At 44.0% G+C, this 144,179-nt stretch overlaps 4 protein-coding genes and 1 pseudogene across 7 annotated transcripts; 2 read left to right on the forward strand and 3 right to left on the reverse strand.

Annotated features, from left to right (window-relative positions):
• The first annotated feature begins 13,412 nt into the window (after nucleotides 1-13,412).
• LOC133920519 (uncharacterized) lies at nucleotides 13,413-16,589 on the forward strand. The gene is made up of 7 exons (XM_062365133.1): nucleotides 13,413-14,529; nucleotides 14,699-14,789; nucleotides 15,055-15,212; nucleotides 15,292-15,343; nucleotides 15,445-15,521; nucleotides 15,653-15,746; nucleotides 15,854-16,589. The coding sequence occupies exons 1-7, from the start codon at nucleotides 13,471-13,473 to the stop codon at nucleotides 16,360-16,362; spliced, it is 2,040 nt and encodes a 679-aa protein (XP_062221117.1). The 5' UTR covers nucleotides 13,413-13,470; the 3' UTR covers nucleotides 16,363-16,589.
• Nucleotides 16,590-52,022: 35,433 nt separating this feature from the next.
• On the reverse strand, nucleotides 52,023-66,324 carry LOC133922018 (ribonuclease J). Of its 4 annotated transcripts, XM_062367166.1 has the most exons (17): nucleotides 66,122-66,324; nucleotides 65,548-65,776; nucleotides 65,013-65,136; nucleotides 63,999-64,055; nucleotides 63,673-63,864; nucleotides 63,486-63,563; nucleotides 63,085-63,267; nucleotides 62,905-62,985; nucleotides 61,951-62,016; nucleotides 61,771-61,863; nucleotides 60,610-60,735; nucleotides 60,343-60,456; nucleotides 54,465-54,560; nucleotides 54,286-54,383; nucleotides 53,697-54,112; nucleotides 52,735-53,183; nucleotides 52,023-52,509 (listed from the first exon to the last, which is right to left on the reverse strand). In XM_062367166.1, the coding sequence occupies exons 1-17, from the start codon at nucleotides 66,228-66,230 to the stop codon at nucleotides 52,414-52,416; spliced, it is 2,607 nt and encodes an 868-aa protein (XP_062223150.1). In that variant the 5' UTR covers nucleotides 66,231-66,324; the 3' UTR covers nucleotides 52,023-52,413. The 4 variants fall into 4 exon arrangements, with proteins under 4 accessions (XP_062223150.1, XP_062223151.1, XP_062223152.1 ...); XM_062367167.1 differs by lacking the exon at nucleotides 66,122-66,324 and having other exon boundaries at nucleotides 65,013-65,158; nucleotides 65,548-65,711; XM_062367168.1 differs by lacking the exon at nucleotides 66,122-66,324 and having other exon boundaries at nucleotides 65,027-65,136; nucleotides 65,548-65,692.
• Nucleotides 66,325-71,266: 4,942 nt separating this feature from the next.
• On the reverse strand, nucleotides 71,267-72,938 carry LOC133922019 (protein MKS1-like). The gene has a single exon (XM_062367170.1). It carries the CDS (start codon nucleotides 72,617-72,619, stop codon nucleotides 71,798-71,800), a length of 822 nt encoding a protein of 273 aa, XP_062223154.1. The 5' UTR covers nucleotides 72,620-72,938; the 3' UTR covers nucleotides 71,267-71,797.
• Nucleotides 72,939-89,882: 16,944 nt separating this feature from the next.
• LOC133923041 (GATA transcription factor 12-like) lies at nucleotides 89,883-93,826 on the reverse strand (annotated as a pseudogene).
• A 28,731-nt stretch (nucleotides 93,827-122,557) lies between these two features.
• On the forward strand, nucleotides 122,558-124,272 carry LOC133922020 (E3 ubiquitin-protein ligase PUB23-like). The gene has a single exon (XM_062367171.1). The coding sequence runs from the start codon at nucleotides 122,712-122,714 to the stop codon at nucleotides 124,002-124,004; it is 1,293 nt and encodes a 430-aa protein (XP_062223155.1). The 5' UTR covers nucleotides 122,558-122,711; the 3' UTR covers nucleotides 124,005-124,272.
• Nucleotides 124,273-144,179: the final 19,907 nt, after the last annotated feature.

Below are 144,179 nucleotides of genomic sequence, written 5' to 3' on the forward strand. Positions count from 1 at the left end.
GCAAGGTTGGGCACAAATAGCGGGAGCCGAACAGAACAGAGCCCCTCTCTGTTTTTTTCAGGCTTGGGGAGAAGAAGGCACATTTTTATAGACTGTACACTTATTAGTGTCGGCCCATAATATGAACCAGCAGTGATACTCAGTATCAGTGCTGGCTCTTGAAACAAGTTGGCATTGACACTTTAGTGGTGGCTGGTAACCATGAGCCATCACTGATACTCAGTATCAGTGCTAGTTCAACTCGGCTCAATCATTGATCGAGCGTGGGAAGTTATGAACCGGCACTGATACTTCATCAGTGCCGATTCTATCCTAACCAGCACTAATGACCCGGCTCGGATTACTATTTCTATTGTAGTGTCTCCTTCTCATTACTTAATGTGGCAATGCCAGTCATGGGTACCTTTAGCGGTAGTCAACCTTCTTGCTTCCAGGTGGCAGAATCTACCTTCGATGAAACCAAAACCATTAAGCTCTAAGTACTAAGGAAGGGCACGTCCACCTTTTTGGGATTCATTGCACCGACAACTTGTTGGGATTAGAGTTAACACAGTCTGCTGCAGCATTAGTAAAACAGATAGCTAATGCATGTTCGAAACCACATTACTGGAGATCATCTTAGCAAAGCAGCTAGTTGACTTGATATCACAAAGCTGTAGCACCTAGGCCTGGCAACGGGTTGGGGCGGGTCAGGTCCCCGCGGATTTTAGACCCGACGGAGGTGGGTGCAAAATTTGCCTTGTGACGGGTCGGGGACCCGATATGTGTTCAGGTCAAGCGCTGGGTAGTTATTCGCTTGCGGGCATCCACGAGCGCCCAAAAAGAGGTGCATAGCTGTAGGCCCAGTCGGCCAGCCCAACCCACCGACCAGCAACCCCGTCCAGCCCACCCCCACCAAACCCTAACTGGCAACACAGTGGGCCGCCAATGCCCACCTTGGCTTCACCCCAAGCCGTTGCTCCCGCTCGCGCTTGGCTCCTAACTCCAACCCGCAAGATCCTCGTCGTGCTTGGGTCCCCGCCGGGTTCAGGACCAGGGGTGATTTTTCACCCATTAGGTTTTTTTATTCGGGTTTCGGATCGGGTGCATTCTTGCTACTCTTGACCCTAACACGCTATGTTGCCAGGCCTAGTTGTGCCTATGCTCCTTCTCTACTGCTTCCTCCTCGGTAGGGGTGGAGCCAGGATTTACACATGAGGGTATGGTGGAGGAGGGCAAGTGTACGACAACCTAAAATGAAATACAACAGCTTAGGCGGCGCCTAAAATCTCAATGCCCCTCCCACATGCCTAATTTGTGATTAGGTTCTAGGTTTCATCCCATTGCACAACTAGAGCCTAGTTCCTGATTGTCGTATGGCCATTCCATTTAATTGGTGATTATGTGCTAGACTAGAGACTAGTGTCTTTTCGAACTAATATAAACAAATCATATCAATCCCTTAGGGAAAAAACTGGCAATATGAAAGAAAATATTGTACCTAACTTGGGACACATACAAAAACATTGAAGTACAAAATAAGTTATATGGCAATCGGTTTTAGTTTAGATCTAAGACTACCAAATGTATCATAGACTTCAATAATGCCATGTGTACTGAATTCATTCATGATAGAGTAGCTTAGAAAAACATACCGAAATTATGATTGTGGAGCTGGTGAATGAGAATGGAGGGGAATTATATCGTAAGACCTATCCATGAAGTCACCTTCACATCAACATTTAATTTTTTGCATGCATAAGAATGGAGGGAGAATTAGATTATGTGTGACATCATCGTAAACTAAAGCATATCTAATCTAATCAATCCTACTTGATCAATCTAAATCTAAAGCTTAATTAAATACCATAATTCTGGATTGGGACGGTCAGAGAGACTGGGAGGCAAACCTTTCGAGAATTTGCGGCCCTATAGTTGCAGCAGCGGCTGGTGGCACGGGGGACAGATGCACGGCTGTACGAGCGCCCGACGGTGACGAGACATAATTGACAGGGGTAAGCAGATGGCAAACAGATGCATAACATGCAAACAACAAGACGTCTTGATGTCACTTTCAGTTGGCTATGAGCAAAAAGGCCTCAAAATGGGCTTAATGGGCTGAGAAGTCAACATACACGTTTTGTGTTATTCCTTCTACTGCAAGCATACAAATCTAGGTGTGTTGGCCATCTTTGTACGTCCATGCATAACTCATCTAACTCTGAGGCACTATACTACTACATCGTAGTCTAGATGATCCACTCGACACATTCTGCTATCAATGCCTTAAAACAAATATTGTCGCTTTAACTTCAGAATGAATGTTTATTTTATATGCTCTAAAAAACATGATGAATTTTACTAATAAGAGCCATGTTATAGTTTACACATTTTGCTCACATAAACATGTTCAATCTCATACTATCAGCATTCAGTAATTCAAAGGTCATCATGATAGTTATGTTGTTCTTATCAGAAGATCAAGGTGGTACATATCTGCAATGTTTAAGATGATATATCCATCATTTTAGGTCTGTCCTAGCCTCAAGTTTTATCGGTCTAGTTGAATGTCCAGTATCTAAAATGCTTAGACACGCCACCACCACCCTGCCCTCCTCGTTGCCGCAGTAACTTCCCTCTCCTACCCTTCGTTTTCGTTTTTCTTCCTCAAGATTTGAAGCTCGTTGAGGTTGTTTCATCAGAGTTATGTGGCATGGATGTTTGATTAGGTCACTAAACTTGTCAAGGTTGATCGGTTGCATGTTGTGGTGGTACTTTTGTCATGCAGCTGTTAAGAGGGGCCTTCAATCAGTTCAGCCATTGGCAGCGGTGGCCATGAAGATGGACACGGCCATCACAGATCAATCAGTGGAATGAATCCTTGGATCTCTCGGGTGGCTCCCATTAGTTTGGCAACAAGCCAGCAATGACTTATGACCATTGGTTTTACTTTAGATATGCCAGCTTCTCATGGCACTTTTGGGTAGCTGTGGTGCGATGCATGTGTAGTGAGCATGGTCTTTTTAGGATATGTATATGATTTTGGTGATTAATGATAATATAGTTAATGGTACTAAAATGTTTGTCAAGTATATGCTTTAGTAGGTCTTATGAATGCACACTTAAGAAATTCTAGCACTAGGTAGCTCAAAGAAGTAAATCGATGAGTTGAAGAGAAGATAAACTCAAAGAAGTTTGAATTGGACGAGTTCTAAAAAAACTCTACATGCCGGATGATCCAGCACTAAAGTACTTGAACACACTGGAGTGTTTTTAGAAGAATGAGTTCAAGGAATTTTGAATGGGATGAGTTTTCAAAAAACTCTACACATCAGATGGTCTGGTGTTGAACCAGTTGAACACATCAAAGTGTTTTCAGAGGAAGGAGTTCAAGGAAGTTTAAATTGGATGAGTTCTAGAAAAACTCTACACGTCATATGGTCCAGTGTTGAAGCAGTTGAACACGTTGGAGTGTTTTCAGAAGAATGAGGTCAAGATTGTACATGCCGAATGGTCGACGAATACATCGAAGGCTTCGTCGGAGAAAAGAATAGAGGGATATCTTTGTGTTCACTGGAAAATGGACGGGTACACGCCAGATGGTTTGCGTATACAGAGGAGGCTTCGCCAGAGTAATTGTGACTATAACTGCTAATTTCTGTGGACGATCCACACTGGATGGTTCGTGTTTGGAGTAGGTGCACGCCGAATCATCCAATGTTTACAAAAAATGTGAATGTTAGAGCAACGGCTAGTTCGCAGGGTTAAGGCTATAGATACCCCTCCTACTCAGTCATTTAAGTGTGCTGGAGTCCAGAGAAGCTCACATACACTTGAGGAGACATCCAACCCACCAAAGTGCTAAAAGTGATCATCTAAGGCAATTAGCATAAGATTAGGGAGTGATTAGTGCTATCAGGCCTAGAGAGAGTTGTTGCTAGGTATTGCTACCTATAGAGGGGATCAAGGAGTGATCCTACCTTGTACCTAATGATACACCAATGCCTTGGAGTCTTGGTGACTCGCCGACACCGTGAGCCTTGGTGGCTCAAGCTTGTCGACCCTTCGACTTCGTGTGGAGCGGTGGAAAGAAGCTTGTACGGGGATGTGGAGACCCTTGACTTAGTGGATCAAGCTTCAAAGTGAAGACAATGGCAAGTGATTGGAAGAGAGGCTTGTGGCGAGCCTTATCTTTGCGGCTTGGTGGCTCAACCTACTTAGGGCCTAGGTGGCTCAAGGGTCGTGACCGGTTGCCGATCGTGAGCAATAGCCTAGGTGGCTACTCCAACATAGACTAGGAGTGGCGTTTATGCCATTGATACCATGAGATAAAAATCCTTTGTGCCAAGTTTGCTCTCTTTACCTTCTTTACATTACCGCATTTACATCCTTGCAAGTTACCTTTGCGTGTTTACCTTCCTAGAGTAGTTTGATAGGATTGGCTATAGGTTGCAAACCCTTTTTGAGCGGTAGAATAGACGCACTATATAAACCTAGAGCATTTTTAGATAGAAATTGATATAGGTTTATCTTGTGAAGTTTTTGGAGCCGGTCAATTTTAGGGTGTCCTAATTCACCCCCCTCTTATGACATCACTGATCCCTTTCAGCCTAACTTAGGTGAAAATCCTTGATCCGATTCCTCGATCAGATCGAATGATGTTGCATCCGCGGACGTCGTGCCCTCCTTGGAGCCATCATTGTGGTTCGTGGCATCATACATTGTTCCATGTTATGTGGTGTTTTCGGCGTGAAACCCTTGATCCAATTTATATTGGATCGATTGATGATGTCGTCTCTAATGTCGCTTTCCTCCTTTGAGGCGTTATTGTGGACTAACGGATCTCATCCTCTTCATTGTTGCGGTGGCAGATGGATTTTGGCTTTGGATGCTTGTGAGATGCATTAGACGCAGAGTCTTGATGCAGAGGTGTGGTTCTTTCATTTTGTTTCGGTTGGCTGATGGAGAGGCCATAATTGCCATCTTCAATTTGTTGCCATTGACATATGCCCTTGTTCTCCTTCCCCCATCAAGAATGCGGGTGAACATCAGACTTTTGGGGAATCATCAAGATCATACTGATCCTTAGTGGAAGACAACAGTAGTAGCAAGCAAGTGTCTAGATGTCATGGAGTGCAGGTGATTCTGAGTTGAAGATCTTGGTTTGTTTAGTCTTTTTTAACTTTTTTACTCCAACCAATCATAAATAAGTGTCGTTTTGGATATTAACACGGTCCTCAAGACACAACTTTGACTACTAATTTTTTTAATATATTTATAAAATATAGAAAAAGTATACTATTATAAAGTACTTTTTGAGACAAATATACTCATATCATTTTCAAATACCCAAACTCAATACGTATAAAGTAATTTGTAATCAAAGTTTGGAATAGTTGACTATATGCAATCTAAAATATCACTTATTTATGACTGGAGGGAGTAATCTCCTAAAGGCTAATCTATTTTTGTCCTTTTAGGTGATGGCAGTGTAATAGTTTTGTCCATCCTCGACATCTTGTTGGTGCATCGGTTAGAAGTTGTATTTCCATTATTAAAAAAATAAAAAATGCTTAAGGCGTACACCAGTGCTCGATATTCAACATCATGTGTCGCCAACAAGAGAACTAATTGTTAGCTATTTTTTAAATAGGCAAATAACCGTTAGCCATTTTATTATCCCTTGTCTCCACTTGACAGCACCAAAAATATTCTATCCCTTCCATGGTAAAGCATGTCCCCAAAGTCTCAACACAACTACTCTACTAGTAGAAAGAACATTAGGAGCTAGCTACTCTGCTACTTCTCCAAGTTCTTCTCCCATGTCACTATTTCCTATAACAATGCCAAAAAGCCAATATGGCCTTCTGCTCAAAAGTGCACCATCTATGGCTTCTTTTTGGATAGACTGTAAACCATGACGTGACAGGTTAGGGAGATACCCCTAGATGCTGACATGCTCTGTGTTTCAACTTGTGCCACTTCCTTGTGTAGCTTTCAGTCTCCGACCTAGGGTTTAGGTGTGTCCCCTGAATCCACAAACAACATTCTCTGATGTTTTTCATTTGTTGGACTTGTAGTAGAAGTTTGTCGACTTGATGTTTCCAGTGCAGATTTCGCGTGTAAAATCCACATGCAAGAGCGACGAAAGTGCACTCATGCAGCCAAAGAAATTATGGAATTATGAGGAACATATGAACTTATAAACACGTATACTAAAGTTTTATCATATATGTGCGGTGAAATGACAACAAAAAAGAGGAAATATAATTGTCTATGAACTTGTTTTTGTCAGAGCACTCTGCATGTGCATATTTTCCCCAATGTGTGTTCTTCTTCTATAGATTAGAAGAGAAAAACCGGAGATTTTGACGGTGTGCTAACGACACTAGATTGAAGAAGTTTTGAACTTTTATTATGGCAGAGGGAAAACAAACTTATTTGATGACCAATTAGGAGTCAATTTTTCCCAAGATGAATATGTGATGTACCTAATAATGTCATGCCCAAGCTACATGGCCATCTGTATACATATGTGCACATACTCTTGGGATTCATGTCAATCGGCTCTTAAAAAGGGGGGAAGAAGTTGCCCTTACCATTGGACCAGATCTCGAGGTGCACCCCAAGGGTTGAGATGATACGAGCACCCGTTTGCATAACTGGCAAAGGTGTGTTTCTAAATGTACAATACATAACATATTTCTAAATGTAGAGTACACTACATGCTTAAGACGTGTTTATAGCATTCTATTAATTTATATCTAGAAAATAACTTGGTAATATTATCTTTCACACAAGATGCTTAAACATAATATACTTCTGTGGAGCTATAAGTAGCGGGAACATCTATTTTGTAGTACTCTCTCTCTGTTTAGAAATAGTAAGCGTTTTTTTTTTTTGGCTTGGTCTTCGAAGCTGGATTTTAACTAAAGTTCTCATAAAATATATCATTTATAGCTACAAAATATATATAGTATGAAATTATTTTGAATTATGAACGTAGTCGTATAATTTTTATACACTAGATATTTTTATAATTTGATTAAATTTTAGTCAAAATACACAAAGTTTGACTTTTCTAAAAAGAAATACACCCACTCTTTCTGAACGGAGGAAGTACCTTTCTATGTCCATCCCCTCGACCACTAACAACTAGCAAATTGTTCTTTTAAGGCTCCTTTGGTTCAAAGAATTTTCACAGGATTCTCCATTCCTTTGGAATTGGTCTTGTTCATGTCGTTTGGTTCAAAGGAATCAGGCAAAGGAATTTCGTAAGAATACTGTACCAATTATATGAAAATGTAGGATTTCCAACATCCAGTCGGAACTCATTTTTTTTGCTCGCTCGAGTATGCTCGAGGCAAACCTACCCAAACGACTTTTACTCTAAAATTCTCGTGTTTTCCAATCCTTTGTTTTCCACCCGTCACCCTATCTTATTCCTATGTTTTTTCTATTCCTGCGATTTTTTCAATCCTGCATTCCAAAGTAGCTCTTATAGGTTTATCCTCTACCCCACCTACACCCATCTTAAATGTCCATGACGCAACAACAGCTTATTCACTACTTCTCTTCTAGAGACTAAGTTGATGAGACTGAACCCAAAGAGGATCTAAGTCTGCATACACACTCATAGACCATATGTACAAACAAATATGAATCCAAACACAATGTACATTATTCACAGGAGGTATTTAAACACTGCAAGTGTACATTTGTTTGTACACTACAATAGGCACATGATCTATATATGAATGTTGAACACGTATGCTATCAAGTCATATGTCATGAATTCAGAAGGGTATATATAGACATGTATGCTACCATGTCATGCATTATGATTAACTTGTTTGTATTTTCCACGGAAGGTGTTTAATCACTGCATACTTTTCGGATTACAATCATGTAAGATCTCTCCATATTAGAACTATCTCATAAATTTCTTCTACCATGTTTCTTTATATAGTTTTTTATTTAATGACCACATATGTGGTCACAACAAACTCAACAACATCCTTCTATACCTTTTTCCTATTCCATCCCCCTTCGCCACTGACGAACAATCATCTACCTCTTCCATCTTAAAAAGCCATGACACAGCAACGTCTTTTCTCTTCCAGCAGAACTGACAAAACTGAGCAAACATAGCCTCCAAATCTGCACACACAATCATCGCCCATTTGTGAGATGAAACAAAATTGCAAAAATGTACATTGAGATAAAGAAATGAAAGGAAAATTGCACTACATATAGTTTTCCAATCAACCAAAGAAACATGGTGCTTTCTTTGAATGTGGGATTTTCCTTGCTTTGTGAAGACATACAAGTTTATGCCAAACCAACATTGGCCATCTTCAAGAACTTAACAATTATTCGGGAACCTTGCGAAGTGCAGTAATGAGGGCGTGGCATGCACACGCCGGGAACCAGGGTCCGAAATCGAACCCGGGGCGTGCCATCGGTGAAACACCCATTTCGAGAAGGAAAAAACTTGCCAATTATTTGGATTTTATACCAAATTAAATTCTAACTTGCCCGTTATCTCGTTGGTCAAACTAGCTCCACCATAAGCTCACACGTTTTTTACATAATACTTAAGAGGGGGGGGGGGGGGTAAACTGCCTAGAACTTAGATTGTGTGCGTGGGAGTGCAAAATCGACATGAGTTCAAGTGAACAAGTATATTTATGTACCTTAAAAGACTAATGATTGAAGGAGTAAAGCATGCTAAACTTCCCAAAAAATGTGTAATAACTGATCATCTATGCACCTTGATTTTTTCTATGTGCTGCATTCTATCAAGTCATACTTCACGATTAAACATGTTGGCATTTTTCACTGAAGGTACCTCTAAAAAATGCATACTTTCTGGTTTACTATCATGTAAAAGGATCTCCACGTCAAAACTATCATACATTTATTCCAACCAGTTTCTCTTTACTCTGTTTTAGCTGGATGCCAATCGCAACAAACCCAGCAACAACATTTCTACCTTCTTCTACATTCATCTCCCTAGCCACTAACGAACGATCATCCCCCTCTCCCAGCCATCTTAAAAGGCCATGTCGCGAAGAAAACGTGTTCCCTTGTCCTGTCGTCGAGTAGAGTTGAAAAGGCCGAGCCCCAACAGCTTTCCAAATATGCACACACAATCATTGGCCATATGTGAAAATAAATACCTAGTGCATTACACGATACATCCAGACAAAAAAAAAGTTGTCGAAATGAGTGAAAAAAATTGGCAATCAAGAAAAGAGAGGATTTCCTACTTTGTTTTCTGAGGAAGTAACTGAGTAACTGTGGGTATATTTAGTTTATGCCCTGACCGACATTGTTCCATAGAGAAGTTGGTTAACCGCCAGCAGATGATTGGTGTTCTGGCATATCATCTATCTGACCGACGTAAGGTTGTGGTCGAAGAATATTCTTATGTCAGTCAGATAGATGACATACCGGAACACCAACCATCTGCTGGCGGTTCACCAACTTCTCTATGGAAAGATATCCTCATATAGTACTAGTGACGAAGACATAGGGGACCAGGGTTGGGCCCTGGTTCCCCTAATGCTTGACAGGCGTAGATATTTGTTTGTCGTGGTTACTGTTTAGTTCCCCTTAGTTTTCTGAAAAAAAGAAAAATATATTTATTTGTCACGGTCGTTGTTTAGTTCTTAGGCGTTCTCAATACGAATCCTTGCGGAAGAATTTTCTGGTTCCATCACTATGTAGTACCACTATCACCTCTAGTATCCTTTTGAATTTTCCGACGAGCAAAATTCAAAATTAGACAAAATATTCGATCGTATTTACCGAAATAGATAATATATCATCGTATTTATAATTTTAACATATGTATTCGGCACCTCATTTACAGAAAACTCACTTTCGATACACCGTACATCGAAAAAATACAGATCCAGCCATATTCGGCACATGAGGTGCCAAATATAGTATATTTGGCACCTCATATGTCGAAAATCAGGTGTATTCGGCATATGATGTGCTGAATATATGCTACAGTACCATATTCGGCACCTTGTGAGCCGAATATAGCCTGTACCTGCTGCCGGCACTTTGATGCTGTCATTTTATGCCGAGAACCTTATATGCCGGTACAGGCCATATTCGGTATCTCATGTGTCGAATACACCTAATTTTTAGCATATGAGGTGTCGAATATAGACTACGGTGTCATATTCAGCACCTCGTGTACCGAATACACCTGATTTTTGACATATAAAGTGCCGAATATAGGCTACAGTGTCATATTCTGCACCTCGTGTGCCGAATATGGCCAGGACTGTGTTTTTTCGATATACGGTGTACCAAAAGTTAATTTTTGATAAATAAGGTGCTGAATACGGATGCTAAAATTATAAATACGATAATATATTATCTATTTTGATAAATATGATCACGTATATTATCTAATTTTGGATTTTAGCCATTTTCCGACATCATTGCACGCACTGTATAACTTCCTCATATAGATGAAGTAGTACTAGTCGTCTACGACGTGTCATTGGAGTTTTGGAGTGATCTAGAAAATAGGTTCCACAAGCTCGATCCATACTTGGTACAGATGGTTTATGAAAGTGACATCAGGCTCGGTCAACCACTGCCTACTCCTATCTGGTTAAATTTAGCAGGGACAAAAAAGTGTGATGGTTGTAGTGCATAAAAAATACTAGCTTTTCTAGTTGGCAAATAATTGGTAGCTGATATAAAGAAAAAACTCTTTGGTGAACATGAATGCCCCCATTGTACTAAGAGATACAACTATGAACTTTTTTGTTCATCTCAAAGCAAATCTACATACCATATCTGCCAACAGCGCGAAAGCATACGCGTAGTACCTTCATCACATCTAAAGAGACACACATTTACAACAAAACTATATATTGTGGGGAGATTCCCTTAAAGATAGGAATAATTCAAGATTTGTCACTGTATTCACTAATTCACATCACTTCTGAATTTATCGCTGGACATTCACCGAGTCCTGGTGGCACATGCCAGTGAGACAATTAGCGTTTCAACATTTACTCCGACTACAACCGAACTGCGTGTAAGAGGCCGCTATTTGCTCCAACTATAACAGACCACGTGTAAGAGAGCACCGCAACCTCTATTCACATGTTACGCCAAGTGCGCATTCGCATGCAAGGCAATACTTTTCCATGTACTCCTAATAAATCTCTCTGAGCAAATTGCCCAGCGAGCCTAAGACGTTAATAGTGACGTCGAAAAATAAAAACCTTGACCCCACCTGTCAGTGAGCGGGGATCACAGGGAACCCTGAAACGGAATCAACCCCGGCCCGGCGGCACACAGGATATAAACCGGGTTTGGTGGGAAGGGGTGACCACGTCATTGCGATTTAATTCGAGATTGTTGCAGTAATAAAAGGGTTTCAGGGGAGGACGAGGAGGCGGCAGTCACCGGGTTGTGTTGTGTGCGGTGGTTAAGAAGAAACCCGAGTGCCACCCCGACTGGAGAACAAAGCATAATTCTTCTTCTTCAGCCGCGGCCGGGTCTGTGGCTCTGGTTGAGCCTTCCTCTCCGGTGGGGCTAGCTCGGGACGGTGGCACGGCTAGGGGAGCGGTGGGGAGGCTAGTGATTCACACGTCGTGAAAGCTGAGGGTGAGTGCTTGCTGTTGACTTGGTTGTGATCTTTTCCTCTACTTCTCATGGCGGTGGGATGATGGTGTGGTGACTGAGTTCTCTCCTCTTTGTTGGGTGCGTTTCTGCATTCTCAAGGTTTTGGTTTCGATGGAACAGTGTGCAGGGCTGCGCAGATAATTCTTTTTTTAAGGAGGGGATCGTAGGAATGAATTGAATGGTTGGATTTTTCGAAATGTAGAGTTGTTCCATGGAGTTGTTTGCGTAGTTTTTGTATTGGTGGCTTTTCCTCCTCGTGTGAGTAATCGGGCATCTGATTATGGGGATATTTTTTTCTATCAAGTCCATCCTCTGTTCCTCCTCTGGATCTGATACGATTCACTACCCATCACAAGAAAAGCACAGTAAGACGTTTTGTTCATAAATGTGTAACTGAAAAGGAAAACTCATTCTCTAGAACGCTAGAGATGCAAGTCCCTGACATTTTATTTTTTTTGCCCCTGTTTAATTCTGCCCCGTTTGGTCAGATAGAGTTCTGTTTCTTCCCCATTCAAACCGTTGAATAAACAGTACTCCGTACCTTCTTGCACTGTACCCCATGGAAAAGGAAGGCCGAAAGTTTCTCTTTCTTTAGCAGCAGTAATGCGGTGTCGTAGCAGCAAAAAGATTGTTCCTTTATACTGTAACTCGCATTAACGCGAGATCTCTAGCGCGGCTCCAAGCAGACGGCGCAGGCTTGAATAGCCCGTGCCCGCCCGCCCACGGCCCACCTGCGCCACCGTAGCCAGCCGGCGCCCGGCGGCGGCGCCTGGGTCACGTGATGGGCGCGGCCGGGCCATGGTGGTACGCTACACGCTAGCGGTAGCAGTCACGCCGCCACGCCCCTGCCGCTGCTGCTATCAGTCACCTCGCTGTCCGGCTCTGCAGGAGATGTCAATGCAATTCCACTCGCCTTGTCCCTTCTCCGGCCTCGCGGGTTCCTGGCGCGGGGCAGCGGCAGGCAGCAGGCTTCTGTAACTGCTGCGGCTGCCTTTTCTCGGGACCCGCGCGGCGCTTTCTTGGTTCTCTCGAGGTGGCCGAGATTGCAGAAGCTGTTCTTGGGGTACTGCTTAATAGTTTGATTAGTGGGGTGGAATCAGGTGCCATTTGAGGTCAAAAGGATGATGCGACTTTGTCTGTCTCAGCAGAACTGCAGACGACATCGCTCGTCTTTTCTACCAATAGAGAACCGTCGTCTTGTTGGATTTCTTACGTCATGGCTTGCCTTCCAGGTTTTTTTAGTATATCCACAGTGAGCATGATGCGCGTTGGTGTGATGTGCTTTTTTGCTGGGAATGGTAACCTGCTATTTTGTCACTCGTGGTTACTTTCAGTGAATATCAGTATGTTTTGTATCTTCTGTCTCCTTGCTTTTGATGACTTTTTAGTGTAAAACTGATACATCATGTGCGGCAAGTTTCATAACTGGAATCACTTTGATCTGTTGCTATTTAATCTAGGCATTTGGTCTGATGTAAAACTGAAATATCATGTGTTGGTTGACAGACTCTGCTCTTTTCCAGTTTCCTCGAACTTCTTGATTAAGCCGGTACTGTTTTTTTCAGTCTCATCCAACACCTTAACTTCGTGCACTTCTCGGCTTTGAAATTTGCTGAATTATTTGCTGCCATGATTGGAAAAGGGTCGCTAGCATTGGATGAATGATATTCTCGACAAATCACCTTTACTTTCGGAGCGACATTATCTGGTTCTGATGCTTTGCAGTTCCTCAGGTTTTTGACAGGTTTTTTGGCTTCTGGTCTTGCTATGACTTCGTGAGGAACTGAGAATTGAGCTCCTACTGCGGTTCACAGCAACTCGTGGAGCATGCCAAGCGTCGACTCTGACAAAGAGGGTGACATATTCTTCGATGCGTGTGATGATATCAGAAGCTCAACTGAGGCTTCATCTTCAGTTGGTTGCAGCACAAGTGACCAAGTATCAGCAACATGGACACCTGAGTATGAGCTGTGGACCAGAGAACCGATGAGCGTAAACGAAAGACGGCAAAGATTCCTGAAGGGGATGGGCTTTGCCGAATCTATTCCTACTGAAACTGCTTTTTCTCACTGGCAGGAGGAAACCATTGGTGATTGTATATTTCGTGACCTGGAGGAGAGGATTAGTACCATCTGTTCTTCCTTTCGGTCATCTTTCTCATCAGCATCAGATAGTGCTTATTGCATAAGAGATCTGGATACCGGGAACAGATTTATAGTCCATGAAATTCAGCAAGATGGACTGACCGGCATACTTGAGGAGGTTGGAACAAACAAACTGATGGTTATAAAACAGTCTGAAAGTTTTCTTAGTTTCTGTCAGCTTGTTCATAAATTCTTGCAGAAGGGCGGTGCTCGCAGTCCTGCTAGAGGGACGAATATGGCCTTTAATGATAAGGAAAAGGATCCCAAGAGCTTTTGTGGAAGATTCTCAAGAAAGAAAGGAGAAGCAAGAATTTGCATGTCTGATGTCCACATGAAAAGCCTGAAGACAAGCACATTTTTCAGAACAAAAGTTGATCAGCAGAACAAAAAGTGGATGGACTTCTCTGCTGTCTACATGTGCCAAGAAATCCAAGCCCACGGGGGTTCAATTAGGGTCATGAAGTTCAGTCCATCCGGGTTGTATTTAGCTAGTGTCGGCGAGGACAACATCATGCGCATTTGGATGATAAGAGAAGTTGAATCCTCTCCTGAATTGTATGGCAGAGAGGCGCCTGTCGAGTACATGGACAGAAATAAAGGCCTTAAAATGAAGCTGGGAGAAAGCCGGAGCCGTACCCTTGCCATAATACCGAAGAAGGTTTTTAATATTTCAGAGACACCGCTGCATGAATTTCATGGCCATACAAGCGATATCTTGGATATGACATGGTCAAAGTCAGATGTAAGCTTTCTCTTGGTCCTGTATGGTTTGGGGATTTTGTCACGCAAAAAATGCATGCCTGTGAACTTCTGTTAACAAATTCACATTCATATCAATTAAATCATAAAGCTGAGTTCTTTTCTATGCATCGAATTTTCTATGAAAACTGATTATTTATTGTTTCCTTCAGTTTCTCTTGACTGCATCTAAAGACAGGACCGTACGCATGTGGAGAGTTGGCTGTGATGGCTGTTTAGCAGTATTCAAACACAGAGATTATGGTATGTTCAAATCTACACAAAGAAACCGTACATGCTTTGACATTCATATCCTATAGTAATTATTACAATGCTACGTATTTGGATAGACAAAATATTGTTACTTCGCATCTTTTGTACTAGATTTAGTCCGGTGATATTTTACTCAAAAAAAAAAGTCTGGTGATAGAAAATGGTTTGGTTTTCTGATGCTTTTCATGGTTTCTAGTTAAAAAAAAATCATGATTTGGAACTGATATTTTCTTTGCTCTGTTCAACTTATCAACAGTAACATGTGTTCAGTTCAATCCGGTCGACGAAAGATATTTCATCAGCGGCTCAATAGACCGTAAAGTCCGTGTTTGGGATGTTTCGGAGAAGCGAGTTGTTGACTGGGATGATACACGGGACATCATAACTGCCGTGAGTTACCAGCCAGATGGAAAGGTTAGGGTCTGATCAAATTGTTTCTGAAGTTTATTTCCCACTAATTGGTTGCTAACTCGAGCATTTTTACCCATGTCAGGGTCTTATTGTTGGAACATTTGCAGGGAAATGCCGCTTCTATGATAATTCAGGTACTGTAACCTCCATTTCTGCTCCGTATGACTATGTTCATTAAAATCGCTACGAGGGTACAAGTGCTGCTAACTAAGAACTCTACTTTAAAAAAAAAAAGGTCCCAACATGGAACTGAAGAAAGTAACGCGTGTAAAGAAGAAGAGATCTTCCGGCAATCAGATCACTGGTCTGCAGGTTAGCTGCTCTGCTTCACTCGTGTTTTTCTACTCATAATCCAGTTACTTATATAAGGTCCATCGCTTATATAAGCATTGTTTCCTTTACCGATGCTGAATGGATCGGCCAATGGGTTCTGCTTTTCGCAGTTTTCAGGAGATGATCCGTCTAGGATCGCAATCGCGTCAGCGGGTTCGAAAATCCGAGTTTCTGAACGTGCTGGCATCACCCAAAAGTTTGAAGGTTAGACTTCCCGCCACTCTCTCATCCTGAAGATGGTTAAACCGCTCGTCCATATTTAGGCAACCACCTTACACACTTGAACATTATTTGATTGATCCCCGTCGCAGGACGGTGGGGCTCCAGGGTTCTTCTACCGCCGTCTCTGACATCCGACGGCCGGTACCTCGTGTCGGCGGGCGCGGACTCCAACGTGTACATTTGGAATTTCGACAAAGTGGGCGGCAAAAGCACCAAAGGCTTAAGGACAGTTAGCTCCTGTGAACACTTCTTCTCTGAAGGCGTCATGTCCGTGGCGACGTGGCCAGGGCTGCTGCACGAAGGGGGCGGCGGCGGCGGCGGCGGCGGCGATCTCCAGTCACCAGAGAATAAGGGACCAGCCCTGTGCCGTGACAGGGAGCGCTGCTCGTTCGGGACGTGGTTCCTCGCCGACGGCATGAGGGGCGCCGCGACGTGGCCCGAGGAGAAGCTGCTGCCGTCCCTCAAGTACGTCAACTGCGCGGGGCTGGACGACTGCCGCCGCAAGGTGTCGGCGGCGTGGAACACGGTCGTGCTCACAGGCGGCCGCGACGGGGTCATCCGGTGCTTCCACAACTACGGTTTGCCGGTGAAGTTGTAGCTTGCAAGATCAAAGCTGCGGAGTTTCCGAGGCGCGAAAAGGACGACGGAGTGTGAGCCTGGTGACTGCCTGACCGACCGTTCGTCGTAGATTCCGTGGAAGTTGTAAGCAGAGGGTGCAGATTGGTGCGAAAGAATCGGTTAAGAGGGATCTTGTGCTATGTGAAATTATGGGGACCTGATTCCGGTTGAAGGAATGATCGAGCAATCGAAACACTTTGCTTGTAACCTGTCTGGCACACCAACATATGCATGTGACGCGAGTGCTCATGTACGACGATCGCAATGTTCAGCGGTTCCGCGCCATTGCAATCGTATTGTAGTACCATTCCACATCCGGTTCTTGGACAGTGCTAACAATCAGTAGTGCAATCGCCCGGATCACTGCACGTATCCCAGTCACATGCATACTGCTCATGTTTCACATCATCAACCATAACACTTTACTACCCCATTTCTTTTAGGGCGTATTGATATTTGTGAAAGTCTTTGAAAGTATATTTTAACTATTAATTTCACTTACACTATATTCTTTGCGGTCATAAATAAGTGTTATTTTAGTTGCATGCAGTCAATATTTTCAAACTTTAGGTATAAATTCCTTTTTATGTATTGAGTTTAGATATTTAAAAATGATACGGGTAGATTTATCTTCGAAAAATAGTTTTGTAACTGGAGGGAGTATTATTAATTGCAACGAAACTAATAACTTATTAAAAGATATATGAGGTACATGTTTTGTACACTAAACATGTGTATAATTTAACTAATTATTGGTTAAAATTTATAAAGCTTGACTTTCTCAATCCTAATATGTCCTATGTTTTAAAATGGAGGGAGTAATTTACATCTCTAGTTATGGAGTAATTAAGTGGCCTCTTGTTGGATAAAAGCGCACTTTTGGATTTAATTTAATTTCTAAATATAACATGAACATAACATATCAACTACCATAAGCATACTACAAGAGTCTATCCTAGATATATATCTCTCTAATATATTTCAGGATAAAAGTAGTAGAAAAACAAACATGATGAACATAACGAATCATAGTGAAAATACATGTCGACAGTGTGAGATAAAGAGGACCCCATGATGGCAATGCAATGCATCAAACAACGATGAAGGGGATATAGAGGAAGTGGATTGTGATGATGTAGAGGAAACGAATCGTGAGCAGTCGCGACAAGCGCTTCTCAAAAGATTTATTCGCCCTCTCCTGTGCAGGATCCTAAGAGTGACGGGTTTCAAAGACCTACTCTCCTGTTCGTAGGTGCACGCCGGTGCAACGGGATAGAGTAGACTACGTATGATGGCGTAGTAGAGAGAAATAGGCAAAACCTTAGTTGCGTATGTCCTTTGCGGTGGTGGCCGTTAGGTATATGTAGAGAGAGTTGTGTGGTTGAGACGTGTCATGATGAGATTCTTAACGGACACGATTTTCATACATATCTATTTGCCCACGTAGCAAAAGAATAAAATTTCAAAAGAATGCCACACCTGCGTAGGCTACTAGACCCGATTTCGGTAAACCATTCGCGCAAGCGCCCTTCGCCCCCACCCCAGCCACGGCCACAGCCTGGCCCAGCGAAGTGAGGCAAGCGAGCACGAGCGTGTGTTCTCCTAATCCTTTCATCCACACATGCTAAGTGGATGGAGGAGATAATTCTTTTTAAGTTGGTCTTCCTCCACCTCTACTAACAAGGTAGGACTAAAAGATATATCCACCATACTTAGTTGGCCCTTTGAGATTTATTTGGAATTACTCAAATATAATGGGCCAAGTACATATATTCTAACAATCCCCTACTAGATCTCAAAGTCTTACACTAATTTGCTTTTTCTCAATACTATTTCATATACTAGTGTTTCAATGAAGACATGTTAAGATTGAACATCCACTTAGAGCATTAAGCTACACCCATTTACAACTTGGATAATAGATTATGCCTTGAATTACAAGTTTTGTACAAATAAGTTTCACTTAAAGTCATAATTGATATTTGGCTGCCAATAGGCTATCCCTCGGGTGGAGTATATAAGTGGTACTCCTTGGTCTCTTCATGATCTTATTAGAGGTTATTAAAGTCTCATAGAATACGACCAACAGTCAGGCCCATATAGGTGTGTTCCTTCAAGAATGTCATGTAGGATAGCATCTTTGCTGCTTAAAGTCAACAGAACACATTAAGGCAATAGCCAACCTACCTTATAGATTTTGAGAGTATTGCATCTTCATTTGAGTGGGTTGTGTTATACTCTCCTTCAGTTAACCAATAGTTTATCCTTCCTATGTCCTAATTCACGGGATATCTGATCACATAGACTGAGTTACCACTATGGTATAACTCACATGGGTTCCATACCCATCTCTTTTGATACATTATCTATCATATTCCGTGATAGTCCCTTTATAAATTGATCTGCCATGTTTTTAGCTGTTTGGATATAATCCAACGTTATCACTCTAGAGTTTCTCAGTTTTCTGATAGATTTTAATCTTTTTTATGTGTTTTGAAGATTTCATATTATCCTTAGAACTTTTCATTTTGACAATTATTGTTTGATTATCATAGTTCATAAGGATAGCCGATATCAGTTTTTAAACCACTATCAAATCCATCAAGAGCTCGCATAGCCATTATGCCTCAATAGTGGCTATGTCTAACTCTGTGAATTCTGCTTCCATGGTTGACCTCGTTAATATAGTCTGTTTGCAAGATCTCCATGAAACAACAGCACCACCAAGGGTAAATGCATATCCACTTGTGGCTTTAATCTCATTAGCATCGGATATTCAGTTTGAATCATTATAACTCATCAATACTGATGGGTACTTAGTATAGTAAAGTTCATAATTCATAGTACATAGCAAATAGCATATGACTCGCTTAAGCGCACGCCAATGATCATCACATGAGTTAGAAGTAGCGATAATTTCTTATTTACCATCGAAAAATAAGGTCATTCCCTTTTTTCTACTAAGAAAAATATATTTGCTTATTTGTTGAGTTTTTCGTCCCTTACTGCCGTCCCTTCTCCCATCAAACTGATATTAAGAGAAACATGAAAAGACCACTATACCCTTCTTCCTCCTCTTTGTTCTTTGATGTTCTCAGCTAATGGCGGGGATTCGTCGTCAGAGCGGGATGAAGGGGAGGCGGAGAAGCTCAAGCACCTCAACGGAATGCTCGTCAACAGGGCCCCCGAGGAGCGGAAGCGGGCGGCAACGCTTGAGGCGCAGCTTAACGAGCACTCAGCCAACGCCGACACGCTCGCAGCAGGAGGAGCGTGCAGCCTTGCAAGAGGGCCTCGCGGGGGTCCAGAGTCACTCGGGTGCGCCAAGGTGGCAGAGGCTCGCGAGGCGCGGGCGAGGGCTAATGTCGCGGCATGGCTCGCGGAGGCGGTCGCGACTTGTATTCTGCCTTCCCTTCCAATTCGTGTCGTCGGCATCATCTTCCTCCTCTCAAAAATCCCCCACATCCACTTGACCTGATAATACTTCACTTCACACTTCCACTGCAGTCGCATCACCATCGCGTCGCGTTCAATCCCCCACCAGACAAGCCAACCACTGTTCTTCTCTTCTCCGCTCCACTCTAGGGTAATCCATCCCACTCCTCTGGCCTGCTTGATTTATTCGTTCCGCTCGGATGCGATTATGCTCAATTTTGTTTTTCTCAACATTTCTAGAGCTTGGGTTAGGTTGTCGCATGTGCTGGTTGACCAGTGGAGTTCAGATTTATTGCTAGATTTCTATTACAGATTTTATTTTCATGATATGCTTTTGATCAAATCCGGGCTCAACTCGAGCTTGCGATTTCGTGCCATGTAGGACCCTGAGTTCTTGTATGCACGTGTGTGTGCTTCCCTTCAACGCTTGAATCCTATAGGAAGTGCGAGTAGCACGGCGTGCCTATTGTTTGGCATGCATGAGCTAGAGGTACGAGTAGGAGATGGAGCAGAAGCTTGATGTGAAATTGAGAGAATTGGAGGTTAAAGAAGGGCACTTTTGTCATTTCTGGTCTCACTAAACAATAGGTTGTGGGAGAAGGGATGACATTGACAAATAAGGGATGAAAAACTTAACCAATGATAGTAAGGAAATCTATTTTTTCAGTGGCAAAGAGGGAATGATCTTATTTTTCAATGGGAAATAAGGAAATCTCTCTTAGAAGTAAACTGGACCAATTTGCTCACAGTAAATGAGATATCAGGACTTGTAGCACTAGCTAGATACATGAGTGATCCAATTATCTATGAGTATCTCAGTTGATCCCCAGCAATCCTTTTATTCTTCCAAGTATTGAGCTAGGATCATAAGGTGTTGAAGCGGTCTTACTGTCCATATAGCCAAAGCGGCTCAAGATCTTTTTCATAATAGGATTGCAAAAGTGTAATCCTATTCTCACCTCTGATCAACTTAATGTTTATGATCATATCAGCCACTCCCATATCTTTCATATCTAAATTTTGAGATAAATATAAGTTAACCTCATTAATCACATCAAGATTTGTCCCAAAAATTAGTATATCATCAACATACAGAAACATAATAACTCTCTCATCCCCACCATAGCGATAATACACACATCCATCAGCTTCATTAACTACAAAGCCTGCATATGTTAAAGTTCTATCAAACTTCTCATACCATTGCTTAGAAGCTTGTTTGAGGTCATGCAAAGATTTCAATAGCTTACATACATTGTCCTTCTACTACAAAGCCATTAGGATGATCCATATAAATTTTCTTATCCAAGCTCTATTAAGAAAAGTTGTCTTAACGTCCATCTGATGAATAGACCATGTGAGATAGCTAAGAAAAGTAAAACTCTTATCGTGGTCAGTCTAGCGATATGTGAATAAGTATCAAAGAAATCTTCACCTTCTTTTTGGTATAACCCTTGGCCACATATCGAACCTTATAACTTTCAATATACCATCTAGCCTAAGCTTCATTTTGAACACCCACTTACAACCATAAGGCGATTTGTGATTTCCCAAGTCCCGTTGGCGAGAATGGAATCCATCTCATTACGAACTGCCACCTTCCAGTAATTTGCATTTGGAAATGCATATGGCTCTGAAATAGACTTGGAAGTGTCATCCACAAGGTACAAATTGAAGTCATCACCAAAGGACTTTATTGTCATTTGTCTCTTACTACTCCTTGGAGCCTCACTGCCATCCTCCTTAGGAACTAGCTCATGTGTTTGTTCATAATACTCAAATGATGTGATAGGTTTAGGAATTATCTCAGATGTTTGACTATAAGAGTTATATATATCCTTTATGGAAAAATATTCTAAAAAAATAGCATCTCTAGACTCTATAATTATATCGAAAAGCATGTCAGATATCTCAGATTTAACTACTAAAAACCTATAGGCAATGATACGGTAAGCATATCCTAGAAAGGCACAATCCACTGTTTTATGTCCCAGCTTGTGCTTTTAGTTATCAGTACATTGGCTTTCGCAAACCATCCCTAAGTGCACAAATAAGAAATTGATGGTTTTCTCCCTTTCCATCCCTAAATCCACTGTTTGCTCCTTATTCTTTGTAGGAATTCCCCACCATGCCTTAGATAATCCCGCAGTATTCAATATGACATTAACCAAGTTAGTCAGGGTACAGTTCTTTATTTCGGCTACCACGTTTGATTGGGACGAATATGGAGGCGTTCTCTCATGAATAATTTCATGTTCCTAGGGATGGCAACGAGTCTTCCCCTGTCGGGTTTTGCCAAAATAGGCCCGACCTGAACCCCGATTATTCAAACCCGACCCGACCCCGAAATCAATATCAAGCGCAAAACAACCTCCACCCCCAGCCATGACGAGGACCCAAAACCTGACGGGGCAACCCGAAACCCGACCAGTGGGAGGACCGGAGGGCAGGGTGGGCAGCATGGGTGACGCATAGGGCGGTGGGGGAAGGGAGTGGGGCCAGGAAGGGCGAGCAGAGTGGGTGAGCTGGGAAGGGCGGCAGCGGGGGAAGGGCACTGACGTCGGCATTGGTGCCGGCTTGCCATGGCTGGGGTCACAGGCTTGGACTGAGTGAGTGATGGATGGGTTTTGGGTGACACCCGCAGGTGAAGAAACAAACTTGAACCTAGACTCGGATCGGGTTGGGGCCCAATCTGATGGCACTGCGGGGCTATTTTCCACCTAAACCCACCCTCGTCGGGTCTGAAACCCGCGGGGACCCGACCCAACGAGGGAAATTACCAGCCTTATATGTTCCTTACAGAATAAGTCAAAATCTCTAGAAAAATACTCTCCACCACAATTCAATCTAAGTCTTTTGATTTTTCTTTCCAATTAATTTTTAACTTCTGCCTTATAGATTTTAAAGTAATTTACAACCTCATCTATTGTTTGTTACAAATACAAATAATAGAACTTAGACACGTTATCAATTAAAGTCATGAAATATTTTTTCCACTTCATCAACACACCATTCATTTCGCAAATATCTGAATGTATGAGTTCCAGTTGTGCCAAATTTCTCTCCTCGACAGCCTTATGGGGTTTACGAGGTTGTTTAGATTGCACACAACTTTAGCACTTAGAACCTTTGACAATGAATTTTTTTGAAATTAAATTCAAGCTAGAAAGCCAAGACATGCAACTAAAATTTATATGACATAAACATAAGTGCAAAACAATAGCCTCATCTCCATTAACATTGCCACAAATATGATTTATAGATTTATTGCAGAAATCAGAAAGGGAAAAGCGAAACAAGCCTCCGTACTCATAGCCTTTACCAATAAAAAGTCTATGTTTCGACACAACTACTTTATTAGACTCAAATACTAATTTAAACTTGTATCTACAGAGAAGGGAACCACCAATTAGATTCTTGTTTATTGAAGGGACATGCTACATGTTTTTCAAAAGCATGATCTTTCCCGAAGTAAACTTCAGATCTACTGTGCCAACACCACGAATAGAAGCATATGACCCATTCTCTATTAGCACGGAAGAATCCCGAGTGAGCTGATAAGAATAGAACATTGAAATGTCAGCACACACGTGTATATTAGCCCAAGTATATATCCACCAACTCGTAGACTGATTCACTAAAACAACAATAGCTAAATTATCATACCCAATAGCTCCATCTCCAGTGTTGACAATGGTCACGTTCATAGACTTGGTGTTCTTTTCTTGACTAACATTTTTTCTCTTTGTGGTGTTGGCTATCTTTAGCCCATGTCCAACCTCACCTCACACGAAACAAGATTTATCATCTTTGTTCATCTTCTTCTTGAAGTTGGTTGTTTGTTTGGCCTTATTATTTTTCCCTTTGAACTTGCTATTAGAGGACTATTGCACCACATTTACGCTAGACTGTCCATTGCCTCCTTTGCCATACACATCCTTAGCCCGAGCTTTCTCTACAATATCAAGAGACACGATCAGACTCTCAACAGAAATTTCTTATCTCTCGCGTTTTAGTGCATTGGCAAAAATTATCTACGAGGGAGGCAATTTGGCAATGATGCCCCTAGCCACAAACATATCGGGTAATTCACACTTTAGGAATTCGAGTTCCTTCACAATGCACTGAATCTCAGGAGCTTGCTCTACTACTGATTGATTATCAGTCATTTTATAGTCATGATACTGCTCCATGACATATAGTTCACTATGTGGGTCTGACGTACCAAAATTTGCATTTAGTGCATCCCACAACTCCCTTGCATCTTTTATGTGCATGTAAACATCACAAAGACAATCGGTAAGAGCGCTAAGAACACATCCTACAAAGAGTATGTTAGCTTACTCGAACTTCTTCTCCTCATCAGAGGAAAGAGTTCCTGCAGACCTACCAAATGCAAACCAGTAGCAGTTCATAGCCATAAGCTACAAAATGGTTTTGACTTGCCATCTCTTAAAGTGCATACCGGTAAACTTATCTGACTCCAGTGCATCGGCAAAACTAGCGATCATTAAATCAAATGCCTAAGATAAGGGTTTTGGATTATTGGATAAAAACGCACTTTCAGATTTAATTTAATTCATAATATAATAGGAAGAGATCGACTATCATCATCATACTGCAAGAGTCTATTCTAGACATATATCTCTCTAATATATTTCAGGGTAGAAGCAGCAGAAAAACAGACATGATGAATATGATGGATCATAGTGAACGTACTCGTCGGCAGCATGAGATGCAGAGGCCCTCGCGATGGCAATGCAATGCAGTAGACAACGACGAAGGGGACGTAGAGGAAGTAGACCATGATGATGTAGAGGAAGCAGATCGTGAGCAGTCATGAGGGGCGCTTCCCAAAAACTTTATTCGTCCTCTCCCGGTGCAGGATTCCATGAGAGACGGGTTCCGAAGACATACTCTCCTGTTTGTCGGTGCACGCCAGCGCAACAGGATGGAGTAGACTACATATGGTTGCACAACAGAGAGAAATAGGCAAACCTCTAGTTGTGTATATCCTTTGTGGCGGCAGTCATCAGGTATATATAGAGAGAATTGTGTAGTTTAGACGTGTCATGATCGGATTTTTAACCAACATGATTTCCATCTATATATGTTTGCTCACATAGCAAAAGAATAAAACTGCAAAAGGAGATCACACCCGCATAAGCTACTAGATTTTGACGAGCCATTCACGCGGGTGCCATGCACTTGCACCCTTCACCCTGGCCAGGGTCACGGCCCGGTGAGACAAGGCGAGAGAACACGCGAGTGTGTTCTCCTAGTCCTCTCATCCACACATGTTAAGTGGGTGGATGAGATAATTCCTTTTAAGTTGGTCTCCCTTCACCGCTACTAACAAGGTGGGGCTAAAGGATACACACCACCTCTACTTAGTTAGGCCTTTAAAATTTATTTGAAATTACTCGAATATAATGGACCAAGCTGATATATTCTAGCACCTCTAACCGATGTGGAATGGTATTTAGGCACGTAGCTCTTAGGAGTTGGAGGTTGAGCCGCGTCGGCCCCACGATGGATTAACTAGGCTACTACAACTAGTACTAGTTATAGGCTCTATTTGTTTCAGTTTATTATTGGCTTTACTTCTCAGAAGTTAAAAACTAAAACAAATAGGTTGATTTATTGTTAGCTTTTAAAAAGCTAAAAAACTAGCTTATAATAAAATAAACTAAAAACTGATAAGGTGATTCTTTTTGTGTGCTGAGAACTAAAAAATTCTCATAAAAACCAACCATCAAAAATCAAAACTATAAGCAACTTTCAACAAAAAAATTGTTTTTCAGTAAAAACTCATGAGTTCCAGCCCTACCAAACAGGGTCATAGTAGACCAGCATGCATCTGTTCGTTCGTCGGAGGTTACCCCTCCGATCCCAAATATAAGTACACATGGATTTCTCTCAAATGCATAAAATATAAGTTCATTATAACTCCAATGCATCTTTTTCTTTATTCTTCCATGTATTGTACCTACCTAAATGTACTGTAATCAATACAATCAACTTGTCATTTATCTTAACTTTAGCAGTAATTGATAGGCAACTTAATGTTTATACTCTCCATCTTAATTCTTGTACCTGAGTCCAAATAGATTTATATATAAGATCAAGGAGTATAACTTAACACTACCATTCAGGCAGCAATCCGGCATACAGTGTACGATACATCCCAACGCGTCCCGGAACATCTTAATCGATCGAGAGACGCACGCAAATGGCTTCTCCAGTGAGCGGCAGCGGCAGCACGGCGCTGTTCCTCCTGACGGCGTCGGAGGAGGCGACGCTTCGGGAGTCGTTCGTGCGCGCCGAGGACGAGCAGCCGAAGGTGGCGCACGACACGACTTCAGCGACGATCAGGTGCCGGTGGTGTCGCTCGAGGGCCTCGACGGCGCGCACCAGGCCGAGATCCGCCCGCGTGTGGTCGCGGCGTGCGAGGACTGGGGCGTCTGCCATGTGGTGGACCACGGCGTAGACGCCGCCGCGCTCGTCGCCAACATGGTGCGCCTGGCGCGCCAGTTCTCCGCGCTGCCGCCCGAGGAGAAGCTCCAATTCGTCATGACCGGCAGCAAGAACGGCGGATTCATCGTCTCCGGTCACCTCCAGGTACTTCTAGATGCAGTCACCATGGTGGGCTTTTCGGTCGAGAACGCAAAGACGTTCGTCGATGCAAGAACTATGACCAAAATTCATCAAACGTTCTGTGATTCACGTATTAATCGTGCCCGTTAAAAATAAGGAACACACAAACCATATTAAAACACTATAAACGCACTCACCTATATGTAAATAGAAAGACACAGGATTTGAACCTTGTAAGACAGAGTTGCAACCCACAACTCTACGACCCCACCACAAGGTAGTTAGCCAGCATCTCCAACGTGTAGTTTTTGCAATTCTCCTCTCCAATGTCAAAAACAAAAGTACATATAGAGGCTGGGTTACGGACTTGCGATAAATAAAATTATGTGCTCACATGTGACATGAATTGCTCTAAAATCGAGTGGGGCATTTTAGTCGATTAAGCATTTATTTTTTTTCCAGTTTGAACCCATGTACCAAACTCAGATGCCAAACTTGGGAATAGAACGAGATGTTTGTTTCTCAATACAAGAGTCCACATCTTCCGTTTTTTTTAGAGGCAATACAGAGTCCACATCTAATATCTCATATTAGTATTGTTAAGGCCCATACCCAGCAAGTCCAGAAGGCCTAGAAGGTCCGAGAGGAGTAAGAAGCCTAGTGCCAGAGTATAAGGCCCAGATTAGATCCAGGAGTGAGCGTATGTGTTGTAGCATGTGTTGTCGGCTGATGTATAAAGCTGAGGCATGTGTGCGTGAGGATCATCGAACTTATAATGAACAACTCAATCTCTCACTAGTACAACTCCTCCGTCCTCCCAATCCCAATTTTGTTCTTCTCCTTTCTATCTTGATCCCCAATTCCTTTCTCCTACTAGTCGCTAACAATTCTGGTATTAGAAACCCTCGAATAGAAAGATTCCTTATTCTATGGGCCCACACCAGTAATAGTTCGCTGACAGTAGATATTACCAAAAGCTGACTCCGGCCCGCACGTCTGGCAGGGATTGCACGACCTGCCCTCTGATTGCGGAAGGAAACTCCATGATCAGCTATTGTTGGTCGTGGGGCAGGTATTCAACTAACCAATCTAATATTACTTAATGCTAGTTTTCTTCCCCAGATACCTCCTTTCGGTGAGCGAAGTCGTGGCCGGCGCAGTAGTGCAGTGGCCCGTCCCGTAGAAATTAATTATACGGGATGGCCCCGTAGGTGAGGGCGACAGTCTCGCAAGTGGGTTTGGCAACGTGCGGCTGATGCGACAAGATGCGCAAGATGACCAAGCAGATCGAGCATGCCTACTCTTCGAACGATGGTCTCGTAGTAGGGGTTTTCGGCAGGAATAGGACTGTCATAGTTTTGGCATGTACTGTTTGTATATACATCTCTCCTCCTACTATATAAAGGAGGGAGGATCGGGCTTGAAAAGTAGGAAACTCTTTTCTGTATCTAGTTGATCCCCCATCATAAGAAAATATATAGGACATAGGACTGTTATCCCATAAGAGACCTGGACCTGGATAGCCCCTTGTGTTCTTGAGTTCATCATCACACACACTCCCACTCGTAGGAAACATTGACCATGCTCCCGTCAACTGGTATACCCTGGACACACTGTTAGAGATTAATCATCGATAGTTAGCATGTCAGGTAGGGGCACGCGTCTTCGCATTTCGATAAGTGTCGATAACCTGATTGGGCTACCTATGGTCGGATCCACGACGACCGCTGAGTCCCGTTCCGAGGACCCTAGACGCTGTGATCATCATGGGATATGACCTAGATGAGCTCGGTGTGCTCCAACCTTGGGATACCAAAATGAAGTCCGAGGACTACGTAACCCAACGAGAAGTTTGCATGGTAGCCCATGCAGCGGGGAACAACAGAGGTTCTTGTCCCCTAGGCACCGGAGGTAACCCCCAGGCCATACTCCCAGAGGGAAACCCGCCGGTGTGGGACAAGGAGGCACTCCAATACAGCCCTAGCAACTACAGCGTCACCCAGAGGAGCGCCTGTCGAGGGAGCAGCCCTTAAGGGCATCACCACCTAGGCCTTCGCACCACACGAATGTCGAGGGCTCCCAACATCGTGATATTTCACCGCTCCTTGGTCAGCAGCTTGACTTCGAGGCCATGATACCCGCACAAAATCTGCAAACCGTACGGATGCTTCTTAGTCACCCGCCTGTGGCAATACCAGAGGGTTCGTCGATGGCACCATGGCTGCGCAACCTTGCTCTCCTGGCAGAAACTACATGACACCAAGTCATGGCGGGAAAGACCGCACCCATTTCGGGGACTGATGATGACCATGGTGCCAGGAATCGTAGCAGGCCCGGCGGTAGGACAAATCACGTGCCCCCACTATAACGGGGGGTAATAGGAGAACCACATCATGTTGGGATAGCCAAACCCCTAACTTGCGTGACTCTCTTCATCAATGTGACCTCCGCATTGTGATCCAGGGCCAGAGGGCCAACCGAGAGTAAGAGGACCACGCCTGGTGAGGGCAGGACAAGGGCAAGCGGCCCTACCGCTCGTCTCCCCCTCACAGAGAGGCATCGGATTCCTCCATCCTATCGCCAGGACCTCGTGACCATTGTCTCTCTCCCCGAGCACGTGTGGCTGCCCATCAAACAGTGACTCCCGGTTACGAAATAGGGTGCAACGCCTTATCAACCCGGTTGCGAAGGGTGCGCTGGCCAGACAAGTTCCGACCGGTCCTAACCGAAAAGTATGACAAAGGGTGACATGTTGCTGAATGTATTTAATTTTTGAATGAAATTAGGAATGATTATGAAATAGTAACTTCTGATTTTCTTAAAAAAAAAATCTTATGATTCCATTCTAGAGATATTTTAAAAAGTGGATTAATCAGACGAGTAGAGTAGAAGCTAGCAATTTGATTCGGAAGGTAAACATCTACAATTAATACAAAGTTTACGGTACATGGTTGTAAATATTACAATTTCGGTGATAGACCATGGATTCTACTGCGTGAACCAGAGATATTTTCCCCCTTCTCTAACATGCTGATTCACACTCCTCTTCTTCTTGGCAATGCAGGAGAGCTTGATGTGGCTGAAGTAGTTCCTCATGTCTCTAAAGTTCAGCCTCTTGCCTCCTTAAAATGTCCTCCCGAAGGCGATATTCCTACTCTCGCCTTTGAAGGTCCTCAACATGTCATTTGCATTACTGTTCTCACCACTGACGTTCTTGTTGACATGCATGATGTGTCTCTTGCCTTTTTAGTGTTTCCTCCATCTTGATCTCATACTACCATTTGGCTTTAGCCTCTCCGATCCATCCCCATTGAACAGTGGCCTCACCACGTTGATTCATCCCAAGAAGCGACAAGACTGTTTAACAATTAAAGGTGGTATTATGAGTTTAGTTTGCAATATGGAATTGGCAGGTGTAGAAGAGTATGAAAGAGGATCAAACCATGAAATTGGGGTCAATCCTGGGATACATGAAGAAGCTCTTACCAAAGGTCTCCACATCGAAGGACGTCGACATCTGGGCTCGATTACCACAGGAGCACTATGGATGCTCATGCCAATGTGGCACTCCAAAGGAGTGGTTCTTCTAGAAATCCATGTGGCACCATAATAAGATATAGCGTCGCAATTTGAACAGTAGTAAACAATTAAACATAACATAAACTTACAAAAAGTCAATAACAAGTCATTACAACATGACAATAATAAGTCTGACAATATGAATTTTACATAGCAAGGTTCGTTACAACATGACAACAAATGGTCACACAACTCCATAATGCGTGGATGAAGCAGATGAACGACGAGGTTGTGGGCATCTCCTATCAAAAGCTGATCCAGAAGGACTTGCTTCGCCACCCGACACACATTTGGTGCACATCTTGAATGTGTATCCGATTTCATTACACTTTCTGCACCATTTCACACGACGCTTGGGTTCGGATTCGTCCATATCATTATGAATGTGTTGTCTTGCGACGTCCCTTCTTCTACTTAATGGTTTCGGGATTTGAAACCTACATTTTGTTAGGTCCAGGTTCGTTGTGAACGAAATTGCTATCCCAAACCCATATAGCTTGTGGCTCCACATCTTGAAGAGAGCTTCCTTCATGAAGTACTTGAAGACATAGCTTCTAGGCCTCAAGTCAGTCTCAGCACAAGTAGCAATAACATGGGAGTATGGCTTGTGCAATAGCCTTGGCATGTAGCAACTACAATTGAATGTTTCACTAGTGAGCACACACTCCTAAATAACTCTTTCAAGATTTCCCCCCTCCGACCTTTGTCCCTACACAAAATTTCAAATCGATGTTGTGTAGTCCCCATTGGCTTCCACCCGGTGCATATGTGCCTTCTTTGTCTTATTAGTCATGTAATGTGTCAACATGGACCCGTATATCGAGCGACTTTCATTTATTACCATTGGCATTGCTGCAAACTAATCCATGAAGTATTTGCATGTCCCTTGTAGAATGAATTCCATAATTCCAACTAGTGACAATCCCCTCACACCGCGCATGATCTAGTTGTAGACCTTAGCTATGTTTGTCATCATATTTCCATAGCTTTCCTATTGGTGTCATACAACAGAGCTCACTTCTCCTTTAGCTCATTTTCAATCCACACAGAGAACGCCTTAACAAATGACCCGACCATTCTCCTCAATCTTAGAAATGAGATAGAGGTAGCCTCCCGCTATCCTCCCACATGGAGGACATCATCACACCTTAATATATCTAGTGGGAGGCTACCTAGAGCAATGGGGATGTCCTCATGTCCCCTCACTGGCCTCCATGCATGTTCTTTTGTTTGCTTCGTGGTCAGCTCATCTAATCTTTTCCACATGGCGTCGAACTTCTACTACCGATTCTAACTACACAACCTATTAAAAAGGTTTATCAAGTTCTTGTTCTTGAACTGCTTGTAGAAGTTAGCACCCAAATGCCTCATGCCCCACCAGCTCTTCATATCTTGCCAGATGGGTTTGATTTGGCGTTCAACTGAACCATCATGTAGGTCAAGTATTGCCTTCAAAATCTCTGCATGTCAATCATATATAAGGCAAACATCTGGCTGATCCCCCATAATAAAACGCCTAATGTGCTCCAAGAACCAATACTAGTTATTTGATTTCTCACTCTCGACAAAGGCGAAGGCTACCGGTAATACTTGGTTGTTTCCATTAACTCCAATTGCGGCGAGTATCTAACCCTTGTTCTTGCCAGTAAGCAAGGTCTCATTAATGCAAAGGATAGGGCGACGATGCTAGAAAGCTCAAATACATGCTCCGAATGCAAAGAATGTGTGATGCATGACAAACATACCATTTTCCTTCACCGACAGGTAGTGCGCAGTATCAAAGTAATTTCTAGGATTCCTTTGAGCAATGGTGTGAAGCAACCGTGGAAGATTATTGTATGATGCTTTGTATGTCCCGAATCTCGTCTCAATTTCCTTTCTCCTTGCCCTCCAAGCTGTCGAGGGTAAATCCCTAACAGTGATTCCGGTGTATGCTGGACAGTGGGTGCGTGAACAATGTTTCGGGTACTGGGTGCGTGTGTAGATTGCAGATTCGGTGACACCAGGGGTTATACAGGTTCGGGTCTCCCGGAGGATAACAACCCTACATCCTGTGTTTGTGTTATCGTAGATCTCACTTGGTTACAGACGATGTTCTAGCAGTTTGCCAGAATTGATTTCCCTACCTTATAAATGGGGTCCTCATCCCTTTATATAGTAGGGAGGGGAAGAACTTACATGTGGACCCTACACAGATGGCCCCTGCTCATTCTAATATCTAACTCAAATCATCATTACGAGGGGACCAGGCATGCCAACTTGCTCTAACGGCATTGTATGTCGTGCTGCCGTGCGTCGTCGTATTTAGCCCGTAGAGCCCTACCTCGCCGCATTTAATGCGACGGGATGGAACGGTGCCCTTCTGCACCGTCCCCGTCCACTTGCCTCTCTGCGCCGTTCCCATCTACTTGCCTCTCTGCGTCGTCCCCATCCATTTGCCCTGCCAAGTGGTTGACAATGTCCCATCTGTCGTGCGACGCTGCGTCAGCCTGTAAAGTCTCACTCCATAGCCTTTAATGCTACGGAACAGGACAACACCCCCCTGCACCGCCCATGACTTTATCCGCCGAAGCTGGTGCCTAGTGAAGAAAAGCGTTCAAGCGGGTGCCAAATAAAGGCGCTTCGGATGGGTTGCGTCTAATCCAGTCCCGCGACCAGTGGGGCTGGTCGCGGGTTTATGTGAAGGCGTAGCGAGATTGGTTGCTGGAGGCCTTGCACTGGTCGTGGTAACCCTTCCCTGGTCGCATGATCGATCAGCTTTTTAGGAGGCATGTTCCCTGGTTGTTTACACCCTTCGTGAGGCCTGTTAGCCGGGGTACCCCTTTACTCAATATACTGATAGTAGCCCCCAAGCTCCCTCGTGATCGTGGTTTGGCCTAATCCTACCACTTGGGTCTTAGGCCAAACATAGTTCCCCCCAGGAGTGGACATTGACGTCGTTCGTCCTCAAAGTTTAACTTTTGAGTTCCGCATCACGGGTGGAGGTTTTAAGTGTCCTGGGAGAGAGGAAAAAGGGGAGGCACATTGCCGTTGGACCTGAAGGACTCTTGGTTCTTTCTGTGTGCCCACTCGGGTTTCGAGCGGTTTGAATGCTATGTTGGTTGGGATGCCACTGTAGTCTTTTTAAAGGATGGGTGTTTGAGGATCCTTCGAGTCTTCTTCTAGCATTCCTTCTTTCCTTCAAGCCTTTTGTGCCTAGAGTTCAGTTCTTTATCTTGTCTCACGTTCGGCTCCGTAGTGTAGACAGACCCTGAGGTCATGGCGCGCTCCCATCTCTTCTCGCCGGAGAGGTTGACGATTTTGGGATGAACCAGCAGAGGGGGATTTACCTCCCACCCAGGATCCGCCTGCCGTGGTGCTTCCAGACGAGGCTTTTGTCACGATCGCAATTGCAAGATCGAAGCCGATACTTGCCCGAATGGCGCCTGCGACCATCAAGCTTACGCTTACGCTGTTCTACAGAAAGACATTCTCTTGCTCGGGCAGATCCCCTAGCTGATGTCATCGATATTTCTAATGACGAGGAGGGGATCGATTGGGGCCTTCTAGAGAAGGAGATTGATGAAGAGGAAGAGTTGGAGAAGTGGAAGGGAGGTCTTCGGAGCGCACTGGGGCAGGTCAACAGCCCCAGCAGGGCCTTTGCGTCGGTCGCGCACCCTGGCCCTTATGTTGGTCGCCGTCCGATCCCCGAAGTGATGAGCTGCCATCCTAGGGAGGAGTATAAGAGGTTCCTTGACTCGTTCAGGGGTAGATAGAGGCAAGGGTCCGGCGGGCTTTATATGCCAACCTCGCATTAGTCACTAGAATTAGGGAGGATATGGCAGGTAAGTATTGGGATAGTTAGCCCGATTGGGTGTAACTAGTCGGCTTGTAACCTATCCTTCTCATGAATGGAAATTGATAGGGTCATACGGTGTCCGTCTTCATTCTGACCCCCTCCCAGGCCCTTGTCGATGGTCGGAAGACAAAAACAGAGTCCCGCAGTTTTTCAGATGGATTGGCCTGGACCACGGCTTGGAGTTTTTCGTGAAAACTTTCCCGGTGTTGATGCGGCGAACTGGCTCAGCTTGTCCCATCCTGCTCGCTAGTGAGGTTCTTGGCGGGTAGAATGGTCATAGCTCGACAAGTCCGCCGGTGGCGACCAGTGCTCGGCCCGAGTGAGGATTTGTGGCCTTTTTGTTGTATTTCCGTCCGCTCGTACCCCTGTTATCACGTGAGCATACGGGATGGGGCTTCGCACTGTTCTGGGGTATCTGGCTGTCTTGTTGTTTAGCACCCTGGTCACCAGGTTTGGTAGTGGTCGTCAAGTGTGGTCACGCGCTGTGGTCAGAGGACCAATTTACGGGGAGTCCGTTGCTGAGCGGGAGGTCCTGCAAAATAGGGAGTCTAGTTTTTTGAATTTGAGAACTTACAGGTCGTATTCCACACTCGTCCAAAAGGTCCTACAAAATAGAGAAAACATGCCCATTTTCGAGCGGCCCTACACATAGAACTTGCACAACATGGCGATGTTCCAGAAGTTGTGTAATTCATGGTCGACCTCCATGGCTATCTCGATCACACTAGGTTGGGTGACATCGACCACTTTGTAGGGTCCATCCCATCTGGGGGAGTGTTTATTCCGATCGGCCTTATTCTGAATTTTCCTAAGGACGAGGTCGCCTATGACCAATGTTCATTGTCGTACCCTTCGGTCGTGATAGCGTCAGAGGCTCTGCTGATACCGGGCTGCTCGAATCAGAGCACGATCGCGGAACTCTTCAATCAGGTTTATGTCATCCTCTCGTCACGCCATTTGATCGTCGTCCGAGTAGTTGTTGACTCGGGGTGACTGGAGGGCGATTTCAGAGGGGAGCATGGCTTCCGCGTCAAAGACCAAGAAAAAAGGGGTTTCGGCCGTGGCCCGGCTGGGGGTTGTCCATAGCGACCAGAGTTCTATGGGGAGTTTGTCCACCCAATGTCTTGAATAGCTTTTAAGCTGATCAAAGACCCAGGTTTTGATCCCTTGCAGTATCATCCCATTTGCCCTCTCGACTTGTCCGTTTCTTTGGGGGTGAGCCACAGACGCATAGAAAACCTTGGTCCCGATTTCCTCGCAGTAGTCTTGGAAAGCACTACTGGCAAATTGAGTTCTGTTGTCCTTGATTATGCGGTTTGTACTGCCAAACCGCACTACCAGCCCTCGTATGAACTTAATCGTTGCTGCGGCGGTGATCTTCCTGACGGGTTCGGCCTCGATTCACTTAGTGAACTTGTCGATTGCCACAAACAGGAACTCAAAATGGCCTAGGGCTTTTGAAAGTCCTTGATGTCAACTAGAGGGGGGTGAATAGTCATTTCTAAAAATTAAAACTCTGCAGCGGATCAGACAGTGTCCGGAGACTCCGGCTCAATCCAGATACTCCAGGTTCCGGAGTATCCATGTTCACTCGGAGACTCCAGCTATAGCACCCTCGGCAGACATAGGCTCTTTCTCTGAGTCTCACTCGGAGACTCCGAGACACTAACATCATCCGGAGTATCTAGGCTAACCCAGAGACTCCGGGCTCAGGCTTTAAAGCGAGACAGAGACTCTCTCTCGGAGTCTCACTCGGAGACTCCGGAACACTTACAAAGTCCAGAGTATCCGGGCTAACCCAGAGACTCCAGGCTCAGACTTAGAGCCAAACAGAGACCTTCTCTCGGAGTCTCACTCGAAGACTCCAGAGCACCTAACAGAATTCGGAGTTTCCGGACTAACCCGGAGACTCCGGGCTCAAACAACTCTGCCCTTTTTCCCAGTGTCCGTGAGTGATTGTGTCTCTCAAAACTTGGTTCTAACAAGATACTTTGAGCACTGAGACACTAGCAAGACTACCAAAAGCATCCCTCTTTATAGTACGATATTCCTAAACTAAAATTCAAAATTAAAATGAATTGAACCCTATGAGTTTCTTCATGCCGCTTATCTTTTCTTTTTGAGGGATGTCGACTTCTTTTAACCTTTTTCAATGGGACTAAAACCTGTTCATAAACTCGATAAACTCATTAGCCCCTTAATTGTTTGTCATCAATTAGCCAAAACCTACAAAGGGTCTAGATGCACTTTCAATCTCCCCCTTTTTGTGATTGATGACAACCCAATTAAAGCTTTACAGAGGATAATAGAATGTAAGGATTTTGAATTTTAAGGTATACGGTGAGCTCCCCCTAAATGTGTGCATTGACTTGAAATATGAAGTTGAGATCAAATGCACGTATTTAAAGAAATTTTGCGAGAGCTTCCCCTATATCTTAGAATTCGTTGGGTGCAAAAGTGAGTGAACATGTATATTCGTGATGCATAGGACAAGATATATCACAAAACCTAAGAAAGAGAGAAACAAACATTACATCAAGCAACTCATGGCATCACACTAGCACAAATATAGTCTTACGAATTTAAAAGATTCAACTACAAGCACACCACACATAGTTCAACACAATTATTACAAATGTCTCAAATATCCAACGGAAATGATGAAGGATTTAATAATGAAGAAAGACAGGACACAAGGATTTCTCTCCCCCTTTGGCATCAAGCACCAAAAATAAAGAGAAGCAAAAGAAAGATTTAGCCGTTGTCCTCTTCAAAGTCGTCATCGCCATCATCATCGGATCCGTCTTCATTACCATTGTCCGAAGAGCTCGCTTCAGCTTCTTCTATCTCCTCTTCGTCGCTGGCCTCCTCATCATCTTGGGCATGAGAAGGATCCTCAGCAGTTGTATGGGCTTCATCATACCAAGCCCAAGGGTTCTCGAATTCTGGCTCACTAGCCTCTTCTTCAGTTATAATTGGAGAGCAAGGTGGCTGAATTCCAAGATGAGTGTGAATCTCCTTTTTCCTTGCCTCTATCTTCCCCATCCTTACTTTGGTCTCTCGAATTTGAGTAGCATTGTGAGTGCAAACTCGGAAGATTGCCTTGAGTGCACTCTTTATAAATGACTGAGAGCCACGAGAGGATGGAACACGCTTGGGAGCCATTCTTTATGCACTTGGAGCTACAGGTGGAGGAGAAGGAGGAGGAGATGACCTAGAGCTCACAATTCTCATCTGATAAGGTTCATGCTTGACTTCCTTGAAGAAATTTTTCTTGGTGACCCTTTCAATCATATACATGATGTAAGGAGCATAGGCACAACTTTTGTTGGGAGTGTATGAGGTAGTGTGAATTTCCTCCCAAACAAAATCTATTACACTGAAAGGTTCACTCACATTAGACATCCGAGCTAGCAGTTTTCTTGAAATACCTTGAACGTTTGTGGCATCACCACCTTTGGGATTCAATGTGAGACGAAATAAATTGTTTAAGTACTTGTAATAGGGCTTCATCCCTGCTATCGTGCCATGAATCATTCTTCCATTATCCAAATACATGAAGTCCATATCATCTGGAGACAACTGATTCTCATTATGGATCTTAGAGTTGTGCAAATCACGAACATCGAATCCAAAAATGTGAGCAAAGGTTTGATAAGTGATTTTGTACTTCTCTCCTTCTATCATTCAAAACATGGATTGGTTTTCTTCATGATCATAGGAGAGTGTCGCATAAAATTGTGCAATGACTTCTACACTCCAGTCACACTTCAAACTCATAAAATTCTTGATTTTCTTTTCTTCACAACCTGCAATGACGGCCTTGAAAGTTGGATCATTCTTTTTCTTCATGTAATCCCAATCAATCTATTGCATTGGAGTGACAGGATTCTTCTTTTTGAGGATCACGCTCTCATAGAAGTCAGCGTGAAACTCATTCCAAAAACGTGGATCAGCCACGCTCTTCTCATACTCATATGGATCTTCATTTCTGTCCTTTTTGCACTTGGCAATCTTCTTCATATAGTCAATCATTTTTCTTGGCATTTCATTCACCGAGTGAACTTTGTAAGGTCTATGTAGCTTCAAAGGAGCTAACACAATATTCTCTTCTTCTATTTCTTCTTGTCCGTGGACACTAGAACTGGCATCCACGGCTTTCCCTTTTCCTCTACCTACTGTTACAGGGGCTGTTCCCCTTCCTCTGAAAGTACTTGGTGTACCGCTTTCCCTCATAGCTTGCAATTTAGTCAATCCACGGGGCACATTTTCAGATTGTGCCGGCTCCTCGATCCGAATACCACTTGATTCAAAACACGGAGGAGGAGCATCACTTTGACCTTGAGCTCGAGGGTCACTCTTGTGCTTCTTTCTCCACTCATAGCTATGTCCCTTGTTCCGATCCATCTCAAAGGTCCTGAGATATACATGAAAGATATGTAAGAGAAAGGAAAAGGATCGCTTGAGAAGGAATTTAGAACAGAAAGCAGGCTGTTAAGTCTGGCAGAACCGGAGTATCCAGGTTGACCCGGATACTCCAGGTAACCCGACCCCGGGGCAAGGATTTAGGGTTTGAACGATTTTTCCTCCACATTGTGACACCCTTTCTAGTAAATGATTCTAGGGATCATAAGGAACATCTTCACCAAAGGGATTTGATTCTAGATCAGAGAAAGGAGGGTCGATCCGGAGGGAGGGTCAGAGATTCTAACCTAGTGATGATGAAGATTCCAAGAGGTTCTCCAAAAATCCTTGGACAAGGCTTGAGATCGCCGGAGCTCTCCTCTCACGGTGAAGGGAAGGAAGAAGGAGTGAAAAAGATGGAAGAAAGAAGAAGAGAGCGGTCGTGTCTCTGTATAAACTGGGTAACCTGGAGACTTCGGCCTGACCCGGAGACTCCAGGTGGAATCTTGAGTCCGAACAGAGAGCCTTTCCCGGAGGGTGACCCGAACCCTCCGGGTTGAGTGACAGAATCCAGATACTCCGGGTGGACCCAGAGACTCCGGGTTCTGTCAACTCAACAGAACAAAAAGCTCGCAGAACAGTATCAGATCCCGGATACTCCGGACTAGCCCGAACATTCTGGGTTCTGGAGAATTTGCAGATTGGATTAGGAGCTGAGATTCGACGAGGAAAGGATTGTTGGAAAAATGAGACATATATTTACCACTTGTGATCAGCCAACAAACAACATTACAAAACTATGATCACACGTAGCAAATTATGATCCAAAGATCAAAGAATCAAATTTTTCAAAAATGGCACACAAGAGTTTTCGCAAATCTCTAAAAACTATAAATCTACAACAATCAATTGTATGCAATATATCAAGCCACGTTGCGAGAATCTAGGATATTAAGCTCACATCTCAAGTCGCAAAACCTTCGCTCATCTAATGGCTTTGTGAGGATATCGGCTAGTTGTTTCTTGGTTCTCACACGGCGATTATTGATATCCCCTTTGGTTGAGTGGTCTCTCAAGAAGTGGTGTCGAATGTCTATGTGTTTGGTTCTTGAGTGTTGTACGGGGTTGTTAGCTATTTTGACGGCACTCTCATTATTGCACAAAAGTGGGACTTTGGTCATATTGTAGCCGTAATCTCTCAAGGTTTGCCTCATCCAAAGTAGTTGAGCACAACAAGCGCCCGCAGCAACATACTCGGCTTCGGCAGTGGATAGGGCTACAGAATTTTGTTTATTTGATGACCAAGACACCAATGACCTACCCAAGAATTGGCAAGTCCCGGATGTACTCTTCCTATCCACTTTACAACCAGCATAATCGGAGTCCGAATAGTCGATAAGTTCAAAGGATGAACCTTTAGGGTACCATAAGCCAAGGTATGGAGTATGAACTAAATATCTAAGAATTCTCTTAACGGTCATTAAATGGTACTATTTTGGAGCGGCTTGATAACTTGCACACATGCACACACTAAGCATTATATCGGGCCTAGATGCACAAAGGTAGAGTAAGGAGCTAATCATGGAATGATATACCTTTTGATCCACGGCCTGGCCTTCTGCATTTAGGTCGAGATGCCCATTTGATTGCATTGGAGTCTTGATGGGCTTGACATTCTCCATGTCAAACTTCTTAAGCATGTCCTTGATATACTTGGTTTGACAAATAAAAGTTTCTTCCTTGAGTTGTTTGATTTGAAATCCTAGGAAGAACTTTAGTTCACCCATCATTGACATCTCGAACCTCTTGGTCGTAATCCTACTAAACTCTTCACAAAACATTTTATTAGTAGAACCAAATATAATGTCATCGACATATATTTGGCAAACAAATAAATTATTATCGACATTTTTAGTGAAAAGAGTAGAATCGGCTTTGCCTATTTCAAAGCCTTTCTTGATAAGAAAATTCCTAAGGCATTCATAACATGTTCTAGGTGCTTGCTTAAGCCCATAGAGTGCCTTATGCAGTTTATACACGTGATGAGGACATTTAGGATCTTCAAATCTGGGAGGTTGCTCCACGTACACCAATTCGGAGATTGGTCCATTTAGGAAAGCGCTCTTCACGTCCATTTGATATAGCTTGAAATCATGGTGAGTAGCATAGGCAAGCAATATACGAATTGACTCAAGCCTAGCTACAGGAGCATAAGTCTCACCAAAATCCAAACCTTCTATTTGCGTGAAGCCTTGAGAAACCAACCTTGCCTTGTTTCTAATGACGATCCCGTTCTCATCTTGTTTGTTGCGGAAGACCCATTTGGTGCCAATTACATTTTGGTTTGGTCTTTCCACCAATGTCCAAACTTTATTCCTCTTGAACTTATTCAATTCTTCTTGCATGGTCATCACCCAATCTGGATCTCCAAGTGCGTCTTCCACCTTCAATGGTTCCAAAGAGGAAACAAAAGAGTAACATTCACAAAAATTTACAATTCTAGAACGAGTAGTTACCCCCTTTTGTATATCATTAAGTATGTTGTCCACCGGGTGATCTCTTTGGATACTTTGATGAACTCTTGGGTGTGGTACTTCAGATTGGGGTTGAATGTCTTCTCCTTCATCATCAAGGAATTTTTTGAAATCATCATGAGTTTGATCTTGACCTTGTTCTTGATTTTGATCTTGCATTGGAGTTGATGTCGATGGCTCTATTTGAATTGATGAAGACGGTTGACTTGGATCGTTATTAGCCATATGTTGCTCTTGTGACTCTTGAGGCTTGATTTCTCCAATTGTCATCTTCTTAATTGCTTCGCTTGGAATTTCTTCATCACCTAAAATATTAGGATCAACTTGCTTCACTTGGGAGCCGTTAGATTCATCAAATGTTACATCACGTGCAATTTCAACACAACCGGAGGTTTTGTTGAAAATACGATAGGCGTAGGCAGTTGATCTATAACCAAGCATAAAACCTTCATCTACTTTAGGGGCAAATTTAGAACTTTTTGCTTTCTTATTAAGAATGAAACATTTGCTACCAAAAACTCTAAAGTAGGATACGTTTGGCTTGTTACTGATTAGAAGTTCGTAGGCGGTGTTCTTCAAGATCTTGTGGAGATATAATCGGTTGATTGCATGGCAAGCGGTGTTGACGGCCTCCGCCCAAAATTGATCCGATACCTTCTATTCATCAAGCATGGCTCTTGCTAACTCTATGAGAGTCCTATTCTTCCTCTCGATAATCCTATTTTGTTGAGGGGAGTAGGGTGCCAAGAACTCATACTTGATTCCTTCTTCATCAAGAAATTCTTCAACTTGAGTGTTCTTAAATTCGCTTCCATTGTCGCTTCTCACTCTCTTGATCTTCACATCAAATTCATTTGATCTCTCCTCACGAATTTCTTGAATATGGCTTGTGTTTCACTTTTGTCATGCAAAAAGAATACCCAAGTGAAACGAGAATAATCATCAACAATAACTAAGCCATATTTGTTACCCCTAATGCTTATGTAGGCGATTGGTCCAAATATATCCATGTGAAGAAGTTCCAATGGCCTTGTTGTCATCATCACATTTTTGACGGGGTGAGGAGCTCCAATTTGCTTCGCTGCTTGACAAGCACTGTAAATCCTATCTTTCTCAAAAGAAACATTTGTTAGTCCTAGGATGTGCTCCCCCTTCAGGAGTTTAGACAAATTTCTCATGCCAACATGGGCTAGTCGGCGATGCCATAGCCAACCCATGCTAGACTTAGCAATCAAGCAAGTTTTAGGTCTCACTTCATCCGTTGAAAAATCAACAAGACAAAGTTTACCCTTCAACCTACCCGTGAAAGCTATTGAGGTGTCCTCCCTTCTAGAGACGGTCACACCTTCATTAGTAAAAATGACAACTGTAACCCACCTCACAAAATTGTGACACGGATAACATATTATAACTAAGATATTTAACTAACAAAACATTAGAGATAGAATGATCATTGGAGATATAACTAAGAGATTTACCTAGACCTATTACCTCTCCTTTTCCATAATCACCAAAAATAATATTTTCATGTGGCCCGGCTGGGGGTTGTCCGTAGCGACCAGAATGTTGTGTGGAGTTCATCCGCCCAATGTCTTGAATAGCTTTTAAGCCGATCAAAGACCCGGATTTTGATCCCTTGTAGTATCATCCCATTTGCCCTCTCGACTTGTCTGTTGCTTTGGGGCTGAGCCACAAACGCATAGCAAACTTTGGTCCCAATTTCCTCGCAATAGTCTCGGAAAGCACTACTGGCGAATCGAGTTCCGTGGTCCGTGATTATGCAGTTTGGACTGCCAAACCGCACTACCAGCCCTCGTATGAACTTAATCGCTGTTGCGGCGGTTATCTTCCTAACGGGCTCAGCCTCGATCCACTTAGTGAACTTGTCGATTGCCACGAACAGGAACTCAAAACTATCTGGGGCTTTTGAAAGTCCTTGATGCCGACTAGAGGGGGGTGAATAGTCATTTTTGAAAATTAAAACACTACCGTGGATCAGACAGTGTCCGGAGACTCCGGCTCAATCCGGATACTCCAGGTTCTGGAGTATCCGAGTTCACCTGGATTATCCGGACTATACAGGAACTCGAAATCAAAGTAAATTAAAGTAAGTCTAATATAGTCTATGAATTACCACTGTCTCTATAAGATGTATAAGCTCCTTTCAACAATAACTCAAATACTCGCAAGCAACAATATTGAGGCAAATCTCCAAATGATAATTTGAACGAGTAAATTTCAAGAAATTAAATGGAGACAAGATTTGTTCTCGAAGTTCGCCACCTCACAAAGAAGTGACTATGTCTCCGTTGAGGAGCTCACAAAGAACTAGGTCTTTTACAACCCTATCCTCACCAAAACGACCACAAAGATTGAGCTAGGGTTCTTACTTAATTCGAGGGTAATACAAACTTCCCATGGCACTCAACAAAGATTGAGTGCTCTACAGGTGACTTCTTGCCGTCTAGAAGCACAAAGCTTCAAGAGTAAAGAATGCAAATCGCAGCTTGGCAAGAACTCAAAATGCTCAAAGATTTTATTGTTGCCCTCTTGCTCTAAATCTCACTCCCCAAACCCTAACTCTCAAATCTTGCAAAGATTAAGCAATAGAAGGGTTTGAGAGGGCTATTGAAGGCTCTTGAGGGAGTTAGTTCACAGGTAGCTCAGAAGCAATAAATGGAGGGGGTGAAGAGGTATGTATACCCTTCCCCCCAAAACTAGCCATTACTGTACTTTTCAGACAGACTTGGAGTATCCGGGTTCACCCGGAGTCTCCGGGTAGCACAGAAACTCACGCACCTAACATGTCAGAACTAGCCATTACACTGACTCGGAGTATCCGGGATCACCGAGAGACTCCGAGTAACACTTGAGAAAAAACAGCTAAAACACTAGTTTGGAGGATGCCCAGAATGTCCGGAAGCATCAGAACCCGGAGACTCCGGACCAACTCAGAGACTCCGGCTATAGCACCCTCGGCAGACATAGGCTCTTTCTTGGAGTCTCACTCAGAGACTACGGGACATTAACATCATCTGGAGTATCCAGGCTAACCGGGAGACTCCAGGCTCAGGCTTTGAAGCGAGACAAAGACTCTCTCTCGGAGTCTCACTCGGAGACTCCGGAACACTTACACAGTCCGGAGTATCCGGGCTAACCCAAAGACTCCAGGCTAAGACTTAAAGCCAGACAGAGACCTTCTCTCGGAGTCTCACTCGGAGACTCCGGAGCACCTAATAGAATTCGTAGTTTCCAGACTAACCCGGAGACTCCGGGCTCAGACAACTCTGCCCTTTTTTCGGTGTTCGTGAGTGATTGTGTCTCTCAAAACTTGGTTCTAACAAGAAACTTTTAGCATTGAGACACTAGCAAGACTACCAAAAAGCATCCCTCTTTATAGTACGACATTCCTAAACTCAAATTCAAAATTAAAATGAATTGAACCCTATGAGTTTCTTCATGCCACTTCTCTTTTCTTTTTTAGGGACGTTGACTTCTTTTAACCTTTTTCAATGGGACTAAAACATGTTCATAAACTCAATAAACTTATTAGTCCCTTAATCATTTGTCATCAATTAGCCAAAACCCACAAGGGGTCTAGATGCACTTTCAGCTTTAGGGAATGGTCTCACGATATCGAGCCCCCAGACAGCGAAAGGCCAAGAGAGTGTTATGGTTTGCAGTGCCTGGGCTGGTAGGTTGGTATTTTGGCTGTGGTACTAACACGACTCGCACCATTTCACAAGCTCGCGGGCATCCTGGAGGGCAGTGGGCCAATAGAATCCTTGCCAGAACGCTTTTCCGACCAGGGTGCGGTATGAAGCATGGCTACCACATATGCCTCTGTGGATATCAGAGAGCACTGTGCTCCCCTCTTCCTGAGTGATGAATTTTAGTAAGAGGCCATTGCTCCCACAGCGGTAGAGGCATCTCTCTACCAGGGAGTATCTGCAGACTTGCCGTGAGACCTTTTCTGCTGACACATCATCGTTAGGGACTGCTCGATTCTAAAGGTAGTCCAAGATCTGATCCATCCAGGTCATACCCGAACCGAGCAGGGCGACCATATGATGGTCGCCCGAGGTCGACAGCACTGAAGGAGGCGTTGCCTCCAAAGGTGTTGCCTCGAGTGCTCCGTTTTCGAGCAGAGCATCCCCTTCACCTTGGCCCGAGACCACGGTGGATGGCTGTGAGAGTCTTTCTTCAAAGACTCTGACCGGGAAAAATTCTCGAGAAGAAGCTAGACGGGACAGCTCATCGACTAGGAAGTTGTCCTTGTGAGGGACGTGCTTGACTTCAAAGCCGATGAAGCATCGCTCTAGTTTTCTCACTTCGGCGAGGTATGCCGCCATTGTCGGGTCAGAGCACTGAAACTCCTTTTGCAACTGGTTTACAACTAGTAGTGAGTCCCCTATCGCTAACAGTCATTTAATCCCAATTGTGGAGGCTGCTCGCATTCTGGACAAGAGGCCCTCATATTCAGCAGTGTTATTAGTGGTTGGAAAATATAATTTAACGACGTACCTGAGGATGTCACCAGTGGGTGAGGTCAGAACCACCCCAGCTCTGGCTCCCTTTAGTGTGAATGACCCGTCGAATGCATGGTCCAGTGCTCGTCCGCCTCCGGTCACTATGTCTGCTCGGGCTCGAAGGACGACCATTCGGCTACAAAATCGGCCAACGCCTGGGACCTGATAGAAGTCTGGGGGACGAACTGGAGGTCAAATCCCCCAAGCTCTACTACCCACTTTGCTATTCTCCCTGTTGCATCTCTATTATGGAGAATTTTCCTAATTGGGAATGAGGAAATCACCTTGATTTTGTGAGCCTAGAAGTAGTGTCCGAGCTTGCGAGAGGCTATCATGATGGCATACAACAGTTTTTGATCCTGTGGGTACCGAGCCTTGGCGTTGTGTAAGAACTCGCTGATGTAGTATACTGTCGCTGGAGGCCCTCTCGCTCGGCGATTAGAACCGTGCTTAAGACCTGTGGTGTCGCGGCAACATAGAGCAAGAGTTCCTCGTTGGGCCGAGGTGCGGTTAGTATGGGAGGGGTGGAGAGGTACCTTTTGAGTTCTTGGAATGTTGTTTCCACCTCTGGTGTCCACAGGAAGTGGTCATTTTCCTTCAGGAGTTTGAAAAGTGGCAGTCCCTTTTCCCCCAGCCTTGAGATAAACCTGCTCAGAGTAGTAATGCATCCCATTAGTTTCTAAACTTCCTTTAACCTAGTCAGTGTCCGCATCTGGTCGATGGCTCTAATTTTGTCGGGGTTCTCCTCAATCCCCTGATGAGATACGAGGAATCCCAGCAGCTTTCCTGACGAAACCCCAAACGTACACTTCTCTGGGTTCAGCTTCATGCGGTACTTCCGGAGGTTACCAAATGTTTCTTGGAGATCAGCGACCAGATCCGTCTTGATCTTACTTTTGATGACCACATCATCCACGTATGCCTCGACGTTTCTCCCGAGCTGTGGTCAGAGAATGAGTTGAATGCATCGTTGGTAAGCGGCGTCGGCGCTTTTCAGGCCAAAAGGCCTTTTTACATAACAAAAGACCCCAAAGGGTGTAACAAAAGCCGTTTTTTCTTCATCCCCCTACACATGCTAATCTGATGGTACCCCGACCAGACATTTAAGAAGCATTACAGGTCGCTGCTGGCAGTTGAGTCAACCAGCTTGTCTATTCGGGGAAGGGGGAAAAGATCTTTCGGGCATGCTTTGTTCAGGTCGATGAAGTCAACACACATCCTCTACTTACCATTGTGCTTTTAGACCATGACTGGGTTAGCCAGCCATTCTGGGAACTGCACCTACCGGATGAAGCCTGCCTCTAGGAGCTTGTCGATCTCCTGTCGAAGTGCTCCCTTCCGGTCAGCCACGAACCGACACACCTTCTGCCTGATGGGTCGTGCGTCCGACCGTATAGACAGCTTGTGCTCGATCACATTCCTGGGGACTCCGGGCATATCAGACGGACCCCATGAAAAGATGTCCGCGTTCGCCCGAAGGAAGGTGATGAGCGCGAGTTCTTATTTGGGGTCCAGCGAGGCCCCAATCTGGAATGTCTTAGTCAGGTTGGTGTCGTCCAGGCTTACTGCTTTGAGTCGATCGTCTGGGCTGGCGATGACCTGGACTTTTACTGGCCGTCCGCTGGGTTCAGCGGTCTCGGGCTGCAACCCAAGAGTTAGCTCGACCATGTCGAGGCTCCTCTTGTCGCAATGCAGGGCCGTCTTGGCGTTGCCAGCAACGGTAATGGCCCCTGTCGGCCCAGGGATCTTGATTGCCTGGTACGCGTAGTGAGCAACGGCCATGAACTAGGCCATTGCCAGTCGCGTGAGGATCGCGTTATACTCAGTCCCGAAGTTGGCCACATCGAAGAGGACCCTTTCGGTCATGAAGTTGTCCGGCGAGCCGAAGGTGATCAGTAGCTCGATTCGTCCTAGCGGCTTAACCGAGGAGCCCAGGGTGATCCCAAAGAAAGGTGGGGATGGTTTTAATTACCCAGGTGGTGTTTCGGATTACCCAGGTGGCCAGCTTCTCGACCATTTTCTGGTCCTTGACCCCCTCCCCCTCTTGAACGCTATGACCACGGATTCTCCAGTGATCCTCGGAATGGTGTTCCGACGCTCAGTGAAGCACCGGATGTAGTATCGTAATGACTCATCTTGTCACTGTCAGACGTGATACAGGTCATCCTCGACCCCTGGTCGGGCGTAGGTTCCCTGAAAGTTGGCGACAAACTAGTCGCACATGTCCTCCCAGGAGTGAATCGACCCACGGGGGAGATTCATCAACCAAGACCAGGTGGAACCGGTCAGGGCAGTAGGGACGTATTGGCCATAACCTTCTCATGTCCCCTGTCGACCTGCACCATGGTGGTGTAGATCTATAGGAACTCTTCCAGGTTGGTCGAGCTATCATACTTTTCGGCTAGGATCGGTCGGAATTTCTCCGGTCAGCGCACCTCCCGTAGCCTGGCGGACAGGGCGTTACACCCTATCCCGTAACGGGGCACCGCTCGTTGCTTGGCGGTGCTGCTCGTTGCTGGACGGCAGCGCGTGTCCTGGGGTGGAGCCGTCCGATGCCTCCCTGCAGGGGGAAGATGTACATTAGGTCAATTTGCCCTTTTTTAGCACCCGTCGGGCCCAGTTCTCCTCCTCTCTAGTGGCCACTGGCTCTGGATTACGCCACGAAGGTCACGTTGGTGCAAGGAGTCGCATAGGTCAGAGGGTTGGCCACCCCGACTTGGTGGTGGCCCACGGGTACTCCCCGTGGTTGGGAGAGCACGAGACCTATTCCGTCGCAGGCTCGGATGTGACCTATGGCAACTGAGACCCTCACCGGACCTCGTGACTGGTGCGGTGCACGCTGACGTGGTCTGGCGCCATGTGGTCTCAACCAGGAGGGCAAGATCATGTAGCCATGGTGCCACCGGCGAGCCCTCCGGTACAGGCACCGGCAGGTGACTGAGGAGAACTCGTAGGGTCTGGAGGTTCTGTGCTGGCGTCATGGTCTCGTAGTCGAGACGCTGGGCGTGGAGTGGTGATAGGTCACGAGATGGGGAGCCCCCAGTGTTGGGGTGGCGTGATGGCCTAGGTGAAGACGCCATCGTAGAAAATGCCCTGTGCAGGGGCTCCTCAGGATGGTGCTGAGAATGCTGGGGCTGTCTTGGAGCACCTGCCTATCTGGCGCCAGGCTGGTTTCCCTCTGAGCGAAAGCTGAGGGTTCGTCACCGGTGTTTGAGGCGTGGGGCCCTCCAGTGCCCCTTGCGGAATGGGCCGCCATGCAAACCTCGCGTTGGGTCTCGAAGCTTTCTGATTCCTACTCGGTGTCCCATGCCTGGAGTACACCAGGTTCGTCCGGATGGTACCCTATGACGAATACGTCATGATGGCCAGGGTCCTCGGAACAGGACTCAGTGGTTGCCATGAATTCAGCCATGGGTAGCCTAATCAAGTTTATTCAAACTTGCAGAAACAATGAAAACATGCCCCCCCCCTACCTGGCGCGCCAAATATCGAGGGTAAATCCCTGATAGTGGTTCTGGGGTATGCTGGACAGTAGGTGCGTGAACGGTGTTTCAGGGACTGGGTGCGTGTGTAGATGGCTGATTCGGGGACACCAGGGGTTATACAAGTTCGGGTCTCCAGGAGGATAACAACCCTATGTCCTGTGTTTGTGTTATCGTAGATCTCATTTGGTTACAGACGATGTTCTAGCAGTTTGCCAGAATTGATTTTCCTACCTTACAAACGGGGTCCTCATCCCTTTATATAGTAGGGAGGGGGAGAACTTACATGTGGGCCCTACACAGATGGCCCCTGCTCATTCTAATATCTAACTCAAATCATCATTACGGAGGACCAGGCATGCTAACTTGCTCTGACGGCATTGTATGCCGTGCTGCCGTGCGCCGTCGTGTTTAGCCCATAGAGCCCTACCTCGCCGCATTTAATGCAACAGGACGGAATGATGCCCTTCTGCACCGTCCCCGTCCACTTGCCTCTCTGTGTCGTTCCTGTCTACTTGCCTCTCTGTGTCGTCCCCGCCCACTTGCCCTGTCGGGTGGCTGACAATGTCTCATCTGTCGTGCGGCGCTGCGCTGGCCTGTAAAGTCTCACTCTGTAGTCTTTAATGCTACAGGACGGGATAACGCCCCCTGCACCGCCCATGACTTTATCCACTGGAGCCGGTGCCCGGTGAAGAGAAGCGTTCAAGCGGGTGCCAAATAAAGGCGCTTTAGATGGGTTTCGTCTAATCCGGTCCCATGACCAGTGGGGCTGGTCGCGGTTTTATGTGAAGGCGTAGCGAGATTGGTCGCTGGAGGCCTTGCACTGGTCGTGGTAACCCTTCCCTGGTCGCACGACCGATCAACTTTTTAGGAGGCATGTTCCCCTGGCTGTTTACACCCTTCGTGGGGCCTGTTAGCCGGGGTACCCCTTTACTCAATACACCGACACAAGCCTTTTCGTAGCTAATGGTGTACGATACTCCTCCTCAATTGCTCTAATTATGGATCCGAGTTCAAAGTTTAGGTTGTTCACAATCAGAGCATACATAATGTTGGCAACAAAACTTGATGAAAGTTTCATGTGGTGCTTTTCCAGTTCATTCAACTGAAAAATGCGGTCCACAATTATCGAGACTTCTCAATATTCAACTGTGTTTCCCTTGAAGACATACACCTGCCACAGGCAACCCTCATTAACACACTTCACGTCATACTCCTTCCTGTTGGACTTCACAACAGTATATTGCCTCCGAAGAGATGTCACACATTGAACCACATCATCATTGATAGCCTGGATGCTAGGGTACCTAGCCCCCTAGCACACCTCGTTCTGATTGTACTCCCACGACACATGATAACCTTCACTCACCACTAGGTTTGCAAAATAAGGATTGTTCCAGCTTGCAGGGACACGAACATCGTCATCATTGTCCGAGATGTCATCCTCAGGAGCTTCCTCGTCCTCTCGATCCTCCCACTCCATATGTTCAAATAAACAAAGGACGAGTTTCCCCTCGTCTGCCTCACCCATTAATTCCATCGAATCAGCTAAGGACTGTTGAACATCAGGTTCTTTCACCTCGTGTACCACCATTTCAACATTCTCCTCTGCATTACCTGCAGCCTGCAACTCACATACTCACTCCCTGTACCTCCATTGAGCAAGCAACATATGTTGCCAATCTCTCTCAGTTGCCCGCACTACGTATCTGATCCAAACCGAGGTATCAATTATCTGGAAGACATCCTAGTAAACACCTTCACTTCCACGGTCCACTACAACGCTAACAGTTAGCTCTTGTTGCTTGGGATCTATTCTGAAACCTTGTATTAACCAGTCGTACAATACCGCAATAGTCTTTTCCATTGATCTAGATATATCCTTCTCCACTGAGTTAAACCCCGATAGATCTACCCCTTGTGGATCATAAACAATGTCCATTCCCCATTAAAAAATCTTAAAATTTCACTTATCCAGCATACTTGTCCACAATCGATAAAAAAATTATATTATTATTTCGGTTTACAACAACTATATGTGCTAGATCTATAACAACAAAACATAATAAAACAAACAACTAGCGTTCCTCTAAAATCTGACATATGTCCAAAACTATATCTGATGGCTAACCTAACTAATTTATTAAAAAAAACTAGAATTACAATATTTACCTTCACCGCGGATAGATTCCGACAAGGCTTCGCTGTTTTCCCCTCCCTCCCCTCTCCTTTCAGTTTGCAGGAGGCATAAATGAGCATTGTGCTCGATGAAAGGGCTAGCATACCCCTTAAATAGGAAAATTTATCATCCTTCAGATGAAGGATAACTTTTCCATAGGCCTCACATGACACCACGGCTTTTGTCTGTCGCCTTTCCAACCAACCACAAGTGAGTGGCACTTGACGTAGATGCCACCATAGCCTTGTTATACAGGGCAAGCCCATTGACACCTCCTGCTCCATTCCAATAGGCAACAGGAGTATAGTTTTATAAAATTTCAAAACAGACCTATATATTTATATTTTTTAGATTTAAAAAGTATAAAAATAGAAAAATTGCATGCCATATGCCTTCCGTGACAGCCCATGTACCTAGGCCTTTTGCCGCCCATATAACTGGGCCTAGCGCCGAGGGCCATGGCGTAACAGAAGCGGGTAGATGTTAAAAGTTTAGATGCAGAATGGTTATTATTAAAATATTATATTTTAATGGGCTAAATATATAAAAGAAAACTGAAAGCAGGGACGTTGATGTTGATCTCATAGAAGACATGTGTCAGAATCAGATGCTACAATACCTCGGTCAGTGCATCGACAGCTGCTCGCCGGTGATTTTGTGCAGATCAAGTGTATTTCGTGTGCACTTCGAACGTCCCAGCAAAATTTTACCAACAGTAAGTGTGTTTAGTTGTTCATACGAGTTTTTATAAAATTGTAACATATATCTTAAACAAGTAAAAGCAAATTAAGAGGATACAATAACTCTAAAAAGAAAATTAATTGTCTACATAAACGAATACAATAATCCTATACATACAAATAGAATGACTATATAAAGATATTTAATTACCTACACAAACGGATACAATAATCCTACAACTAAAACTAACGAGTAAGTACATTACAATACTATAGCAAATACAATACATCCACCAAGCTAGGCTCGAGAAACTCGATTTATGTGTATTAACCGAACCAGATTCCAACCATATAATTACATCCACGAATGCAGAAAAAATAATACATGCAAACAACTAAACAAACTTCTTCATAGAAACATAAGCACGAACAAAGTCAGAATATCTCTGTACTTGATACAAGCAACCAAACACACCCTTCCTACATCTAGTTGTCATAGATCAGCTAGTCCACTCACGGGCTCACCGTGAATTGGTTAGCCTTCATCTTTGGCTCACCCAGTCCAGGCATCTCATTCGCATGCCATCTACTCCCTCTCCCTCTCTAGTCTCTAACATGATGCAGTTCCCTCCCTCTCGTAACCAAGTCAAGGGAGTCGAGTCCCCAATACATCATCAGTTTGTGTAGGCATCTCACGTTGCTGCTCGATTCAATTCACGGGCTCCGCTACAATATCAATCTCCCATATTCCTATCACTAAGCTACAGCTTTTTCTATTCATTTGGTTGACATTTCCCCTTCGCACGATAGAATCCTATCCATGGCCAAGAAATACGGCCACGTCTTCATGATTTCCTCATCCTTCTTGCTCTCCTGCCAAGCAAACAAAAACAAAATGCTTCCTACTGTTAGATATTGAACTGCGATCTGCAGTATATTCATTTTTTTTTTCGTGCTAAGTAACAAGAGTAGCACAGCCTGCTACACTTAAGCTTCTGCGATCCAGATATAAACCCTTTAAAATCAACGGCAAGCTTATATCATGACAGGTAATGAAAGAAGAAATTGAATTTATGCCAAACTTCCTAAGGTGTCTACCTCATATTTCTGAACCAATGATGTCCATAGAGATTTGCACTGTGCCGGTGTACGATTTATTCCCTGGTTCAACATGCTACAAGAAATTTCTTCCCACAGAATCATTCTTCCTTTCACAGCCTGGAATTTCTCATTCATTTCGCCACGCATCTGTATTAAGCTCTTAATTTCCTCAGGTTTCCACTTGTTCTTTTTTGAAGATTTAACTGGAGCAGGAGCTGACTGGCTGGAGTCCTTACCCATTAGGCCGATCTTGCCGAGCTTCGGTTTGTTCCCTTGAGCTGAACCATTGACAATTCTTGCAATTTTTACAGCTGTAGGGGATTTGAATGACTCCCAAAAGTGTTCTAGTGTTTTAGGCTGATGCAAATCTGAAGAGAAGAATGCTTCACCATTGGAGCTTGTGGTTGCATCATCAGGTGTGGTTCTCACATCCTCAGGAAGGGTCTCTGTGTAACCAAGTAGTGACAGGGTCAACACATCGTATACAGGGTCAACAATAAAATGTAGAAACAATGTGCAACTACATGAATTAATGAACAGCTAACAAATCAGCATAACATGAGACACTTGATGCAGTTTTCACTGTAGGGTTATACGTTATACCTCCTTTAGACCAGTCTCAAAAGTTCCAAGGACATGCTATGCAACAACACTTTCATAGGTGCTCCCACCGTTCTCTTTAGGAACTTGGTTTTATTCTCAAATAGATGTCGTTTTAGGTTTTCTAGGTGGTGTTATCCAAAAAGCCCCTATTTAAAGCTATTGGAAGTTGGAATAGGATTGAATGAGTGTGATGGATTGGTGGATTGGGTGCAATTAATTGGAAATGAGAACAATCAAGAGATGTAGACATGTCAAAGGTGAGTGTTTATTGCCACCTTGGTGTATGTGTTGAAGGCTAAAACAACATCTAAAAAGAGCGGAGGTAGTTATTCATAAGACATAGTTGGTTAGAATACCTTCAGCCTCCACCTCTGGGTTGTCTGGGCGTGTTTTATAACTGCCTTCAAGACTCCTAGCTGGACTCCTGCTCAGATGGCTAGTAGCTGAGGATGGTCCAAAGTTTCCAGATGATTTAGCTTCGAGGTGTTCTGCAAAACCAGCTGTGGTGTTCTCCGTAGCAACTGCAATGACGTCAGGCCTCTTCCCACTATATTTCCTTACCATTTTCCTCAAGATTTCGGATACCATCCTCTCCATGTGACTAAGTGGGCAATTCAAAGGGCAGCTTGACAACGCAGCATGCGCAGCTTTGTAGAGTGCATCTAATAATCTTCCGTTATCAAGCCATAGACATCTTGTTGTAATTTTAAATTTCCCTTTCAAACCTGACTGTGCAGAAGCATGTTCCTTCTGAGGTCGGAAGATCTCCATGCTGCAAGGAACAAGTGATATATTCAGGTGCACCAAACAACAAACACTAGATACAGCTTCACCATTTCCACGATGGCAAAGTTTCACATAAAGCGTTTTCTGATTTGACTCGAGGAAAAATTCCGCTTAAGATAAACAACACAACAAATGATACAAAAGTCTGCATGAAATTACCTAACAAAAATAATGCCATCAGATGCAATTCTTAACCTCTCATCAATGCAGAGATCGGTGGATGTCCCAAAAGCCTTATCGCCATCACTATACATTAGCTGTAATATCAAATGCATCATGTTAGACCTCATAGTTGTTTAAGACAAGAAAAGTGATGGTAGAAAAATAAAAAAGTTCACCTGAAAATCCTGCTTCCCTAATGAAACAAATCCATTGGACAAAACTCTTCTGTTTCTTAGATGTGACACACCAAGCATCTCTCCGTTTTTAATTACCTGCAAGTAAAGTAAGCAATCTAAGAACCCTATGTTTGCTGACATACATGAACTTTGATATATGATGGCAATGCTAACAATACTCGGAATCTGATCAGAAAATGAGAATATTTATAGTTCTATGAAGCAAATGAGTCCCTTTTGTTAACACTTGAGAGCTAATCTCTACTACTTTAAAAAAACAAGTTGGTGATGATGGTGTGCCTGCCTTCCAGACACATCAGCCGTTGGATCTGGATCGAACAGTTGAAGTAAACCAAGCGGGGATGATGTTAGCACTATGCCATTAAAATTTTAGTTATTTACCCGCAAATGCCACTGGCTGGCCACCACACCTATTCGCTCGCTCCCCCAACTCTTGGCTCCTTCGTTTTTCTCCCAAGCCCCCTCTCGCCTGCCCCATTGAAACCTACGTGGCCACCACCCCATCCTGACACCACTAGCGGGCCCTCTCACGGGAAGCCATCGCTGCACACGACGACGTCACCACTCCATCCAAGACGTCACCCACCCCCTCTAGACGGCCTCCTGACTCCAAATCTGTAGTTGGACGTCGTCCTCGTCCACTCCATATGCGAGAGCAGAGCAGTGCCCAGTGTCTGGGGTAATAAAACCCTAAATCCCTAATCTCAATTCCTCATCTCCCAACCCCAAATTGCCAATCTCTCTCAATCCCTCTCCGTTTCTCGACTTCTCCCTGCGCTTCATCCAATCATCATCTCAGTCTGCTGGTTGGGGAACGGGGCGGCGGCGGCATGCTCACATGTGTGTGCAGCCATGAGAGCAGGCCACAGCTAGCAGGCCGCACGGTGCAACTCGAGATAGCAGGAGCCAAAAGTGGGTGGCGGATAGCACAGCAGCAAGGCATAGGCACAGAGCAGAGCACATGACAGTCAGTAAGCAAGAACAGCTCGCAGAAGCTAAATCATTTCTCTACTCTCTACTGAAATAGTGAATGAATGAACCAAATCTATTGTCCCGTATACTTGCTCGATACTTTTAATACAGGTTGAGTTGGAGAGATTTTAGAAAAGTCTGCTAGGGAATCACCTGTGTATTCGATTTGTGAAACTCAGTAAAATTACTGAAGGTTTTATTTTTTATTGTAATCTGGTATGCTTTTACTTCACACCAACAGAAATTGGTTTATATCTCTCTGAGTCATTCCTGTCTTTGATTTTAATGTTTGTGAATGGACATGCTTTTGAGTTCTAATGGAATTATTTTCATGCCCTTGTGGTCAGGGAGCAGCACCCAGCCTTGCTCATAACATAACAGAGTTCAGCAGTTCGCAATGTTCAAATTAAGCTGATGCACATCTATTATTCTTTATTATGGAAATTTTTTTGTTACTTATGATTTGTTTACTTTATCAGGGAAAAATAAGCCAGCATTATAAGTGTGGTTTGCGGTATTAGGTCCTGGTGGCACCACATCAAACATCAGTTTTCATGTTTTGAAGTAAACAAGTGCTAGCGGCTAGGAAGATAGAAATTGTGTGATTTGTAGTCAGGTTCATGGAAATCATACTGAAATGAAGTTACTAGCATTGGAATTGGGAGGCAGCCTTATTGGGAAGGAAATTCTACTCAGTGTGAACTGTGTTAGGATAATCCTTTGGGATGAGCTTCATCCAATTAGATGTTGTTAGCAGCTATAGGCTTTTAGATATTCTAATAACATCAGAAGCTGCTGGTAGCAAGAAAGAATACTAAAGGTTGTTAGCAGTTATAGGCTTTTCGGTGTTTGAATAAACATCAGAAGCTGCTGGCAACACAAAAACTCTTATGTCCAGTGTGCGTTCTATCAACCCATCTCTCGCAGGATCGATTCCAACAATTAGTATCAGAGCCGACCCTCGTGGTTACACAGGCTCGTGTGGGCCAGGGGCAAGGGCATAGGCCGCATGGTGCGTGTGGGCCTTGAGTGGTCATACGGCATGGCATAGGGCCCCACGACATGTGCCAGCACTGGACACACAGATGTGTGCTAAGAGGGAACATTCCTAGTCATTTTCCCAAATGTAAGGTATGTTTGACCAGAGCCAGGGTTGATCAATCCCGGCGATGTCGGCTCCTACGAGTGGTGCGACTCTGAGTCCTGGGTGGCACTTCAACTGCTGCAGCTCCCCATCGCCATCGCCACCGCCACGACGATTGCGACATCGAGACGTCAATCATCGATGGATGCGATGTGGTCATACAACGTGTGGTTAAGGAGGTTGGCAGCGCATTGTACCCGATCCTCACACCGAGCAACTACACTGATTGGAGCCTACTCATGAAGGTCATGCTGCAGGCTCGCGGTCTCCGGGACGCAATGGAGTTTGGCAATGCGAATTTCCAGGAAGATCGCATGGCGCTGGAGGCCATCCCTCGCGTCGTGCCCTAGGAGATGATCGGCATGCTCGCTATCAAAACAAGCGTCAAGCAAGCCTAGGACGCCATCACATCGATGTGCATCGGCGACAATCATGTCCGCAAGGCCTCAACGCAACAACTACGGAAGGAATTCGAGGCAATTTCCTTCCATGACAGGGAGATGATCGACGATTTCGCAATGCGTCTCTCCAGCCTCGTCAACAACCTTGCTCACGCTAGAGGAAGTGACTAGAAGGCTAAAGGCAGTAGAGTATTGTCTCTCCGTCCTCGTCGCCAACCTCGCAATGTCGGAGAAACAATGAAAGAACAGAAGGTGGTAGAAAGATATATGCGAGTAGTCACCAAGAGATTTTCGCAGATTGCTCTGTCCATTGAGACTCTTCTCGATCTCTGAACGCTCACGCTGGAGTAAGTGAATAGGAGGCTAAAGGCGATGGAGAATCGTCTCAATCCAGAAGAATCCCCTACAGTCGGTGGAAAGCTCCTCACCGGGGGGGGGGAATGGCTCGCGCACATGAAGGAGCGAAAGCAAGGCAAAGGGTCCTCAAGCAACGACAATGCCGTCGTCGTGCGCGCGCATCGCGGAAGAAAGAGGGAGGCGGCAGCTCTGATGGCAAGGAGGTCGCACGCGATCTCTCCCACGACAAGTGTCGCAATTGCAGACGCTATGGCCACTAGGCCAAGAACTGCAGATCACCCAAGGAGTAGGCCTATATTGGCCCAGGCTGAGGAAGAAGACGAGCCTACACTCCTGATGGCACAGGTGTGCGCTCTAAGTGATGCGCAGGAGCCATCGCCAAACCACGTCCACCTCGATGAGCACCACGCGTAAATCCACCTTGGTGCCAGCGACGACGACGACCACTTGGAGGGTTGGTACTTCAACACCGGTGCCACCAACCACATTACGGGTCGCCACTGTCTTCGCGAAGCTCGATTGGTTACTGTTGCGAATAGTAAGTCGGTTACTGTTGCGGATAGTAAGTCGATTACTGTTGCGAACAGCACCTCGAGGTGTGGTCAGCTCCATCCATTTCGGAGATGTCTTGGTGGTCGATATCCGCAGCTGTGGTACCATCCTGTTCACTGGGAAGAACAGAGAGCACAAGACGCTCTCTAGCATCTACTTCATCCCACGGCTGAAGAACAACATCATCAGCGTGGGCCAGCTGGACGAGGGCGACTCCAAGGTGTTGATCGAGGCTGACTTCTTGCGATCAAGGCGATCCAGGCGGAGGCAGAGGTGGAGCGATCGGAAGCTTCACATCCTCCGCACCGACGAAGGTGGCGAATTCATGCCCATTGAATTCTCGCGCCACTGCGCGGATCGCGGCGTCCAGCGACACTTCTCCACGTCGTACAGCTCAGAGCAGAACGGCATGGAGAGGCATAATCACTCAATCGTTCACCCCCATCTTCCTGCTCAATCACGCACCGACGAAGTGCCTGGATGGCATGACGCCGTTCGAGGTGTGGCACGGCCGAAAGCCGACGGTGAACTTCTTGCGCACCTTCGGCTGTCTGGCGTACGTAAAGGAGGCGCGACCGCATCTGCGGAAGCTTGATGACAAAAGCACCCTGTGTCTTCATTGGCTATGAACGTGACGCAAAGGTGTACCACCTCTACGACCCAAGCACCAAGCGCATCCGCGTGTCACAAGATATGATCTTCGACGAGGACGCCGGATGGAGCTAGGAGGTGAATGCAGCTGGGAGTGTGGCTCCGTCAAGTGACTTCGTCGTGGAGTTCATGGTGAGTCAAGTCCAACTCCCGATGGCTAACGGGCCCACCTCAGCTGAGGAACACCCGGCAGTTCGCAATCGCCACCGCATCCCAGGGTTCGTGGAAGCGGCGCTAGCGGAAGTGGCGTCGGCGATAGCATCGACCTGGTGGTACGGCGAGTGGTGAAGGAGATTGGCGGATCGACTGCGTACTCAACGCTTACCAATTATGCTAACTGGTCCCTCATGATGAAGGTCATGTTGCAAGCGCGAGGCCTATGGGACGCAGTCAAGCACAGCATCGAGGAGAACGGGACATGGACGCTAGTGGAGCTGTCGTGTGGACACCGCCCAATCAGCCTCAAATGGGTGTTCAAACTCAAGAAAGACGAAGTCAGGGCTGTGATCATGCACAAAGCCCGCCTCGTTGCCAAGGGCTATGTGCAGCAGTCGGGCGTGGACTTCGACGAGGTATTCACACATGGATGTGAAATCCATGCTGGAGTCCATGGGGAGTCCATGCGCCCGCTGCTGGCGCTAGCTGCCTAAGAGGAATGGCCGGTCCATCACATGGATGTGAAATCGGCATTTCTCAACAGCAAACTGGAGGAAGAAGTGTATGTTGCACAGTTGTCGGGGTTCGTCATCGCTGGAGAATAGCACAAGGTCATGTGGCTATGGAAAGCTCTACGATCTGCGACCAGCACCGCGCGCATGGAACGCGGTAGCAACACGCCGTTGCTCCTTAGGGTCTACATGGATGATCTGATCATCACGGGATCGACAAAGGAGGGACGGCTGGTCGGCTACACACAAGGCTTAGGGGGAATATTGTTAGGATAATCCTTGTGTAACAGTATGTCAGTATTGTTTGCAACAGTATGTCGGCTACTGTAGTAGAAGTATCTCGACTATGTCGGTTCGGTTGCAACCAACGTATTGTAGCAACAGTAGGCTGCTTGGAGCCTATACATTGGGGCTGCCCCGCCCCCCTGCACGTAGAGTGCACCGAATGGAAGCTCGGGATGAGCTTCATCCAATTAGAGGTTGTTAGTAGCAATAGTCTTTTGGATGTTCTAATAACATCAGAAGCTACTGGCAGCAAGAATACTAGAGGTTGTTAGCAGCTATAGACTTTAGGTGTTTGAATAAACATTAGAAGCTGATGACAGCACGAAAACTCCTATGTCCAGTGTATGCTCGCGTGTGTGTTCTATCAACCCACCTCTCGTAGGATCGATTCCAACAAACTAAGCTATACAAATTTCTCGTTGGAGTTAAATTGCAAGTGCCAGCTTGTGCTCTTTTTGTTGGTCATTTCATCAACCAACACAAGCTTGGGTTCTTTTTTTTTCGTGGCAGCACATAGGCAATTTGACTAGTCTAAAAGAAAAAGACCCACATTTCTTTCTGTATGAGCAAATATATTAAAAAGCTAAAACGGTAGAAAAATGCAGCTCTGATTGGTTTATGTTTTTGGTGAAGAATAGTTAGATCTCATTTTAGTGTGTACAGGCAATTTCAGATCATCAAGGGTAATTAAAAAGAGCAAAGACTACAGAAATACTGTTTGCTGAAATACCATAGCCCTTGCTACTGAGAACTTTTGACATATTCACCCCCTTAGCATACAGATCCATAGCACCAAGATACTGAATCATGTAAAAGAGATTACTTACAGTAGTGTGCCTTATGCCAGTTGATCTTCCAAGTAACTCATGTTCTTTAAGAAACAAGAGTTCTCCATGAACCGGCAAGAAATGCTGCGGTTTAACAATCTGAAGAACTTCCTCCTGCAAAAAAAAAAAGCATGTCATCTCATCTCAAGGCAACATCGCAATGCCATTATAAAGGGGATTGGGGACACTAGTGCTAATAAGCTACTGGGACATCAGATCACATGCACATCAAAGAACACAAACCAGTACAGGATAAAGAAAACTTACCAGCTCATCGCGGTAGGCATGCCCAGTGGTATGGAGGCCAGAGTCTTTACCCATAATGATTTTTGGGCCAAGATCAGTGAGGCGGTTCATCATCTTCATTACCCGTGTCTCATTTCCAGGAATAACCTGAAAAGAAAAGTATATGCATAATGAGATAATTTGCGATGCTATTCTCAAAAGAAAAGCCTTTTTTTTTGTAAGAAAGCTCTAGCACTCTGGAATGATTATGAAGATTTAGAAACAAATTACCGAACTATTACATCTAAGACCTGCAATCTTAAACAATACTCAGAAGGTAGAATATTTTGAAATGTTTTTCCAGGTACTTGTGGACTAGAAAGAAACAACAAACAGAAGGTTGATTATTTCCAATGTTTTCCACTAATGCATTTGGCGCCCTTCCAGGTATCTTGACTAAAAGCAAATAGTTTTTAGGGCATGTTTGTTTTTGTTGTGGCTTTCCCAGAAGCTCATTCTGGATTGCAGCTTTGGAGAAGCTGATTCTCCAAACTTGTGGTTATTTGTAAATTGGAATCCTACCTTTTGAATGGATTTTGATGTGGAGGGTGTAATGTCTGTTCCTTTTTTTTAGAATAACGGAGGGGGAAACCCACCTAATTTTTTTGGAATGTCCAGGATTAAACCCGGAGGTGAAGCGCCTGGGTTGCGATCCCAGGGATCAAACCTAGATGGGCTGGGTAAGCAGCATCGCTCCAAGCCACCTGAGCTATGCTCGGTCTTAATACCTCTAGTTTTGGCAACCTCAGAACATTATCCCTCAGTCCCTCAGAATCCACAGAAGCACCTCCAAGGCAGATTGTGGATTCTAGTGGAAGAGGTAGCTTTTGATCCTGAGAATTGAATCCTAGAATCAGACTGTTCATTTTAGCTTTGGCAGTTTGGCTTTTGGGTGCAAAAATCAGAATCAGAAGCTAAAACGAACAGGCCCTTAATTTGTACAAGACTTCAAATACTGAAAGAAACAATTTTCTTCATTACATAAGTGACTCCTGTTCAAGACAACTGCCAGCATCAAAAGCACACACTGACGTGAGTATGTAACTAATATTGAACAAGCATGGATAGTTAACATATATGACTAGTCTCAAAGGTTCTGAAAGCAGTATCGAGGAAAATAAAGTGAAGAGGTAATAGCAATACCTTAGCTGAATAAAGAAGGACGTCCTCTTTGGATAGTTTAAGAGCATGGCTTCCCCCATAAGATGCAAGATTTAGGGCTGCACGTGGCTCTCCCTGGTAAAATTTTATACAGAGATGCAAGAATTGTAAGGTGGTGGATGAGAAGTAGAATCTTTAGGTCTCTTGGCCTGCAAGTCTTACTTGTGAACCTGTAGTGACGACTAAAAGATCTTTCGGGGCATAGGCATCCATGTCCTCTGCCTTGACCTGCAGCATTTTTTACTGTGCAATTAGGAAGACTAAACTCTGTGACATCATCACACGTAACATCAACAGATTGTACCGACAGAGACATCACGTGGTATATCTATATTTATTAACTAAAGGGAAAACATAGCAATAACTGAAAATAAGCCAACCATCAAGTCAGTGAATTAATCATAATCATTAAAGCACCTAAGCATTTGCCCGCACCAACTGAGATTATAGTTGTTTCACTGTATATTTACATGTCTGTAAGCTCAAGTCCCCTCAGCAGAAACCCATACGCTCTTTTAGTTGCACTTTGTCCAAGACAAAGTGCATGCTAGTTAGCATGGTTATGAAAACAAAATTTGGTGGATATATTTTTTTTTTGCCAGGACAACTAAGGATTTGCCAGACATTAACAAATATGGAAACAGTGTACAAAGGTTAAGGCAAAAAAAGAAGCTGTTCACCTGGATAGAACACAATCAAGTATCAAGCTATTCTACAAGCTGCAAGAACTGCTGCAACTAGCACTCAACCATGTGAATGTGATGGGCTGAAAAATCTGTGGTTCCTAATGGAATATGTAGCAAAACTACTTTTCTACCAGCTGCTACTAACTCGGCAAGTAGCACTCAAGCTCCCTCAGTACACCCACAGGAGCTTCGTATATTATTTTCTTTATGAAGTATGAAAAGGTTGGAGGCAAGGTAGATAGCTGAGGCTAATAAAAGGAGTGGAAAAAAACTGTTCTCACAAAGGATGTCAGCTTACTCAATAACAGAAAATCGATTGCATAGATCACCAGAAAGGAAAAAGACTGTTTAAAAAATGCATCATTCACAACGATCATTGTAGCTATCAACACAAAGCATATGTAACTAATCTAATAAAGTTGCTGCATACCAAGGTTGATGGATCCAGCGGTGCCTTTCCATCCTTGAAAGCAGCTTCAAGGTATGTCCTGAGTGACATTCCAACAAATACCTGTTCCAGTTCAGCGAAAATACAAACTAGTGAAACATCATCCAAAATGGAACAAGGTAGAAAAATGTTATCTGTAAAATAACGACTTTAAAAGATTACCAGCTTTCGACCAGTGAAGTCTGCAGCGGCTTTGATGCTCCCAATGCGATGTATGTTTGAAGCAAATTGTGTTGTAATTACTCTTCCTTTTGCTTCTGAAATATGTCGCAACAACGAACCAGCAACAACAGATTCGCTGATTGATCTTCCAGGGGATAGAACATTTGTTGAGTCGCTCATCATCTTGGATGGAAGAGAAACAAAAGAAGAAAAGGAAAGAAATACTGTTAGGAACACATCAACAAAGAGCTTCTCGTATCGGTATTTCCTAATTTTAATGCATGCATAGCTGCATCAACGCAATTCTGAAACCATATGGGTGCAGTCTAGGTCAATGACCTTAACCACTAAAAAAAGAAAAAAAAAATGGTCCAGATGGATAGAATATTGGATCAACTTACAAGAGTAACACCTTCTTTGGAGAGCTCCTCCAAAGCTTGTCGGTCAAAAATTTTTCCATCCACTGGTGATTCATCAATCTTCCATCGAAAAATAAGTTATAAAAAAGTCACAATTAGATATTTAAGTTCAATAAAATAGTCACAATCAGATAGAATCAAGTATGCACTTATTGCTGATATAACTTACTTTCCAGTCACCAGTGTGGAAAATTGTACCATCACCGCAGCGAAGCACTAAGCCGCAGCAGTCAGGAATTGAATGAGTTACACGAATAGGTTCCGCTTCAAATGGTCCAGCCTGAAATCTCTTTTTAACTCTAAAAACCTTAAGCCTGGATGAGAGGAAAATCCCAAACTCCTTCAAACGCTTCTTTATTAGCTGCCGAATATGAATAAAGGCATCTCAGAATTTTGAAGATGTGGCAAAAAATTTATACAGGTTGTACTTATGCTACACTCAACAATACAAAACAGAAATGATGCATGTATCAATCAAAACAATTTCACTATTACCTCCATAGTAAAAGATGATGCATAAATCGGTGTTGTTGAATCCAGTGCTGGGATGACCTATAAACAGTAAAGGTGAAGGGAAATATGAGCATATGGTAGTTCCAAATATGGATAGAGATTCAGATTGGTAGATGAGAAAGTTCAGATACATAACATCCAGACAATATGTAAACCAGTGCAGATGAAAAGGAAGATAGGGATTGTAGAAACAACAGTATACAGATGATGAGCTAACTATATGACAAGCGTTGATTCAGTCGTGCATACTTTAAGTCTGTTTTACTCGGACAAGCCTTGTCCAAAGTGACTTAAGTACATCTAACAGACCACAGAAAGATTAAGGACATCACTAAACAGAACAATATGATTTCGAATACCAGATATGCCTTTTAAAACTCAGATAATTCATGATGAGTAAATTTCACATAATTACAACTACTTTAGCATAATACCTAGAGAACTACAATTTCTCTAATCTATTTCACAGAACTACACCTACAACTACACTGAGTATTACAATTATGTCACACATAATTTCCGATGTGAAAAGTACAAAAAAAAATTGGCATACTAGTGGCCAAAGTTTCTAAAGTTTGATGCAAGTATTCTTAAGTGGCATCAATTCAGGGGACAACAAGAGAACTTTCTAATCTAGCTCTGGGTATTATCACCATTTTAAAGCTCTTGATCACTATATCTTATTCTCATGGGTTATGTATTATAACCTTGTCAAACTGGAAAAAAAATACCAGTCCATTTGTTTTAAATTTTAATAAATCACACTAAGAGTAAACAAAAGGACCTGCAGTGCTAGGTATCGAAATAACCAGCCTGTACAAAAAAAATCAGCAAGGCATAATTCTCCTTTGCTCTCTTTAGACTCTGGAATGATCTGCGACTCCAATAACGATACAAGATTGTTGGTTTACATATGACTAAACTGCGCAGCAGATCATAGTCAAATGAACATTATGAATTTGAATGGCATATTCAAGTAACAGGAGAATTATTTACCCAAGGCAACGCACCGATGTGATCTTCATGACCATGTGTTATGATGACTGCTTCAATTTTGTGACTCCATTTCTTGATGAATGTAGTGTCTGGGATAATCTTTTGCACACCAAACTCATCATAGCTGACAGAAGTTTGAGTGCAATCTATTTCAGTGAAAATTCAGCATATTTGTGAGCAGAAAATTCATACAGAATACATGGAGAATGTGCAGAAAATGCCAAGTCTTTATGTGTCAATGTGACATATTACAAGAGAAATAATTATTTATCCAAGCACGCACTCATATGTATGATTTCCTATAAAATATATACGGGAACCTTGCTAAAGTGTACATGCAGAATGTGCAGAAAATGCTAAGTAACTATGTCGCAGTGTTGATTGATTACAAGAAGGCTAATTATTTATCAAGCTTCGTACTTGTATTTTGTATATATGTAGTATTAAAAAAAGCACATAGGTACAGATGAAAAAAGAATGACAGGAAACCAACTGTAGTGTAAGCAATAGCAAGCTACGGAAACGGAATACGTACTCTGGGAACATAACCCCTGCATCAATCAAGATATATCGATCATAGTTCCCCACGAGCATGCAATTCATGCCGATTTCCCCAAGTCCACCAATCGGGAGCACTCGGAGAGGTGGACCATCCAACCCTTCATAGAACTGCTCCATCTTTCGCTTGACTGAATCTTCCAAGCTCTTAGTGGCACCCTCAGTTCTCCTCAACCTTCTACGGGGTGTTCTAGACTCCTGAGGCCCTGCAAACATAAGGAGGGAATGCCCTTGGCTTGAGAGTGTCTATGTGGAGACGAATTTTTCCAAGTCTTGTAAACGGCTGAATCGCAATACCGTGTAGGTGTTACCACCCAACGATATTGTGTTAAAGAAATAAAAATCGAAATGCTTATACTAGCAGTACTGGTTTAGGGTGCGACAACCCAGCTGCCGGCGAGCTCCGGAATCGCACGTAGGTAGTTGAGTTTGGAATGAGAAGAAGCACAAGTTCGACATGGGGATGGGGAGTTTCCAGATAGGGTTGTCCATTTCAGCACATTTACGAAAAGCAGCGGAGGTAAGACGAAGGAGGGGGTAGACGTAGGTACCTTTCCCGGAGGAAGTTGCCACCGCGCAGCATGAGATGGAGGCGGAGGCGGAGCGGCGGCGAGCGAGGCCGCAGGGGCAGAGAGACGAGAGAGAGGCGAGCGCCACCATGGCGGCGGCGGTGGGAAGAGAGGGGAAGGGATAGAGGGAGAAGCGGAGAGCGAGCGGAGGGAGGGAAGTGAAGATAACGGGGGAGTCGGCCTGGGCAAGGAAAAGATTTTTCTTCGAGTTTCGGATTGGGCAGGCAGCTTGGCCCAAAATATCTCGTCACGCTCGTATTGATATTTTTCCTTGTTATCTTATCTTATCTCCTTCATTTATAAGTGAAATTTGTACTACCTATTACGTACCTCTCATCCATTTTATAGGTATATATATATATATATAAAGCAGGGGAAATATCGTGTGGAAAACTAATAATCCATTGAAATCATGAAACCATTCCACAAACCATGTGTATAAGTTCAAAAACATATCTCAAAATATTACCATGTGTAGTATTCTACAATCATGTACAGTTGTGTGAATGAACTTGATTTTCAATTGGAAGATATGAAATTGGCAAACTACGAATATATATGAGCAGTGACGAACATTATCCATGTTGAAGTTTGTCTTTTTCATACTTTTTAACTGAAAAATGAGATTGATTTAAAATCTGCACGGTTGTAGGATATAACCACCTCTAGATGTGGTAGTTTTTTTTTTTTTTTTGCGAAACTAGATGTGGTAGTTGTTGAAGAACTTCAAAACTTTTATCATGGTGGAGCTCTTTTAGTGTGTGATTTGTTTCATCTCTATACATTTTGTTTATTGTCAATTTCGTATCTTCCGCATGAAATTGAGTTAGATGTTCAAATCTTATATGGCTGTAGAATATCACCTCCCATAGGTTTGGTATTTTTTCAGAATCTCTTGAAACTTCTAAAAACAATTTTACCATGATTTCACCTGATATTTTTCTTATAGCAAGGAAAATATGTTCATTTCTTCTTATCTTTCTTCCAGTCTCAAGTGGGCGAATCACATGAAATTTAGCGTATAGTTGCAAATGTGAACATTCTTTATTTGCAGCTTTGGATCTTGAGTTATGGTCAAATGATTGAGTATATCCCCCTGTAACTTGAAGGGATCATAGAAATCCATATTCTCATATCCAATCATGACTAAAGTTGGCTCCTTTTCCCTCCAAAGCATCAAAAGCCTATCCGGAACACAAGAAAAATATAGTAACCTTAAAGAAATTAGATTCTATGAAAAAATATTTCCCATACGAAGAATTTTAGAACAATTAATAATGGTGTCTAGCTTTACTGAAAATTTTCTTTGTATCACTCCATCTCTTTAAATCTATGTGTTATTTTGTGTGCATTCCATCTAAATTTCATTTTTTACACAAGTTTTTTCATGTTCCATCTAAATTATCATTACTGCAAGTTTCTTGTGTGTTGTAATCCTCACTTCTGCACTAAATTACATCACTGCCGAAATCTTGTGTTTTGCCCTACCAGTGTTTTCTATTGGTGTATTCCAAAGGCGCTAGAGCTTTTATTTTATTTATTTTAAGCCGAAGGGGTAGAAGTGCTTGTGGACTTGTGGATTACAATGGAAATTCGAAGCATCTTAATTTTCTTAACATCTTTCAAGCATGAATTTGTCACGATACCTTTATTTAAGCATCTGCATATCTTATCAAAAACCTGTAAGAGACTTGTATGTCTTGCTATCAGAAGAAATAGACAATGCTTTTGACACATCCTAGCCCCATTCTGCTAGGCTCACCGGTCACTAGGAGTTTGACGAAGAACAAACACTAAAAGCAAAGAAGTCTCAAGAACAATAATCAACGTAAGGCCCAAAGGTGCCTCTAAGGGCTGCCCGAGGAGAGATAATGTGGGGCATCTATTCGCTTAACTAAGGTCGTCTATAAAATATTTATCATGTCACATAGAAGCTAACCAAGGGATAACTTAAAAAATACTATAGCTTACGTAGAGACAAACTTAAAAGACAATTTACTGAAGAGGTTCATTAGGATTGTTGCTAACTTAGATATAGGTTTATAGACAACACCATTGTATATGCTTAAGAAGCTAAGAAAACACCTAAAACTAAACAAAATAGCCTATTCATGACAACATTTTCTGCAAGATAATTTCAGAGTGTATCTTATCAGAATTGATTTGGATGACTACTCCACTTTTCTGTATTAGCATGATGCTAAATAACCCTATGTATTCATGTGTTGTGCTATTAATTTGGAGCTCTTTCCTTATGCTTATACCAACTCTCCAAATTATCCTTCGTATCACCAGCCAAGTGAACACTTAGTATTTCATGAATACCCTCATTTTTTGATAGAATTTGAAGGAAGAATTACCAACAAGTGCATGCACATACTTATTTCCAAGTACACGCAGGCAACTGATAGTGAAGTTGCAAACAGGTAGCAAATCATTGAGGTAGTGTTAGAGTTATGGATTCAGGTAGGGGTTCTCTCTCCTCCATTGTAGTAAGATTGTAGGAGTTTAACGGCGGCAGTGAGAGTCGCAGGGCCAGAGAAAGGCAGTTGCACCGTGAGAGTGTCATGTGCCGCCAATGGTGGTGATGAAAGCGATTACGTACGTAGGCGGACGAGAAATACTCCCTGTGCTCTTGTATGTGTACGCCATCCTTTGCAGGGCAAATTTTGTATTTTAGACAACATACGGTACCGTATTTACGAAAATAGACAACAGTTTAGCATATTTACAAATTTAGCACTCGTATTCGGAAACTCAGTTACCGAATACTCGATTTTGGAACCTCAGAATCCGAAAACAGCCCGGACCCACTGTTTTCGGCAACTCAGTTACCGAATACGGTACTGTTCACCGTATTCGGCAACTCAGTTACCGGAAACACAGTAAACAGTGCCGTATTCGACAACTGAATTACCGAAAACACTGTTTACAGTGCCGTATTCGGCAACTGAGTTGCCGAATACGGCCTCGCCGGGACGAGTGGCAGCGCTACAGTAAAGAAGCTAGCAAGCTAGCGTCTGAGCTAGGAAGGCATAGAAATGCCGGTTTTTTTATTTAATTCGCGAATTTTTTTGGAGTACAAAAATAGTCCAAAAATTCTAAACGTTTTCATGAGCAAATTAGAGATCACTAGCAACCCATTTTAATTAGTTTGGTCCAAAAAGCCTGAGCCAATATTTAATTAGAATTATCCTAATAAACCAACTTTTATAAACTCTAGCAAATTTTAATACCTCAAATAAATTCACAAAAATCTAGAAAAATTCACTAATATTCTTCTAATGTGGTGTAATAATTTATAAAAATATTTTCAACCCTATGTTATTTGGTGAAAAAATGAGTTCCTTTGTAATGATCTATTTATATGCATTTTCATCATTTCATGTGATATTCGCTTTTTAATTCAATTTGAATAAAAAAAATTCAAATATACACAATACCTTGGTTTTCAGATTAATTCAAAAATGCTCAATATAATATGTTGCTCAATATAATATAAAATTGAATTAAAAAGCGAATATCACATGAAATGATGAAAATGCATATAAATAGATCATTACAAAGGAACTCATTTTTTCACCAAATAACATAGGGTTGAAACTATTTTTATAAATTATTACACCACATTAGAAGAATATTAGTGAATTTTTCTAGATTTTTGTGAATTTATTTGAGGTATTAAAATTTGCTAGAGTTTATAAAAGTTGGTTTATTAGGATAATTCTAATTAAATATTGGCTCAGGCTTTTTGGACCAAACTAATTAAAATGGGTTGTTAGTGATCTCTAATTTGCTCATGAAAACGTTTAGAATTTTTGGACTATTTTTGTACTCCAAAAAAATTCGCGAATTAAATAAAAAAACCGGCATTTCTATACCTTCCTAGCTCAGACGCTAGCTTGCTAGCTTCTTTACTGTAGCGCTGCCACTCGTCCCGGCGCGGCAGACTGGACAGGCCGTATTCGGCAAGTCAGTTGCCGAATACGGCACTGTTTACTGTGTTTTCGGTAATTCAGTTGTCGAATACGGCACTGTTTACTGTGTTTTCGGTAACTGAGTTGCTGAATACGGTGAACAGTACCGTATTCGGTAACTGAGTTGTTGAAAACAGTGGGTCCGGGCTGTTTTCGGATTTTGAGGTTCCAAAATCGAGTATTCGGTAACTGAGGTTCCGAATACGAGTGCTAAATTTATAAATACGCTAAACTGTTATCTATTTTCGTAAATACGGTACCGTATGTTATCTAAAATACAAAATTTGTAAATGCCTCCTTTGCAGCACAACCGAACTAAGGGGGGCGTTTGGTTGGTACTCCAATCAGGCCCACCAATTTTTCTTTGTGCTCCCTAAGTTATTAGTTGTTGTTTAGATGGACTTTAACTTTTGATAAGCCTAGACATGTCTGAGCATTTCTACTGTTGACGTGGGCAAGAATCAGGGCGATCAAAACGCTCGCCCGCAATTTGGCTGCCCACCCGATGGAAGCCAAAGCTACGTGGCAGCAATTCAGTTTTGTACGGATTCCAAACTTATATATTAACAAGTTTTATTTTGTATATTTTTTAAACAGTATATCCAAATTAGGATACGTTTACACTGTAATATTTCTTACAATTAAAACTTCAAAATAAAATCTCACTTGGTATGTTTCCTTAGGAAAAAAACAATGATATATAGGTGTCACATGTCAAGGATATAATTTTGGTAATGACTAGCAAAGCTAAAATCCAAATAACATTTTTTTCTTCTGCGTTTTGGCATTGCTCGTGAATTGACAAGGTTGCAATCAAACATTGTTTTTTTTTTCATCCGTATTTTAGCATTGCTCATATTTTGGTGGCATCAAAATTTTGATGGGGCTAGTTAGGGTTCAAACCAAACTAGCCCTAAATTCGATTGCGTCACAGCCGTGTAAAGGAAGACCTTGTGGGTTGAGCTAGCTGAGATACGGATGTCCACATCCATATGTTGACATCATTGATTAATTTTTTGCTGCCTTTGATCATCTATTCATCACAACCACCCAATACGGAACCGAACGGTTGAGATTAGAGACAAGCCCCGGTGGAGAATACATGACCAAGTAGCAGGCAGGAGAACATGGAACCAATGGATGTGAAGAATGAACGAACCAATGAAACTAGTATACATGAAACAATCACCAATCATCATCTCCTTCGTTTACAAGTAATAACAGAGCACAAAGAATTAAAAAATATAACAAGGAACGAGAGAAGATTAGCAGCCTCCACCTACCTACAGTTGACGATTTCATTAACACACAGGAAACTTGAGAACGAAAATTCCTACTCTGATGAATTAATTAATCAATCAGTTGCTACCATAGGCCAAGGCCAACTTGCTCTCACCTCCTGACCCTGCTTGTACGAGAAAATATCTAACAATGGACTATTTGTTCCAATAAAATCGAAAAAAAATAAACAAATCTAGCCACCGCTTCATCTCAGCACCTGCTTGATTCCAGCTCAACACCCCAAATGAAGTACCAAGATGGTAAAAGCGATCACAGGAAATTAACCGCGTTGTTAGGACACGGATGCTTTTGATTTCTCGCGTTGCACCGCACCGGACGGCAAAGAAGTAATTAATCAAATCAAATCAGCAGAAGGGGTGTACGGTAGGGTTGATCAGATTTACAGGTCTGGGAAGTTGCTGAAGAACTCGAGCACGGAGAAGGTGGCCGGCGACGGCATGGTGGGCGTGGCCAGCAGCAGGCTGCTGCACGGGCTCGGCGCGAACGGCGCCTCCAGCCCGGCTGCCGCGCGGGCAGCACCGGCAGAGGGGAGGAACGGGCTCAGCTCGCCTAGCCAGGAGAGGCAGCTCGGGTCGAACGGCAGCGGCGAGAACAGCCCTGTGGACGCGGCCGGCGGGAGCGCCGCAGGCGAGAGGATCCCCGGCCGTACCGACGGCGGGCCGAGAACCGCCGCGAAGCTGTCCATGTCCGCCGCAAAGGACGTGGAGTAGTCGTCGGCGAAGTAGGAGGGCGCCGGCGCAGGAGGCAGCGGCCGGACGGACCTCTCGATGGCGGCCAGCCTCGCGGCCGGGGAGAGCGCCGCGGTGGGCGAGAGCAGGAACTCCCGCGGCTGGAACTCCAACGGCACCGGCGGCGCAGTGGACGGCCCTGCCCCCGCCGCCGCGTCGAATTGCGCCGGGGCAGCGGAGGCGCCCGCGCCCGGCCCGGTGAGGCGCTGGACGAGCGCCATGAAGTCCCCCGGCTTGGTGTGGATGACCTTGGGCGAGGCGTCGTAGATGATGACGGGCGCCCGCGCCTGCTGCTGCTGGTGGTGGTGCTGCTGCTGCTGCTGCGAGGCCGGCTGCAGGTGGTGGTGTCTTGGATGCGGCGCGACGGGCGGCTTCCTGACCTTGTGGGAGTCCTTGCTGACGGCGAGCGGCGGCGGGCGTGGGCCCTGCAGCTGCCGGCTGCGCGGCGACGACCGGTCCGACGAGGCGTCCATGTACCAATCGCAGCAGACAGCAGGTGCAGGAAGGTCGGGGAAGACGACGAGTCGGGGACTCGGGGTAGCTCGCGAGCCGTACAAGGCTTTGTAGCCGCAGGCAGAGGGGGAGCGTGGAAACGGAATGGAATGGTTCAACGCGAGGAAGAGGAGGCCTGCAAGTGCACGGCGCTGTTGACGAGGGAAGGAGAAGTCCACGAGCTAGGCTAAGTCTCGCTTTATCATGGAGACCGGGAGAGGTGCTGCTCCCTTTTGATTGGATAATCTGGTTTCCATACCTTTTTATATCATGTCTTCACATCTTATCTTTTTTTACATTTTGCTCTCGCTCCTGGCCCAAAGCGCATCTGCGGCCTATGCCCATTCACCTATACGGGCAGTGCCCATCTTGTCCTTCTCTATATTCTGCCCTCTCTCGTTCAAAGCCCATCTACGGTCCATACGCACCCACTTGTACTGGCAGTGCCTCGAGTGCCACCCACTCATATCTGCCTCTGCAGTTGTCACCACCTCCTCGGCATCAGCCGCTGGCACACCACCTCTAGAAGCAGAGATCCACCATGTGGCTCATCACCAAGTACAGGTGGTCCCTGGTGCCGCACGTGCCCACGACGCACCTGATGCTCGGACGGCCCCTTTCGCGTCGATCTCCCACCTCGTCATCCTCGCAGGCATGCTCTCCCTCCCCTCTACAGTCTCCCCTACCGCCTGCTGCAACAACAGCTTCTCCTTCTCTTACCCATCCGCCTCCCTTGGGGCTGCCTCCGTCTACTATTGCCCCCTTGACTTTGACCCAACCACACTCGGCCGCAAGATCTAAGTCCTCGCATGGAACTATCTCCCCTCCGTCCGCCTCCACACCGCCGCTGGCGTGCTCGAGGTGGTCCGCTAGTGCCTTGCGTGTCAGAATAATTCTTGAGCGCTTAGTGTGCATATGTTGTTTTAGCTTTTAGTTTGTTTAGTGCAGGACCATGTCTGTCGGTTGTGCGTGTCTGTAGCTCGAGGTGTGCATGTTCACGTCAGAGCGAGTCTTTAGCTTGTGCATTGTGCAGTATGCCTTGACGTGTGGGATGGCGCACGAACTGGAGGACGTGCCTGCTACACCTTTGGCATCCCCACCTGCCACGCCTACTGCACTGGGCATCATGACGTTGCCTCCTGCTGCAACACCTATAGTCTAGTATGTGTCGCCACCAACTGAATTGGGATATGAGCTGGATGCCAACCATGATGATGAGGCGTCGCTGCGGTTTCATGACGTGGATAACATCATCGGGCCAACGACACCGCCTGGGTATGCACTGCGTGAGCTGGAGTTCGGCGAGCTGCACACAGTGAGCGAGGAGGAGCCTGCATCGCTGGCAGAAGCGGAGCGACAACCCTGTTGGCGCAGGGCGATGGAGGAGGAGCTACAGTCGATTGAAGAGAACCACACCTGGACACTCATTGAACTCCCACAAGGCTGGCATGCGATCGGCCTCAAATAGGTGTTCAAGGTGAAGCGGGACGAGCACGACAGTGTTGCAAGGCATAAGGTACGATTCATTGTGAGGGGCTACGCACAACCCCACGACATAGACTACGACGAGGTCTTTGCTTCGGTGGCGCACATGGAGACGGTGAGTCTGAAAGTGCATCTAGGTGAATAGGGACTAACAATGGTGTTAAGTTTATTAGTCGGTTGTTCTATAGGTAATGCATTGTGAGCTATGCATGAGCTCTAGGTGAATAGAGAGATTGAAAATGCATCAAAATGAATGAGCTTTAAGTGATGCTCAGGTAAGTGATGATAATACTTATAGACTAATAATTGTGTTAAGAATTGTTATTAGGTTATTCCATAGGAGATACATAAGTGATGAATCATGAATTTCTTGAGAAATGTCATGAGAATAAAAGAAATGCATCGTTGTCATTGAGCTCTTAGTGATGCTCATAAGGAGAAGGAAAAGCTCAATAAGATTGGCAATAAATTTGAAGACTAAGTTACTTGTGGAGATCAAGTAACTAAAGGTTCTATATGAAGATTGACAATATGAATGAAAGCTAATAAGTTACATGTGGAGATTAAGTAACTTAAGCTACAAAAGTTATCAATTAGATTTTATGGACTAACCCATGTGTTTTGTGCTTGAAAGTGAGATGAGGGTTAGGATCCATAAGAAGGTATAAGTTGAATTGAAATCATATATGCCAAGAGTGAAGAACAAGAGTGGACTCCATATTTGCTAAAGTGAATTTCTTGAAGATGTTGAATACAAAGTGGTTTTCTATGGCAAGACGGTGAAGAGCAAGCAAGACTCGGCTGCGATGGACCATCCGGTGGTGAAGGACAAGTAAATAGCTTGGCACCGAAGGACCAAGGCGGTGGTGAAGAGCGAGTGAAGGCTTTGCGCCAATGGACCGTGTGATGCCATGGAAAACTATGAGTGATTCACATCAATCATATGAAGAATCAAGTAGAGATGGAGTGAAGAATATATGAAAGTTGGTAACCCTCAAGGTTTGAACGAAAGAAGCGATACTTGAAAAGTATTCAAAGGCTCAAAGTGGTTCAAACGAGTTTTATCTTTTAATTTGAGTATAGGTATGCCGCACTATTAAGAGGGATGCAATGTAGAGCTAATTGTCGTGTCTCAGTGCTCAAGTGTTTCTAACTAAACCCAAGTGAGAGTTCTTTTTAGAAATCCCGATGCAGAAAGTGTGAAAGTGTTAGAATTGGGTTTCGGAGTGTTACTAATTTGATCCAATGTGTTTGAGGTCATGAATTTAGCTGGGATGTGTAGTCTTTTGAATAAGCTTTCCATAGAGTCCAAAATCGTCAAAATCGGACTTCGGGATCAAAAGTTCTCGCCATTTTTAGAAAGCCAGTTGTGCTGAACCCGGATACTCCGGGTGAACCCAGATTCTCCGGGTTGTCTAGAGTCTCCGGGTGAGGCTCCGAGTGGAGGTCTCTGTTTGGGGCTATCTAGTTCACCCGGAGTCTTCAGGTGAACCCGGATACTCCGGGTTTCGGAGTCTCTGGGTTAAGTTCCAGCCAGGGGTTCTCGGTTAAGCTTTCCTGTGCCAACCCGGATACTCCGGGTCAGTACAAAAAGTGCTGTAACATGTAGTTTTTTTAGGTGGTCTATAAATAGCCCCTCACCCCCATCCTTTGGAGCTGCTGCAAAAGCACGAAAGAAAAATATTTTAGAGCCAAAAGAACTCCTTCCCACTCTATTTTAGTGAGAGATTTGAGAAAAAAAGTGAGTTGGGTTGTGAGATTAGAAGATTTAGTGCAAGTGAGCTAAATCCAATCTTGAGCACTTGAGTTCATCAGCAAGAAGTTCTTGAAGCATTTGTTACTCTTGGAGGTGAAGCCTCCTAGCCGGCTAGGTGTTGCCCGGCGAGTTCCTGTGCGTTTGGTGAGCCGCGTGAAAGTTTGTGAAGGTCGATCTTGTCTCCACAAGGGAAGAGATAAAGCTAGTGAATCGAGAAAAGCGGTTGAAAGAGACCCGTCTCGTTGGAGCTTCCTCAACGGAGACATAGGAACCTCTAGAGGAGGTGTCCGAACTTCGGGAAACAAACATTGTGTCTCCTCTTTTGTTTCCTCATTCTTGTGTTCTTGCTTAATATTTATACATATTGCTCGATCTATTTGCTCGTGTGAATTTGATTATAGGTTATCCGTGGATCTACTTTGAATCATCACTTAGAACAAATGACTTCATTTGGTTTGAGCTAGAACTCTTTACCCGCTGTTTAATTTCAGTTTTCGGGCTAGTTTCTGTACAGGCCCTGGAGATTCTGGATTTACCCGGAGATTCCGGAACTGTACAACCCAGAGTATCCAAATCAACTCGGATACTCCAGTGAACAGTGCTTTCAGGATTTTTTAATTAATATTTTCTTGCATATCTTCTGCTAGAATTGAATAATTTTTGTCACCTTAGCATTGTAACTTCCACACTTATTTAGGGTGATTGTGCACTAGTTGAGCCTAGCATATTTAGGTTTTTCAGTTGTGAAAAATTCGTTAGTTTATATTCCGCTGCAAGGTTAGACCAACGGTAAAAAGGGGACGAATTTTTAGAAAAACGTCTATTCACCCCCTCTAGGTGACATCATTGTCCTTTCAGAGTCTTCTTCTCATTGCTCCAGCGGCACATGAAGGTTGGGAGGTCCATTACATGGACGTCAAGTCGGCATTCTTGAATGGCGACCTTCAGGAGGAGGTCTTTGTGGAGCAGTCGCCGGGTTTCATCAAGGCCGGCAAAAAGCATCATATACTTAAGCTACACAAGGTGTTATATGGCCTACATCAGGCTTCATAGGCTTGGAATCACAAACTGGATGATAGTCTTGTGTGTTTGGGTTTCAAGAGGTTTCCATTAGATCATGCTATTTATTGCAGTGGAGAGGGTGCAAAATGACGGGTGCTTGGTGTGTATGTCGATGACTTGGTGATCACTAGCACTAGCAGCTCTGGCATTTAGAAGATCAAGAAGGAGAGATGACTAATTTGTTCAAGATAAGTAATTTACGGCTGTTGCACTACTATCTTGGCATCGAGGTAAAGCAGCAAGCTGATGGCATATCTCTTAGTCAAAGTGCCTATGCAACGAAAATTCTGGAGAAGGCAGGAATGGCATAGTGCAATTCATGTCAGGTGCCCATGGAGTCTTGGCTTAAACTCAGCAAAGAGAGTACGTGTCCACCTGTTGATGCAACTGTGTACTGAAGTATAGTTGGCAACCTTAGGTATTTGGTCAATACCCGCCCTGATATTGCATTCTCGGTTGGGTATGTCAACATGTTTATGGAGGAGCCAAGTGAAGATCATATTTCAGTAGTAAAACATATCCTAAGATACATTGTTGGGACAAGTGATTGGGGCCTCTTCTATGCAAGGAAGAAGGAGTACAGCCTGTACTATCAAGCTTCAGTGATAGTGATCTGGCTAGAGATGTGGATAGCTGGACGAGCACTTCTGGAGTCATTTTCTTCCTTGGTGATGATCCAATCAGCTGGCAGTCAACTAAGCAGGAGGTTGTGACTTTATTAAGTTGTGAGGCTGAGTATATAGCTGCTACTGCTGCTTTTCAGGCTGTTTGGTTGGCACTCTTGCTTACCGAAATCATGCATTCAGAGGTGAGCAAGCCGGTGCTAAGGGTGGACAACAAGTCCACTATTTCTCTGATAAAAAACTCAGTGCATCAAGACTGGAGCAAGCATATAGATACAAGATTTTATTTGATCCGAGAGTATGCAAGAAATGGCCAAATTGAGGTGAAGTTTATCGGAACTTAAGAATAGGTTGGGGATATTCTCACAAAGCCTCTCTGCAGAATCAAGTTTCAGGAGCTTTGCAGGAAGATTGGCCTCCAACAAAATCAGTAGTTCAGCACGTTAAGACGTAGGTAGTGTTTGATTCGTGGAACGAGATGGGACGGAGCAGATCCATCCCGTTATTGAGCTGTTTGGATGGAAAACAGTGTGATGGAATGGATCGAAATCAGGAAATATTTTCCAAAGATTTAGAACGGAACCATTAAAAAAATGATGGAATACCGTCATTCCATTTTGAACATGATACTGAGGATAAACCCGATATACTAAAATAGACTCATTATCTTACTCGAAAGATACTTATACTACTAAAGTTCTTTCAATAATGTTAACAATATTATACCTTAAAACATATGTCGATAATTTTAACTAATTTTAAGAAACCAACAATATTATTATATGTAAATTTTTTATTCTTGTTGTGACGTATAGAAATTCAACTAGTTACTTAATTAATTGATTAACAGATTACGGTGATCCAAAAACAAATCCAATCCGGACGTGATTTCATCTTGGACGACCTTTTCTACTCGTCTTTGCGGCAGCTCACTTTTAGACGGCTCAACACGCCAGAGCACAGCTACTGATCTGGATGCATCGCTGGTGTGTTCTTGTCCGCGTGCGCTTCTCGTACGTGTGGCTACTTGCTCGCACTGCCTGCCTGCTTGCGGCTAGCTAGTCGTGGTCACAGTGGCCGTGCCAAACTACGGCGCCAAATCCTTTGCGCCTTGTGATTTGACGGTGCACCAAATCCGTGTAACGCGTCAAATCAACCGATGTTTAGGGATGGTCTAAAGGCGTCACAAGTCGTGGCGCCAAACGATGATCGATTTCTGAATAACATTTTCTGAAAGATTCATTTGTGGAAAACGTTTTTGGAAATGACAGAGGGAAGGACAGATCAAGGAGCTGTACTAGCTTAGGCCAAGCTCAATTTTTCTTTTTGGCTGAGGCCAAGCTTAATTTTTCAAGGAGTGATCCGGCTTAAATAATGCACGTGGATATATGGTCACTCTTATCAACCTTTGCAACCACCTCGTGCACGGTGAGTTTCATTAAGAAATTAACCACATGTGTTCCTTTTTTTTCGTTAAGCTTCACTGGTCCTTCACAGCTGTCGCAACCTTGAAGAAAGGAAAACGAGAAGACCACACGTCTCGTCGATCGATATATGGATCATGGATGGACCCATGTGGTTCGATCTCCATTTGCTGCTTACTTTGCAAATTTTCCTGTACTATTATCTTCGTTTTTAAATAGATATTATCTTAAAATATGTAAACTTAAATTTTAAAAACTTTAATCACTAATATACACAAAATTATTATAATTTAGCATATGAAAATGGTAGTAATGAATTTGTCAAGAAAAATAATTTGATATCATTTAATTTTTATCAATTTTACTAAAAAATAAATATAAAAAATAATAATTAAATATATTTATTGGAGACTGTAGATGTTCTTAAATGATAAGAAAAAGAACGGGAGTAGTAGTACTCAAGAAAGCAGATGGAATGGAGTGAGCTGGACTGTACAGCGAGGGATCGGAGCTGTTTGGATAAGTCCGCCATAAATGTGCTCCCTTAAGCTTACGTACGCACCGTGAAGCGCCCCACATCGATGGGCATTTAATTTTTTACTATTTTTATGGATGAATGACTATAAATTAATTATATTTACTTATATTTAGTGGCTTAGTGACATCATATGTTATTAAGACATTAAATTGGTATAGATAAAAGTAACAAATAGTTAAATAATCTCAGATCGATTAGCTATTTTCTAACCTGTGTTATTTTTTCCTTAATCATAAATTGATCAAATATGGTGGCCACGGGATTTATATATTTAATAGGAACAAAGTAGATACTATGGACAAAGTAGGTTATTTTATTCATTGATGACATGCTTTGCAGCAGTTTTGACGATGAATATTAGTTATGAATACCTCAGGTTTTTTCATAATTTTTGAGATATATCTGTATTTTCATAATTTTTGAGGTATATCTTTAATTTTCAGGTTTTTTCATAATTTTTGAGGTATATCTTTATTTGTAGGAAGTAAATTTCTAAATGAAAAAATATCTATAGGTATTTAAGCGTTTAATAACCAAGAAGTTTATCTTAAAAACAAAAAGAAGAAGTCTAAAAACACGTACGCCACTATCTCTCATATATATATATATATATATATATATATATATATATATATATAATGTCGCGTCACGATAGATCAATAATTTACCTATCGTGGACAGGCCCACAAGACGACATTAGATTATAAAAAAATCCACCGTACAAACACAAGTTCCTTCTCTCTACCGCCCTCACGAGTCAGGAGTCATGTCATGAGAAAAAGAAAAGGTCGAGGATAGGGCTGTGAAACGAAGCGGTGGGCCGGGGTGTCAGTGTCACGCGCGACTCGTGGCGGCTGCAGAGTCTAGCGCCCTTTCCTAGCACTTCCTTGTCGCTCAAAGACATTGAGGTGGACACGTACGAGAGCTGCGTGCGCCCTCGCCTCGGAGGGAAACCGAGCCGATCCAACCGTGTCAGCGTCGATGCGGAAAAGAATCCATCCTACAGTCAACGGTCAACACCGCTGGGTGGGCTGGTGAGGTCAAAGCTAGCTCGAGGAGCATTCTAGACTGACAATCTACTAGCAACCGCCTTGATGGGATAGAAGCACATGCAGCACGGACTTTACTATATGGGTGGGCGCGTACATAACCTGTAAATGGTTTGAGTTAGAACTGGTTTTAGCAGGTTGATTTTTGAGTTGAACTGATTTAAATCGGTGAGAAATAGGATGAGATGGCTATTGGGCTGGTTCAGTTTGGGTTAGCATTTAGAATGGGCTGGTTTGAATTGAATTGGCTTCAACGGTTTAAGATCACGGTTAAAAAACCGACGGTAACCGTTCAAAAATCGCGATAACCGACCTTCTCGAACCGATTCAGTTTCAGAAACCGAACGGTAGCTGAATTTAAATTCAAAAAATTCAAAAAAATAAAAATAAAAAAAAACTTTTAAAAAAACCAGACACAATTCTAAGACCTTCTGTGAATTTTTTTTTTCAAAAATAATATCGTTTGCATCATATTCTATAGGGAGAAAGTTTGAAAAAAATGAAAAAAATTGAAACGTGCGGCTCATGTATTAACTCATGTTAAGGAAAAATTTAACATACAAACACATATTTTTCTTGTGTAAAACGTATTTTAAGAGAATCTTTAAAATTGATTTCACTTTATTTAGAGTTTTATTAATTTCTCTATGATTTTTACAAAGTTCACAAGCATAAAGTGAATATGTTAAGAAACAGTATTGTAATTAACTTTTTCATGTCTACTATTATTTTTTCTACGTAAATCATAGTATAAATAAGATAATGAAAGTGGTTTCATTAATTTTTGAGGTGTGATGAGTTAGTTATGAATTAATCTAGTTGCAACACATTTACACAATTATGCATGTTACAAGAACTAATTCATGAGTTCATGTATTTTTAAAAGACATAGGATCATATAAGAAGACTAACAAAATTAGTTTCATGATTTTTGGATTAGCAAAGAGTAAACTATACATTTAACTTGATTTAACAAATACAATTTCTCACAGAAAATTTTGAACCTTTTTATGAGTATAAATACTTTTATCATGTAGATTATGTTATAAGGAAACCAATAAAATTTCTTTCACTTTATTTGAAGCTCAGATGAATTAGTTATTGATTTTACAAGATTGAGATAATTTTTAGGTTTTTTTTGTTGAACTTCACTGAAAATCGAGAAAACCGTTCGATAAATCGAGAAAACCGAGCGGTTACTGAGAAAACCAAGCGGTTACCGATAATGTGAAAAATTCGAGAAAATCGCTCGATAAATCGCAAAAACCGCTCGGTAACAGATCCAAACCGACCGGTTAGCGAACGGCTAAAATCGTGATTTTTTTTCCAAATTTCAAATTTTGCCAAATGAATTTTATCTGATTTTTTTTGAATTTTCGACCGGTTACCGTTGGAGCTCGGTAACCGAGCTCCGATCGGTAAGGTGAACCTTGTTCAGGATGAGATCGGTTCTACACTGTGATTTGAAGCATAGCCGAGAAGCTCGAGAGCTACCGATTCAATGATTCCATCGTCAAAACCCTCAACTTCCTTTCCTCCCATCACGCCGACTTAAAAGTACATTTAGATCTCTTATGTGGGTTTTAATGATTGACGATAAGCGATTAAGCGACTAATATGTTCAATGAGTATGTGAATAGTTAAAAGTTCCAATAATGAAACTAAAACAACGTCAGTGATCCAAAAATAAAGAAAGAAGATGGTGGTTGAATATTCCTAGGGTTATAGTATTTTGTTTTAATTTAGTATAGCAATACCGTATTATTAAGAGGGATGTAATGTTGAAAGTTTTGCCATAAACTTAGTGCTCAAAGTTTATCTTGAGAATGACAGAGACAATTCACAGCACAGACACTTGGGTTGAAAATGTTCTTAGTTGATCAGATGTTCCAGTCGATTTAATCGGAAGTTCCGAAACCAAGGGAATATCCGGTGTGTTAGATTTTTTAGGCTCTTGGGTTTTTGATTTTGATTTAATCGGATGTTTCAGTTTTTTGGATCGAAAGTTCCAATGTGGATCGGAATGTTCGGAGTTCCTCAAATCCTAGGATCTCAGTTTTTTTTTTTAGTTTGCTAATTCGTAGTTCTGAGATCAGAAGTTCCAATGTCAGCCGGATAGTCTGAATCCCCAAATTCCAGGGCTCTCTTTTTGGCTCAAGTTGTTAATTGGAAGTTCTGATATGTTAGGTTGAAAGTTCCGATATGTATTTTATTCCAGTTTTGGTTTGGGTGGAGTAGATCGTGACTGTTACTTTGCACTGATCGAAAGTTTTGATGTGGGCTGAAAAAGTACATAACATCTAGTCTTTGGAGGGTATCCTATAAATACCCCTCCCTTTCACCGTCTCCGGGCTGCTGCTTGCTTGAACCAGAAAAACCTCTCTAGAGCCCCAAAGAGCACCTTTCCTCTCTCTTGCTTTGTGCTTCATCTTGAGAAAATGATTTGAGTAAGAGATCTAGTGAAAGTGAATTTGAGTTCATCTTTAAGTACTATGATTCATCTCCAAGCATTCTTCGTGTGTATTTGTTACTCTTGGAGATTGATGCCTCCTAGACAGCTAGGAGTCACTCACAAGCCCTAATCGATTGTGGTGTGCCGTGAGGATTGTGAAGGCCGGGTTCCGCCTTCGAAAGGGAAGGAATAACAAGTGGAGCCGGGAAGTACTTTGTGCAACCTCACGAGGAAAAGGGTTAAAAGAGACCCGACTTAAGTGCGACTGAGCCCCTCAACAGAGATATATGATCCCCTCAAGGATCCGAACTTTGAGAACAAATCCATTGAGTCTCTCTTCTTTCGTTATTTCTCTCCTCTTATATGTTTTTGAGCAATTCGGTTATTATCTTGAGTTAGATTTTGGGCTTACTAGTTCTACTTCAAGTTGGATAGCATCGTATCATGTTGCTTCTTGCATTTCATAGTTTAACTCATTCTTGCTTGGAGATCTAGCTAGATTCAAATATCAGGCAAATCGGAAGTTCCGATTGTCAACATTGGAACTTTTGGTGTAAGTCGGAACATTCGATATTTTATATCGGAACATCCGATCTGTTTCCGTTGTGCTACTTTAATATTTTACAAAAGTGCATATTCACCCCCCTCTAGGACGCTATCTTGATCCTTCATGGTATCTGTTGGCGGAAAAGCCAAATCAAAATGTGATCGGCACTAAGTGGGTATTCCGCAACAAGCAAGATCAAAACGGAGTAGTGACAAGGAACAAGGCAAGATTAATTGCACAAGGCTTCACACAAATCGAAGGTGAGACTTATGCCCCTATTGCTAGATTAGAGTCTATTCGCATATTGCTTGCTTTTGCTACTTACCATGATTTCAAAATTTATCAAATGGACGTGAAGAACACATTCCTTAATGGACTCATCATGAAATTGGTATATTTGAACAAACTCTTTTAAAGATTCTAAATTCTCATCTCATGTCTATAAACTCTATAAGGCACTCTATGGGCTTAAACAAGCTCCTACAACATAGTACGAGTTCCTTAAGGATTTTATAGTAAAGAATGATTTTGAAATTAGGAAAGTCGATACTACTCTCTTTACTAAAAAAGCATGATAATGACTTATTTATGTGCAAAATATATGTCGATGACATTATATTTGGTTATACTAACAAATCTTTTAGTAATAAGTTCAGTAAAATGATGATCAAAAGGTTCGAGATGTCGATGATAAGAGAGTTGAAGTTCTTTCTAGGATTTCAAATCAAACAACTCAATGAAAGGATGTTCATATGTCAAACCAGAAACATCAAGGACGTGCTCAAGAGGTTTGACATAGAGAATGCCAAACCTATTCGGACTCCCATGCAAGCAAATGACCATCTCGACCTCAACAATGATGGTAAATCAGTTGATCAAAAGGTATAACATTCATGATAGGCTCATTGCTTTATGTTTGTGCATCTAGGCTCGATATTATGCTTAGTGTTTGCATATATGCAAGATTTCAAGCCGCTCCGAAAGAGAATTCTTCGATATCTAGTTCATACACCTAACCTAGGGCTTTGGAATCCTAAAGGTTCGAGTTTTAATCTCATTGGATATTCTGATGCAAGTTATATGAGTTGTAAAGTGGATAGAAAGAGCACATCGGATACATGTCAATTTTTGGGTAGATCCCTCATGGTAATCTAAGAAACAAAACTCCGTAGCTCTATCCACCGCCGAAGTGGAATATATTTCCACGGGTAGTTGTTGTGCACAATTACGTTGGATGAGGCAAAATTTAAAAGATTATGAAATCCATATGAACAAAGTGCCTCTGTTGTGTGACAATAAGAGTGCCATCAAAATAACCCCGTCCAACACTCCTAGACCAAGCACATAGATATCCGATGCTACTTCCTTCGTGATCACTCTACAAAAGGAGACATAGACATACAACATGTAAGGACGGAAAAGTAACTAGCGGATATCTTCACCAAGCCCCAAGATGAGCATATGTTTTGTGAGTTGAGAAATGAGTTAAATATCTTAGATTCTCGAAACGTGGATTGACTTTTTGCATACATTGTTTGCATATTGCCTATGTGTTTGAACTAATATGGTGAGCATATCTTGGCAACGTGTTGCTCTCTAAATGAGTGTATACAAACCACATGATGTGAATAAATTGATATTTTTGCAAATAAGTGACTCTTAGGTGACTTATGCGTAAAATGAGAATCTAGTGCTAAGAGATCCCATTCTAAATGAATTTTGGTCCTTGTACAATAATTGGACCCATACAAGTCCAATATTTTGGTCAATTCACCATTGTTAGTTCCATTTGTGTTTTTGACTGCTTATCAGATTTATTGGTTCCGTTTCATACCAATTTATCCATTTTGATCTTCGGATCGTGTTGATTCACTTGTGATCATAGCTTTGATTGATTGTTTATTCGCTGCTCACAAGTGGAAAAACATCCATAGTGTTCGACTGACCAATCTCTCAAGTTTCAATCTGTATCTCAAGTTTCAATCCCTCAAAGCCTCTGATCTGCTGTAAATTTGCACATATGGGAACATCCGGTATTTTAGACCGGAACATCTGATTTGTTGAAATTCCTAGAATCTTCACTGAGAAATTCCCAATATCGAAACTTTTGATTTATCTATCGGAACTTCTGATCTTCAGTTTTCTGGAAATTTGTACATATCAAAACTTCCGATCCTCTACCAGAACTTTCGATGTGGGAATCTCGATAGTACCTTTAACCTCGGTAAAGCATTTTTCCTTTGCATTCTATACTTTTACCGTCGGCCTCTCACTTCATCTCGTGACTCCACCGAATACCGGACCTTTCAGGCTACTGGAACCTCCGTGGATTCTCCTTCGGCCAAAGATTTTGTTTCCTCTCTGAATCGAAGTTCATCTCTAGTGTTTGAACCCCTTCGAGGTAACTTCATATCAATTTAGGGTTCTTTTGAAAACTTGAAAATCTTGTGAATCCTTTCAGTGAAAGTGTAGCATGTAGTCCCTAGTAGTCAAATCTATCACCACCTTTCATAGTTGTTGGGGAAAATCGCGAAAAACTTGATTTAGGTGCTAGGTCATGAAATTCGGAACTTCCAGTCAGGGACACCAGAATTTCTGTTCAAAATCGGAACTTCCGGTTGAAACCATCGAAACTTCCGATGTTTATGTTTTTCAGCACTTAAGTCAATTTGTTCTTTCGATCTTCTTCCAACTTGACTCTAAATCTTTATCCATATCATCTTTTATCTCAGGATCAGTGTAAATGGAAAGAGGACATGGACATGTCTATGAGAGGAGGATCAAAGCTAGAATCGATCCATCTTTACCGAAAATCTCAAGGGGAAGACTCAAATCAAAGCGAACAACTAGTGGGGGTAGAAGTCCATACCCAGATCTTTCAATTGGTTCTGAGCAAAGTGTTCAAACAGTGAATGTTGAAAGAAGTGGTTCTCTACTACCTAGAAGAGGAAGCAACTCTAGTGCTCAGGAAGAAATTGAAGAAGATGTTGAAATAGAGGAACACGAAGAAATTGTACTCTTAAGGATGTATGTGCCTGACAGAGCAAATGATCATCCAAGGCATTGCCTCAGTTACAAGGGCAGGTCATCTGTTGTGAAAAAGGAAAGGGAAGCTGATCCCTTTAAGTATGATAGGTTCTCTACCGATAATCGCTTTTGAAACTTCTTTCAGCAGGACTACTATGAGTCGATCATTCTTCTAAGGAAGTATCTTACTTCTCGTATGAAGTGGATTAATTGAAGCTATATGAAAAGCCAAGATGATGACATTTTTAATAAAATGATAGCCGCTTGTGACTTTCATAAACTCAAAAGGATCATAGCTTTTGAATATCCTTGGTGTGAAGAAGTGATTGCTCAGTTCTATGCTACCATGTATGTTGAAAAGGATGCTGCAAGGACAATTCATTGGATGACAAATGGTTCATGGTACAACATCAAGTATTCAATGTTTGCTAGACTTTTGGGTTTCACTCCAGGTGATTTTTGTAACTCAATGTAGATCCACAGTGAGAGTGTGTTGGAAGCAAGTGATATGGAATTCATGTACAATATGGATGAAGAATACATTCTTGGCAAAAAAAAATATCTTCTTCCTTTCTATACTTACCTAAAAAGGATGTTTAGGAATACCATTGCACCTAAGGATGGAGATGCCAATATTATTCTTTCTTTCTCAAGAAATCTACTTGCAAGAATGAAGAAAAACACAAAGTTTGATGTGTTCAACTTTATTTGGGAGGAGATTAGCTTCACTTACATTGACCCAAATAGAGGATGTGGATATGGGCCCTATATCATGTTCTTAATTGAAAAATTCATATGGGCCCTACATCATGTTCTTAATTGAAAAATTCACAAATCTCTCTTTTCATAAGGAGCTAAAGTACACCAAGCTGCACGTAAGGTTAATTAAGCGTGTTCGCTCCTCTATGAGAGAGGAGTCACCTCACGCTGAAGCTTCTTCTTCTTCCACTCTTCGGATCCTAAAGTCCATCTTTTGCTTACTCAAGACTACTTCTGTGAGATTAGAAAGAGAGAGCTGCTAGGAAGAAACTCACTATGAGAGTCAAGGAGATCCACATGCAACTTGATATTCAGCCACCATGCTCTCCCGATGGTTCTGAGGTTGAGGATAGCAATGAGGATGTGGTAGAGGATCCTTTCAGTGCAGATCCTGCTCCTGCTCTTGATCATAGTTCTGAGTCCGATAAAGATGAGGAGGGAGGCGAGGAGGACAATGATGAGTAGTTCTATATCTTAACTTCTTTATTCCCTTTTGGTGTCTTGATGCCAAAGGGGAGAGAAAAACTTAATCTCATATCTTAGGTTTTCTTCGGTTCCTTTTTCCATCGCTGTTAGTCTGACGTTGTTTTATCCGAGTTTATATGTTGAACCTTGTTTTACTTTTTTTTAAGAACTCAACTCTTTTGTGCTAGTGTGATGTAATGTGATACATTTACGTATTATGGATGTTATGTGATGTCATTTTATACTATGTGTGATGCCATGTCATATGCATTCTTTATTTCTTATATGAGATGACATACTTTATGTTTTCATATTCTTATATGCCACAATGATTGCACATGTTCACGCACTTGCACCCCACATTGAATGCCCCCTATGTGCATTTGATATTCATTTCAAATTTCTCCAATGCACATCTTTAGGGGAGCTCACTATATATCTTTGCATTCAAAAATAATTTTATTTAATTTTTTGTAAGCTTTAATCTTATTATCATCAATCACCAAAAAGGCGAGACCGAAAGTGCATCTAGGTCCCCTATATGGATTTTGATGATTGACGATAAGCAATTAGGTGACTAATATATTCAGTGAGTATGTGAATAAGTAAAAATCCCAATAATGAAAGCTAAATGACTTGTGCGATCCTCAAAAATAAAGAAAGAAGACGACAATTGAATGTTCCTAGGGTTATAATATTTTATTTTAATTGAATATAGTAATACCATACTATTAAGAGGGATGCAACATTGAAAGCTTTGCTCTGAACTTAGTTCTCAAAGTTTATCTTGAGAATGAGAGACACAATTCACAACACGGACACTTGGGTTGAAAATGTTTTGAGTTGATCAGATGTTCTGGTCAATTTAATCGGAAGTTCCAATACCAATCAGAATGTCCGATGTATTAGATTTTTAGGTTCTCGGGTTTCTGGTTTCGATTTAATCGGATGTTCCAATTTTTTTGGATTGGAAGTTCCAATGTGGATCAAAATGTCTGGAGTTCCTTAACTCCTAGGGTCTTGGGTTGGTTTTTAGTTTGCTAATCGGAAATTCTGACGTTGAGATCGGAAGTTCTGATGTCAGTCAAATAGTCCGATAGCCTCAAATTTCTGGGCTCTCTGTTTGGCTCAAGTTGTTAATCGGAAGTTCTGATATGTTTAGTCGGAAGTTCCGATATGTGTTTTATTTCAGTTGTGGTTTGGGTGGAATAGATCATGGTTGTTACTTTTCACCGATCGAAAGTTCCAATATGAATATCAGAAGTTTCAATGTGGGCTGAAAAAGTGCATAACGGCTAGTTATTTGGAGGATATCCTATAAACCCCCCCTCCCCCTCACCCTCTCCGGGCTACTGCTTGCTTAAACAAGAAAAACCTCTCTAGATCCCTAAAGAGCACATCTCCTCTCCCTTGTTTTGTGCTTCATCATGAGAAAGGGATTTGAGCGAAAGATCTAGTGAAAATGAATTTGAGTTCATCTTTGAGCACTAGGATTCATATCCAAGCATTCTTCGTGCGCATTTGTTACTCTTGGAGATTGAGGCCACCTACATGGCTAGGAGTCACTCACGAGATTGTGGTGTGCCATGAGGAGTTTGTGAAGGCTGGATTCTATCTCCGAAAGGGAATGAATACCAAGTGGAGCCGAGGAGTGCTTTGTACAACCTCACGAGAAAAAGGGGTTGAAAGAGACCTAGCTCAAGTGCGACTGAATCCTTCAATAGAGACGTAGGATCCCCTCAAGGATCCGAACTTTGGAAACAAATCTATTGAGTCTCCCCACTTTGTTTATTTCTCTCCTCTTATGTGTTTTTGAGCACTCCAGTTATTATCTTGAGTTAGACTTTGTGCTTGCTAGTTTTACTTCAATCTGGATAGCATCATATCCTGCTGCTTCTCGCTTTTCAAAATTTAACTCATTATTGCCCGGAGATCTAGCTAGATTCAAATATCAGGCAAATAAGAAGTTTTGGTTGTCAACATCGGAAATTCCGGTGTAAATCGGAACATCCGATATAAAAGTGCATATTTACCCTCTAGGCCACTATCTCGATCCTTCACGGCCTCCGTTGATTAGTCAGGGGGCAACACAACCCAGCATCGTGCCACCGACCCTTCCCTTCCGTCGTCGGTTCCTCCCTTCCTCCCCCTGTCGGGCCCACCATCACCCGACACACGTTGCACAATGTCTTGGGCCCCATGGGCCTGGTCCTCCACTATGACGTCTTGTCCGTCTCACAATGTAGCATCGCCACCCTTCCTCAACGCCGCCGAGGCCAAGCCACTCGACTGCGCGAACGCGCTCGAGGGTTGTGCCTACGATGCTAGTGGCACATACTTCTTCTTGGACGGCTTCGACAGCTTCTTGGCAGGTGGTAGGGAACGCTTGGGCTGAGATGTCGGACTCGACTGGCGAGATAGCCATGGACGCTGGGGACGTCAGTGAGGCCGAGGGGCGGTGGGAGCACATGCATGCATGATGACCAGTTTCCTGGTGTAGCGCAAAAGCGCTTGCTACGAGCCTTGGCTGGGACCGATGCCTCCAGGAGGAACTAACCAGGTTGCGCCACAGATGCTGCAACTTTAGGGGTCGCGGGAGCCCGCGACACGTTCGCCCCTAGGAGAAGCCACCGGCAGGGATGCTATTGATGAATTGCAGCTTCTAAAGGTCCTCGGTGGTGAAGGCGTCGTCGCCCTTGCCCATGTAGTTGGACAACCATTCCATCTCTGCCAATTGGTTGTACTGCACAAAATTCACAGCAAGTTTAGCCACTACTGGTTCTGTGTGTTTCCTTTGCGTACTCATGGAAAATTTTGAGTTAAACTTTGGATAATTCTCCTACACCTATTCGATGGAAGTGTGGAGAGTGGAGTTTGAAATGTTCTATTTTTGGTATTGTTACTATTTTTGTTTATCTGGGGCAGAAAAACTGATCCTTTTTTTGATCCTTTTTTTTGAGTTATTAAGACTCTGAAGGGCCAATTTCAAGTTGTTAATGGGAATTAAAATGGAGTTTTGTAACTGCAGTCTACAAAATTGTAAGAGGAATAGATTGCATGGAATATTGTGTATATTATATTGAGTTTTGAGGACGGAATATATAGAGTACAGATGGCTTGGATATCAAGCAATCTTAGAGATAAGTATAGAAACTAATTCTATCCTACAATAACAACCGGATCCTTATGTTTCCTATACCATATACTATAACATCCCCCGCAGTCGCAGCGGGAGCGTCGCAGACGATGAGACTGGAGAGGAAGACCAATGACATCCCTTCGTAGTCAAAACAGCGCGATGCTGATACTGTGATTGGAGAAACCGACAAGTTGCTCATGCAGATGGTAGCCCTTTGTGCCTGATGTCGAGGTAGCCGAGAGCGAGGCGAATAGCCGTGGTCAAGGATACTGTGCGTGAGATAGCTGTGGTCGATGTAGCCGTAGTAGGGGTTGCCGTGATCGAGGGAGTCATGCATGAAGCCACGAGCACAAGGGGTGCCATGGTGATGGGCGCAGGGAGGCCAGAAGGAATAAGATGGTGACGCGGATGAGGCAGTCGTAGAAGAAGAGATCAATGCTGAAGTCAACACACTCGGGGCCATTGAGGACGAAGCATGCACTGGGTTTGCCAGTCCCGGGAATGCGTTGGGGACGAAAGCGCACACAGATGTTGCTAATACCGGGCGCGCGAAGGTAGGGAGCCCAACCATATACCAGTGTCTGAGGGACCAATAGAGAAGGCCTCAACGGTCGTGGTGTGCAGAGAGGCGAGGAGGAGAAGGTACGGATGCACCCCGCAGTTCCCGGAGTAGAGAAGAGGTCGAGGAGGAGACAGTGACATTGGCGACGAGGTTGTGTTGGATGAAGGCGGTAGAAGGAGGCAGAACCAGCGCCATGGATTGGCGACGCCGATGTCCGAGAGCGTGGCGGTGGTGCTCGAAGAAGCCGGTGAAGAACACCTGAACAACATGACAAAGGCCAAGGGCACCGACGACTAAGGTGATGATGTGCCGAGAGAGGCGACGTCGGTCGGCCGAAGCATCGTGGTGCGCGGGATGACAATGAAGTTAGATGACGGGATCCTCCGTTCAATCGAACCATGCTTGGGAGGGTATAGTGGGGCGGCAGCACTGTGGCCTAAAGGCGATGCAACGACATCCTTGATTCTCAGGAGGGAGACGCGCGTACTCGAGGAGGACGGAGGCCACGCCCGATCGGCTGGGAGGCGCGCGGTCAGATGATCAGACCGAGGGCTTCCGAGGCGGTCATGGTGGAGGCGGTCCAAGTGGTGAAGGCGACAATGAACCGGTGTAGAGCGCAATGTGGACGGAGTTGTGGGGCAGCGACGTGTGAAGGCATCCCAGAGCGTTGTGCCTAACCGTGCCGTACGGGTGGAGACGGGGACCGACGTGGTTGGTGCAGGCGCAACAGTCTGGAGGCGTGCCATGGTCGAAGACGGAGCAACTGGAGATGAAGTTGTGGTGATGACGCATGGGAGGAACTGAGCCACCCGTGCATGTGGAGATGACGACGGAGACAGGTAGAGTCGGATCCAGGCACGTGGCAGCCCGTGCGCATTGAGACGGGGACCAGCGTGGGAATGAGGTGTGTGACAACGGATGGAGACAAAGAGCTTGGCATGCAGACGAGCGTCGATGCAGATCCAAACCATGCGTGATGGAGACGGGTGACAGCAGATGGATTTGAGCTACCAAGGTGCATTGTGAACAGAGGCGGACGAAGTGGCCGATGGACGAACGAACAAACCTTGGGGTCAAGGTCAGCGATGTCTAGCACGTGGTCGAGACAGATGGAGGATGAGCGTGTCGATGAACCGTGTTCGGCCAACTTGTGGAGACGTGGTGGCCGATGGAGCAGTTGGCAAACCTGGGACGTGTGGAGACGGCGGAAGCAATGATGTGTGGAGTCAACCGACTAGAGGCAGCATCGATCAGATCACGAGCGAGCGGGGCGTCGAAGCAGGAGATGGATCCAGACGTGACGTGAAGCGTCAGTTCGGAGTGTGGACAAGGCAGTCGGTGACGAAGCCGAAGTCAGAGGAGATGCGTGTGAAGATGACGAACGACAGCGGGTGATGCAAACTGATCTTAGATCATAAAAATCAAGAAGAAACATCGATCAACAACCGACGAGAGAGAAAAATCAGATCAATTGATCGAAAAAGGGCGATCAATATGATCGGCGTCACGAACCCTAGGTACGGGCGATGCTGCCCCTAACGAAGATCATAGAGATTGATCTTCCCGGAGGCGCGCAGTGCGGAAGCTGGTGTTGGCTAGGGTTTTTGATGTAGGATTAAACTTAAACTCGTAATACAGTATAAGAGGAATAGATTGTGTAGAATATTATGTATATTATATTAAGTCTCAAAGACGAAATATATAGAGTACAAATAATTTAGATATCAAACAACTCGAGAGATAAAAATAAAAACTAATTCTATCGTACTATAACAACCAGATCCTTATATATTCTATACCATATACTTAAAAAAAAAACATAACAAATTTCTCCTATGCATTCTCATTTCCACTTAATTTTCCATTCATCTATTTGAAAACTAAAAAAATACCATAAGAAACACGAATTCGCCAAAAGAATTCATTCGAATCAACGCAGGATTAAGCCACGAAGAAAAACTTACCGGCTCGCACAGCTCCCCGGAGAAGTCGCCATCGGCTAGCACGGAGAATGAGTTGTTGCAGCTGTCCAGGGCCGTGATGGTCGACGAGTCGGTCGACGAGTTCCCGAGGCCGCCCTCCTCCTTGTTGCCGCCGCTGGAGTTGATGGCCTGTAGGCACGACGCCTCGCCTTCGCTGGCCATCGCCTCCCCGTCCCCTTCCTCGTTGTCGTCGTATGGCAACCCGAGGAGATCGTCCATGACGAAGTAGTCCCCGCACCCCGACGCCTTCCTCTCACGGCCCGTGCCGCCGTAGTAGCCATAATCGGCTGCCGCCTCCATCCCAGGCCAGTACAAACAAACCAAACCAGTGTGAACAGAGGGGTAGAAAATGGGTTTGGGACCGTATCCAGGAAATGGGCTTCAAATGGTTTGGAACGGCTTTGGGACATGTGGTGAGGTTTGGTTTGGTTTGGGCTCAATTGTGTAGCTGGGTTGGTTTGATTTGGGTTTGGGAGGAGTGGTAGGTTGGGATGGTCTGGACTGAGATTTGGGAGGGTTTGAGTGGCTTGGTTTGGTTTTAGGTGGTTATCAACCCATTACCAGGTTTACGCACGCGGGGACTGTAATTGCGTGCATTCTTGACAAATCCAAGCTCGCCGAAAATGATTGCCATAAAATGGAACTACTAGCCCCGAAAGAGCATATATATATATATATATATATATATATATATATATATATATATATATATAGCATATGCGTAGTTACTATTCACACCGTGTATATTTTCAGTTACAACTCATATTAGGTAGACCAGTTACAACCATACATATAGAAGTATATAATTGCAACCTCAGATCGGCATACATACAGGGAATCTTTTATTGATTCTAATCGTTTAAATGAAATATCTCTAAAACCACAGATCCGATTTTCGATCCGTTTGAAATATATTATTGAAAAAAAAAATATGATTAATAAAATGAGATCCATAAAGTCTATATTTTAATGAAGTTTTAAGATCTTAACATAGTTACATCCATGTAAATTACTCGGTTGCACTTTATGCTATATTGAAGTTATAACTTGGGTTGTTAGCTGTAATTTAGAAATAATGGAGTTACAACATAGTAGACACTCTAGTTACGATAATATATCGTCGAGTGAGTGCTAATTACAATATGATAGACACTCTAGTTATAATATAGTAAGCAATCTAATTACAATATGTATTATTGAGTGTTGACTAATTACAATATATTGAACACTATAGTTACAACATTGCCGATTGCAATATGGTCACAATTAGTTACAATCAGTCAGTCTAGATAGGTAAGTTACAATCTCGCTATGTATATAGTTGTAACTGCTCTATACCTATAGTTGCAACAAATAGTTGTAATCACTTTATGGTTATAGTTGTAGCCTCTTTATGAACGTAGTTGTAACTGTTTGCAATCGCTGCTCACGATATAGGAATGCGCTCGGTTATCTAGTGAGCCCGCGGGGTAGTGGGATGGTAGGATTTTCTTGTCCAGCCTTTGACCATGCATGGGTGGTGGGAGTTGGCTCATCAGGTGATGTTGGTTGACAACATGTGTATGTGCGTAATTCACATAGCCAGTGTACGTACCTACAAAAATAGATATACAGTATATATAGACACACATATACATGCGCGTGCTATTTTACAAGGTATTTTCTACACCTCTGTCCACACATAATTGGCCCAACAACAGTCGGGCCAACCCCTAGCTGGGCTCAACACCAGCGCACCATGTGTCCCCCACGCGCCCCTGTGAATGCTTGTCCAACACAACAGTAATTGTCCATTAGTTGTTATTTAATAATTCTTCAGTATTTTTTTTTATGATTCTGATGCTTCAGTGTTTGTCAGTAATTTTGTTCAGTAGTTGTCCAATAATTTTTAGCAGTATTAATAGTTGTCAGTGGTATTAGTAGTTTGTGCAGTAGTGTCAATAGTTTTTGTTCAGTAATGTTAGTAGTTTCAAATCATGGTAAAATCATTCAGTAGTTAGTGTCAGTAGTATCAGTAACTTGTTCAATAATGTTATTAGTTTTGTACGGTAGTTTATTTCAATAGTTGTTAGTAGTTTGTTCATGCCCAGTGGTTAGTAGTATCAGTAGTTGTTCAGTAATATTAGTAGTTATTGGTCAGTATGTGTTAAGTAGTGTCATGATAGTGTCAATATTTACTAGTGTCAATACTTAGTAGCATTCAGTAGAGGGGAGGGGGCGCCATTGGGGGTAGCGGTCGAGGCGCGTGAGGGGTGGGAGTATATATATGGGGCCTGGATGAAGAATAGCATCCCCATACATATATACATACATATATACATGTGAGCGCTATTCTACACCTAGGATGTAGAATACTATTCTATACCTGGATCCAACCGTACAGGGACAAGAGTACATATATGGGGCCCAGGTGTAGAATAATATTCTATACATATGTACATACATACATATATACACATGAGCGCTATTATACACATAAAGCGTAGAATACTATTCTACACCCTATATATTATACTGCTAGAGTGTAAAATATTATTTCACATCCTGACCCAACCTTCCAACAAGACACAACCCCAGCTTCCCACCTGAACCGCTCTTCCTCCAACCGCACCACCTGATCACGCTAATTAATTAGCACCTGACCGTGCTCCTCTTCTTCCTGATCACCATTGCCTGCGTCAGACTCCGCTCCACCTTGCTGCTCCGCTGCCCAGTGGCGGGCCTAGCATTTTCAACTTGGGTGTACATATCCATCGTGATCGTGCCCGCACGCAGCCGTGTGCGCCCTGCCTCGCTCATGCCCGCGCCGTCACCGCGCCCCACCTAGCGTTTGAATTCTCTCATAAACATTTTAGTTCCAGATTCTCTCTGAAAACATTTTTTTTACAGTAAAAACAATTGACATACATATACAATATGAGCATAATCTCTGATCATTTTTGAACAATTGTTGCATGCATTTGCATTTAATTGGAATTGATCAAATTCTTGAAAAGTGATGTCATATGAAGAAGCTTGAAATTTTACTATATAATTTATATCTGGAGATAATTTTAGAAATTAGCCCATTAATTAAGATGAATATTAGCGATTTTTCCTTATTTTTGGGAATTCTTTTAAAGCTCTAAAAATTCATGAAATGTGCAAAAACAATCAACTTTAATGAATTTTAGTTTGAATTTTGTTCAGGCTTTTTAAGTGCAACCAGTTAAAATAGGTTGCTTATAGATTATACAACCTACACAAAAATTGGTAGATTTTTTGGAGACTTCTAGAAAGTCTAAACTTATAGGGAAAAGTGATTGAAAATATGGATTTTTAGGCAATCTCGCAACAGCTGAATAGAAGGGCTGAATCGGGAGAGAATGGGGAGAAACGGCGATTCGGTCCGATTGCATGGAAAGTTTGGATCGCTGTCATTTGGATACCATTCCGCAAGAATCGCTTGTGAATCCAGAAGCTCCGAGCAACAAAACTAGTAATATTTTTTTTATAAATATTTGGATGTACATATGTACATCCATGACCTCACGTGTGCCCGCCCCTGCCACTGCCCCTGATTTTCTAGCGCCAACTCATGATCGCTCCTCAGGCCTAAGATCAGAGCAGCGATGGAAGGATCTAGCTGAGACTCATCTCGCCACATCTGCCATGGCCGCCGCCACTACTATGGCCAGGCCATACGAGGCAACGAGGGGAGGAATCAGACTTCCAGGTTGAGGGAATCCTGTTTTGAGGGTCTGGTGGCCGAGATTGGGATGGGAACCGGTTAGCCGCAGTGGAGTAAGGTGGCATGGCGAGGAGCTTGGGAGAGGATGCTCGAGGCTCTGGGCATGAGGAAGAAGGCTGTGTCAGAGAGGATGAACAACTGAAGGATGAAGGGTTGCACTACTGAACCCAAGAAAAGGTGAATTACTAAACTATGAAAATATATGATCAACTACCGCCACAATTTTCCTGTGGTTTAGAGTTGACTAACTGAAGCATGAAAATTGCTATGGCTTGGAATTATTGATGATTACTAAATCTATGAAAGTAGCACTACTGATAAAAAAAACTGAAGTGTTGAATGAAATTTGCTATTGATTGGAACTACTGAAAGTGCCAAAATTTGCTACTACATGGATGCTTGGAATTACTGAAGAAAAAAATTGCTATGACATGTAAGGCAGAAAAAAATTAATGAAGCTTGGAAGGATAACTACTGAATCCAAGTCATGGTAAAATATGTTGGTAGTTGCTTCTTTCCTAGTCATATGAAAATCTGTAGGTAGATGGTTTTCAAGACTGCTACAAATTTTCAATGAGTTGAAAAGATTGACTATTGAACAGATCAGAATTACTGAAAGGATGAACTACTAATGAATTTGCTATGGTAGTCAAAAATTGCTATGGCTTGGAATTACAAACAACTATTAATGAGTTATTGAAACTTAGAAGAATGAACTACTGACAATTATTGACTAATGACTACCAATGAATTACAAAAACATTAAGAGACGACTGAAGGAAAGAAGAACTACTAAAGCATGAAAGGACATGCGAAGTAAAGGACTATTGAAGAAAGAAAATAACTACTGCTAAAGGAAATAAGGAAATATTGAACATGAAAAGGATGAACTACTTAATCAGGAAAGTCGCTTACTTCTTACTCATAGTAAAAAATGTCAGTAGTTGCTTTTTGGGACCCTGCAGCATGAAAGAGAGTAATACCGAATGATGAAGAAGGACTACTCTGTCCAATTCATATCAAATTCTTGATAAATAGACTTAAAAATACTGAAGAAAAAGAAAAGAATACTGAAGAACTACTGATCCAATTTATAGCAAATTTTGATTTCTTCGGTAATTTGGCAGATAGTCCTTGTTTCATTTCTCAGTAACTCTTGTGAGGTGCAAAATAGCTGAATGACACGTGTCAAATTAGTAAGTATATGTTTGTTACTGACACATAATGTATCTTACAGAAAATAAAGCAGCACATACATGTCGTTCATCATATTTAAAAAAATGACAGTATGGAGAACTGCATGTTCATTAATCATAAATCATGAGTGGCAGGTTCTGCTGAATGATAACATAATCACAATACTGAAGGCATTGCATGTGCGTTCATTGCTCATGACTTCATGAGTCATGATACTAGAGCTTAAATGATACTAAAGGCTCTGCGTTCGTCAACTATGACACCAGAGCTTAAGTGCTCTAGTACTTAATGACACATAAACAGATTATCAAAAGACCACATGAAAAATGACACAGCACAGTGGTTCTTCATTTTCCATTAAAGAAAAAACATACAAAAATGTTTGCTGAACCTAACACATATTTGGAGCAAATGCATCGATATGTAATTGTTGCACTACGTATCCAGGGAAACACTCCTATTACATGTCACGTGTCCAGAAAAAGCATATGACTATCACGTCCCAAAAATCCTAATTTAGGCATTAAACATGCATAAGCATCATGACATTTTGAAATCATATTTTAAATAGCCAAAAACATTTTGAAAATGTATGTCGTTGGCTTTATGCGCGTTTCTACCGGGTATAATTAAGTAGAAATGGTTGGAGGTGGTTAGGAAGATCCAAAACTTTAGGAAGAAATCAGGAAAGACCCCTGACAGTCCAACCACGCCACCGTCGGTTTGACCGCCAGAGACGAGCATAACCATTTTAGCCTTTGTCCATGGGCTGTCTGACCGCCCTAACTTGCGGTCTGACCACCACTTAAAGCCATCCACTGTATAAAAAAAAGTCATTAGTGACGGATGATAACCGGCATTAGTGACGGGTCCTGTACCCGTCGCTCTTATCACGTCACTAATGATAAGTTATTAGTAACGGGTGATGACCCATCACTAATGAGGTTATTAGTGACGGGTCATAACCATGATCCATCACTAATGTTCCATTATTAGTGACAGGTTGTAACCGTGACCCGTCACTATTGACTGAACATTAGTGACAGATTGTAATCTTGAGCCGTCACTAATGACCGATGAACATTTTTCGTATTTTTTGGACACAAAAAAGTTAAAAAAAAAATATTTTTTTCACTCGAGCCATCCCAACGCAGGCCCATCCCATATGCCTCACAAATCATATTTTTTCACATTGTTTTCAAGTTTGCGTTCCTTGGGAATCGAACCCACGACTTCTTTCTCGCGCGTGTAGCCACCTTACCATCTCTGCTATCATGTAGTTATGATAAAAATTGGATATTTTATCATTTTAACCTTCTTTGCCAAATGTCATTAGTAACGCGTCATAACCATGACCCGTCACTAATGACTAATTAGTGATGGATTACAAGTTATTTGCGAATACTGTCATTAGTGATTGAAGTTGATCATTAGTGACAGATTACAAATTGACTTGTCACTATTGACTGGTATAGGACAACCCGTCACTGATGAGTGGATCATTAGTGATGGGTCAAGTTGTGACCTGTCACTAATTACTGGCCTAGGATGACCCGTCACTGATGACCTTATCATTAGTGACAGGTCACAACTTGATCCGTCACTAATGACTGGCCTAGGATGACCCATCATTGATGACCTAGTCATCAGTGACGGATAACAACTTGACCCGTCACTATTATCATCAGTAACGTGTCATGTTACGACCTGTCACTAATGACTACCCATTAGTGACGGGTCTATATCTGGTCCTGATCACAAGGCACATTAGTGACGCGTCTTTATTGGATCCGTCACTAATAGGACATTAGTGAAGTGTATTGAGCAGCCATCACTAATGTGGTATCTCCTTTGCTGATTTATTACGTAGTGATCATCAAAATCTTATCCACTTAATCACCCCCATTCGTTCTTCCCCACCAAGAGAGAGAGAGAGAGAGAGAGAGAGAGGGGGGGGGGAGATTCCCCCCACCTTGAGCTCACCGAAGGCCGGAGATCGAAGGAGGAGGCCGTCCATGAGTCCCCTACGTCATCCCCGAGCTCGTCCCCAAGCTTCTTCATCACTGGAGCGAGCCCCAAGCCGGAGGAGAGAGGAGAGCTCCACCTTGACCACCACGACGTCCGGAGATCGATGGAGATGACTTCCCCAAGCTTCTCGAGGACATCCTCCAACTCATCCCCTTCATCCTCTTTGTCGGAGAGGATTCCAAGCATGCACATCCACCTCAAGCTCCAAACTACCCTGGAGCTTGATCTCCAAATCGAAGCCTCCCCGAAGTGGACCCCTCCGCAAGAAAGCTTCTCCATGCTAATGTGAGGCTCCCCAATCCCTTTACTTGAGTTTCCCCTAAGTTTTCCTTGCTCTTTGTAGCGGTAGATTGAGTTCAACCCTAGCCTAGAGCTTGTCCGTGGAGCTTCTCGAGTTTGGCTCAGTGAATGTCGTTCAGATCACCCTACAAGCACTCCACTAGTCTCCTATAATATTTTGGTATCCTTTGTAGTCGAAGGCATTGCTGGCGGCCTCGCCAAGGCGCTACCGGCAGGCCCTAGTGTCTGACCGCCATCTTGGCCGGTCTGACCGTCGAGATTAAACTTAGCCAATCAGCTTCACGTTAAGATCCACAATTAGGTGTCACACCGCCATTGGGCTACTCTGACCGCTGAGCCCTGCGGTCTAACCGCCAGATGCCAAATCTCTTTGCAAGCCATCGGTCTGACCGCTTGACCACTTAGAAAACCCACCGGTCTGACATCCACCCTTCCACGGTTTGACCGCCATCTTCTTGGTCTGACCGACAACTTCACAGAACACTGAAGCCTTGTAACATCCTAAATTTAAATTTTTGCAATAGTTTAAAATTTTGCTAGAATTTTTAAATAGGAGCTAAAAATTTTGTTCAATAGAAGAAATTAATTTCTAAATTTAATTTTTCCATAGGTTATATATAAGTTTGATGCATTCATATCGTCGTAGTTGCAATAGGTTTTTATATGTGAAAAATGTTTGCAAAAGTTTGCTAGAAGGCGCTCATTTAAACCTCTTTTGAAAATGGTTCAAAACATAAAAAAGAAAAGCAATTTCAATTTTTCAAATGCTCCTCGGGCCAAAACCTCCTTCAAGTCCGACCCAAATCTCTTTTCTACCCCCATTCTTTTCTTTCCGGGCCGCTGTCCTTCCTCTTCCGCTTGGGCCCGACCCGGCCATCTCTTCCCCTTCCCCTCCCCCAAGTGCTCTCTCTCTACGCATAGGCCTGGCTAGAGCCACGCGAGCCGCCCGCCCGGCTCTCCTTCTTCATCCTCTGTCTCCGTCTGTACAGCTCCAAATCCCGCCAGCCAATAAAATCCGCCGCCCCCTCCGAGCCATTTTTCCTCCAAATCAAACCATGCCGCGATCTTCGCCCCTCCTTTGTATGCCGCATGGAAACCACCCCTTTCCCCTCCCCTCTTTCATTCTCCTTTACTCTGAGTTATGGCGATTGCTCGCCGATTTGAAAACCGCTAGCCGGTTCGCTTTCTCTAATATGAACAAGGGTTCCCGATCTTCCGAAAGTTTCTGGTAACTCTCGATTTGGTGGAAACGAGACACAAGTCGATCCGGCTTCCGAACAACACGATCCGAAACCCTGCAATCGCAGCACCACGTCTCCTCTAGTTATCAACCGACGTTGCACGGTTGACCTCGCCAAGAAGGCTAAAGTCCTTGCCTGCGAATCGAAGAACACAAGCAAGAACAAGGAAGAATGCAACCAAATTGCAGATGAATGATTAATCTCACGAGTTGGGGTCTCACAAACCGACGAAACGGCGAAACTGTTCTTGACAGAATAATCTAAGCAAAACCCGCCCTAACGAGAGCGGCGGCGGCTGATAATAAGGGTCTAAGGGTCGTCACACCCCCTGGTCACGCCCCCCTAATGGGCTCAACGACGATACACGGCCCAACGGACCAAAAACGGTGACGCAGCACCGGGACAGATTCTGGACGCTGACTTGTTTCGATGTTTCCCGTTGACTCAAACCAACGCCATTGGTTTCCTTATGAAATTATCTTTCCAACCATATGTGAATCGTCAAAAACGGAGTCCGGATGCGTCCTGGGCGTCCGTTTTACTGCTCGCTGGTCCTGGAGGTCGAGGCTGATTCGGACTCGAGTTGGACTAGACCTCCTGCTGTTGTTGGACGTCCTAGCTGCTCCTCCACGCCTCCAAGCCTTCCTCTATGTGTCTCCTTGTCCTCTCCATGATTCCTAAGCAACACATAATCATTAGGTAGTAATCTATTCTCAAAATTATATAAAGAGTTGCTTAGGAACGAGCTCACCTCTAAATTTAATTGTCGTACGCGAGCTCTTGTGATTGGACCTTGAAAGTTCAATGGAGGATCATTGTATGTATCCGAGGGAGTGATGTCCTCATCATTCTCCCCTGCTCGCGCCTATATAAGCCACCCATGGCCTTCTGGTCAACGTTCTGCACCCGCCCCACCGTCGAGTTCTTGCCCGTCGGCTCTCTCGGTCCACGGTGGACCGGTGAACCGAAGCCCCCCTTCGGTTCACAAGTCGTGGACCCAGTCCACCCTTCTTTTCCCCTTTTCTATTAAAAAATAATTCATATTTCTCTTTATGAAGTCATCATGCGCAATAAAAAAGATTTTCAGTATAAAATTTATTCGGTTTATTCTCTAAAAGTTAAGTAAAATTTGCAGTTTAGCCCCTGGAACTTTAAAAGCTTATAACTTTTTTGCTTATAGTTCCGATTTGTGCGATTTTTGGACTTAAATATTCGTAGCGACGTGTAGAATCTTTTTATAGGGTTTTTACCTAGTTTTAGTACTGTGTGGTGTGCTGTTCTTAGTAGTTTTCTTTGTGTGCTTTTTTTTGGTTTGTCGGTTAGGAGGTGAGCAGTTTGAGAATCTTCAAGATCAAACTTTCGAGAACTTTGAGCAACCCTCCACTGAAGGCAAGTGTCCTTGAACATTTTGACCCCTGTTTTAGGATTCATGTGTAGCTATTTTATCCCTTCTATGCATGCTTGTCTAATATGGAATCCTATATTAGGGTTTACTAGCTTTGTATGATTATTCCTTGTCGCCGTTGTTTAACCATGGATTAAAATGGGGAGTATATGCTAGTGCAGTCATAGTTGGGGGAAATGTTAATCTTGATTAATGTCTATGCAACCAGAATTAGGTATGATAATCTTGTAGCAACATGGTATAGGGATCTTATCAGGATGGATTGTTTGAGGTGGTGCTGAACAGCAGGCTTGTGTTTGTTCCTGTGTGGGGTCCCAAGGACCGGTTCTTGAATATGTAGCCAAGTGAATCCGCACAACCACGAGACTTATATGGGTACGGCCTGGACAACTAATTAACCACCTCTCTAACTCTGTGGGCACTATTGGACGGTTGAGTGGCACAAGAGGGGGCTTTTGCAGCGATGTAATTGTCTGTTAGCGGTGAAACCTCAGTGGGTGCCTGCAAGTTAGTAGGAGCTTTTTAAAGTCCTTGTAGTGAGACCTTGACTTCACATCCCGGAAGTGTGAAGCAACACGGGAATCATGACTCATGGGGAAAGCTGTGCAAACTCTGTAGAGTATCAATGTGGTCGATCAGCCGTGCTCACGGACAAGAGCGGACTTGGACTTCTTCAGGATTAGATGGGATCAGGGTTGATATGGTTGGTTGGGTAGCCAGGTAATAGAATTATTTGGTGAGTCTTGGTATTCGGATGGAATCTGATGAGTCAATCCTTTTGTTATAGTGGTGTCTTCACACTTCGTAAATAGGATGCCTGTTGTTGGAGTCATGATGTGGGTTGTATAATATGTGAGGATGAGGCGAGATATGAGCGGTGTTAGGGGTAGGTCGAGAGAGGAGCGCGGATGCCATAGACCGCTTGCATCATTTAAGCATCGTCCGTAGGTGCCGTTGGCTTTAGCACTTTTTGTACAACTATATACTCGGATAATGGACGAATGAGCTGAGTATCATACGCCATGCTGACGCTTACCTTGCGGCCCTATGACGCGTAAGAAAAATAAAGGAAAAGTAAGGTGGTGGGGAGCCGGAGGTGGTGGGGAGTCGGAGGTGGCGGGGAGCCACTCGTGGTAACCCCGGTGCCATAGGGACATGTGCAAGTGGGTAGTTTCGGGTATGAGAAAGGTTGTCTCGGGGGCCAAGAGGATAGACCCAGGTCGTGTAGGTAAAGTTATACCCCATGCAGGGTGTAAGAATAATTTAAATTGCCGCACTCTCGGTTATAAGCATGCTTCTGTCCATCCGCATCGGTCGTAGAGTATGTCAAGTTTGGTCATTGAGGTTTATTGATTACAGGAGATGGTTCCTTTTACATTATATGCAGGTTGATGTTGCAGGGTAAATGTGCCTTGAGTTAAGTATAGATGCTCACACATAGAAATCTAGGTTGCCTACGTATATGAATTTACTTAACCTTGTGTCCTACTCCTTACTAATGACTTAAATGCATAATCCTTAGAGTGGAGTTATTTATATGTACCTATTATAAATTAAGTCTTGTGAGTACATTCGTACTCACGCTGCTTATTTTCTTTTCGGTGAAGTTAAGAGCTGGCTACTTTAAACCTGGTCGGTTGCCTTGTGGGTAAATGGTGCTACTGATTTTATTTTCTTTAGATGTTTTCCGCTGCGGCATATGTATGTTAACGCTAGTTGAAACCTTGTCTTTTGTTTTTAGTATCAACCTGTAATCCTGTTAATCCTATTAATCTCGATGTTGTGATATTAATGCTGTAAAGGTATGTGTGGGTAATAGTTTTTCTGGGAGTTACCAACGCACATATACCGGGACTGCTGGAATTAGATTCCCTTTAATCATTAGTGACTACGATTGTTATGGTGAGATGTGGGTTAACACATATCTTGTCGAGAGATGGACGCGGGCTAGCTCTCATCCTACTAAATGAGCGTCCTAATGATTAAATCAAATTTAATTTGGACGGGTTCTAACAGCTTGGTATCATAGTATGGTTGACCATATGTTAGAGTAGTATGGTGGTTTTAATAAAATGTGTCAATATCACTAATGAAACTCATTAATGTTTAATTTTTTGCTCTAAGGATGTGATCTCTTTTATTCCTTACATTTTCTTAGAACTGTCTTGTGCATTGTGTTTGTCAATATGATTTAATTTGTTTTTTAACTCCCTTTATTCTCTCATGGTTAACGGCGAATTGGAAACACTCGTAGTTTCGTGCCTTCCTTGTTAAAGAAAGCAAGAATGTGAGAAGAAAGCTGACGCTGCAATGATGGGAACTACCGACAAAGAGAAGACACAGATGGAGATGTACGAGAAGCAGATCTTCTACGCCGAGGCATTAGGCTAAATAGTCACGTAGAAACCGGGGCTAGTTAGCAAAAATATTAGTCGAGCTTAAGTAACGCGAAGTTAGGGCACAACTTTTTCTCGCGGAAAATTGGAAAGGATGCTGTGCATCATTGCCTATTTGATCTAAAGATCATTATATGAAGCAATTGTTTGGCCTTGACAATGCCCTGGAATTGCAATATTCTATATGCATATACTGCATTTGTCTTCTGAGCCAAGCAATTTAATGCCAGTTGTAATATTTTCATCAGAATTTAGGCACTATGTTAACTATTGATTCATTCTTGCTGACAAAAACAAAATTTAGGTGAGTGCAGCAGTTTTGGGGTTCAACGTAGTGAGCAACCGTATAATGATGGGTGAGATCCAGAATGTCGATTAGGACCGTGGTGATGACGCCATTTACATACCCTCTTCTTTTTTTCTTCCCCGGGACATCCATCACCTCATGGCTCATGTACACATACCTTATCCGTTACATGCTTCGGCCTTGCCGCATTTTTCCTCTCATGGGACTTTGGCGTGTGGCGTGAGAATTGAGCTTACATGCGCTGTCATGTGGTGATTTTGGTTCTTGTAACATTTTGTTGAGACTTACTTTTTAGGTTCATGTAACACACAGAAGATTTTATTCTCAATAGAAACTGATTTTGCCTGAGAAGAACCGAGATGCGAGTTATGTTAGTTGCTGTTGTAGCTCATACTAGTATGGGATTAGCTTTTGGTATGTGAATATCATGATCTTTGGTTGGTGTGTTTATATGGTTTATACATGTTAGTTCTGTTATACTCTATGACAGTTGCAAAGCTGAATTATAATCAGCAAAAACACAATCTGACCTCTGAACAAACGAAGTATTTAAGTGCCTTAAATCTGAACAAATGAACTTGTCTGAAATCGGTAAGCTTAAACACTTCAGTCGTACATGGCGACATCATCCACCTAGGCACTAAATCGAAACATCCGATTCCCAAACATGGAGATAGCAGAACGACCCAACCTTTGGGTGAGTTGCAGAGTGATGGCTTGAGCTGCTCGAACCACCCTACCTTTGGGTGTTACAGAATACAGAATTAGTACATCTAAGTGAGGCAGTAGCTGAAAGAATACGAGGAAGCTGATGTGATGTTGTGCATGAGCACCAGAATGGTTTTGGCGATGTTTACTGTTAGAGCAAGAGTTCGTCTTATCTCAGTTAGTACGGTGAGAGTTTTTTTAGAGGAGATTCAAGCTTGGAGACGAAGTTTGAGAGGAAGAAACACCATAAATGTATTGATAGTAGTAGAAAAATGGATCTGTCTGGGGGGAGTATCACAGCGTGGTTTAGCTCTTGGGCACCTTTGTGTACTGTGTGTTGCCTTGAGCGTTCTCCTTATGACCTCCCTTTCTAGATGACCACAACCCCCTATTTATAGGGTGGTACGTAGCTTGGTGTACAGGTTATCACGATGTACAAATATCTAGGACCTGACCAAATTACTGTGCATGATCTTGAATAACTACTTTTTACCCTACATTGAAGATAAATATCTATCGTGGTAACTATTGTGGTGCCTGTCCTCTGAGGGGTGAGCCGGTTACCAATTGCGACCCGGCGCCGCCCTGTCGGGGGTGTCAGGATAACTTTCATCACACTGTGGTGTCAGGATAAGCACCACTTGCACCAGCATTAATCGCCCGTCACCTCGCGTCGGGTCAGCTGCAGGGGGTGTCCTTTCTTCCCTGATATTATCTTCGAATGTCGGCTGCATCATTAGACTTTGGAAGGCCGCATGGGCACCGGAGGGGTGGCCCGAAGGGGTCCACAGCCTCTGAGGGTCAGGCCTCCTGCTGAGAGTTCGGAGACCGAAGGCTCTGGAGGGACTTGCTGTAGCTCCAAGTCTTCGGAAGGCCATATATGTACCTGAGAGATGATCCGAAGGGGTCCGCAGCCTCTGAGAGCCAGGTCTACTGCTAGGAGTTCGGAGACCAAAGGCTTCGGAAGGACCTTTGATGACGATCGTCAACTATTATCCTCAGGCTAGTCTATTTTCCCCCAACAGTACCCCCTCATTCTCTGGCCTCAACATTTGGAGGGGTGAGAGGGTGTAGAGGAAAACCAATTCCAGCCTGGGCTTATAACAAGAATGCCCGAAGGCCATTCCCTGTCCCGGAGGAGTTTTTCGGCGGGAACCACGGGCGTTGATGGCAAAGCTTCAAGGCTGATGGTGCATTGGTGGTGGCGACACACCCTAGGGTTATGCTGAGGTTGGAGGTGCAGCGGCGTCAAAGTCGAAGTCAAAGACCAAAGACGTATTTAACAGAGGAGGCAGGCTCTGGAGCCTGTTGGAGTTGGTGTATGCGGTATCGAAACCCGAGGCCGGAGGGGCGTCGGTGGAGGTGATGTGCTCCGGGGTCCATGCTGAGGCCAATTTAGATTCTTCAGACTTTTTTGGTGATGGGTCTTCTCGCCATTTGAGTTTATCAGAGTGGGGGATTATGTGTGGGATCGGGGAATCCCCACGTTCACCAGTTTGAGGATGGTAGGATGGGATGTGTCATTGGCGTGTTTTGATTGGATAATGCATGGGTTCGTTTAGGGTCTTGTTCCTATGCCCCTGGCATGCACCGAAAGGAATTTACGTCATTAACATAACGGGACGTTCGTGCAAGAAAATGAGGCGTTACCGTGGGATATTACCATGTGTCGATGGAACAATCAGGATATAGCCACGAGCCCCCAGAGATTAATGAGGGACGCCATGGAATGACGTTGCGTTAGTTCCGCTCTACCTCCCGGGCATACGTGGTTGCTTGGCCCAGATATAAAGCTGGGGTCACCCGGCTGGATTTATCACTGCCCCACAAGCGAGCACTCAACCTTAACTTTGAATATAACATCGTCTTACTCCTCATCCTCTTCGGAAATATCAATGATCTCGATTGCTTCTACTGGGGCTAGTCCATCTCGGCTACCAGTGGTGGCGTCGGTGGCCGTCCGGCTTCCGTCTCTACGGGGTGGACAGTTGCTTGTCGCTCCTGCTCAACCCCGGTTCGGGAGACCACGCCTGTCGAGATCATCAATATTTCCAATGATGATGAGGAGATCGACTGGGATCTCCTGCGGAGGGAGAGTGACGAGGAGGGGCAAGCTTCGGCAGTGAGGGAGGGGGTTGGGAAGAAACGGGAGGAGGCCCCGACGGTGGCTCCTTCGGTGTCTTCTTTGTCTTCCGACAGCTCATGGGCCGACTACTGCATCATCTTCCATGGTGGCAGGCCGCGGATGAAGTGCATACACCGCTCCCTGCGTGGCCCCTGTCGGGATCCGTAGGAGGTGAAGGTGGCTTTTGGGAGTGCTTCGTGGACATCCCTGTCTTGCCATTCAATTATGGCCCTACCGCGGGCTATAGTTGTCTTTTGCCACCTTGTACTCTTTCTCCCCTGGTCATCTCTTTCGGGGTATGTCTCCTCCGTAGCGGCCTCTGTACTGTTTGCTTCTTTGTACGCGTCCTCCGGATGCTTGATTTGTTTAATAATATAATTTGGACCTTTGGGGACGATTGTATCTCTTTTTGGGCCGAAGTGTAAGGGGATCCTTCAAGCAGGTGACCACACATCTGTGTGCCTTCGTGCCGCGCTTCTTCATCCCCTTCGTAGGTGTTGGCTAGTTTTTCGGATGACCGAGGTACCGAGCTTTCATATAGATCATAGCTGGTTTTGTTCCATCCAGGGGAGAGGTGGCCTTGGGAATCTGGTAGTGGTAGACACGTAGGGTCACTAAAGAGGGCTGCGCGAAGCAGTGGCGACCTCCTCATTCCCGATCATCGCGTACTCCTCAGGTTCGGCGTTGGTAGGGCCTTCTTTCAAATTTGTTCTAGATTTCCAACCCAACAAAATCCATCTGGAAACTTTGGGGACAAGATCTCGAGGTGGTCCGCGACCCTTCGGGTTCTTAGCCGCTGCTCGGCTTCGGAGGCGATTCGTCTAAAGCTTGGTGACAGCGGAGGCGAAGCCAAAGGCTAGACGGGAGAGGTGGTCCTCGACCCCCTCGGTCCTTAGCCGCTGCCCGGCTCTAGAGGTAATCCATCTAAAGCCTGACGATGGCGCATCGGAGGTGAAGCCGAAGACTAGACGGGAGAGGTGGTCCTCGACCCCGTCAACCCTTAGCCACTACCCAGCTCCGGAGGTAATCCATCCAGAGCCTAGCAACGGCGCGTCAAAGGCGAAGCTAAAGACTAGACGAGAGAGGTGGTTCTCGACCCCCTCGGCCCTTAGCTGCTGCCCGATTCTGGAGGTAATCTGCCTGGAGCCTGGCGATGGCGCGTCGGAGGCGAAGCAGAAGACTAGCCGGGAGAGGTGGTCCTCAACCCCCTCGGCCCTTAGCCGTTGCCTGGCTCCGAAGGTAATCCGTCCGGAGCCTGGCGATGGCGCGTCAGAGGCGAAGCCGAAGAATAGACGGGAGAGGTGGTCCTCGACCCCCTTGGCCCTTAGCCGCTGCTAGGCTCCGGAGGTAATCCATCCGGAGCCCAGCGATAGCACGTTGGAGGCGAAGCCGAAGGCTAGACGGAGAGAGATGGTCCTCGACCCCCCTCAGCCCTTAGCCGCTGCCTGGCTCTGGAGGTAATCTATCCGGAGCCTGGCGACAGTGCGTCGGAGGCGATGTCGAAGACTAGACGTGAGAGATTGTCCTCGACGCACTTGGCCCTTAGCCGCTGCTCGGCTCCAGAGGTAATCCGTTCAGAGCCTAGCAACGGCGCGTTGGAGGCGAAGTCGAAGACTAGAGAGAGGTGGTCCTCGACCCCCTCGACCTTTAGCTGCTGCCCGGCTTCGGAGGTAATCTTCCTGGAGCCTGGCGATGACGCATCGAAGATGAAGCCGAAGACTAGCCAAGAGAGGTGGTCCTCGACCCCTTGGGCCCTTAGCTGCTGCCCGGCTCCGGAGGTAATCCGCCCGGAGCCTGGCGACGGTGCGTCAAAGGCGAAGCCAAAGACTGGACGAGAGAGGTGATCCTCGACCCCCTCGGCCCTTAGCCGTTGCCCAGCTCCGGAGGTAATCTGTCCGGAGCCCAGTGACGCCGCGTCAGAGGCGAAGCCGAAGGCTAGACAGGAGAGGTGATCCTCGACCCCCCTCAGCCCTTAGCCACCACCCGGCTCCAGAGGTAATCCATCCAGAGCCTGGCGATGACGCGTCGGAGACGAAGCCAAAGGCTAGACGGAAGAGGTGGTCCTCGATCCCCTCGGCCCTTAGCCACTGCCCAGCTCCAGAGGTAATTCGCCTGGAGCCTGGTGACGGCGTGTCGGAGGCAAAGCCGAAGGCCAGACAGGAGAGGTGGTCCTAGACCCCATTGGCCCTTAGCCGTTGCCCGGCTTCAGAGGTAATCTGCCCGGAGCCTAGCGACGGCGCATCGGAGGCGAAGCCGAAGATTAGATGGGAGAATTAGTCCTCGACCCTCTTGGCCCTTAGCCGCTGCCTGGCTCTGGATGTAATCCGTATGGAGCCTGGCGACGGCGTGTCGATGCTACTGCCCTTGTAATGAATAGTTGGGGATTCCATACTATTTCCCATGCCACGCAGAGTGGGCTTTTACTTAATATTAGCATGATCTTCATAAACGACATATGAATCGTGTGTTAGATGAGACTATAGGGTAATGACTTTAACTTTCACCATATGTGTTTGAGTCACGTGGGCCATACCTCTTCCTTCGAGGAGGGAGATTTATACCCCTTTGATCTGTTGGCTGTGCCTCTCAGAGGCTAGTGTGTTTTGCACTTCTCTGGCACGGAGGCACTTGCCTTCAAGATGCCGGGGGGTTTTGTTCAATAGGTCTTTTTAGAACCTCTCCGTTTGGCGGAGGTTTTTTTGGAAGACATCCCCATTTGCGGGGTTTTTTTAAGACTCTTTGTCTTGCGGAGGTTTTAGAAGTTTTCTCCATTTTGGCGGAGGTTGGTAAGGTTCTCTGTTTTGGCGGAGGTTTTTGTAAGACGCTCTATTTTTGTCGGAGGTTTTGTAAGACTCTCCGTTTTTGCCGGAGCTTTCGCAAGACTCTCCGTTTTTGCCGAAGGTTTTGTAAGTTTCTTCGTTTTTGCCGGAGGTTTTGTAGGGCACTCTGTTTTTGCCAGAGGTTTTGTAAGTTTCTCCGTTTTTGCTGGAGGTTTTGTCGGGCTCTCCATTTTTGTTGGAGGTTTTGTAAGTTTCTCCGTTTTTGTCGGAGGTTTTGTAGGACTCTCCGTTTTTACCAGAGGTTTTGTAGGACTCTCCGTTTTTGCCAGAGGTTTTGTAGGACTCTCTGTTTTTGCCGAAGGTTTGGTATGTCTCTTCATTTTTGTCGGAGGTTTGGTAAGACTCTCCGTTTTTATCGGAGGTTTTGTAGGACTCTCTGTTTTTCCAGAGGTTTTGTAGGTCTCTCCGTTTTTGTCAGAGGTTTTGTAAGTCTCTCTATTTTTGCTGGAGGTTTTGTATCCCATTTGGCATGTATTAATGCCGAAGGCTCTACATACTATCGGAGCTACGCAATACCTTCCAGGAAACTTAGGTAGTCTTGCCTTCCAGGTGACCTAGGAATGCTATACCCACGGTGTGTAGGCTTGTCGTGCTCCAGAGGAAACCCCCCAGGTGCACTGCAACACTATCCACCAAGGGTGTGCCCTGGCGTGTGGCATTTATACGACCGAAGATATGCAATACCTTACAGGGAACTTAGGCTTGATGCCTTCACGGTGACCTAGGCATGCTGCGCTCGCTGTATATTAGCATGTCGTGCAACGAGGATTCCTTGCGACAGCATTCTCAGAGCACCACATCCTCACATCAAGGTCATCCCTTGATATGCGGCGTCCACACTACCGAGGCTATGCAATGCCTTGCAGGACACCCTGGCATAATCTGCCCTCTGGGTGACCTAGGCATATTGTGCTGTTGTAGGTGTGTGGGTTCCACTGCCTACCAGGGCGAAGCCTACCCTTCGAAAAACCTTTTTAGGTGACTTTAGGTTTAGGCAAGCAATGCTTACAGGTGCGTGAGCGTGTCACACCTCCCGAAGAAATCCTTTGGGGGCATCGCAACTACATTACCAAGGAAGTCCCTTGATAACCGGCATCTACACACTATCGAGGCTATGCAACGCCTTCTAGGAAACCTAGGCTTGATACCTTCGCAGTGACCTAGGCTTGCTATGCTCGCGATGTGTAGGTATATCGTGCAATGAGGATTCCTTGCGACAGCATTCCTCAAAGCACCGCATCTCCGCCTCCGAGGACATCCCCCGGGGCATGGCTTCAACACTACCGAGGTTATGCAATGTCTTTTAGGACACACCGGCATAATCTACCCTCTGGGTGACCTAGTCATGCGGCGCAGCTGCAGGCGTGGGTTTTTGTATGGTTATATACTAGTTAAGTTTTACAGTCTACTGTTGGCAATAAGCAGCTAATTGCAGTGTAAGACATAGCTAGGTCAGACGACTATTCATAACTCATGTCAAATGAAGATGTAACTTAAGTTCTACTGCTTACTGCTAAACAGGGATGTAATGTAGATTTACCATTTCTACCTTATGGCTATCTGTTGCAAAAACTTCTAGCAGTAAGGATGGAGGCCTCCAACATATTTTTATCGTACTGTACGAAAGATAGACCAGCTAGTTAAAATATCTATAGGTAATAGTGGGCGTACCTTTGCCAGAATAAGACCTCTATTATGAGGCTTGAAGGCCTCGAAGCCTACGGCTAGGCCAGGAGAAGTGGTAGTCGACCCCCTCGACCCTTAGTCGTTGCTCGGCTCCGGAGGTAATCCATCCGAAGCCTGGCGACGGCGTGTGTCAGAGGTGGAGCCGAAGGCTAGTCGGGAGAGGTGGTCCTCGACCCCTTCGGCTTGTAGTCGTTACCCGGCTCCGTAGGTAATCCGTCCGGAGCCTGGCGATGGCGTTCTCCGACTTAGTCCTCATTGCTGGGATATTGCATTGTCGGAAGCGGAGTTGGTGGCGACGGAGCATGGTCGGAGGGCCAGGGATTTGCCCGTGAGTTTACCACAAGCTTCTGACCCCTGTGCCATCCTTCGTCAGTTTTCTCTATGGTCAGGTATCCTGCTTGTCTTCCGAGGTACTCCTCCCAGAAGGTCGTGAGGGTTCGACAGTCGTTGGTGTTGTGACCGCGTCCTGGTCCGTGCAGGATACACCTGTATACCTTCGGGGGTACCGGAGCTTGTGGTTGACATTGAGGTCGCTTCGAGGGGCCGCACGCCCCAGACCCGTGGTTTCCCCGGATCCTCCTTTCCTTTGGGGAGACCGTTGAGGTCGTTTGGTGAACCGGTTTTTGAAGCTGGAGTGGCTCCGACTACGCCTCCTTGGACGAGGTGGACTTAGGGTTCCCTGCGTGGTTGGCATCACGAGGGCTCCATCGGGGGCACTAGAGGGGTCTGCGCACTTCGGAGCCTTGAGCCTCCTCGGATCCTTCTTTCGCCGGAGGGGCCCGAGGAGGACGCTGGGTGGACAGATTCTCCGAAGGTGTTGGCTCGCCCAGGGCATCCCAGGTGCTGTCAAAGGAGATACCTTGGGACCAAGTTGGGGCGGGAACATTCTGGTGTTCGACCACCCAGAACCACTGGAAAGCGACCTCAGCTGGGCTGTGACCTCTTCTGGTGCAGCGAGGTCTTCGCCATGCAGAGGCTGGAAGGGCTCCATGCCATCTGGAGTTTCCATACCGACCCAAGGTTCTGGGTCAGTCAAGGCCGGAGGAACGCCGTCCCATATGGCAGCAGGGCTGGAGGATACACGTGGTGTGTATGGCTGAGACAACCACACATATGGTTGCATGGTTGCAATGGTGGATATGGCGGCTAGTGCATTGGTGGTTTTTCTGGTGGATTCCTACCTCTCTGTAGCACTTCTGTGTTCGTATCCCCACAGATGGCGCAACTGTTGGAGCAAGAGTTCGTCATGTCCCAGCAAGTACGGCGAGAGTTTCTTCTAAGAAGGAGACTCAAGCTTGGAGACGAAGTCTGTGAGGAAGAAACACCATAAATGTATTGATAGTAGAAAAATAGATCGGTCTGGGGGGGAGTATCACAGCGTGGTTTAGCGCTTAGGTACCTTTGTGTACTGTGTGTTGCCTTGAGCATTCTTCTTGTGACCTCCCTTCCCAGATGACCACAACCCCCTATTTATAGGGTGGTACATAGCTTAGTATATAAGTTATCACGATGTACAAATATTTAGAACTTAACCGAATTACTAGGTCTTATCCTGGATAACTACTTTTTACCCTACATTGAAGATAAATATCTACCATGGTAACTATTATGGTGTCTGCCCCCTGAGGGGTGAACCGGTTTCCAATTGCGGCCCGACGCCGCCCTGCTCTTGGTGTCAGGACGACTTTCATCGCGTTGGGGTGTCAGAATAAGCACCACTTGCACCCGCATTAATTATCTGTCACCTCGTGTCAGGTCGGCTGCAGGGGGTATCCTTTGTTTACTGATATTATCTCCAAAGGCCGACTGCATCTTTAGGCTTCAGAAGGCCGCATGAGTACCGGAGGGGTGGCCCGAAGGGGTCTGTAGCCTTTGAGGGTCAGGGCTCCTGCTGAGAGTTCAGAGACCGAAGTCTCTAGAGGGACTTGCTATAGCTCCAAGTATTCGGAATGCTACGTATGTGTCTGAGAGGTGGTCCGAAAAAGTCTGTAGCCTCTGAGAACTAGGCCTCCTGCTAGAAGTCCGAAGACCGAAAGCTCCGAAAGAACCTTTGATGACGATCGTCACTTATTATCTCAAACTGATAATTTTTTCGCAACATTGACCATTCGCTTGCCGGAGTTCATGAGCACCAGAATGGTTTGGCGATGCTGTGCACCATAATGGTTTCGGAGTAGAATCACAGAGCACCGACGCGACGTAATCAGGATCACGGCGGCGTGATTACCCGCGTCAGATGGAACAGAATCCAACGGCAGTCTTTGCAGTTAGCTTACGCGTAATCCCGGTGGCGTGATTAACCGCCACAGATGAACAGAATCCCGAGATCAGCGCTTCCTCCTAATCAAATCACCGTTTGTGGGTCTCTTTACAGATTAGCTCACGCGACTTGAGATGGATCAATTGACCTGGCTTTGACTCATCCGGCCAGCCTGGCTACACAATTTCAAAGTGGTAATCATGTAATTAATTACCAACAGTTATATTTATTAGGAATGAGTATCTCCTCAATAGATATATCATTTTATCATGTCTCTTTATCATATATAAATATATAAACACCTTAATCGATAAATACAAGAGTTTTATTCTCTACTCTCTGTATATCTATTGTTCATTACAATTCGCACTGCAATACATTATCAAACACCCTAGTTTCTACCACTAAATGGCCAGGAGAAACATCAACTAATGGCACGAAGGCCTTCATCACAAACGGACAATCTACATTGTGCTACGAAGGCGATGCACTCGCGCTCTATAAGACGTTCATCGACATCAACATAGAGAAGAAATCGAGTTTGACCATCAAGAACAGAGATACAAAGATCATAAGGAACTCATTGATGCTATACCTTAACCATGATGTCGTTGGAGACGTGTGTATTCTTTTTGTTCTTCTCCAACACAACACTCATTGTGGTCGGATTTTCATACCTGTCCTCGAGACAACGACTGCCCTTTCGATGGCATTGAATCGGCAGCGAACACCCTCCTTCGGCGCCTATCCATCCGGCAGCGTCCTCCCTCGCCCGGTCACGCCACACATGGCATGTGGCGACGACAAAATCTGCATTTTTTAAAAAAGAATACATATATTTATACAATTTTTATTTAAAAATATAAAAATAAAAATATTCCATCCATGGCGTCGCGTGATCTCGGGCTCCCGGCCGGTAGCCGCGGACATCGGGCACATACACTGTCCAATTCATTCCCGATAGATGTGGCTGGCGCGACAGGGACCAGAGGGACGTTCCGGAAGCCTAATATTGCTGCATGGGCCTGAACAACAGCGAGTGTATCTCAGAGTGGCGCGGTGTCGACAAGATCCTCCACGTTAGGATGTCGGCACGCAGAAAAGATAACATTAATGACCAGCGGAAGAAGCTAGCGAAGGCGTACCATTCGCAGTTCGCACTTAGCCAGTCGCTCGCTCCGTTTGACCGCTGCTCGCTCTGGATACATGGAGTCACCCGTCTTATTACGTGAAAAAAAACCATAGAAGATGGATAATAATAGTTATAGATGATGGGTTCGGTATCTATCACTAAAAGATGTTATTAATAATTAATAATAAGTAATAGGTAAATATTCATCACTAATGAGATTATAGGTTACGGATCGTAATCATTATCCATCACATATTATCGTCTTTCCTGAGTTGTATAGAAAGATATAGTGACGGATAACCTTTTGACTCATCACTTATGACATTTTATACAGCTCAGGAGAGTATTTATAAGTGATGGGTAAAAAATTTATTCATCACTTATCTAAATATATATCTGATGAGTAATATATTTACTTGCCATTTATGTCTTTCTCATCAACACATGGGAGAATACATAAGTGACATGTAATTTTTTTACTCATCACTTATGTATAAATTATCCTAATGTATTGTCTTGCTTGTTGGCTGCATCCTAGAGCGTAGTCAGAATTTAGCAGCCGTCGTCTCCCTACAAACAACAGCAACACATCTAAATCCATATCGACAAACACACTTCATTACAGAATCACACAGGTTACAAAGTTTCGATCAATTCATTATAGAATCACAAATGTTACAAAGTTTCGATCAACTAATATTATATAAAATCTACCTCACAAACTAGCTATTCTACAGTAGAACTCGCCATATAGGCTGATAACTTCGGACACTATAAACTCGACGATCTATTGTCGAATCTCCAGGAGTACACCGTCGTAAAAAAAAAGTATCAAATCCCTGTATAATTTAACACATAACCAATACTATGTTACCATAAAATTAAACTAATTACTGAAATTACTTACGAATAATCTCGCATTGAACTTACATGGGGGGATTTGAGATCCTTCATGCTGAGCGTGAGTAGCATTTTTCACGCAACATAGAATCCGCAGACGTTGCCCGGTGGTTATTGGTGGCACTGGTAAACAGAAAATTTAGTGTTAGATCAAAAGGAAAAAAAAAAGTAATAGAGAGTATTTGGTAATCTGTTAGGTAGCACTTACCGTGAACCCAGACTTGTGTATCAGTCTGCGACTGTATTTCATGTGGAAGTTAGGTTGAGCTCAAAGGTACTTGTTATAAGTCCTGTATAAAGAGGAATCGATTAGGGAGTATTTGAATGTTAGAAAAGTTAAATATGTAAACTAAGTTAGGAAAAACTTATGCATCGAGGAGTCCTTTTATAATGTTGTAATCACACTGTATAAGTTTGCCTTTTGATCCTACTGGTTTTGACGAGTTGAAGTAGAACACCAAGTTCCACCTAAGGAAAATAACCAATAAGATCCAATAGCCATCGGTGTTGTGGGTACCTAACAGGTAGTCTATTTTGGAATATTGCTGCATTTCCTTGGCTACATGGTTCATAGCATAGTCGGGGTGAAATTGGATGACCGATATTGTAATGGTCTCAGGGTCAAGAAATGTGATGGACTCCTTGTTCTTCTTTGTTTCTTTCATCAAGTATCTACAGATAAGAGTATAGTTAGATTCAAGACTTAGTGATATTAATTAATGAATTTCCAGTTTTAACGGACTTATAATGTGAAGATCCGTAATAACGATACGTCCAGACTATCAAGGTTAAAGAGGTTGTATAAGTCATTGAAACCCACAATGAAGTAGCCATCGTTTTTACTTAATAAGTGTCATCGTTTGTATTGTACGACTATAGATGTGACATTGCTGTCTCTAGAAGTCTGCATGTAGTAATTATGTATATCAACATATGCTTTTTTTGCTCTTGTTAGGCCATCTACCGTCATCATAGACTTCCCATATTGGAATTTCGTGTTGGCTTGTGTCCATACTGCTCCAATATTCGTGGAACTTTTTTACCGATACAATGGTCTTCAACCTCTCCGACAAGTGTTTCTTAGAGCCTTTCTTCTCGATCTGTTTTTCTTCTTCTTTGAGCTTTTTGGGGGAGACAATATTAGAGTCGAAAGCGAGACTGTTAGATACGGAGGAGAAGGTAGCAAAAATGATTTATCTAGAGGAGAAAGCAATAAAGCTACCTTCTATAGAAATGAGGAGCGCGACGACGATGCTTGACGTTCCTTCAAACTGAGATGCATTATAGACTACGATATCACCTATCTTCTACTGATTTTTTTATGAAAAATTTCACCTAGAATTCTAGAATTGTGATTTCATCGTTAGAGAGAACTGCAACACGTGATGGTGGTATTGCTATGTACTCACCTATCGTTATGTCCATCGAGTCACCCGTCTCATCCGCCTCGGCCCGCGTAAGAGAAAGACGACAGCTGTTGCTCGGGTAATCAATCAATCAATCAATCAGCCCACCCACGCCTTAATTTAATTGGAGTAATCTAATTTAATCTGCCGGATCCTCGCTCGCCGCAGCTCCATGCGCGGCTCCATCGGCCGGTGCCGACACGAGAGCAAAATGCGGCCGCCCCGCCGCAACCGTTCCGTCCTTTCGAGGGAGTGCTACAGTTCTACGACGCTTGCCACCACATCGCGCACAGCTTCCACGTGCTCCATTGTATTTCGGCACGGCGTCAACGCCACGGTCTATGCTGCATCTCTGATCTGCCCCGGTCGGTCCTTTTCCTCTCTTTGACCTCTGCGCGCCGGCGCACGCCGAAACCTAGCTAACCCCCGACATGATATGGGTCTTAGAATTAGTAGTAATCCCATCTCATTAGTCATTAGCTAGGCAACTGTCAAAAGTACGTAACAATATATATACTTCTCCTCTGTTTTCGCATGAACTAGTAGTACGTATGAACAAGTTTTGCCATCCGGATAGCCGTTCATCTGGAAATGACGATACTTGAAGCTAAATGTCGTCCACAACTAACTTCTTTTCTTGAGGTATCAACCGAAAGTACCTCTTCCTTTGCACGTCAACAGTACCAAAAGGAACCGCCAGAAAAGCAAAGTATATAACCGAAAGCAATTCATGATGTAATTAGAAAACTTCATAGTTTGTCCTATCACCAATCGATTATAAGCGAAACATTACTGCAGCAAGTAGCAGTTTGGTGAATCATCCATCGAATCTTTCGTTACGAAAAAACTAGGCAAAACAAATAGGATACAAGAAAAATAAAAAATGGCTAAGATACATGCTGATGCCATGCTGCTAATCGGCATCCTACTAGTTCAGCAAGAGTAACGTTACCTTTTGAATTAAGGACCGTGCGAAATATTGGGAATACCAAATGGTTTTGGTCAAAATTGCAAAAAGGCTCTGGTATATAAAAAAATTGTAGCATTTTATGGGTGTGGCAATGAAAACTGTCCTTTTCAAAATTTGTAGTGGTTTATAAATACTATAACACCCAAATAGGTCCTTATAAAACTATGTACACGGTATACCACACAAGCTCTTTTCACTCGATCAGACATAAACGTAAATCATGTAGGGTTATTCAGGCGAGAGGAGTGCCCCCGAAGAAAAAACAAGAAAACCTTAGTAGAAAGTTTAGAAGCGTTCATCAGCTATGATATGACCAGTGTACATGAGAGTTGGTCGAGGTTGCTAGGTCATGATTTAATCAATAAGCTTTGCAAGTTTCTAAGCTAATTACAGATCTTGGTACAGATTTAGCTCTGAGATTATGGAAGATTTAGAATTTATATAATAAAATAAAATAGTTTAAATGTATATTTTTAGTTTAAAAATAAAAATAAGATGTCAACCAAACATTTTTAATCTGTTTATAGCTCCCGTTCTAAAAATCTATAGGGCTAAAAATAATCAGTTTAAAAAAAAATTTAGACCTAAAGCTCTAACAAACATTTTATGTGGCAGTTTTTTTATCCGATCAAAAGTAGTAGTAGTGTAGGAAACAGCTGAACAGAAAGGGATCGACAGATCAGAATACTGCTGCTGCTCTGGGAAATCCGTATGTGGAGTGGTAAACGGTCAGAAATGGCTTAGCACGTGACGAATACAACAGGGCAGAGTTCGTCAAGACGTCAACCTAATCCTATCCAATCCCAATGATTTTACGCCCGCGTGCGGCAATGCCTAGTCAGCGGGCGGTGCTGGGTTGGTCAAACCGGACCGACATGTGGGCCCGTACGCCAGGTGGAGAAGCCGCGGCTGGGTCGCCAGCTGCGCAGTGGCCGACACGATCGGATCACCACGCTTGCTCTGGCAGCTTCGGTGTGGATGACGCGTGTGGATTTTTGATTGGGTTAGTGTGTGGTTCCGGTGATAAAATCAGAAATCCCGATCCAACGGTCGTGCTTTCCTCTTTGTCTGGTGCTGTGCGAACAGGATGAACGCCACGTCACGCCACTAGCTTTTGTTAGCGCATCATTATCCTTTCCGCATCACCCGGAGTAGTTTTTTTCCCACCTAAAATGCTTTTTCTTCTTCTTACCGGCACATGTTGCGATGTATTTTCCAAAACAACGATATTATTCACTTCGCCAATATTACAAATTTTGTGAATGTTCTAATTTGCATTCCTTGTCCCTTTCTACATAAGCCTCGATTCCATGTCGTCGGCACGCTAAAATTGCAAATTAACATCCTTTGGATCTTAAAAGCTCTTGTTAACTACGCAGCGAACATGCACGCGGCTTACATTGAACCGGTTGGTTGCGATATGCTCATGATCCATGCATGCATGTGTGTTGGCGTTCATGATCAACTACAGTGGCTTCGCCACGTTAAGTCTGGTTAGTGCATATGCATCTCTTGCTGGAAAAAAATGTTACTAATAAGTATCTTACTTTGACTATCTAAAACAGTCATAATTGATAATGGTGCTTCAAGATTATACATGTGTGCACCGCACATCAATTTCCTTGTAGCTCCCCATGATGAAGTAGCTACCAAATATGAAGTTAGTATATCCACAGCTTCTCAAACCTTCCGAATCGAGCAGCGCAGAAACTTCAAAGTCACGTAAGCCCAATCGAGGAGAACGGAATCTTTCAAGCGCAAGGAGTTGAAGAAGCGAAGGGATCAATTAAAAGTCAAACCGGCCGGGATCAGCGAAGAACACCTCCATGGTCAGCGAGGGCCAGCCGTACCTTTACCTTCCACAGCCCAACACCGACCTGGCATCAATGTAAACCCAACCCAACCCCCTTTTTTACCTCCCGCGCGCCACACATATCTGAATAATTAGTGAGAAAAAAAAATCCATTTGCATCGTGTAAGTCACCTTCGTTTTCACTTTATCTCCTAATTCAATTTCGTGCAGTAATATTTACATATAATATTGGCGAGGTATGTCGAGTAATATGTAGGATTCCATTGAGAAATAAATTAAATAGATCAAAATTAGAGAAAAAAAGACTGATACAATGGTTTACAGATGCATACCCATTTATGAAAATGTCAAGGTAAAAAATGATCTACGAGGAGCAAAATGAAAACAAAGGTAACTTACGGGAGCTCATGGATTTTCCACATTGATTAATTAGTTAAATAATTAATTATTACTCGTAATTGGTTTAACGCACGCCACCGCACCACCCACCTCTCACATGCACAGTAGGCATGCCCTGACCACGCGTAACTCAACACGCCTCGCCGCGGGCTGGCTTCTTCGCTCTCTCTCTCACACGCCTCGTCGCTATAAAAAGCGCCTTCGGTTCCCCTTCCATTCGTTCAACTCCCAACAAACAGCTAGCTTCATCTCCTCCTCCTCGATCTCTTCCTTCCCAAACTCTCAACCGATTCCTCGATCACCTCGCTCCGACCACACAAGAAGCAGCGCAGATATATCGCACGTCGTCAGCAGCGCAGGATGATGCAGGTCTCGTCGTCAGCCGCGGCGGTGGAGGTGCCGCACTACTTCCTCTGCCCGATCTCGCTGGAGGTCATGCGGGACCCGGTCACGCTCTCCACCGGCATCACCTACGACCGCGCCAGCATCGAGCGCTGGCTCTTCTCCGACGGCCACGACACCTGCCCCGTCACCCGCCGCACGCTTGCGCCCGACGAACGGGAGGCCACGCCCAACCACACGCTCCGCCGCCTCACCCAGGCCTGGTGCGCCGCGCACCAAGTCGAGCGATTCCCGACCCCGCGCCCGCCGCTCGACTCGTGCCGTATCTCCGCGCTCGTCGACGAGGGCCGGCACGGCGGGAACGGGAAGGAGGCGGCCGCGCTCAGGGAGATCAAGGCCATCGTCGCCGAGAGCGACCGCAACAGGCGGTGCGTCAAGGCCACGCCCGGCGCAGTCGATTTCCTCGTCTCCGTCGTCAGCAAGCACTCGACGTCGTCTAAATCGTCACAGTTTGCCGACCAAGATGATTTTTTGGAGGTGCTGGATTCGCCGACGTCTACGAGCTCGCCGGCGGAGGACGCGCTCAGCGTTCTCTACTCGCTCAAGCCGTCGGAGAGGAGCCTGGATCAGATCCTAGAAAGGAATGACGACTTCTTGGACACATTGGTGTCCGTCCTGCGCCGACCGAGCTACCGCTCGCGCACGTACGGCATCCTTCTGCTGAAGGCGATGACGGCGGTCATGGCTTCGTCGCGTCTGACGACGGTGAGCGCCGACCTAGTGCAGGAGGTTGTGCGCGTCGTCTCTGACCGGGTATCCTCCAAGGCCGTGAGGGCGGCGCTGCACGTGCTGTGCCGCCTGTGCCCGTGGGGCCGGAACCGCGTGAAGGCCGTCGAGGCCGGCGCGGTGGCGGCCCTGGTAGAGCTGCTCCTCGACGAGGGCGGCCGCCGCGTCACCGAGCTGGCGGTGGTGGCGATCGACCACCTCTGCGGCTGCGCGGAGGGGCGGTCGGATCTGGTCGCGCACCCGGCAGGGCTGGCCGTCGTGTCCAAGAAGGCGATGCGGGTGTCGCTGGCCACCACTGAGAGCGCCGTGCGCGCGCTCCACGCCGTGGCGAGGCACTCCCCGACGCCGGCCGTGATGCAGGAGATGCTGTCCGTCGGGGTGGTGGCCAAGCTGCTGCTAGTGCTGCAGGTGGACGCCGGTGAGAGGGCCAGGGTCAGGGCAAAGGAGATGCTCAAGGCGCACGCTAGGGTTTGGAAGGACTCGCCATGCTTGCAAGCACACTTGAAGGCGTTTTACCCTTGTTGATAAACACCACGTCATGTGAATTACATTGATAATTTGTAGCTAAAAGGAGCATACGTTTTGATTCTCCTTTTAAATTCCTCACCAAAACATTTTGGTCAGTAGATGGACAAATTCTTTTGTTTCAACTAAAAAAAGAATGTGATTTTCTTATGTTCTTTGGAGATAATAGTCTCCAATTAAAGGGGCAAAATGTATCTACTGATTGATATAGGTCATATGATAATGTACAGTTCTATATAAATCAAGCTATGCATTCTCAATTTAAGTATTTTATTTCCTGTGATAATTCTGATACTTGTGCTAGTTTGCATCAGGCCGGGGCACATTGCCATTCGGTTGTAGAAAATTCACTGTTTTCATCCGGTTAACATGCATGCACTGTCATGTATATCACCAAATCATAATACTAGGCTAGCTAGGCAGTGTTAAGAGGTATGTCATAAATACATGTAGTTTTAGATAAGATATAGTTTTTAATACATAGCCTTAAGCACTATTTTTTATTAGAATATATTTATAAAATCCATTGAATTGTGATATTATAAAAACATTTTTGAGACAAATCTGCACATAGGGTTTTGAGGTCTTCAAACTAAATATTTTAAAAGTTATGGTTAGTCAAAGTTTTAAAACTTTGACTATTTTTTTTTTCAAAACGATATGTATTTATGACTGGATAGAGTAATTTAATTGTGTTGTGGATATATTATTCTTAGTGTTTTTTTTTTGGCTAACAAGCACATTATTGTAATTTTCGATCTATTTAGTTACAGCGCTATTACTCTGTTGTGTATGCGAGTTTGACTGTTCTTCAAGTATTCAATGAAGCGAGTGGTCAGTGTAAGTGCTAGCACTTAGAATAATTGTGTAAACACTAACAAGAGGATATGAGTATCAAGTAAAAATTGCTGTTATCCCAGGTTTTAATACTTAATCGGAATGATTTTACAATCTGCTCAAACTGTATGAATCGGAATTGAGAGTTTTATTCCTTTTTTAATGACACATATTTATTAACATTTACTCATGAAAAATGTCGAAGAAACAATGTGCGGAATGGTTTTATTAAATAACTTTAATATTCTAAGTTTACTTTGGCTGCGAGGAAGGTTGGTGCCATGAACACATGATACTGAATTACTGTCCCACATTTTCGTGAGACATGCAAAAATTTCAAAAACGCAAAATTTTGCTGTGGTATTTATCTTATAACCCTTTTTATGGGCATACATTTTTTTAAAACGATGACTTTACTTTGTTTTGCATATTATAGCTCTACAGCTTCGTTCCCTCCTCTCTCTCTCTGTTGAGTCTGGTTCCTTCATTCAACACACACACACAGAGTCAAACCAAACTGTGTAAGCATTCGGTAGCAGCATCTTACTTCCATTTATCAGTAGACGAATACTAAATTTGAACTTACGACGATTTGGTGTGCTGTTTCTTTTGCATCATGACTGCAATATATACCACTTAATTGTGCATTTGGTGGATGTAGCCATCAGCTATCCCCACGCCACTAGTTTAGACAAGTGGATCACTCCTTCGAATGACTGATGCGGTGATGCCACGGTCAGCAAACCACGGATCTGAAGGCGGCTTTCGGCCTAGGCGTGATGGATGGTGTTTCTTCTTCCTCTGATCGGGCGGTGTGTGATCCTGGTGGTTGCTCTCCTTCAACTGTAGAGATCATACTGGCTCCTCGGTTGGCAGGTTTCTCCGAGGATGAGATCGTCCGAGCTGAAAGGGACGTCAATGGTTCGCTGGTTTCTCGGATCGTCGAGGCCGTGGCAAACCATATCATCGCCGAAATTGAGATCTCGGATGGGGGAGCTGCTCATTGGAAGGATGGTTCACCCCCGGATCATTTATCCAAGGATGGTTCTTCTCCGGGTCGTTCATCGAGGCTTTTTGGGCCTCATGGATGTCGGGGGAGATGCTGTGGTTGGCTTATGTGGCCATGGAAAGGACCGTTGCCAAAAGCGCGACCCTGTCCGGTGGTTGTTTTTGGTGAGTTCATGCTGGCAAAACTGAAGACAGAGGTTTTTCCCAATCGACCAAATCATGATTGCCTTGGTGAAAAATCTGCTGGCAAGGATCCCGATCAGGGAATGATTAGTGGATCGGCTCCAGCTGTTTCCATATTTGAGGGGTTACACAAGGCAAGTTTTGGGAGAAATTGGAAGGATGTTTTTGGTGACATATGGGAAAGAAAGTGCTTCAATCCAGGACATTCACTTCCATCAGAATCATCTGTGCCTACTCCACACCATTGTCGTGAGCTGAGGGGATCTCAGAAGTCGTATGCTCAGGTGCTCATGGCCGGACGTGGGGAGGATCAGTTCACTGACCAGAAGGCCAGTGGGTCCAAAGGTGCCTTCCATGCTTCCTCTTCGGCGTAGAACAAGCCAGTCCAAACTCTCTCTGGCCGGGGAACTACTCTTCAATCTTCGGCTCCGATCTTCATCTCCCTTTCCTCCGCCAATGCGGCTGGCGCTTTTGGAGGCTTCGGAGGAAATGCAGGACCTGGTTCTGGACAGTCCGGCATCTTCTCTTTTGGAGCTCCTGTGCAACATGCGCCGGCCAAAGCCTCCAAATGATGGATGCTAAATTGCTGCCGGTAAAAACGGACATTGTCTTCGGTCTTGATGGGTATGAAATCACTTTTACTCTTGAAGATCCGAGCTTCTTGGTTGAGGTTGGTACTGATCCACCTTTGGGTGGAGATTTCAATGAGGATGATGATGATTTGCTTGATGAAAGTGATGACCATACCAGCGGATCGGGAGAACAGTCCAAAAAATCAAAAAAGAATGATTCAATGGCCTCAGACAATATTTCAAGTAATTCAGCTCCTATGCAGGTGGACGAAAATATGAAAACGTGTCCTCGGCAGATGGAACATGGGGCACGGCATTTACCATGTCTATCATCACACATGCCGAGTCACATTGTGGTCACACCTTTCAATCCGAAACACAGATGTTTTTCTCTTTCGCTGGGTAGCACTTCAGACAAGTCTGCGAGGGATATGCTGGTGCCTCTTGTTTTGCAGGATTCACGGGATGATCAGCCTGAGGAGGAGGTGATGTCCTTGCCGTAGGCGCCTCCCATGTTGGCTGCGTCATCAATGGAGAAGGAGCCGGTTTAGAAGTGCATAAAGTCTGTATTGCCTTCGTGTGCTACGGAGGGCTCATGCCTTGGGCGCGAACCTTCTAACCTCATCGCGCCTAGGGTCAAGACGTTGCCTCAGGCGGAGGGGCAGGCTCCGCAGATGGCTCTGACCCAGAACATCGTGCTACCAAAGACTTCAAAGGTGCAGGGGGCTACGCCGGTCCAAAATGTGCCACACAATCCATAGTTGCTATGGATACTGTCCAGATGTCGACTCCAATTCTTCGCCGAAGCAGCCATGCCAATGCGGTCTTATCTCCGGACGGAATCGCCGCGGCGGACAAAGATATCACGGCCAAGGCCGTGAGGCGGGCGGTTGCTCGTAACTTGGATTCCCCTTTGAAGGAAAGCTCAGCTAGTGCTCATTGTGACACTAATTCAGGTATGCTGCAACCGTCTTCCATTTTTTCTATTGCTTCTCTACCGAATGCTGCTTTTACTTCCACTTTGGGTAAATTAGGCTTATCGCTGGGTAGTAGTAGAAATGAAATAAGCTTATCAATCAATGCTTTAAAACATATAGAAGTAGATAGATTGAAGATGATACCTTTGTGCAAAAAGACGAGTAATCTGCCAAAGAATGTTTTCACAAAAGAGATAAATCCTTTTGATATAAGTGATGACGAGTGCACTGAACTTGACGGTGACCTACTCGCTCATTTGATTAAAGATGTTTCCGAGGTTGATTGGGATGAGACGGAGCTAGGCACAAAAATATGTGACCTTTTGGCTACTGCTAGAAAATCTAAATCATCCTCTAAGAAAAAAGGGCGAAAGACCCTGAAAAATGACAAGAAATTCAACAAAAATGTTTCCCAATGAAAGGTATCTTCTGGAATAGCAGAGGTTTCTCCGACTTGGCTAAAATTCGGTATGTTGCAGATGCTATTAGGGAATATAATTTAACTTTTTGGCCTTATTAGAAATAGGGAAGCGCGATATGTCAAAAAAGAATCAGGCCCGCCTTTTAGGCGGTGCAAAGTTTGTTTGGCATTGTCTCCCTCCTCGCGATAGGTCAGGGGGCATTCTTCTCAGGATTAATTCCTCCACGTTAGATTTGTCTATGATTGCGGAATGGGAATTTTTTGTTAAATTCCATCTAAGCAATAAGATAGACAAATTCAAATGGATTCTCATGGCAGTCTACGGACCAACGCAGGATGACTTCAAATCCAGCTTCCTTGCGGAGTTAGTGCGTGCTTGCCAGCAGAACCACCTCCCTACCCTGGTTGGCAGGGATTTCAATATCCTAAGGAATAGCAGTGAGAAAAATAACAACAGATATAATGACAGTTGGCCTTTTCTGTTCAATGCTGTTATTGATAGCTTTGATCTCAGAGAAATTGAGTTAACAGGTCGATAATTCACCTGGGCAAACTCCCTTCCTAATCCGACTTATGAAAAGTTAGATAGAGTTCTTATGACTATGAAATGAGAGTCTAAGTATCCGTTGGTCTGTATACACGCTCTGGATAGAGGTGTTTCGGACCATACGCCTCTGTTACTTGACATTGGAACAGCGGCCTTCCCAGGGAACCGGAGGTAGTTCAAATTAGAACTTAGCTAGTTTACTTGGGATGATTTCCATGACCGTGTGGTCAAAATCTGGAATAAGTCGGTAAAAGGTCGTAACCATACCCAACGATGGAATAACAAGATGAGCGCCTTGCGCAGACACCTTCGGGGTTGGGCAGCCCATTCTAGTGGGACTTACAAACAAGAAAAGTCCAACCTTCTGTCCATCGTTAATGATTTGTACATTGCTGCCGAGGCACGCGGTCTATCTGACATTGAGAGAGAGCAGTTAGCTCAATCTAGAGATCGGCTAGCCAGACTTCTTTGTGAAGAAGAAATCAGATTGTACCAACGTGCAAAGGTGACGGACGTCCTGCTAGGTGATAATAATACTAAGTACTTCCAGATGGTTGCCAACGGTAAACATAGGAAGAAACGAATCTTCTGCCTAGAGCAAGATGAAGGCAAAATCGAAGGAGAGACGACCCTAATGGGCTATATTACCAATTATTATAGAACCTTGTTTGGGCCGTCTGAAGACAACTCTTTCTCACTGGATGAGTCCAAGAATGAGGACATCCCTCAGGTCTCTCAGGCTGAGAATGAATTCCTTACGGCTCCTTTTTCGGAGAAGGAAGTTCAGGATGCAGTGTTCAACATGGAACACAATAAAGCTCCCAGCCTGGATGGGTTTCCGGCAGAATTTTACCAAAGATTCTAGGATGTCATCATGTTTGACTTGATGAATTTATTCTACGAATTATATGTGGGGAAACTGCCGTTGTTTAGCCTCAATTTTGGGGTTATAACACTGTTACCAAAAATCAATGAAGCAAATCGGATCCAACAATACAGACCTATCTGTTTGCTGAATGCTAGCTTCAAGATTTTCACAAAGGTAGCCACAAACCAGATTAATTCCGTTGCAGATCGAGTAGTCAGCCCAACTCAAACTGCGTTCATGCAAGGACGAAATATCCTAGAGGGTGTCATCGTTTTACATGAAACAATACATGAACTTCACAGAAAGAAATTGAGTGGGGTAGTTTTTAAGGTAGATTTCGAGAAGGCTTATGACAAGGTCAAATGGCTCTTCCTCCTACAAACTTTACAAATGAAAGGCTTCTCATCCAAATGGATCTCTTGGATTGAGACTTTCGTTTCGGGAGGAAGTGTAGAAATTAAAGTGAATGATGACGTCGGGTCTTATTTTCAAATGAAAAAAGATCTCCGACAAGGTGATCCCCTTTCCCCAATTTTATTCAACATTGTAGCTGACATGCTTGCTATCCTTATCAAAAGGGCCAAAGCAGATGGCCAAATTTATGGAGTGGTGCCTCATCTCATAGATGATGGTATATCTATCCTACAATATGCCGATGACACAATTCTTTTTATGGATCATGATCTCAAAAAAGCTTGCAATATGAAGCTTCTGCTTTGTGCGTTTGAGCATTTATCGGGTCTTAAGATCAATTTCCATAAGAGTGAGTTATTTTGCTTTGGTGAGGCCCATTCCATGTCCGAACAGTACACCGAACTTTTCGGTTGTGGGACAGGTGACCTCCCTCTGCGATATTTAGGCATTCCTATTCACTATAGAAAACTGAGGAATGCGGATTGGAAAGGGGCCGAGGAAAGATTGGAAAAGAGACCCAGTAGTTGGAAAGGAAAGCATCTTTCAACTGGTGGGAGACTGACATTGATAAATTCAGTGCTCAGTAGTCTTCCCATGTATATGATATTTTTCTTTTCTTTACCGAGAGGGGTGCTAAAAAACTTGACTATTTTCGATCTAGGTTCTATTGGCAAAGTGACGGTCAAAAGAAAAAATTACCACCTTGCTAAATGGAACATTTTGTGCAGACCCAGAGACCAAGGAGGCCTGGGGATTCAGGATCTAGATACTAAAAATATTGCATTACTCAGCAAATGGCTCTTTAAGTTGCTCACGTCTGATGGAATGTGGCAACAGTTGATTCGCAATAAATACCGAGGATCTAAACCCCTATCGCAGGTCCAATGGAAAACCGGGGATTCTCATTTCTGGGCTAGTCTTATGAAGGTGAAGTGGGATTTTCTACGCTTTGGAACCTTCACCATCAAAGATGGTACTCAGATCAGATTTTGGGAAGATCTTTGGTTGGGAAACTCACCTCTGCGAGAACAATATTCATGCCTTTACAATATTGTAAGGAACAAACAGGATACTGTAGTAGAAGTTCTTTAAACTTTCCCACCAAATATTTCTTTTAGAAGGGACCTAATAGGACAAAAATTAGTAGCGTGGAATGCTTTACTTCCTCAAATCGCTAATATCGTGCTTACTCATGAGCAAGATGAGTTCCACTGAAACTTAACCCCGAGTGAGATGTTCTCGGTGAAATCTCATTATTTTGCCTTAGTGCATAGTGATGCTCCCAATATTAACAAACAACTTTGGAAACTGAAGGTACCTCTCAAAATCAGAATCTTCCTTTGGTACTTACAGCAAGGTGTTGTCCTCACAGAAGACAATCTAGCTAAGCACAACTGGCAAGGTAGTACGAGATGCTATTTTTGTCACCAAGAAGAGATAATTAAACATCTTTTTTTCGACTGTCGTCTTGCCCGTGCCATTTGGTCTATTATACAAGCGGCTTCAGGACTCTTCTAACCTCGTTGCGTATCACACATGTTTGGTACCTGGTTACGTGGTATTAGGAAGGACTTGAAATCGAAAGTCCTGCTGGGGGCGGTGGCTGTATGCTGGTCACTTTGGTTATGCAGGAATGACATATTTTTTGATAAAAAAAAGTATTTCATCTCCTTTGTAGATTATCTACCTTTGTACCCACTGGCTCCGTACCTGGGCTATTTTGCAGAAGCCAGACTCTCAGGATACGGTTACGGTGGCTTGTCAGCAATTGGAGAGGGTGGTCAGAGATTATTTTACCCAGGTGTATAGGTGGCGGCCTAGATGGACAGCCGGAGCGTCATAGCTTTTCCTGTCTTCACCGGTTTTTATGCCTTTTGTCTTTTCTTTTTTGACTGTGTGCATCTTTTGCAGAGGCTGGAAGAGTTCTCAGAACTATTGTATCACCTAGATGTAATTTTCTGAGATCAATAAATTTTTCCTTTATCGAAAAAGCCACCTGAATGACTCAGTACTTCACCTTTCACTTAATTAAACTAAATCAGCAGCCGCACACAAAATTCAAGTGAGACTAGCATGCAGAGACCAGCGTTTCTTTTGAGGAGAAAAATGCAGAGATCAGCTACTGATTAAAAAATAACGCTGGTCACTCATTGTTCAAATGATGAACCGACAGAACTGACTCTGTCCTCATAATTACAGAGGATATTACAAAGCCGAATCTATTAGCTGCTCTCTTTCTTCTCTAGTTTTTTTTTAAAGGAAAGGATAAGAGAGATTGAGAGAAGATAACCAAGAGTCCTCTAACCAATTGTTAGATTTCGATTGTTTGAAGGAAAATAAAACATATGCCTGTTCAGTTATGTGTGTTGTCAAAACTTCGTGTCAAATGCTTAGCGCAGAGATAAACGTTCTCCGATGGTTTCTTACTGAAACCGCAGTTTGAGCTAGGCGCTAATTACCTGCAAGTTCAAGATTCATATGCACAAGCTGCGAATAAATCAAACTTGCTTGAAGAAACTTCAAGTGCCACATCTGATTCTTCAAAACGAGGGCCGTTAAAACCATAAATGCACGCAGATTGGATCAAGCAGTTAAAAGGCAGAAACAATAGTCAAATGCTTATCCCACTTACAACCTACAGTTGGTTATTTTGGCCAGGATGATAGCTACAGAGAAGACAATTCAGTAAATAGAATCTTCTGTTGTCTATTGCATAGGCCACAGGTTAACATTGGTTTCAGTTACTAGTTTGACTCGGCGTTCAAATTTGATGTTCTTAGGGTATGTTTGGTTTGCTGTCACATTTTGCTAGATTTTTTCTAATAGTTGTTTGGTTCACTACCACAGTTTTGATGTGCCATGGTTTTTTTAGCCTTTGACCACACGCCATAAACTAATTTTTTTTGCTAAACTTTGCTTAAGATGCGATGAACAATTTATTCGCCACACTTTAGGCACGATTTTACCAAAGATACGGTAATCGATGGTAGTGAACCAAGCACACCCTTAACCTAAACTCGAAATTTTTTCAAATAGCAAACTTTGGAGCGGTAATTATCCAGATTACCCTTTTGTAAATATGTTTGTTTTAAGATCATGATGTTTTTTTATTTTTGCATATTATGACCCTGCAATTCTATTCCCTTTGATTCAGCATATGCATACATAGCGAAACTGGACTGTGTAAGCATTCGGTGGCAGCATATTACTTTCCATGGGGTAGAAGAATACTAAATTTGAACTTAATACAGTTTGATCCGCTGTTACTTTTGCTTTCATGGTTGCAACTTACATGCCACCTGAATGTCTTAGCATATACACCTTTCACTTAATTTAATTTCTCTCATTGTCGCTTACTCGCTTCTAGATGACCTAATTCAGCTGTTGCCACACACAAAAGTCTGACTAGACATAGCATGCATAGATCATTTAATCTTTTGAGGAGAAAAATGCATAGATCGGTCACCAAATCAGATAAAAAATGAATACTAGTCTCACTCTTGGCTCAATGGGATCAGCCAACACGACCTTTTCCATATATCTGGAGGGGAAATCGCGCAGCTGAATGCCTCAATCCATCAGCTCCTCTCTCTAGTTCTCTAGAAAATAAATACACACGGAAGTCCTCTAAGTGAATAGTAATTTGTTGGGCTTGATCGTTTGAAAGAAACGCTTGTTTATGTGTTTGTCAAGACTACATGTCAAATGCTTAGCGCAGTAGGAATAAATGTTGTCCTACGGTTTCTTACTGAAACCACAGTTTGGAGCGAGGTGCTAGTTTCTGCAAGTTCAAGATTCATATGCACAAGCTACGAACAAATCAAACGTAGGTTGACGAAAATGCAAAGTCACACATTTGATTCTTCAAAACGAGGACTCATTAAAACCATAAGTGCATGTGGATTAGATCAAGGAGTGAAACGACAGAAACAGTTGTCAAATGCTTATCCCTACTTACACCGTACAGTTAGTTTTACTGAACAAACGTACAGTTATTTATTTTGATCAAGATGATAGCTGCAGACAAGACAATTCAGTAAATAGAATCTTCTGCGGTCTATGTCTATTACTTGCATAGGCAGCATGCTAGCATTGATTGCAGTTACTATTTTGACTCGTCGTCGTTCAACTATGATGTTAGCATTGATTGCAGTTACCATGCGCTCTGAAAGCTGCTAAATTTCTTCTCTCTGCAGCTCTACTATTTGCTGGCTTATGCATTGCATACACGCTTCCTATCTGCAGCCACTTTATCCGATGAAAAAAGTCAAAGCAAATCGAAGTTTTGATACCAACTTGTCACTAAATATATGTTAGAGTTAATATTATTTTTTATAGGATTAATTTTGACATTCACGACTTCTAAAACTCGGCCCTCGCGTCGTCTCTCTTGAGACGACTTGGGGCGACCCTTGGGCACGGCGCCCGCTTCCCATCGGCCTGCTCGGTGCGGCCATCGTCACCGAGCGACAACGGCAGCGGCCACCGGTGGCACCAAGCAGCAGCTATCACGTCTCCTCTCCCCTTCCTTTCCCCTCCGTTTTCCTCCTCTCCAGCGTTTTAGTGCATCTCGTCTAGTGCCGGGCAACGCGCCTGGTTTGGCGACTTGGTAGCGGCCAAATCCGCTTGGCTCCGCCGAGATCTGGGCTGAATATGCTTGGTGGCATGGGTGGGAGGCCGGCTCTACGCCTTGCCGCCAGTGGGCGTGCATGGGCGACAGGCCCTACACTCTGCCACCGCTAGGATGTGCGCCATAGGCTGGCTCGTCGTTGGTTTCCCGGGCCGGGCATGGCGTGGTGGCCTCTGTCTGCCTACTGTTCTATGCCTAGCCAGGTGCCCCTGTCTGCATGGCTTGCAGGGGTGTGGCGGCGGCTGTGATCGACGACAGACAGGGTTTCTGCAGTGGGTGGTCGCGCAGGGCGGCGCTTGGGGATGGCCAGGTTTGCCTCCCACCACCTAGGTCCTTTCGTGGGCGTGCATGGCTGGCAGGTCCTGCACTCCGCCATTGTGTGGTGCGTCAGCGGCTGCCATGGGCGTGGGCATGTGGTCCGTTGACGGGCAACCTACCATGAGCTTCCTGGTTTATTTTGTAAATGTCACGATTGTTCCGCACATGGTTTGTCTTTGTTCTGGTGTCATATGCCCATGGTGCTTGCGTCGTTCCGCTCTCTTTGGCATGTATCGACTCCTATCCTTACCAGATCGGTCTATTCCCCCCATCTGGCCCGCGAGGGTCTTGACGGCATGGTGTTGGCTTTGTGGGCGGCATGTGTGCGAGATGTCAACTTCCCTTCTTTTAACCCTGGCGGCTATTGTCTTCATGGGAGCTACGCTGCGATGGTGGTACGACCACGATTGGCCGAGAGCACCAGGCGAAAGCCCTTTCGATCTTGTGTTGATGCCAGCGCCGGCAACGCCCTCGGGCACCGTTACCTCCTTGGAGGCGGTGTTGTGGTGCTCCTTACCTCTCTAGAAAAACCCAATCCCAGTCTTTTCGGATGAGCGACGACAGCGCCGTATTTGACATCATGCCCTCCCTAGTGGCGTCACTCGGAAGTCCCTTTATGGTGTTTTGGGTGGCCTCATTTGTGTTTGAAAGTCTGTGCTTGATGTCTTTGTTGGGAAGTCAGAGCTGCTTGACTGTATTTATGTGACGAGCTTGGCAACAATGATCCAGTTGCGAACTCCATTTGGTTGTTCCGGTATGTGGTAGTGTTTGGCCTTCGTTGTTCGGGCGTTCACGTTGTTGGGTATTCCACCGGTTGGCCCTAAATCAGCTATGTAATTGTTAAGATTTTCGAGTCCAGTTACCTTCATAAACTGGATCAACTCTCCTTTTTAATAACATCGGCATCACCGGTACTGTCATTTCAAAAAAAAAAAAAAATGGCATGCATGTGCATGCACAAGAGTCCGTACCAAAGTCAAAGCTGTGTCCTAATAAGAGTTTAATACATATAGAGTCAAAATAGGAGTAAGAGTCTGAGTAGGAATATAATTGGATTGGAGTAGGATTCAGAGTCTAAGTATTTAACTGCTACATAATGAAGGGTGAGTGTCACCCCACAATGTGCAGTGTAAAAAGAGTTGTGTTCGTGAGTTTTAACATGCGTGTGCGTGAAAAATAAAGTAGCAGCGCGTGTAGAGAAAAAAATTTATTGTTTTTTTTTTGTGTATTTGTGTTCTTCCTTATTATTTGATCCTAGGGAAAAGCCAACAAATATGGACATATGCAATGCATGGGTGATGGTCTGATGGCGCCTGCAAGTTGTATATATAATTTGCTAGCCCATGCATGTTTGACAATATGCATGCATGCACAGATCAGATGCATGCACCACTCGTGTATGCGAATTAAATCTGCAACCCCACAAGCGATCAAATTATAAGGACATGAGCCGACGGGCAACCCTTTTTTCTTGCATAATCTACAGAATGAAATGAACCTAGCACAACTGCAGTGCACAATACGATATGGTCACCAAGTCCAACTAAGGACAATACGATATGAGAAATAAAGTCAGCACCGGCACACGGAAACGTAAATAAATGCCATGAGAAAGGTGAGATGACGAAAGCGGTTTGCTAGCCTCTGAATCTTTGCTCCATCAATTCGCCGAGAGACCTGCAGGTCCCTGTTGCAGATATATATTGGCAATATATGTTCAATTATCAGTTGTTTTTTTTAGGGCATGTTTAAATATCAGTTGCAGCTGGGTGTCGAGTACGTATTTGTTCAATCCTGCATTGGGCGCTTGCAAACTCTGGATCCCCATCCGGTCGCCACATGCATGTTAATCCGTTGGAGAATTGGTCGGGGTGTGGACTACGGAGATGCTGTTGGCGTCGCAATGGCATGGAGCTGGAACCATGATAGCTGAAGTACCCAAGAACAATGCAAAAGGTCGTATTGCCCAATGTGGAATTTCATTTCGTAGATGCGCGCATCGATCAGGCGTAATTAAGTTTACCCGTTGAGGGGAGCCTCTCTGGAACATGGGAATTTGATTTTCCTCAACTCCAGCAAGAATAAAACTGTTTCCCGTGAATTACATGGTTGTTTTGTAAACATTGAGTTCTAAAGTCTGACTTGTCAGGCTATGTGGAAGAACTGAAACTCGTTTTACTTACCCCAAGAGAAAAATAGGAACATCAATTTACTCAACCTGTTGCTCTATCTTAGACGAAAGGTCTCCTCTCGTTTTATTCATTGAACAAAAACGAAAACGTTTAGGGTTCACAAAATTCAGTTCAAGGCGCCTCCGCCAATTCCAATCCTATTACATCACCGTCAAACTGCAATCTGATGACTGACAAGGTGAAAAACAGAGATGAAACTAAGAACAAAAGGTGGCAAACATTGGCCCGTCAGTGTTTCTGTTTCCCTCGGTTGCTTGCAAGGCCGCCGAACGCCTTTTCTGCGAGGGTGTCAGTAGTGTTGGTGCTAGGTCATCATCAGTTTTCATCATGACCAGACCCAAAACTTGAACATATTGACATCTTTGCACTTTTTTTTTTCAAACTAGAGGCAGGGGGACTGCCATTTCATGTAACAAGAAGTTGGCACTTTTTTTTTTCAAACGAGACTAAATTGTACAGCGCTCGGTTAATTAGCAAAAAAATAGCTAAAACCACAAAATCTACCGGTATATAACATAGCTAAACTAGGTCATACTATGTGAAAAATAGAAAAAAAAACACTACATAATTAACGGGACCCTATGACCCGTCAAAAAAAACTTTAGTGACGGATCATACTACGGCCCGTCACTTATATAGTCTCGGGTCAGGACCGGACTATGACCCGTCATTTATGACAGGTCATCAGTGACGGGTTATAAAGTAATCCGTCACTAATGATATAAGTGACAGGTCGTATATATACCTATCACTAATGTATAACATATTAGTGATATATAACACATTAGTGACGGATCTCCCTAAACCAGTTATAAGTGATGGATGATGTTACGACCCGTCACTTCATTTATGATGATAGGTACTATTATAACTCATCACTTATGACTCAGCTCTATTATTAACAAGATTTTTCTCCTTCTGTTTTAAGGATTTTTCAATATTCTTTCCTACTTTTGATCCAAAAACAAAACATTACCAACTCTGGATTAATCAAGACTACCTACATCTGAAGAAAGAAAGTTGGACTAGTTAGATTTACATAGCCTTTCATCACAGTTTTTTTTTCTCACCTCAACAACAATAGAATAGTAATCATTGTATATTTTTGCTCAAGTTTAATATAAGGGGTGTCGGCTATAGACGCAAATGCGCGTTCTGAAAATGGTGTAGAAACTTTAGGGGGAACCCAACAATATCGGGGAGAAATAGATGTAACGTTTTCTATAGATGTCCGTAAAGTAAAAAAAAAACATCAAAATTGGAGTTCGTATGTAAAAGTTATGCCTATTTTACCGAAGTCACTTTGGGTCACCTATCAAATTGCGATCGTTGGCATGAGATATTCTAAAATTCATAAAATATTTTTACAAATTTGGATGAAGAAATTTTTTATATGTAAATCAACAATTCACTAAATTCAATATCAAACAATTCAGTAATCAACAATTCGACAAAAACAGTCATCAGTGACAGGTCAAAACTGTGACCCATCACTTATGACTGTGACCTTGTCATATGTGACGAGTCATAGTTATGACCCATCATTGATGACCCTCGTCAAAAAAGGTTAAAAGGATAAAATAACCGGTTTCCTTCAGAACGAACGTGAGGGTGAGGTGGTAAGGCGGCTACGCGCGCAAGGGTAGGTCGCTGGTTCGATTTCTATGAAACGTATAGTATAAAAACAGTGTGAATAATAGCAAGTGACATGTGGCGAGTGGTGATGGGCCCCTGCATGGGATGGCTTGGTTAAATTTTTTTTTTGATTTTTTTGTGTCTAAAAAACACGAAAATCATTCATCAGTGATAAGTCATAAGTGACGGGTCAAGATTACGACCTATCACTTATGACCACATTGGTGATGGATCATAACCCGTCACTTATGACTAGTCATCAGTGACGTATCTAGGGTGACGACACCCGTCACCCATGAAGATTATCACCCACCACTTATGACATTTTTTCATGTAGTGCCAGTGTACTACAGAAACGACCAAATCCGTAGCACCTGACCAACTACCTAGTTAAACTAATCCTAACATGGTCGTCGCCACCGTCGGTCTGACCAGCGCTATAGCTAAGCCGATGGACAACCAAGCACGTGAAAGGACCTCTAAGAGGATGCCTCCAAGGAGGACACGACGTCAAAGACTTCATCGTCGCCCGTTTAGAAAGCCATAACTGGGTTTTCACCTAGAGAATCCCCAAGGTCAAGCGGAAGCACCACAATGATGCCTCCAAGAAGGGTAGCGACGTCGTCTCCAGCACCGGCAGAAAGTTGAGCAAGGCTTTCACCCAGAGCCCTCCCACCCCACTGTCTGCACAGAAGGTAGTCCCACATGACTGTACTGAATACATACATACCACAATTGCCCGTACCACGCTGCTAACACCGCCCATAGAGCCACCCAAGCTGCGGAGTTCGCCATAGACCAGATCTGGAGAAAGAGACAGATCCAGCAATAGGAGGAACCCATGTGGCGATAGGCGGGATGAAGATGAGCTCCATGAGAAGACGGTCGGCGATCGCATTATTGGCAACCCACCCTGCCAGAGGAGCACACGAAAGCCCGTGGTGCCAGCTCCATGGCACCAATGGGGAGCTCGCTGGAGGACCAGGAGGCGCACCCCAGTGAATGAGTAGCTTCCCACCTCACCATGTGATGGTGATGGATAGGTTTTGGCTGCCACCATGCAGGTCAGCGTGTGAAACCTGACCATCATCACACATCGTTGAACTACTGTGCTGCACGCGTCATGTCAGCAACCAACGAGCCATTTATGTTGTGGCCCACAACATGGAATATGCCCCAGTCCTCGCATGTCATGGCCATGCACACGTGGATCTCAGCTGGCCCGTGAGTGATACCATACCTCCTCACTGAAGCAGTCATGTGGCATCATGGGCGGCACGTCCTTTGTCAGGTCACAAAACCCGTAATCATGTGTTTAAGCATAATCATACATCATTAGCATCATGTTTAATTTTGAGCAATTTAATTTTTGGAGCACTAGAGCATCTCGGTTGGGTAATAAAAAGAGAGGAAGAAAATGTGAGAGAAAGAATAGAATTTGCAGTTGAAATATCTTGTTTCTCTGACGCATGGGACCCATTAAAGTTGGCCAACCACCCCCTCCCTCTCCCTCAGCTGCAGCCCCACCCCTCACTCCTCTCCCACGTTCTCTCCCTCTCTAACCGAAATAGTAGCAGGAGCTGCTGCTCCCCCTCTCCCTCAAGCTCTCTCTCATTCTCCCTCGGATTTCTCCTTCAAGAAGCAAAATCGAGGTACGTGTGTGGTACCCTTGTGATCCCTAGCTTCTAGTTTTCCCATCCATCTAAGTATTTTGCGCATACCCGAAGGAGTCAAGCCGTTCTTCACCTCTTTTAGTGTTCTTGATGTTTAGAGCTAAAAGAGGGATTTGGATGAGTTTGAGCTAGGAAATCGTGTTGCTTTGTTGGTGGATGAAGACTAGAACCCATGTGTTAGTGCAAACCCTTCACTTCTTATATTGGTGAGGTGCACAAATCAAATCGACCAAAGTTTCAGTGCGAATAACTCTCTCTACAACAACCTGGAGGTTTTGGGTGCAACCGAGAAGTTTCGGGTAGCACCGAAAAATCCCTGTTAAATTGTACTTAGAAATTGTGCAGGTTTAGTGTGTAAATTGAGTCTAAAACCCTTGGCCTAGTGCATATACATGTTTATGAGGGATAGATTTGACATGCAAGGTGAACCGGCAAAGAAATCAATGAGAACGCATTTTCTTCCAGAACTCGGAAGTTCCGGGTTTGCAACCCAGAAGTTCCGGGTGGTCCTAGTTAGAGCTAATCGAGAACCCCCACTTGGAAGTTCCGGGTATAGCCCAAAAATTCCGGGTAATTTGAATTAACTCTAACTGAGCACCCTCGAAAGAACCTTACCCAGAGAATCCGACCCAAACCAGAGGTTCTAGGTTAAACCGAGCAAAGCTTACCTCGAGAAATCCTGCCTGGAGCAACACCCAGGTACTCCGGATTGGCCCGGAGGTTCCGACCTCAACTTGGAACCTCCGAGTCACTCAAAAAGTGGCAACCTGAGGACCTTAACCTGGAGGATCACACGGAAGTTCCGCAACCCAGAAGTTCCAAGTTCAACCCGGAACTTCCAGATTTTATCAGAGTTTTCGAACTTATTAGATTGTAGACTTCTTCAATCTTTCACATATCTTATACTTTTAACTTGTTGTCATGCATTTTGTGGCATATATCTTTGTATTTCTTTCATGCTCATCATTCCATGCATTCTTCTTTAGAGAACAAAGGACTGGAGTGTGACGCGGGGGTGATCGAAGGTGACATCGAACCATCGGAGTTCTGTGAGTGCTGTGCATGTAGCATCATGCAGGCGCTGGAGCAGCAAGTTAAGCATCTAAGCATATTGCACCGTATATTTTAGATCTTGTGATGTCTCAATTGATAAAATATGCCTATGTAAGTTATGCATGATAGGGTTCCAATGTCGTATTATATGGGTAGAACCTATGTTGATACATTACTTCTACCTTGATCTTGTTGATGATCCATATCTTTGTAGTCTGGGTATAATCATGAGAATGTCTTACTTAAAAGCGATACGAGATGCATAGGTCATTGGTAGAAGTCAAGCGGTGGAATGTTCCATCTTTCGCAAGCTATAGGTTTAATTATTGTTGACAATGATAATAACAATGATGGGTTGATGAGTTTAGTGAATGAGGTGAGATGTGGGCGGTGCTAGGGGTAGGTTGGGAGAGGAACCCGAGTGCCATAGAATGCTTGCATTGGTTAAGTATCGTTCGTCGGTGCCGTTGGCTTTAGCACTTTTTGTACTAACCATATGTCGATCTAATGGTAAGATAAATCGATTATCATACACCATGCTAATACTTATCGTGCATCCTTATGAAGCGTAAGAGAAAGAAAATAGGAGAAGTAAGGTGGCAGGGAGTCGGAGGTGTCTGGGACACGCTCGTGGTAGCCCTTGTGCCGTAGGGGTATGTGCAAGTGGGAAGTTCTTGATATGAGAAATGTTGACATGAGTACCTCCTTGTGTGGGCCTGTGTGGTCGTGCAAGCCAAATGGTCTTCGAGTCGTGTGGGTAAAGATGTACCCTTGCAGGATGTAAAAATAATTTGAATTGTAGCGCTCTCGGTCATGAGCATGCTTTTGTCAATCCACATCAATTGTAGAGTCACGAATGTGAGATGATATGGTATGGTATGTTGGGATGTAGTTGACATGGTTCTATTCTCAGATATATTTATGATGGTTCCAGTTACATATATGTTTATGTCATTGATTGCATGGTAGAATGGTATAGGTGGTCATGTGTAGATGCTTACACATTTATGTCAAAAATTGATTTCACATGTGAATCTACTTAACCTTGTGTCCGTTCCTTGCTAATCATCTAAATGCATAATCTTTAGAGTTGGGTTATTTATATGTACCCATTATAGATTAAGTCTTACAAGTAACTTTGTACTCACGATGTTCTTTCAGGTTCTGCCGGTGAAGAGGAGCTAGTGTTTGTCTACTTCACGCCTACTGATGTAGGTGGCGAGCATGAGTAGTGCAAACTACTCGAGTGGTAAGTTTTTGGGTGATTGAAAGGACAATGATATCGTCTAGGGGGGTGAATAGTCATTTTTACAAAAATTCGTCCCCTTTTGCCTTTGGTCTAAACTTGCAGCGGAAAATAAACTAACGGATTTTTCACAAGTGAAAATCATACATATGCTAGATTCAACTAGTGCACAATCATCCTAAATAGGTGTAAATATTACAATTCTAGGGTGACAAAGATTATTCAAATCTAGCAAAAGATATACAATAGAACTCTAATTGAAAATCCTGAAAACACTATTCACCAAAAGTTTCAGGTTCAATCCAGAAGTTATGGAGTTACTGTTCACAAAGATTCTAGGATCAATCCGGAACTTCCGGGTTCAAACAGATAAAGATCTTGAAACTAAAATTAAAGTACGCCTAATTTGTTCTAGCTCAAACCAAATGAAGTCGTGTATTCTAAATGATAATTCCAAGTAGATCCACGAAGAACCTACAAACAGTTTCACACAAACAAGTAGATCGAACAAATATGCACAAATACAAAGCAAGAACTCAAGAACAAGGAAACAAAAGAGGAGATACAAGATTTATTTTTCGAAGTTTGGACACCTCATCTAGAGGTTCCTACGTCTTCGTTGAGAGGCTCAGTTACACCTCTCTCAATCTTTTCTTCTCCAAGCTCGGTGACACTTGAGCTTCGCTTCCACTCTTGATTTCTTCCCTAGCAGAGGTGAAATCGAAGCCTTCACAAACTTCCCGTGGCATACCATAACCTTGGGTGCTCACCGGCGACACTTAACCGCCTAGGAGCTTCAAGCTCCAAGAGTAACAAACACTACGATGAACTTCTTGTCGATGAACTCAAGTGCTCAAGAATAGAGTTTAGCTCACTTGCACTCAATGTTCCAATCTCTCAATCCAACTCACTTTTCTTCTCAAATCTCATACTAAACCGGAGTGGGAAGGAGTTCTTTTTGGCTCTAAAATGTTTTTCTTGTGTGCCCCAAGCAGCCCCCTCAAAAGAGGTGCGGGGGTATTTATACCCAACCCCCAAAACTAGCCATTATGCCCAAAAGTCAGTACAATTCAAAACATCCAGATTCACCCAGAACATCCGAGTTACATGATCTAAACCCAACAGAGGACCCCAACCTGGAACTTCCGGGTTAACCTGGAACTTCCAGGTTAACCCAGAACTTCCAAATAAACTAAAAATGCCCAAATCGAGAACCCCAACTTGGAATTAACCCAGAACTTTTGGACACACCGGAACTTCTGAGCTAACATAGAACTTCCGAGTTCAACACATCAAGCCTTCTGAAAAAAGCGATAACTTTTGATCCCAATATCCAATTTTGACGATTTTAGACTCTACGAAAAGCTTATTCAGAGGGCTACACATCCCTACTAAATTTATGATCTCAAACATATTGGATCAAAACTAGGAAGACTCCGAAACCCGATTCAGACATTTCCACACTTTCCGCATCGGACTTCTAAAGCGAACTCTCACTTTGGGTTGGTTAAAAACTCTTGAGCACTGAGACACGGCAAATAGTTCTACATTGTATCCCTCTTAATAGTGCGTCAAATACTCAAATGCAAAGATAAAACTCC

The sequence above is a fragment of the Phragmites australis genome, chromosome 6 (genome assembly GCF_958298935.1).
Source record: "Phragmites australis chromosome 6, lpPhrAust1.1, whole genome shotgun sequence".
Taxonomy (NCBI): Eukaryota; Viridiplantae; Streptophyta; class Magnoliopsida; order Poales; family Poaceae; genus Phragmites; species Phragmites australis.

Excerpts from the sequence above, each read along its gene's own strand:
- LOC133920519 (XM_062365133.1), top strand. The coding sequence starts at position 13,471 with ATGCCAAGCGTCGACTCTGACAAAGAGGGTGACATATTCTTCGATGCG. Across the intron at positions 14,530-14,698 it reads TGACATGGTCAAAGTCAGAT|TTTCTCTTGACTGCATCTAA; the intron begins GTAAGCTTTCTC and ends TGTTTCCTTCAG. Across the intron at positions 15,747-15,853 it reads CATCACCCAAAAGTTTGAAG|GACGGTGGGGCTCCAGGGTT; the intron begins GTTAGACTTCCC and ends TCCCCGTCGCAG.
- LOC133922018 (XM_062367166.1), bottom strand. The coding sequence starts at position 66,230 with ATGGTGGCGCTCGCCTCTCTCTCGTCTCTCTGCCCCTGCGGCCTCGCT. Across the intron at positions 63,268-63,485 it reads CCAAAGAAGGTGTTACTCTT|ATGATGAGCGACTCAACAAA; the intron begins GTAAGTTGATCC and ends CTTCCATCCAAG. Across the intron at positions 54,384-54,464 it reads TAGGGAAGCAGGATTTTCAG|CTAATGTATAGTGATGGCGA; the intron begins GTGAACTTTTTT and ends TTGATATTACAG.
- LOC133922019 (XM_062367170.1), bottom strand. The coding sequence starts at position 72,619 with ATGGACGCCTCGTCGGACCGGTCGTCGCCGCGCAGCCGGCAGCTGCAG.
- LOC133922020 (XM_062367171.1), top strand. The coding sequence starts at position 122,712 with ATGATGCAGGTCTCGTCGTCAGCCGCGGCGGTGGAGGTGCCGCACTAC.